A 123,224-nucleotide genomic window follows, 5' to 3' on the forward strand; every position below is an offset into this window, starting at 1 on the left:
TTAAGTCACTCGCCTGTTGGCTCCTTCAGACTTCAGTGGAAGTGTGTGCGTAAGCAGGGTGTGCCCGGTGGACTGGTAGGCATGCCCACTGGCCTGGCTCGTGTGCACGCTGGCACGGTGTTACCTGATCCTTCATGTGGTACATCAGCAGGGGGTGTGAGGAGGACCAGGGAATGCCTGAGCTGAAGAAGGCAAGGGTGGCATAAGTAATTAGATGAGGGCACTTCACACCCGGCAGACCTGGCATCATGACAAAGAGACCCAGTGTGAGGAGGAGAAGGGTGGGCAGCAGCAGAGCAGGTGTCTTCAGCAGTTTGTGCCACAATGTCACCAGAGTGATGTCTCCATCGCCAGATTGAGGTCAGGTGCCAGTCTAGTGGGCATCAAGGGTGTGTTGGCAGTGAGTTCTTTCTCCAGCTGGACCGAGACAGCAATGCCACGTCCAGAAGCCTCTCTCTGCTAGTGCCTGCCTGTAAAGGGTTAAGTGGGCGCGTCTGACAACTTGTAATTACGGTGGAGATAAACGAGAACATATGCGCCAGTTTCACACATATTAGAGCGCCACTTACTGCAGCACCTGTCAGCCATTATGCCAGCGTGGGAGCATGGCACCACTGAGCCCCTGCTGCTACTGCCCTGATTAAGGGCCCGCCAAGTCTGTCTGCTGTCTAACCTCACAGGTGCCCAGTGGTAGCCAGTGCCAGATCATCTGGAGGCTGAGCTTCTGTGGGCAGCGAGTCGATACCCACTAGTGGCACTGGACCCAGGGGCATTGCCCAGATTTAGAGGGGCTCAAAGAAAGAAAGTTATGGACCAGGCGTCTTGAAGGGTGTCGGTGCCCAGGTGTATGCAGATGGAGAGAGAAGAAGGTGAGCCTGGGAACACCTGTGGGTGCCTACCTGTGCAGGTGCATCTGAGTGCCTTTCTGGGGGTGTGTGAGTGTGCGAGTGCTGCTTACCTGTGCAGGTGTGTCTCTCTGTTGATGTGAGTGTGTGTGCAGTTGGGTGCCCACAGGTCTGTGTGTGTACAGGTGGACCTGTCGGTGTGTGTGTGTGGACAGGTGTACGACGCTGTACCTGAGTGTGTGTGCAGTGCTGCATACCTGTGCAGGTACCTCTGTATGTTGTGTGTGTGTCTGTGAGAGCGCTCAGGTGTATGAGGGTCACCTGTATGTAGAGCCCCCTATCTGCACTGACGTGCCTGCCTGTCCATCTGTGTGTGCCGCTGAGTGTTAGTGCCAGCGAGTCTGTGTACCCACACATGAGAATGCCCCTGTACGTAAGGATGGGTACCTGCCCGGGTGACTCTCAGCGTGTCTGAGGCTGCCCCTGACCGCAGTGCTGCTTACCTGTGCAGGTCACGTGTGTGCAGGTGTGTCTGCATACCTCCACATGCAGTGAAGTGTGTGTGTGTGTGCGTGAAGACTGCCCTCTTTGCCCAGGTAAGCCCCGGGTGCCACACTGCTGCCCACCTGCCAGTGCGCCACCCCCTTGGTGCCACCTCACCACTACGCCCAGGTGGCTTTCCCAAGGCCTCAGTGCTCTTGGGCCAGGATGGATAGAAGATCACAGGTGAGGGGAGCGCCTGCCTATCTGCTCATCTGTGTCACTGGAGAGGCCCCCGGCTGGCAGACCCCTGTCCCCGTTCACCTGACTCCGCGGCCTTTGATGGTGGGATAATGGAGGGTGGGGTCTCTGCGCGGGTAGACAAAGGGCTGGCAGGGCTGGAGGGGGATGAGCTGCCAGGGCCGTCTCGTCGAGGAAACCAAATCCGCTCCCACAGCAGCTGCCGAGATGAGACCCCTTGTGTGCCCCCGTGAGTGAGGGGCGCGGCTGCTGGACAGCACACCTGGAGGAGCACTGATGGGGGAGGGGCAGCAGTATCATTTATAGCGTCTTTGTTTTCCGGCTCATTATTTTGTTTAGGGAGAAGCTTGCTATGAAAGGCGCTATATACCAGGAAGTTGACCTCCTATTTGGTCCAGCTGCCAGGTATGTTGTGGCTTTTATTTCCCTGGTGGTCCCATTATTTCTGCCAGCTGCTTGTGGTGGGCTGTGAAATTCCTCAGTGTGTGTGTTTAATGCCAGCTCATTATTATGAGATGCCAGGGGTCTGCACCTCGGCCTTTTACTTTGCGCTGATTGGCCTCCTTAGTGCCAGAGGCAGCCGGCAAGCATAGGGTTACAGCCAAGAAACACGCGCCAGGGAGCAAATGATCAAGTGGCTGCCAATGAGCTCCAAGATTTAATTATGGGGGTCCGCGGCGGCTCCAGCACAGACAGGCCTCCCGCCCGCCTGCTCGCTTAATGGCTACCTGCCTGCATGTAATTACACCTTGAGAGGCGAGCGCTGGCAGAGGAGGCAGAGGTGTACCTGGCATTAGCCCTCATTGGCAGTGGGGTTCTTCCAGACTGGCACTCCTGATGCAGTTGGGCTTATTTCTGTATAGCGCTTTTCACCAAATGCCAGCTCAGGTCGGCTGGAAAAACACAAATTACAAAAGTCCAGGTGAGCATAAACAGACAATAAAGCATGGCATCGATCCTGGCACTGCCCATCCTTTGATGTCCTCATTCAGGTGGAAGTTCCTTCACTGGGGGTCTACAGTCAGAAATAACAGGCCACAGTGCTGGACGCCCGCCCCCTACTGGTCATTCCGATCAGATGACAAAATCTTTGGGCTCCTAGTGTCTCTGGTGAGAAGGTAAATAGCTTGGCAGAAGCACACTGGCACCAGGTGGCACAGCAGGACACTAGATTAGAGGGGCAGTGCCAGTTCCAACTTGTAGTCATCCTTTTATTTAAGTAGAGATGGCTACAAAATGGGGATGTCTCCAATCCACAGCTCTACTCAGGGTGTACCAGTCTAAAGAGACCGAAGGGGCATCACTTGATCAGCTTTGAGACGTTGGCATTAAAAGTTGACCTCCCACTGTTTTAAAATGATCCTTGCAATCTGGCATCTACTAAAGTCATAAATTTGGTGTCCGTCAGACTGGCACCTCCGACTGATATTATTAACCTATGTAACTCACTAGAACCAGGGCTAGTGAATGGGGTGCCACCTTCACCCTTTGCATGCAGAAGCTGTGCACCCACCAAACCTTTAATGTTTGGTGCCCACAGCAGATCAATGTTATGAATGACATCCTTCTTAGTGTGCCATCTGCTAACTGGCTTCCATTAGTGCCAATGTGTGGATGAACCATGGACTTGATGATCACCAGCCGTTTTTGGTCAGGACTGTGGCACAGATGCCAGAGATCACTGAAATTGGTATTGAGCACCCAGCAGGCACATCAGTGCTGATCATCACAGGCTAAACTGGTACAGGAGGACACAAGTGGAGCCCCCAGGGGGTCTGGCAATGTGACTGGTGACAGTTACAACCCAATGACCGGTGTCACTCAGTCACCACATCATTGGCAGAAAAAGAGGTCTTGAGCCCAGACACTGGCATCCCAGCTCACTGATCATACTGAGGGCATCCCATTGAGCCAAACATTGATTTGCTTTATTGTGAGGTTGGGCTTCTTGGGTGGGCACCCAGCTGAGGACTCATCCTGGGCATGGCACCAGCCCTGCCGTCTTTATCCTCCTCAAGTGATTTCATTTGTTATTTTTGTGTTGGTGTTTTAGATGGTTAGCGCTCGGCAACATCAGACAAAGTGGAAATATGTCACTTCTAGTGCTATTGGCACTAATGAGCTGTGTGCCCCCTCTGACTGGCACTGCTAAGCATGCAGTAAGGCCTCAGTAGACTGGCACTGTCATTTTGAGCAGGCTGCTATAAGACTTAAATGGCTGCTTTCCCATGTGAGGCCTAAGGGTCATCCATAAGACATGGGCACAGTGCCCAAGGTGGCGGTTTAGCACTTGTGTGGCTGGCGACAGATCGGTGAACCACACTGGCATGAAGGCCACTAATGGGACAGCAGACTTTCTCAGGGTTTGCTTCTCACTGCAAGTTTGCTGACAGGCCATGGGTACCTAAAGGCCTGCCCACATCCTTGTGTGCCCGCCCTGTCTGTGCCATACATGGCAGTCCATCCGTTCCCAGAGACTCGATATGCTAGCGTGCAACATGACATTCTTTACTGCACCACATCAAACGGCCGTCGATCTGGCAACATCCGTGGGCTGGCAGTCGGCAAGCAGGGCATGCTGGGAGTGCAGAGGAGGCGGACCTTGTGGACACCAGGCGCTATATTGAACAGGGAACATCTGTGCAAGGACAGACGCTAGAGCAGATGGGCACTCGTGTGTGTGTGTGTGTGCTGATATGATGACCCACACATGTGGTGCCCCCCAGTCACGCTCAGACTCCAGTGTCCCACACACACACACACACACATACATGCAGACCTCACCGTGCTCCTTCTGGTGGGCTTTTCACTTTGCCCACATTCATGGTTCTCACTGGTGCCCCTCCTTGGTGGGTCTTTGCCAATATGCCCAGTTGTTCTCAGTTTAATGACCGCTTGGTGGTCAAGCTGCCCATGGAGTGATGCTGGCTGGCAGGCGTGACTGTCCCAGATTCGGCGTCACAGAGGCGAGCAGGAGCAGCCCCCGTGGGTGTGCTTCACATCAGGACCCTCAGCTGTGCGCCGAGCGCCAATTCTGCTGTTTTCTCTTTTCCTTTTATTTCTTTGTAAAATCCCCTGTGAACACAATGGGGGGAGCAATGAGGGGGCTGTGAGATTCAAGAAAGGGCGGACACGGCGGAGCATCGAGACGAGTAAAGTGAGAGGAAGATAAGCGGAGTGGCACGAGGAAGAGAAGGGTGGGGGTCTAACATGGGGTGGGACTGAGGAGGGCACAGGAAAGGCACAGGAAAGCGTGGCAGTGCCATGCGTGGTGTGGTACGGCGTGGGGCCAAGAAAAGTGTCACGTCACTTACCAAGCCACCTGATTCAGAGCAGCATCCTGGGGTGAGGGGGCTGGAGCCCATCCCAACTGGCACAGGGTGCCAATCTGACTTCATTGAAGGGCAGGTGAGTACAGAGACCCACAACCCAGAAAAGTGGAATTGGGTGGACAGCACTGGGGACCCCATCCATGTAGAAATAGAGCAGAGTATGGTGTAGCATAGTGTGGACTGGGTGGCGAGGGCATTCACTCTGCAGATGGCACAGGTGGCATCGAGCAGGTCATGATGGCAGAGTGACCAAAGGCCATGGAGTACGGTGACCCAAACAGCAGAGCTGAGCAGAGCACAGCCAAGACACGGAGAAGGGCAGTGGGTGACGTTTAACCTTGTGTAGAATGGCACTGCACAGGGGGTCCGAGCCGAGCAGAACGCCATATGGCAAAGCTCAGAAAACTCTGTGGGTCCTCCACAAGTGAGCGGGACTAAATATACCACCCTGGAAAAAGGCACAGCGCACCACAGACAAGTGGGGTATTCTGACAGATGGCGCAGCCTGCAACTGACTGGAGCCTGGACAAGTGCAATGGGCACCAACAGAGCAGAAGATGGCGCAGTATAGCAGAGGGCAGTGGAGTAGGACATGAAGTCCTGTAGTGTGATGGACCCCACATTACAGTAGTGGGCTCTCAGTGAAGGCAGCCGAGCACAGCACAGGACCACTGGGAGTGTACTGGGATTGAACACAGCACTGGGTGACCTGCTGGGAAAATCTGGGTGAGGGTGGCATACATCATGCCAACATGAGATGTGTGCAGCAGAGTCACTTTACTGCAATGGGAGATGGCATGGACGACCGCCAGGCTGCATGTTGTGGCCTCCACCTGCCAGGGTGAGACAGGGCAGAGCCAAGTGCTCCTTGGTGGCACAGACCTGCAGGTCACATTCAGTGCTTCTGACTCATAGGGCAGCAAAGCAAGTGGCAGTGACAAAGAGAGGACAAGTGATGAGGAAGAGTGGGCAAAGTACGAGACCCCACGGGCGCCTTTCTTCTTCTCCGTATTACATAGCATGGTGTCAGCAGTGCCACGTGTGGTCGTCACTTTGTCGCCGACTTTAGCATCAGCCACACAAGAGACGACGACGAGACAATGCCAGGCGTCACCAGGCAGGACAGGCGCTAAGGACGGTGACACTGGCAGTGATTTGAGCTGCATATGGCCGGCCAGCTCGCCTTTCATTCATTCAGCACTTTTTGTGGAGCTCCACAAATCAAACCCCCCGCAACGGCGAGCCCACCGAGACGCAATCTGCTCGCCATATGTCAGGCTGAGCCTCACAGAGCACGTGTGTGTGTGTGTGTGTGTGTGTGTGTGAGACAGAGAGACGAGTGGGGGGGCGCCGAGTGTCCCACTCAGTGGGGCGACTCCATTAATCTCCATCAATCCCAAGCGCTGACGGCCCCTAACTGGGACGGGGGACACCAAACTGGGAGGGGGGGGCCGTAAAGAGACAGACGGGCAGGCGGGCACACAGGAAGACTGATAAAAGTGAGCTTTTATGGGACTTGGCATCTGCAGGTGGGCACAAACAACTGTGTGTCTGCAGTGGTGCATTTGTGTGCCCCCCTCGACTGAATGCCCTGTCCCGCCCCTCACCTTCAGTGCCAGCACTTGGCGTGAGGCTCAGAGGTGCATCAGTGCCTAGTCACTTCTCAAATTGCTCAGGGTCCATGGAGCGTAAGACATGCCCGCCTGCCCCCACCCACAGGACCCCTCGGCCTTTTGCCCAAGATTAGAAGCAGAAGCTTCCAGTTGAGGCCCCCCAGGTGGTGAAGCTCATCTGCTTTGCAGCCTGGCAGGGAGGGCACATTCTGAAGAGCGAGGCACCCAGGCCGAGGGAAACCAGATGGCTGATGGCATTGGTGCCAGCCCTGCCTGCTTGACCAGAGACAGCACACACCCGGATGGCTTATATCTTTATTTCAATCTTATTTGCCCAAGATCAACACAAGTGGTGTCAGAGATGAGCGGCCAGACAAAGTGTACAAAACGCGGAAGGCAGAGAAGAAGCCACAAAGTGTGCCCAGCCGACGTCGAAGCGGGTACTGGTCCTCTGGGCGCTGCCACACTTAGAAAACACTCACATTGCAGCCAGCTGGGTTAGTGAACGAGCAGGTGTGCCCGGCCCACCGGAGGTCGACCCCTCTGCCCTCTCCGACTTTGTGGTGGCCTCTTGTTTGGGGTCCATTCCCAAAGAGCCCCCCGACCACTCCTGGGGAGGGAGCCAGTGACGGGCTGCCCCAGAGATTGAGGTGCCAGCCTTGGCACTGTGTGATTCCTAGGTAGACACGTCCTCCTGGTACTTCTTGTTTGGCACCTGAGACCTCGGGTAAACCACTGCAGCTCAGTCCATGCCAGTCATCGAGCAGAAGGGTGGGGAGAGGGCATGCCAAGCAGCGGCACTGGTCTCTTCATCAGTGGTGGGTGCTACAGGGAAGTGCCCAGGTGGCACGGAGTCTTGTTCCCTGAGATGCATGCCCAGGTGTTCCCGGTGTCCCTTCTACAGCATCAGGGGACTTTTGCAAGGTGGCCACTTGAACCCTCATGGCTACCAGACATGTCTCAAGTGGCTGCTGTCTTCTGTGCCGGGGAAAGGTGCCCATCTGGGCACTTCCTAGAACTTTTGCCATCCTCTCCTTCAGGGGGTCCACTCCAGGGCTTCCTGCTCGGGTCCACTCCGATAACCACAGCATGGCGGGAAGCGTCAGGTGACAGCTGAGGCGGCAACACGTGACAGGCTGCTCCTTGGCATTCTTGAGATGCATATGGCGCTGCAGAGCGGGTTGCACGAGGGACAGCTGGGGAGAAGTCGTCTCTTGGGTGGGCCCACTGGACCCTCGCCCAGGCCGGCTCTTCTCTGGTCAGTTAACGGATTAAAAATCGAGGAAGAAGGGGAACGGGGGGCAATACTGAGAATCCAAACTTCAGTACACGCTAAGCGCTTCCTCCATGATGGTGGAGCCAGGGGGCATTTCCATGCCCTCTCCATGCCATGCTGCTGCAGGAGAGAACTCCGCCACCATAAAAAAGTCCAAAGTCTCAACACGCAGCCCATGGGCGCGTGCCCCCGGCTTCACACGGCAGACGTCGCGGTGGGTTCGGCGCTCAGGCACTCTGCAATGTCCTCCCGGTTAATCTTCCTCAGGGCGGTGCAAAGGGCATCCACAGTGGCACTGTCCTTGTTCCCCCAGTCGGACAGAAGCTCCTGCACCGGGTGCTCGCCCTGGCGGAAAGTGTCGATGTGCCCCTCTTGGTAGCCCAGCAAGCTGGCCAGGTTGCACCAGTCAGTGTCGTCCTCTGCGCTGCCCTTCAGCAGGTTCTCCAGCTCCTTCTGCTTGTGGGTGGGCAAGTTGGCATAGGGGCAGCTGGACGCCTTTACTGCTGTGGAAAGAAGAAAGAGAGAGAGAGAGAGTCAGCCAGGTCTGCCAGGGCAACAGAGCGGGGTCTCCGATCGGACCGTGTGCCCGTGCCAGCTTCTTACCCTGCAGCTGCCCCTGAGTCTGTTGCTGCTCCTGCAGGCTCTGGCTGTCCACGGAGATGCCACTGTCACTGTGGAGCTTCTCGCCCTCGGGTGACGGCGTCTGGTTCACCGTCCGGTTATTGGCTGCCTGCTTGTTCTGCTTGCAGCTGTTCCATCTGAAGGTGGACAGAGAGGCAATGAGACTGGCACCTGCAAGATGGGCATGGCCCAGAGTCACAGCACCTACACCCGGCTAGCGGCGTCTTCGAAGACAAGCCCATGCCAGCATATCCATGGCTTTCCACTGAAGGTCAGTGCCCCACTTACCTCTTGAAGACGATGTACGCCACGAGGCCAACCACCACCGCCGCCAGGATGGAGCAGTAGATGGGGATCAGGTTCTTGTCCATGATGGTGGCATTGATCTGGGATGAGCTGGGGTTGGTGGTGGTCACAATGTTGGTTGGTGTCATGGCTCTGCCCACGCCATTGGAGAAGCCCACCGTGTTGGTGGGGACGGTGACCTTGCCTGTGGTGGAGTCCATGAAGAGAGGGTCTGTCATGGTGCTGAAGGTCATCCGAGGGCTCACCTCTAGCGGGCAAGAAAGGGGACAGTCAGTTACTGGGGGTACACAGGGGTGGGCACTGGCAGGTGCATGCAATTCACCTTTCCTAAAAGAAAGATGCCAACATGAAGGTAATCAATATGGCAGCGATATTGGAGGAGGGTACCAGAGAGGGCATGGCGGGTTGAGAAGAATTTGTCAAAGTGACGTCACTTAAGAAGCAAAAAAGAAAAAAAATGCAAAAAATGCAAAAAAGTGGCCATTCGGTGGTCCAGCACAAGGAGGATGGCACTCACCAAGTGAGCCGCAATGGCCGCTTCCATTCTTAGAGGGCAACTGGCCGTCACACATGAAGCCTGGTGACATTGGTGTGGCGACCGACAAGTGGTGGCCACAGCCCCAAGATAGACAAGCGTACATTCCACAAGGCCACACCCCTTAATTCACATGTAGTCAGGGTGACATTTACATTGAGGCCACACCCACTATGACCCCATATCACCAAGGCTACACTAAACATAAAGCCACGCCTCCTTTAGCTCTGTATAATCAAATGTGTCGTAACAAGGAGGCCACGCCCACTAGACACTCCACACAGTTCAGTCTACCTGCCATATGTAGCCACGCCCCTTTTTCTGTGTGCAGTCACATGTGCACTCAGCGTGAAGCCACGCCTCCTTTAGCTCTGTATAATGAAGGCTACACCACAAATATGGCCATTTCTTTAAGCAGGTCCTCCAATTTACAGGGACAACCTGGGGGTTGGTGGCAGGATTGGCACTCCAACCACCATAAAAAAAAACCTTAAACTGTTCCAGTGTGGTGCTGAGGTGTCCCAATCCAGGGGGTTCATCGCGTGGTGGGTCGCAACCTCTCTCTCTCTCAGCAAGACTACACTAAGCACGAGGCCACGCCCACTTATTACCAGGTTTAGTCAGGTCTGAGCTCCACATGAAGCCACACCTCCTTCACCCCATATTGTCAAGTCTACATGTAGCCACACCTCTTTGTCTCTGTACAGTCAAGTCTGCTCTCTGCTTGAAGCCACGCCTCCTTTAAGTCTGCAACATAAACCACGAAGCCACGCCCACCCCCTACAGTAACGTCCAGTCCACGTGAAGTCACACCCCTCGACTCCTGACATGGTAGCCATGATGACACGCCCACTTTGCCCCTCACTCTTCTGCCTAAAGTCTAAAGTTACAGAGTGACACCATTCCTACCCGCGCTCATGTGCCATGTGCTTTGGGTCCAACTTCTCACTTTCTGCCAGGGTAGAGTGTGGAGCCGGGCACAGCAGAGCCCACCGGAACTGACACACACAGCATTTGTCTTCCGGCTGAGAACAATGCCCCCTTGACGTGGACCCTTTGATCTGCAGCAAATTGGCTCCACAGACATCCCAGTGCGGCGCTGCCGGCAGCTATGGCTCTCTTGTGCCTGTGAAGCGTCCTGTCAGGGTGCAAGTGACAGAGTGCCCTTTGTTGGGCTCCGATTGCCACATGCTTTGGATTTTTGAGCCCTGATGCCGATTTGTTCCGCTGGGAAGCAGAGCCACGGGGGCGGAGGGAGGGGCCGCCAGGCAGGTCAGGACTACCGTACGAGAGAGTGGCACACAGGCGGCTGCCTGTTAGGCGCCTTTCACGTGCCCACTGCTCTCGTCATTCCCTGTGACAGCAGCCCGGGCAGGCTGCCCACACGCGTGCCACCATGTAGGTGTCTGGCACGTTCCTCTTTATTAAGAAACACCTTTGGGTGCAGAAATCTGAGCCGACGCACAAAAGGGAAAGGGAAGGGCGCAGCAGGCGAGGAACTCGAGAAATGCGACCGAGGACAAAGCCGGGGGTGCCGACATGTGCCCGAGGGCACGGCGGCCTCTGACACCCAACGATGAATGACTGACCCTCGCCGTCTGTCCACTTAAACACTCCCCGGTCAGCCCCCCCACTCCTTCAGCCAGTGTGCCCACTCACCTCCTCCCCGCACCCACAGCCACTGGCACAGCCTGCGCGCCCACCATCCCGGTCCACCCTCTCAGTCATTGCCCTCTGCCCCCCGAGGTATAAGCCTGTCAGGTCCAGGGGTGCTGACCACGCAGGGTGACATTGCCCCCTGTGCTGTTCTAGCGGTGGTCCTGGAAAGCGTCCGTCTCTGCAGAATGTGATCCACGCAGCTGAGGTCACTCGCTGCGCCTCGAGAAACCCGATCTGCCCGCATCGATCCAAACTGCGGCAAAGCAGCCGAGGAAGAGCAGAGAGGCGTCGGAGTGCTGCTACCCCGGAGGGTGTGGCACCCGGGCTCTGGAGGCAGAATGTGAGGGAGGGAGGGGGGCACGCGCCCGCCACTCTGACCTTGACCCCCACGGCTCTAAGTCTCAGCGTGGCGGAAGTCTGCTGCGGAACTGATGGATTTGGCTAAACGAGGGCATCCATCATGCAGCACCTTTCTTAGGCCCCTCGCAAGGCACCCTTTGGCTTGGACCCTCCCTGTCATTGCTGCCCGCTTTGCTTAGCTGAGCCACCGTAGTAAGCTGGTGACTTTCATGGCATTGGGAGAACCCGCCAAGTCAAAAATAAAAGATGAATGTCCAAAAATAGAAAAGCCGGCCTCATTGCGCCAAGTGCCTGAGGCGCCCAGACTTTGGCCTCTGACCCCTCATGAAGGGGCCATTTGTGGCCAGCAGGCAGACGCCTCAGCAGCCGGCCAAGTGATCGTGAAATGACAAGAGAGCCGCCTGCCCACACACGTTCAGATCGGCTGAGGTGCCCATGCCATCGGAGAGTCAAGAGCAGCTCGCTCGTATCCTCTGGCTCTGTGTGCCCATCTCGCTCTTTTTGGTGGCAGAGAGCTCAGCCCAGGTGCCCACCTCCAGCCACACCTACCAGTGTCAGGAATAGAACAGTCCTGCCACAAATGAATGGCCATGTGTGAGTGGGCAGATCCCTGGGACTGCCAGCCGGTGACATTTGGCTGCTGTGTGGCCTCGCCCTTCAGGTCTTCCTCTTCATCCTCCCTCATTTGGCCTCTTCCTCTCCACTGTCTCCTCGTCATCATCACCCCTTTGCCATCTGTGCCCCAGCCAGCAGCAGGACCACGGTGGGCAGTCCACACCTAATGGCCGAGTCTGGCTGCTCCTCGCAGGCTCAGCAGAAGTGCTGCAAGTTGGCCAGTGGGGGGCACTGTTCCCCATACCCCATGCACCCTTACATGCCCTGCTTTAATTGCTGAAACCCATTAATAAGCATGACCTGAACCTGCCACTGGCACCTCCTGGTCAGGACGGGTCACCTCGCCGGTAACAACTGAAAATCTGCCAGAATGCATGTGGGCAGCTACATAACTGGGCAGGGCTTGGGCATCCCCATGAACCCTAGATAAGTGACACCTACCCCTGCAGATGGCATCCGAGGTGCTTGTGCAGGGCTCCAGCATCATCTCGTCGTCCTCATCGCACTGGGCACAAGGCAGGCATGGGTCCATGCTGCTGTCCTGGTCTGAGTAGGTGCCCTCGGGGCATTGCTCACAGGTGGTGTCTCGATCCTCGGTGCACTCGGTATACACTCCTTGGCCCAATGGACACACGGTGCAGGGCATACACTGGCCACTAAGCCTGTCCTTGAAGTAGCCATAGTCACAGACGCAGATGGCATCAGCGCTCTCGGTGCAGGGCGCCATCATGCGCAGCAGGTGGCCACATTTGGTGCAGGGCTGGCAGGCCTCCGTGTGGCTGTAGATCTCTGAGAAGGACTCACCTGTGGGGGCAGAGAGGGAGTATTAAAGCAAGAGCACGAGGGAGTGCCAAAGGGCAAAGGGCATGGCCTGCTCCTGGCCCTGGCATGTAGAAATAATGAAGTCGGCTCGAGCGCAAGCATGCAGCGCATCTTAACCAGGTGAGCACGTGCCACAGCCTGCTTCACGAGGCGGGCAGGAAAGACCTGTTCTGAGGAGGTGTGCTCGGGCGCTGGCAGCGGCACAGGACGGACACGGGAACAAGCGTGGGAAAATCATTAGAGGGCCGCCGGAGGCAGCTGGCAAAACTGCCAATTACCGAACCTGGAACATCGGCATCTCATCAGGAAAACAGCCATCTCATCGGTGGACGACCGCCTGGGGTGACATGGGGGCACATGTAAAGGGGGGGGTGGTCACTGGGAGGGTGGCAGTCGGTCACAGGTGGACTAAGTGACGATGGCATCACTTCTTGGGTAGCAGTTCCACTGGCCCAGCCTTGAGTGGTTTACCCGCTGCTGCCTGCCATTACAGAGGGTTCAAATGGTGTTTGCGACACCTACAGGAAATGCCCGTACACTGCACCCAAGTGAAGGCACTTTACAGACTGGCAAAGAGCGCCAGCCCACTTCATGGCCCCTGCCACCTATGGAAGTTCGGCAGACCGGCACACGGCTCATGGGTTCAGGCCTGTCTGGCAGAGGCTGGCTGCTGCCTCACACGGCTTCACCAGGAGCTGCCCGCCTAATGCCGGCTCTAAATCCCGCCGGATGGCGTCTAAGTAGTACAAATCTGGCCATCAATATTGCAGGGGCTTATGGAATTACATTCGGATATAATAGGAAACGGAATAAATAATGCAAGACGGACATCCATCTCGGCACTGGCAGAGATACGCACGAGCCCTGGCGCCGAGTTCTGCTCAGCAGCTTGGCAGGAGGGCCACAGGGCATGTGGGCAGACTGACCGCTGGTTATTGGTCTCTGGGCCTGAGTGGCCTGCTTGGGTTCAAAACCCACACAGTGTTCATTTGGGGTGCCTGCAGACGGCTGCGGTTGAGGCGCCCCCTGCGGGCACAGCGTCCACCCAGCGTGGAGAGCGGCTATACCGTGCCCATTAGGTTGCCCATCACCCAGCTCCTCCTGCGCCAGGCCGCAGGTGCCGATGGGCTCCACTCAGAAGCCATTACCCTAATGCGCTGATCAATAATTCATCGGCTCGCATTAGCGCACGCCACACTGGCACTCCCATCTGGCGCATGGCCTGCCCGGCTGTCAATACAAATCACATTCAATCTGTGACCGGTCACTCGGGTGATGTCCACCGTCACCTCTCTCAAAGGCCTAGGGACAGGAGCACATCGGGCTCGGGGGTCCACCAAACCTGCAGCTCCCGGCTCGGCCCGACCACCTTTCTTTTAGTGGGCAGCCTGGGGGGGCTTCAAACCAGGTGGAGGATGAGATTTGAGGGGAGGGGGCACACTCAAGAGTCTGGGAGAACTGGGAAAGGTGGGAGTAGGCACTGTGGGCACAGATGGATCGGCCTGGAAGAGGAGTCTGCACGACAGACCTGGGCAATGAATGGTGACTGGCATCACCGGGCAGGGGTCGTTGACAGATGAGGACGGCTCTAGGGACACTGGAGGGACGGTGCCAGTACTACCATGACTTGAGTGATTTGCGCCCGCTGAGCGCTCAGCTCTGCCACGCATTAATTAAGAAGTGCATTAACCCCTCGGTGCCCCCGTCTCCCTGCTGGCTTTTATAAAGCCTTTCAGGACCCGCAGAGTGAATAATTGATGGCGTCTGCTATTATCATTATGGGCTGGAGCTGCCGGCAGGGGGCTTAGCGGGGGTCCGTGCAGCAGCATCTTCCTTCCCTCCGGGTGGTACTCACTGTCCAAGCAGGCGGTGCACTTGGTCTGGTTGATGCCACATTTCTCCAGCACCCCTTCCCCTGGCTGGCACTGCTTGCAGCACTCGCCGCTCCGGGTGTACTGTTTGGAGGGGCAGTCGTCCTTCGCTGCCAGTACGGCCACCTGCAAGAGATAAGGGGGCATGGCAAGGTTAGAAGACGTGTGCTACTGTCTCTGCCTCCTATAGTGCCCGTCACCATGCCTGCTAGTGAAGCACAGCTGAGGTGGCACAACGGTCCACAGCGCCTCCCACAGCCCCCCTGCGCGTCCAGACCCTTCCGATGGGCACGTGTGGACCTGTCGTTAAAAAAGTGCCGTGACGTCAGGGGCCGTGACCTGAGGTGACCTTTGATTGGTGTCTCCGCGCGTGCCAAACGTGCCCTGTCGGCAGCATGGCACACAGTGGCTTGGCACAGCTGAAAGCGTCTTCATTTGCATACGCTCTGTGTGCCATTGAGATGATTGGCACGGTGCTGCCAGAGCTACAAAGGCACCCTAAATCGAGCTCAGGAAAGGGGAAGTCGAAATGTTCCGCCGCCTTTGTCAAGACAGGAAAGCTCAAGCAGCTGCGTAATCCGCGCCTTTATGTGCCAGAGGAACGCAGCTGTGCCACCTGCCAGCGTTGGGCGCCTTTCACACTGGGCATTGTGATGAAACTCAAGGGCTTGGCGAGCAAGAGGAGGCCTTCATCAGCGAGTGGGGGTGAGGAGGATGGGGGCATTGACCATTTTCACCACCATGGCGGGCGTCCTCTGCCAGCCACCCCCTTCATCCTCACCCTGCTGCTGCAGGAGAGCCAAGGTGGGGGATGGGGTGGGGGTCGGGGGGGTTGGGGGTCTCGGATTAATATTTCATTTTGATTGCAAGGAGGCAAAGGGGCGGAGCCTGGGAGTGAAATGAGACGTCCTTTGTCTCCCAGAGAGGGGTCATCAAGGGGTCCGGTGGTCCAGCCGTGCAGCAGCCCGCGGTGGCGGCTAAAGGGCGCCCTCTGGAGGCTACACGGCAAACAGCTGACTGAAGGACCAAGAGCGCCATGAGGCCAGTGCCAAGAGTGGCATGTATAAATATCAGTTGGGCACGGGGCTTTTACAAATCAGACCTCAGTCGAGGAGAAAGTGCCAAGCACTGGCCAGGTGCCCCCGAGCACAAGTCAGTCCTCGCTCCGTGCCCCGGTCCACCACGCCCCACCAGCCCCACTCAAGAAGAAGAAGAAGCAGCAGAACGCAGAAGGGGCGCCCGCTTGTAGCCCCCCATCCCGAAGAGCAGATGCGCACGCAGACACACTTGCAAGTCGCCGGGGTCCTCACACAGGCGGAGGGCAGTCCGCGCGTGGCATGCCGCTCATGTCCGCGGGCTGGGCAGCTGCTGCCGCTCGCCCAGCCCTGCAAGTTTGACACGCATTAAAAGATTAGAGGCGCTCGCTCGTGACGAGCCTCACCTGGAGCTCTCCAAACCGGTTAGTGACGAACGAGGGGCGGGCGTCGTCCTCGTACTGCCGCGGCGTTCGGCGAGGAATTCGCTCTCGGGATCGTCGGGGCTTTCAACACAAGCCGAGCAACCGGCGAAATGGGACGCGGGCTGCAGGGCATGGCGAGGTGCCTGCTGCTGGCCTTTCAAGGCACTATACTGGCGGAGATCGCCAAGCGGCCGGCCAGCACGCACTCACTCCTCTTGCGCCTGGGCGCTCGAGCTTCTTGTTCTAAGCGCCCAGTTTGCCCTTTCCGTGCGATCGCGTCTGTCTCCTTCCACTTGGAAGCACCGGCGTGCCGTGACAAACACGACCCGCCTGCCAGTGATAGAAGATTGCGAAACAGTCTCGCTCTGGGGGGAGTCGACGACCGGAGAGCCGGGTCCCAGAGAGGCGCACGCGGAGTCGGTCCCCGTCGGTGGCACTCACCCCTCCGAGCAGCGCGAGCAGCAGGTTGATCCCGCGCCTCATTGTCCGCGTCGCACGTCACCACGGCAGTAAGAGAAGGTCCTGTCGCGAATCGCCGTCCTCTCCAAAGTTGCTCTTTTATCGGCTTTGGCGCATCTTCACCGTGAGGCTCAGCTCGCCGGCCCGCGGGCGCATTCCGACTGCGGACTCCAAAGCGACACGTGAGGTGAGGTCAGGTCGGGTCGGGTGGGGTGGGCTCGTGTCCGTGCTGAGCTCCTCGGCTGGGGTGATGATGCTTACAGGAGAACGACGGCGCTCCTCTGATGCCGGTCACCGCCGGGCTGCAGCTTTCATAGCACTGAGGCGGCTGCCTTCGCAACGAGCGGCCCCTCCCCTTTGGGCTCAGCCCGCACCTTCCGAAATCCTAGAGATGACGAGGAGGCTTCAGCTGGGGGGCACCATGGAGGGAGGGCGCGTGCGTGTGTGTGGGGGGGTGTCAGGACCTGATTTCCCCCCATCCATCCCATCCCTTCCCGACCAGGGCAGATAATTAGTGGGGCAGAATGCAGCAAGAAGGGCGAGCTGGCGCTGCAGCGGTAGTATGTTCATGGCGCTATATAAAACGTCGCATGCCGCTCCCTGACTTCTGTGCCCCGATGGTCCTCCTTCTTCCTTCCCTGACCTGACCTGGCAATTCACCTTCACTATTCAATCCCATAAAAAATAATACAACGACCCCGGCGGGGCGCTATATAGTCCATTGACCTGTCCTACTAAAAAAGAGAAGGGCAGGCGCACCCATGGCTAGGGGTCCCACTGGACGAGCAGCCCCAAGGACTCAAGGAGAACATGTGGATGGCACAGAGATGGTGAGCAGCCTGGCACTACTGTCTTTGTTACATAAATGCACAGCGGTCAGAGGTGCCCCCCCCGTTTTTGAAATTATTTTGGCTTTAGGCTGCGCTCTTTGATTTCTCCTCTTCGAACAAGACCCTCTCAGATGGGGAACGCTGGCAGCCGTCCGATGGCAGCTCATGAAAGCCTTGAATGTTCTCGGCTGCGGACAGACAACGAGGAGGCGCCCGCCAGGCTCATCTCTGTCACTGTCACGCCTGCGTTCTTCCTGGTCACAGCTCCGTCTCACAATGACCTTAGGGACAAGTGCCAGACCTGGGGGTCTGTGAGAAAAGCAAGAGGTGGCCAAAACCACTCACATCTGTTAAAGCTCATGATAAGATGGGCCTCCTGCCAAAGTGGGTGGGGGCAGACTAGCTTTGTGAGGGTCCGTCCTGTGAAAGGCGCTATAGAAAGCGAAAGTGGGCGCACGTGATGGCACGGACTAGTCGGTCTGTCCATCTGTTCTCTTGCTCTGGTTTTCCCTGGGCATCGGGGTGCCACTGGAGTTGTATGGCAGGTGGGCACCCTTCATATCTCAATGGCCTCAAATGCCAGCCCACTGGTCTCCCCGCGTCCGTGTCGGGTTCCCCGCAGTAGGCTGATTTGCTGTGTGGCCCACCCAGAGTCGATTTATGCCCACCCCTGTGGGCAGACAGGTCGATGGACGAAGGTCGGGCAGCCTTCTTGTTTTCCTTTCTGTTCCCATCAGGGTGGCCTTTAGCGTTGGGCATGCGGTCAGCCCTTCACTGTGACCACCGGACACCCGCAGGTGACCTTCAGCATCAGAGCAAGAAGTAAACGAAGGAGGCTGGGGACACGATGGGTGCGGTCACCCACGCAAGGCCTCTCACAGGGCATTGCATCTTTGAGACCACCAGCATATCAAGGGCACTGCAAGCCGGTGGGCGTCTGGGCAACTCCACGCTGACGTCTTTGGCTTTGATTCTCCCGGCTCAGCTTTTTAGCTCTGCCGGAAGCAGCGGGGAAGCACTTTAGCTCATTAAGCGGCACGATCGATGCGCCAGTTAGGCGTGGCACAGCCGGGTGGGCACAGGACCATGTGAGCCTGGTCGAGGGTGTTGGTCATGGCCGCCTCCTGGCATGAAGTGGGCAAAGGGTGGCTGTGGGGGGAAGGGGGGGAGCTGGCTGCAGACACACACACACACTCACACTCACACTCTCACTCACTCACACACACACACTCTCACACTCTCTCACTCACACTCTCACACACACACACACACATACTCTCACACTCTCACACTCTTTCACACACACACACTCTCACTCACACACACTCACTCTCACACACTCACACACACACTCTCACACACACTCACACACTCACACACACACACTCACTTTCACACACTCTCACACACTCACACACATTCACACACACACACACTCTCACTCACTCTCACACTCTCACTCTCACACTCTCACTCACACACATTCACACACACACTCACACACACACTCTCACTCACTCTCACACTCTCACTCACACACTCTCACTCACACACACACTCACACTCACTCACACACTCACACTCACACACTCACTCACACACACACACACACACACTCCACTCACTCACACTCTCACTCACACACACTCACTCTCACACACTCATACTCACACACACTCTCACACACACTCACTCACGCACACTCACACACACACTCTCACACACTCGCACACTCACTCACACACACACTCACTCACACACACTCACTCACACACTCTCACTCTCACACTCTCACTCACACACATTCACACACACACTCACACACACACTCACACACACACTCTCACACTCTCACTCACACACACTCACTCTCACACTCTCACACTCTCACTCTCACACTCTCACACTCTCACCTCACACACTCACTCACACACTCACACACACACACTCACTCTCACTCACACACATTCACACACACACTCACACACACACACTCTCACTCACTCTCACACTCTCACTCACACACACTCACTCACACACACACCATACCCTCACTCCCTGTACTCCTTTTCCCTTTGCAGATGGCTACTCAGGCCCAGCCCCCAGTGCCCCCCCAAGCCCGCCAGTCCACTCGCCTCTGCGTCTCGTTATCTTCAAAGTGCCGCCCGCGCTCAGCTGCTTTCCATTTAGCCGCCCGCCCCACCACTGGGATTTTTGGACCAAACTGTTAAAATTGCATTTTTTTCTCCAAATCGCGGCTCCTCTTCTGCGGTTTCCCACGTCTTCACTTGGCTGTTTAAAAGCTGAGTGACCGCAGGGGGCCGTCACTGTACCCCCTGGTACGTCAGCTGCTGAGGGTAACTGCAGTGCCCCCACTCCCTACTTGTGTGCACCCTCTTAAAGTGCCCGGTGCCCACAACCCAGGACACTCTGCTGACCTCTCGAGGGTCCGCGACCCATCTGCAGTCCTTACAGGTCTCTGGTGGAGACCACCACTGCCCTGTCCTGTGTCACCTGCTTTATCTCATTGCAGGACACGGGGAACCAAGCAGGAGAGACTGGGCAGCTTCAGCGGACACAAAGGGTTGTTCTGCAGAGAGCACCACCCTGGGCAGGTAACGATATCAACTGCTGCTCCACAGTGCCAGCTTGGCTCACTCACTGGGCATCTTCATGAAGGCAATCCAGAACATAAACCACCATGGGCTTGGCCGGTGAAATTGTCGTGGACACATGATGGCACCCCTAGCAGACTTCTCATTAAATGGTGGCCAAAATGCTCTTGACATTGTCAGTCAGTCCACTTCCTGGCCCCAGCTGGCAGGCCTGGCACCTGTGCATGGACCTGAGGCACAGGTGGCAATGCCTATGGGGACAGTGTTTACAGGAAAGGTAGGAGGAGCTTCAAAGTGCGGACACCAAAGCCACTTCAGTTCCATGTCAGCTGAGAATGAAGAACACACCCTGCAGCCAGTGGTAGCTCCCGGTCCAAGTCCCCATACCCCCCCTGCCCATCCCCATCCAATGCCAGCTGCTGCCCGGGATAAGGAATGGCACTTCACACCAAAAGGGAACCTGAAGGACCTCCTTGAGCCTCAGCCAGCTTCCCACACACGGAGATATGGAGCAGATGGTCAGGTCCCCCACACCCTTTCATTCAATACAGAGAAAGCCCACCCAGACTAACACACCAAGGGAAGGACCCTGTGGGGCTCAGGGACTGCAGCAGGCACCCTCGTTTAATATAGCGCCTTTGACAGCGAGGCCACTTCATTTCTGGTGACATCTGTTCATCTTAATCCTAACCCAGTTCAGGGTCACAGCGACTTCTGCAGCCCATCCTGGCAGCACTGGGTGCGAGGCAGCAGACAGCCCGGCAGGGGACACCCGTCCATCACAGGGTCCACTCACACACATGCCCACACCCAAACAAACTACTCTGGCATTGGGAGAACACGAAAACTGAGCACAGACAGCCTCTGAGCAGAGCACCCCCTGGTGGCTAAGATGTCAGTCCATCTTTGTGACTTTGGGCTGTTGGTTTCTTTGGAAAGGCGCTATATAAGACAAGATCTTTTGTCAGAAAGTCCCTGTTGTGCTAACAAAACTTCCTGGGAAGGTGCCAGACCAGGCAAGTCCTCCCACCGGGCACATCACTGGGCAGCACTTCACCCTGCCTGGGTTCAGCACTTCTTTTGCCCACTAATGGCGGCCCCTCAGCTCGGGTGGTTCACTCGTGCGGGGAGGCCATGCAGTTTCAGGTGGCACCAGTGGGCTCCTAATGTCTAGGAGAGACTGGCAGAGAGCCAAGGGGCACTGCAGGAGCAGGGCTCTTCCCTGATCTCCTGGTCGGCCCCTCACCTCAATGGCAGCGGCTGCCAGACCTCCAAGCCACAAGGCGCTGGAAAGGCCTCTGCGGTGTGTAGCTGAAACCACCAGGGAAACGTGGGCCACATGTTTGTAGTTTGCAGCGAGAGAATGTGACATCCTGCTGTGACCCCAACGTTCCCATGCTACGTGCCAACTCTGGCAAATGTCACAGGCTCTCTGTGCTTATAGTGCCTTGCACTGTCTGGACGGGTGACTGAGGCTGAAGTCGCGGGTACCTCTGCCAACCAGCTGCCCAGGTGAAAAAGGAGAATCAAAGGACTGGTGACAAATGGTGACATTAAAATGTAAAGGCAGAGAGATGGAACTCGGTGACTGGATGAGGCGCCTGTCAGTCACCAAGTGGCTACAAGCAGATTGGGCGAAGTGTCTGGAAAAACAAGGAATTCAGCATGGCAAGTGACGGTGAACTGAAGGCTTGACAGCTTGAGCGGGCAGCCACAGGCAGGCTGAGAAGTGGGCCGGGAGTGAGTCGCTCGGGGCAGAAGAAAGTGGGCAAGTGGCCTGGCATAGTGTGCCACGCTGCAGGAGTACATGTAGAGCGCACTTGACAGGGCACACCCTCCGGTGGTCCAAGGCCTGCATCCATATGTGAGCTTTCTGAGGGTCCAACATGAGGACATAGACAGTGAAACAGGGGGTGGCCAAGTAGCCTCCATCTGCGGAGTCGTGAGAGCCACGGCGGCGCACACACACACACACACACACACACACACACACACACACACGTGTCAGCGCTGCTCCAAGTTAATTAAGCCGCGCGGGTTAAAACATTCCAAGACCCCTTTTAGCGGATATCAAATTCCAAGGCCAGGAAGATGAGCTCCATCGATCGGCGCGTCTGTCGATACGTCCACTCCCGTTAGGCCACGGAGAGACCGCCTGCATGAGATTTATGAGCCTCGAAGTCAGCACAATCCGAGGGCGGGGCTGCAGCTGGACAAAAGGCCCCCCGGTCAGCAGAGAGTGGGAGACAGAAACAGCCCCGGATACAGGGGGCATAAAACGAACGGCCACACATGAACAGAGGCAGGCGCGTGCTGCCAGGGACTGGACATTTGCCGACGAGCTGGGCACACTCATGCTTTGCTATTCTCCCTGTGCTCCTCCCTCTTTACCATCCCAGAGGGTCATTTGTTTAGCCGTGTGTTACTCACAGGGGAGGTGTGCCATCTTCACACCTGGCCAGTGCAGAGGCCTGGAGCTTTGCCCGCTGATCCCTTTGGCTGTTTGTGGCACTTCACAGCCCTCCATCACTGGCTGCATGCCTCGGTCATCGGGGTCTTAGCCGCGCCACACGGGCTGACTGCCTGGCAGATGCCAAGCCCACCCAGGGTGGCTCCAGTACTGTGTTTAAGTGGATTGGCCATTCTGTGCTCCTGTTTACTAAGCATAGCTGGGATGAGAGTCTTGTCGTGACTGGCCAGTCACCCGCTTGCCACCGATGTGCCAGGCCTGGCACAGTACACCTTGAGTCGCCGTGGCCCATGGGTTGAGTTCACATCAAGGTGCCCGGTTGAGCACAGCTGTCCTCTCAGAAATGCCAGACCTTCCTCCCCTTCCTCTCTAGCTCATCCACCTCCGAGTCTCCTCAGTGTCCAGAGGGATGCCATCTTTAGGGGTCACTGAAGCTTTGTCCCATTAAATCAAAGGTGAGGCAGCTGGAAGTGGACGGGCACTGGTCATGGCAGCCTCCTTGCAGAGAATGGTGGCACATCAAGCCCACTAACCTGACAAGTGCAATGCACCCACCAGCCATGGGGAGGTACTGTTCAGATGGTTAGGTGCAGAATGCAGGCCAGGAAGAGATGCCACCTTGGCTCCCGCTGTCCTGCTTTGAAAGCCTGGGCAGCGCCATTCTGAACTAGTGATGGCAGCATCCCTCTGAGGAGGTCTACTTACTACTGTCCATGGTGTGGGCCAGGGGTCTGCCCTCGGACACCTCACCTAAAATGTGCTCTAAAGGCCCCCAGGCTATTCTATGGTCCAGCCCAAAGGTGCCCATCAATGCTGCACACTGATGATCTGAGTAAGAGGGTGGCCTCGTTAGTTGGGCCCTAGGGGTTGAATGCCCCATTTTATATGCCATTCACCCTGCTGCCCATCGTTACCAGTCTTACAACTGCAGTATAAACAAAACCAAAAAAACAGCTGAACCTGTGCCCATTGACAGGTGAGCCCTCAGCCTCCTGAAAAGCCTGACCTGCCAGGTGCCTGTGGCAGTACCCACGTAACATGGCACAGCAACTCTTAATGGGCATCTCCAAGCTGGCATTTGGGTGACATCTGGCTTCAAGTGGGCACTGTCAGTGATGTCAAGCAGACTGCCCCAGTCATTAAATAGGCACTACAACTGACCTCACCACTCAGCTCTGTGAGACAAGGCAGACAGACTGGCACATGCCACTCCTCCAGGATGTTCATTTGACTGGTGAGATGACTGTGCTTGAGGCCATGGTGACCTGGACAGATGTGATGGGTCAGCAAGTGACACCTGTGCCAGTCAGACGACATGGGCACCTCAGTACACCACAGCATGAAGGCAGTTCTGGAGGAGCACCAGGGACCCCTAACCCCCACCCTGATGTACAGCTGGACGGCCTCTGCCCATTGCTGACCCCCACAGGGGTGGGTGTGACGGGTCGAATGTTTATGGCCTCTGAAGGGTGTCATGTGCCCAATGTCTGCTTGTCCCTTTGCCAAGTCTCCTCTATGACATCATGGATATGACTCAGTGACGTGAGCCTCAGCAGGGTGGCCCCCGAGTGACACTGGTGAGTCACTGCCCAGCAGAGGCCTTTGACTCACACACATGGTCAGCGGCTGCTGGACATCGAGCTCTGCCTCATGCTGCTGTCACCCAGTCTCAACAAAGGTGACAAGAAGATCAGCACACCATGTGAAGTCAGATGCCCACCTGAAAGCTTGTGCCACCATGGATGTCTCGCCAGCCTCCAGCAGCACTCTGTGTCAACCTCTTAAGGCTCTGAGCCCCTCAAAGATGGCTGGCACTGCTTTTCAGGGGTGTCATCAGCTTTAAAATGGCATGCCAGATGTGGGCACAGGGTCTCCTGCGAAAACGAAAGGACATGTGACCTATTATTCTTGCATTTACGCTTGGGGTTCCACTGTGCCACACAGAGCCAATGGGTGCCCAGGCCTGATATCGGGTGCCCTAACTGTTAAGGTGAATGATGGGTAAATAATTGAAGGTTTCATGGCTGGGCCAATGTGTCATCGGGCGACCACTAGATGTATGCCAGAGGGCATGTGAGAACATGGCTGTTGATGGGTGAGCCCTGGCACTCTCTACGGTAGGCTTTGAGATTTGGCAGATCCATTAAGCTCGCTAATCTCATTAATCCTCTCTGCCATCTGCTCTGTGAACCCGTCATCACATCGGTGCCAGGGGACCAGCCCGACCATTCCACACGCTGCCCGGCTTGCTGCCCGACTCCCCTGTGCCAGTGAGTGCCAGGCGCTGATCAGATAAGATCTCATTATCTGACGTATTATCAGGACACTTCACACTGATCTGCAAATCGCTCAGGGTGCAGCGTGCCACCCCAGTTGTGGAGTCTCTGCTCGCGCCCATGGTACAGCAGACTGGCTCAACGGGCATGGCTCCAGACTTGACGAGTAGGTGCCTGCCTCTGTGGTGCTCTGCCCGCCTCCCTCCTTGGGTCAGAAATCACAAGAAGCAGTCAAGTGGGCACTGGGGTGGTGTTGGGGACGTGGCAGAGGCAATGCCAGCAGCAGTGACCCCCCGACTGTGCAGCCCACCCCCTCCCCCTCCACCAGCCACGATTATCAGATTGCTGTAAAGTGCTCTGGGATGCCAGGGCCGCTGCGCGGGTCCATCAGCCGAGGCAGATGAGAGGCCGCAAACTCAATCAGCCGCGCGTATAAAGTGTCGGAAGACATTAGCCGGGGAGCGGGCGGGCGGGCGGTCAGGATAATGACCACGGCAATTAGGCAAAAATCCATGGAAAGCACATTGATAGAAAGTGAAGTGGGGGCAGCGGGGAGAGGCAGACGCGCCCGGATAGAGTGTCAGCAGTGCCCGCTTCACATCTGTGACCTCGGCCACTTGGGGCTCGCCCTCTGAAGCCGGCGCTCCTAAATGTGTGTGCGTGTGGCCACAAACCCCCACACTCACCTTGCTCCGAATGAGGGGGACACCGGACAGCCCCCTCCACAGATGGACGAGACTAAATGCACTGGAAACGGCGACGGGCGCGGCGGGGAGCAGCCCTTTGTTGCTGACCTGCGACGGCGCACTTGACGCTTGAGTGGGGCGCTAAAAGATGGCAAGCCCTGAGCCGCGTTCGGGGTCGGCCAGCGGCCATCTCAGCCTGGGGGTGTGGCTGCCATCGAGATTTGTCTGCGATCGATGAGCTCACCTAGGAGGTGGGGGCCTCTTCCTCCTCTTCCTCCTCCTCCTCCTCGTCCCCCAGTGGTTTGCATGCTGAGTGAGAGGAGCCCCTCAGTGCTCCCCCTGGTGGCCGACAGAGTGCACTTTAGACCTGCTGCTATGCAGAGAGAATTCTAGGTCTCTGATACCCAACTGCTGTACCCCTTACTGGCACAGGGGGGCAGCCCTCCTGCAAGACAAAAGACTATCAGCTCTCGGCCGCACGAATCTCCTCATCAGGATGGCATCTCGTGAGCTGCCCGGCTTTCACTGACTAAGATGAAGGAGCTGCTACACCACAGCAAGGGGCACCTGATGCCACCCTTACCTGAAACCCCAATCTGACTCCAGTCCAGAGGTGCCATGGGGGCAGGTGTGTCTCACTGCTCAAGTGTGTGTCCAGAATGGCTGACCACCAATGAAAACGCCTGGCGCGCAGGCTCCTGATGTTGCGTTGGTCACATGATAGTGACCACTGGCTGAGGGAGCCTCCAGCTGGCATCGAGCTTTCAGGTATATGACTAGGGCTCACAGCGGGCACATTGTGACTGAGCGACCGTGACGAAGGGAGCAACCCTGGGGACGGGCAAATTACTGCTGAGTCACGAGAGTCAAGGGGACACTGAGCCTGGTGATGGGTACCTTGGGAGGGAGTGACCCTGATGACAGGCAGGCTCTTAGACGGAATACCTGGGGATGGGCACACTATAGGTGAGTGACCCTCTCGATGGGCACCTTATGAGGAAGAGTGACAATAGTGATGGGGGCGCTCTGACTGAGGGTACTAGCGATGGGCACAATGTAACTGAGACTGGATGGGGTGCCACCTGTGCCTGGCTCGCACTTGCTGGTATAAATGAACTATTTGTCCAGTGCAGTGTGGGCGCTCAGCCGCTTGTTCACCCGGTGAGGTGGCAGTCACAACACCAAGTGACTAAGGGCACTCGCGTGTCACACGCTGAAGAGGTGGCTGAGTCAAGTCGCTTTGTCCCGTGGCAGCGGTCATGGGCCCCCACACAGTGTCAGTGAGCCATTCACTGCCCGCCGGGCACTCACTCACGGGCACGCCTTCCCTCCATGCCGCCGTGCAGATCAGGAGACATCTGACCTTCTGCCAGGGAGCACTGACCCCTGTAGCTGCTTCTTGCATGAGGTCACCGGCAGGAAGTCCCCGAAGATGAACAAAGGAGGGCTTCTTCTTCCACGGGGTGATGGCCAGAGCGGGTGGACCGCAGTGGGGGGGCAGTGGGCCGCCTTGTCAGTGGGACAATAAAGTCTTTCTCCTGTCATCCTCTGGCACTTGTCCATGGCCGCAGGGCTGAGGGCCGTCGACAAACGACCTCTGTGTGTGGCTAAAGGCGCTATATGGGGGGTGACGCTGCAGTCACACTGGCAGGCTGTGGTCTGGGTCAGTTTATGAGGGTCTTGTTTTGTGCCAGCAGAAGAATGGCAGCCTACAGGTCCGCACATGGAGTCCTCTGCCATTGTCAGCCCCACCAGAACGTGTCTGTCTGGAAGGTGACAAGTGGCAGGCAGCGAGGGCCAGAGGTCACCAGATTCTGACAGTGCCGTCCCTCCTCTGTGCCTCTGCCTTCTCCGACACTCGGAAGTCCCACAGCGCCCCCTGCTGGACTCTGAAGCTGCATTCGCGGGCGCCTGCTGCACATGGCGCAACATAGCAGCCCAGAGGGAGTGGACACACTGACCTCTGCATCTCGCTGACCATCAGCTGTGGACACACTGACCACCATCCTGCTGAAGCCCCAGGCTGATGACCAGCAGATCTTAATAACCCTAAGGCACTGGACAAATCGAGCGGTGCAGACACACTGGTCAACGTGTCCTAGTGACCGTCAGTCTCTGGACATGGCTGACCAGCACATTACAGCAACACCAAGGGAGTTGACAAACTGCTGACCCTCACATGTGGACGCACCAGCCTACACGTCCTGCTGTCCAGCAAGTGCCACTGGTCCTAATATGTGCACCTGCACAAGTGACCTGGCCATCCGACTGACCCTCACATACTGGACACTTTGGCCAACATGTCTGGGTGACCCCTGGCCTCCACATCCAATCTTCTTCAAACTCTAAGGCTGTGGACAAGCAGGCCGGTGTGATATGCTGACCCCCAGATGTGGACACGCTAGCCTGCACGTCCCGCTGGTCAGTGACGTCTGCTGTGGTCATTTTCGAGCACCTTGTGCTGATAAAGCAGATGCTGATGGCTGCCACCGGCCCCCGACTTGCCCCGTGCTGCACCATGCCGGCCAGTCATTGGTCAGGCCCCCAGTGATCAGCAGTGGCCTGATGCCCACAGCAAGTGGCAGACTGCGGGCTACTGAATGCTTTAGACCTTTTGGTCACCTCAGCCTCGGCGGTCACTTCAGCCTTCTGTCCCAGAGCCAGCTGATCCCCCACGCCCAGTTCTCGCTTGCAGTCCCCTTCTTCTCCACAGGGTGGTGCTGTTAGACAGCATTTGCTAGCCAAGTCCTCCCCACAGTGCCACCCACAGAGATGCCCTGCAAAGTCGGAGCTCGGGCACACAAGGCTTGTGAAGGATGGTGCAAGTGGACCAAGCAGACAATCACAGAGTCCAGTGTCTGTGGGTAACGGGCACACGTGTGCCAGTCTCAGATAAACAACAGGAGGAGCAGAGGGGGCCAGGGAGTGACATGGCGGCTCTCCAGCAGCTCGATACGTTACGTGATCCGTGGCACTTCAAGGCTGTGCCAGATGGGCTCAGGTGGCCGGGGTGAAGTGGACGACCACTGGATGGCACTATTTACTTGGGTGGATGGCCACACTTGGACATGCTGTGCTCTGCCAGCCACGGTCACTTCTTGGACACGTCTGAGTGTGCGCTGGTCAATCAGCACAATGGCAGGAGGACATGGAGGTGCAGATGGAGCATGAAAGGTCCTGCCAACTGCTCAGTTTAAAAATCACAGAGAACTGCCTGGCCATGGGTGGGTTTAGGAGGGGGGGTGGGGTATGATGGGCCCACCCAGCTCAACACAATCTGCCATGACAAACACCTAATCTCACGCCATTTGGCTCAGAGTTTCAGGGACTGGGGCTTACCCAGGCAGCAGCGGGCACAAGGCAGAAGCCCACCCTGGACCAGCACACGCACTCCCACACAGGACATGCCCAGTGCTCACAGATGACATCCAGTGTGGGTTAGGAGCCGCACAGTGGGTCTGTGGGGTCTTGCACCACCGTGCCACCCCAAATGCCAGGAAACGTCAGGCACAGACAGACAAATGGGGTTCTGCTGAACAACTTCATGGAGCAATAAAGAGGTGGCTACAGCACCCCCTGCTGGGACCCTTAAGTGACAGCCCGTCATGCCCACCTGGTAGTCGTCATCGGTCAGCTGGCCACCCTCCACTCCGTCCCCTGCTGGGACCCTCTAAGACCGCCGACCACAGCTGCCGCACTTTCCCGTCTATTTATAAGCACATCTCATCTTACGCTGACCCCCCGGCCTTCAGTCTCGCTGTTCTGCCCCCCTCTGGCTCTCCTGTTATAGTCTGGATGGGGGGAGTCAATAAAATCAGACCGGACCCCACTGAGAACGTGCCGGTCAGCGTCATGTCCAACTCCTGCAAGTGACCCCAGCAGGAAAACGGCAGGCGGGTTAGGGAAAGTGGGCACGTGTGGCATCCAGGGCAGCAAATGCCAGGGCATGACTCCAGGGCAGGAATCAGCGAGTGAGGCATGGGCATTTGAAATGGAAGAGAGAAGTGAGTGACTACAAGAGCTGCCCTTCACTCGTTATGAAAGGCACTATATAACAGTGCCACGCCAGAAGGGGGCCAGTGAGTGCGCTGACCTGATGGAGGACAGAGGGGATTGGCTGCCCCCTGTAGCCTGGCACGGGCTCAGGTGGCCAACTGTGCCGTGAGTCCTGCTGAGTTTGGCCTTCAGCACTCTGACCAAATGTCTAGCTCCTGTCATGAGGGGGCAGCCGGGTGGGCACACTCAAATCCTCACCACGCTTTTTTTTTTACAGTCTCTATCGTGAGACCACCAGGAGCAGCATGAAGACCAAAAATGGGATGACCACCCTCCCCACACGCACATTGGCACAGCTCAAATATAAAATCAAGAGAACAGGTGCCAACATAAGACAGAGTGCCCACTAGTTCAGCTGACCTGTGTCACACAAGTGTGAAAACACAACTAAAGGGAAAGCCCCCAGATACCCCCTACTGTGGCACCTCTGCCCTCTCCCCTGGTGAATTCTGACAGGTTCCCATCTGATAGGTGGCCTTAAGGTGTCAAGGAGGTGAATGAGAGGCATCATGTATGTGCCTTGCCAGCGGGTGCCAGCCCTCAGAAAATCAAAGGAGAGCCACCCAGTCCATGTGTTCGCAGAAGGGCCAGCAGGGGGCACTGTGTCTTCATTGTGGACAGGGCCAGACGTCTCTCTAGTGTTCCTTTATTTAATGCCCAGGGTGTGTGAACTACAGCTACATGGTAGTCAGTCCTGCCAGTCCAATTGCCCATGGAGTGAAGCTGCTGTATGCTCAGAGTTACGGGCACGTGGGCCCGAACCTCTATGTGAGTCACTTGCAGGGGCTGGGCTCTCGTTCACTTCCAGGGGTACCAGATAAAGGTGTGCCATGGTGTCGGCTGGCACGACAGGATTGAAACCTGACAGGGCTCTGCCACAGTGGGCTGCCTTTGGATGTGGGTTCAGTTGCTGGCTGCTCTGGCATCCTGTCCAAGGGTGCTCCTCACTTTGAACCCCATGCTGCCAGGAGAGGTTGGCATACCCTTGATGCTGAGAAAAAGGCAGACGGACAGGTAGGGAATGCGGGCAGTGAAGGTGAAGACATCACAAAGCTGCAAGGTACAGTAGGGCATGGGTATGGATGTGCCAGCACCGGTTTGATGGAAACTGGCACTGTCTGCCAACTTTGCCATTTTAACTTTGATTCCTCAGGTTCGTGACAAGAACGTGTAATGGACGCTGATGTTTAAGGCCAAGGCGGCTGACAGAAGTTAATTTATCTGCTCTGCCAATAACTGAGAAGCACACAATGGATAAGCACAGATGGGCAACCTGCTGGCACGTGGGGCTCAGCTTATCCAGGTGGCACAAAGGGTAGTTTGACTGAAATGCAACTCCAGGCTGTGCCCAGATGGACATACAGTGCTGTTCTGAAATCTCAGTGACCAGTCTAATCATCTCAGGGCATGCGATTGGACTTCTATATAGCGCCTTTACATTACGGGCCACACAGCTTAGACTGGGGTGCAGTGGGCAGTGCCACCTTGTGCTTGTTTTCTTTCTCGACTATCAATCTCGGGCTCTCTTTCTGTCCCGCTCCGTTTTCAAAATGAAGTGCGACGTGCGCTATGCAGCGGAGCGGGACCTTGGTTATATAGCGCCTTCACAGAGGGGGGCGGGGACAGGCAGGCGCGTGCGTCCCTTTTGGGCTCCTGAGCTCCGGCGCGCGTCGGGAAGTGACGCCATCAGCCTGGCCGCTTTCCCCGCCATATAGCGACTTTGCGAGGAGAAAGAGGAGGAGGCCGCCCGAGTTTTCTGTTGTGCTAAGTGATCTCACTACGCCGAGCTTGACCGATCCTGCCCCCCCCACACACACACACACACACACTCACACTCCCCCCTTCACGCCCCCTTAGGCCGGTCCCGCTGCCTTCCCTGGGATTGGCCGGGATGACATTTTGGGAAGGGGCTTCGGGGAGGGACGTCAGTTTCAAGGCGCCCCGCGGCCAGCCGCGGACCAAGGAAGGGGGAGCCTTGAAACGGCGCAAAAGTGAATGTGGAGATTTGCACAAAGAGAGACGCGGCGCAGTCGAGACGGCGACAGGGAAGAGCGGAAAGGAGTCGAGCAAAGAAAAGAAAAAGAAAAAGAAAAAGAAAAGTGACGGCAAGAAAAGACAAGAAGACAAAACGCAAGACAGGCGCCGGGGTCCGTCCGCTCAGCTCAGCTCGTCTGCCGCTCACCATACGCCCCCCCCCCCGTCCCGGACCCTCGGTCAGCCATGCGGGCGCCCGGCCGACTCGCGATGCCACCGCCGCCTCTGCCTCTGCTGCTGCTGCTGCTGTTGTTGTTGCTGCCGCCCCTGCTGCTCCACGGCCAGCCGCCCGGCGACAGGGGCATCTCGGTGCCCGAGCACGGCTTCTGCCAGCCCATCTCCATCCCGCTGTGCACGGACATCGCCTACAACCAGACCATCATGCCCAACCTGGTGGGCCACACGAACCAGGAGGACGCGGGGCTGGAGGTGCACCAGTTCTACCCGCTGGTCAAGGTGCAGTGCTCGCCCGAGCTCAAGTTCTTCCTGTGCTCCATGTACGCCCCGGTGTGCACCGTCCTGGAGCAGGCCATCCCGCCGTGTCGCTCCATCTGCGAGCGGGCCAAGCAGGGCTGCGAGGCGCTCATGAACAAGTTTGGCTTCCAGTGGCCCGAGCGGCTGCGCTGCGAGAACTTCCCGGTGCACGGGGCCGAGCAGATCTGCGTGGGACAGAACCACTCGCAACAGGGCCGGCCCACCCTCTACCCGCCCACGCTGCCCGCACACGACCCGGAGATGGGCACGCCTGGAGTGCACCGGCCCCCCTCGCTGGACCAGGCCTTCCACTGCCCCTGGGTGCTCAAGGTGCCCCCCTACCTGAACTACAAGTTCCTGGGTGAGAAGGACTGCGCCGCCCCCTGTGAGCCCTCCAGGAGCAATGGCTACATGTTCTTCAGCCACGACGAGATCAAGTTCGCCCGCATCTGGATCCTCATCTGGTCCTCGCTGTGCTGCGCGTCCACGTTGTTCACGGTGACCACCTACCTGGTGGACATGCAGAGGTTCCGCTACCCGGAGCGGCCCATCATCTTCCTCTCGGGCTGCTACACCATGGTGTCCATCGCCTACATCGCCGGCTTCATCCTGGACGACAAGGTGGTGTGCAACGAGCGCTTCTCGGAGGACGGCTACAAGACGGTGGTGCAGGGGACCAAGAAGGAGGGCTGCACCATCCTCTTCATGATGCTCTACTTCTTCAGCATGGCCAGCTCCATCTGGTGGGTCATTCTGTCCCTCACCTGGTTTCTAGCAGCGGGCATGAAGTGGGGCCACGAAGCCATCGAGTCCAACTCCCAGTACTTCCACCTGGCGGCTTGGGCGGTGCCAGCGGTGAAGACCATAACCATCCTGGCCCTGGGGCAGATCGACGGCGACCTGCTGAGTGGGGTGTGCTTCGTGGGGCTGCAGAGCGTGGACCCCCTGCGCGGCTTCGTCCTGGCGCCCCTCTTCGTCTACCTCTTCATCGGCACCTCCTTCTTGCTGGCCGGGTTCGTGTCGCTCTTCCGTATCCGCACCATCATGAAGCACGACGGCACCAAGACCGAGAAGCTGGAGAAGCTGATGGTGCGCATCGGGGTGTTCAGCGTGCTCTACACCGTGCCCGCCACCATCGTCATCGCCTGCTTCTTCTACGAGCAGGCCTTCCGCCAGCACTGGGAACGCAGCTGGGTGAGCCACAACTGCAAGAGCTTGGCCATCCCGTGCCCGCACCAGTACACCCCCAGGATGAGCCCCGACTTCACCGTCTACATGATCAAGTACCTCATGACGCTCATTGTTGGCATCACGTCAGGCTTCTGGATCTGGTCCGGCAAAACTCTGCAATCCTGGCGCAAGTTCTACACCCGGCTGACCAACAGCAGGCACGGAGAAACCACAGTGTGACGGCGGATGGACGGCTCGCCGGCTCTGAGGGCTCCAGTTCATTCCCATTTAGAGGGGCACCTTGCCACTCGCCAGGGGGTGTCCCGGCACACTTTAGGAGGCCTGAGGGCAGCCTCTGGACGGCTGTTGGTGGACACTCGGTGTTCTCTTCTCTTCCTAAACCCGCGTGGAGCCGCGACTCACGAGTACTGTGAGTTGCCTGGCTGGGGGGTCTCCTACTGACCCCTGCTACTTCAGAACTCTATGCCCTGTGCCACCTGTGAATGACTCGGGACTCGTCTGCTGGGTGGGCGGGCAGGCCGGGGTGAGGCCTTGTGAACAAATGAAGTGGGGCCCAGAGTTGCCCCTCCTCGGGCCGAGTGCCCCTCTTTTACGAATGTTTGTCTTTTGTAACTGCTCTCCTCAAAATATACGTCTATTTTAAATACGAGCTCCGTGTGGCTTCTGTGATTTGGGGGTCAGGAGGGGGCCTGACGGCTGGAAATGGGCGATACGTGCCAAGGTGAGGGGAGGGCAACTGCGAGCACAGGGTGCCCCATGGGGAGTGAGTGAGCTGTCTAATGGAACGGGCACGGAGCTGTACACTTGGCGCATGTCTGCCGAGCGCGGCGCTGTATTGGATGGCACATCCAGTGAGACTGGCACTACATTGGGCCACAAGTCCAGTGAGAGTGGTGTCATGTCAGACCGCTAATCTAGTGAGAGTGGCATTATACTGGCAGGCCCTCCAGATCTAGTGACAATGGCACTGTACAGTTGGCGCATGTCCGCCGAGCGCGGCGCTGTATTGGATGGCACATCTAGTGAGATTGGCACTACATTGGGCCACAAGTCCAGTGAGAGTGGTGTCATGTTAGACCGCTAATCTAGTGAGAGTGACGTTATAATGGCGGACCCTCCAGATCTAGTGACAATGGCACTGTACAGTGGCGCACATCCGGCGAGCGTGGCGCTATATTAGACTGTATACCCGCTGGGAATGGGGCTATATAAGCCACTGAGAGTGACACCGCGTACTCCTGTAAATCTAACAAGGGTGGCACTACATCCAGTGAGACTGGCACTCGCATCAGAACACAAGTCCAGCGGGGTTTCACTATACTGGACCACATGTCTGGTGAGAGTCCTGCTGTTGTGGAGGGCTCCATGGACCTACACGGTGCCCTATTGTAGTCTATGTCCACTAATGGAAGTGGCACCGAGCTGTATTTGGGGCATTGGTCTGGTGAGGGTGACACTATATTGCACCGCTTATCTAGTGAGAGTGGCATTATAATGCACACCCTCCAGATCTAGTGACAATGGCACTGTACAGTGGCGCACATCCGGCAAGCATGGGGCTATATTAGACTGTATACCGGCTGGGAATGGGGCTATATAAGCCACTGAGAGTGACACATTGGTCTGGTGAGGGTGGCACTATATTGCACCGCTTATCTAGTGAGAGTGGCATTATAATGCACAGCCCTCCAGATCTAGTAAGAATGGCGCTGTACTAGGCTGTATGTCCACTGATGGTGGCATTAAACTGGGCAGCAAGTTGTCAAGAGAGCTCCATTGAAACTACACAGTGTTAAATTGTAGTGCATGTCATCAAATAGAAGTGGCACCAAGCTGTACGATGATCTATGTCTGCCAAGGGCGACACTGTATTGAACTTCATATGTACAGTAGTGAGTGTGGCATTATAGCGCACCCCCTGCCATATCTCACGAGAGTGGCACTCACTACCTTACCCTGTACATACAGTGTGAGTAGCACAATATTGGACCACGTGTATACTGGTCTGTAGGTGCAGTGAGAGTGGCACTTTATATTACTGTGTATCTGGTGAGGGTGGCACTACATTAGACCCTATCGCCAATGAGAGTGGTGTCACATTAGACCCTATGTCCATTGAAGGTGGCACTATACTGGGGTGCAACCGTCAGAGATCTTATGGAAACTATGCAGTGCCAAATTGTAGTGCATGTTGTCTAATGGAAGTGGCACAGGGCTGTATGATGAGCTACTGTATGCCAGGTGAGGGTGGCACTATGGTAGACTGTATATGTGTTGACAGTGGCAGCGTTATACTGCACCACACACTGGATTTGGTGACTAGAATGGACTGTGGTATCTAGCAGGAGTGGCACTGCATTAGACTGTATGCCATGTTGTAGACCACCTCGGGTGATGGTGGCACATGATACCGTATCTCTCATCAGAGCTGCACTGCGCACACACATAACTGACACCCTGCAAGGCGCTCTATGCGAGCGTAGCTCTAGTATACCTTGCCTGGAACTGTACTGCCCTGTTTGCCCACAGGTCTGGACTCCATGGTATGGCCCACAGCACCCGTTGTGTTTCCTCACACGCACGTCCAGCGGCCCACCAGACATGTCAGCCTGGCCAGACCCTCGCTCGGACGGCCGATGTGGTTGTTGTAGGCTTTCTGAGGCAGACAAGGGCCATGTGAGCCCCTAAAGTGCCTTCACTCCTCACTGCAGACTTCACTTCTTTTTACCCTCTGCTGTCACCCATTGCCATTTAGGTGCCAGTTGGGCAGTCAGAGCTGATGAGTGTTCTGTGCTAGGCTGGCAGGACTTATGATGTTGCTGTGGCATGTTGTCACTTCACAGATCAAGCGGGTTCAAATTTGGACGGATGGAGCTCAAGAAGAGCACTGTGATTAGCAGGAGGGTGGCGTGATGCCACAGTGGTTGGCACTATTTCCTCACAGGTTTATGCGGGTTTTTCTACAACATTTCAAATGAGGGGGGAGGCCCTCTGTCTGGCACTAGCGGGCCTGAGATGGACTGACCTTACCATGGAGGACTGTCTCTTGCCAGGTGTCAAGCGGGTTTGAGCTCTGCCCATACACGTATTCCATACCAGCTGCCGGAACTGCAGTCCAGTTCATGCCTGTCCCAGTGTGTGGCCTTCCCCTCTAATTACCTTCTCAGGCAACCATAAGACTTAATCTGGGTGGCAATGCCAGCTGCTGTGAATTTGTTTTCCTCAAGGTGATTTTTTTTTTTGTCACACCGAGTGGCTTGGCGGCACAGAGTTTACAAGTAGCTTTAAAATGAAGGAAGGTAATGCCAAGCCTGTGTGCCCAGCATCCTTTTGTTGACATGAGTGTGCTGTGAGCTCCAGATGGCCACCTTGGAAGCATGGAGCTCCCTGCTATCCGTTGTGGGTGGCATCCTTTAGAGCGGTCACCAGGGCACCTCACTTAAACACAGTGGGCACCTGAGGAGAGAGCTTTTGGGCCTTGAAATGGCTGCCGGTGGGCACGGGAAGCCTGTAAGTAAAGCATAAGACAGATGAGCATGTCCAGAGCTAAAAGGCAGGAAGCAGGGATTTTGCTCCCCCATCTCAGCCCTGGCGCAGCGGAGCGCTGCAACGCCCGCCTCCATAATGGGATCCAGATGCCCCTGCGGAGTGTGGTGGGGGTGGGGAGATCAAAGTGCTGCTCCACTCATGGCGGTTTTTGCAGACCTGCGCGGGCGGGACGTGGAGTGAGGCTGTCGTGGTAGCCAAGTGTGGCACTGCTTGTCTGGACAGTGTCACTGATGGTCACGTCAGGCTGGCTCACAGAGACCCAGTGGAATGGTGGCAGAGCCGGACGATGGCCGGCCAGCCCCAGTCTGTGTGTGCCCGGCCTGCGCCACCCACCTCTCTGACTAAATGTTAGGCCAGCGGGCCTGAGCCCAGATGGGATGGGTGGCATGGTTGTGGAGACACTCACCTGAGCAGAGGGTGCCACTCCTGACTGGCACCCCCAAGTGAAAATGTGACAGGGAGGAGTCTGCGCAGGACTGCCTGGCACAGCTCCGCTCACACGCGGCGACAGGGCTGACGTACCTGAAGAAGCAGCCCACCCCCACCCCCACCCCGCATGAGTCAGAGGAGCAGCCGGCCGGCACATCAAAGGCAGCTGAAACCCGACTCGGCCCTCATAAATGCAGAGGGGCGCCCAGGGGCGCGTTTCCTGCTCTGACTCACTCTGTGCCAGCACTGCCTGCCATCTGCACTCGTCTGGCCAGCTTCTCGGCCTGTTTACGGGCTCAGAGTGACTTCGACTTGTGCCCTCTGACGAGCCCCCCATGTCGCCCTTCGGGTCGTGGATCCTGAGGTCAGCACTGCCTTATCTGTGCACGCCTGGGGAGCCAAGGGGGTGCTGCTGAGCAGTTCTACCCACGGCAGTGTGTGCCACAAGTCCCGATGTGGTGTGCTGTCCTTCCATTTCCGGAGCCCAGTGCAGGCACGTGCTGCCACCTGCTGGGGGATGCCCATGCCACTCTCCCATGTGTGGCTATGTCTGGCCCCATAGTGGCTTTAGTTGGTACCTGCATATTTGTTACTCCTCTGTATTTTCTGCTACCAGGCAGCTTGGTATGTCATCTCATACAAATAAATGCCCACTTTCACAGAAGCCCGTTCGTGCCACAGCGATTCAATACTGTGGACTACAAGGTAGCCCCCTGTGGTGGATACTCAGGGTTTGCCAAGCACCTCCAGATGTTCCTTTCACATCATTGGTCCAATGGCAGGTGGTCACCTTGTCATTACTGTCCATCAGTAGCCCTTCTGAGCCCACTTACTATGGATATCAACTGGGCACTGCCACCACCACCACCACGTCTCTCAGGGTCCACTTGGTGGCTCATCAGTCCCTTTAGACTCCTCACCTTGGGGTCCGATGGCCCATCTGGACGGCTCTGCCATTATCCACTTCTCCATGCTGCCTTTCCTTCGTGTGTGCCACTCTTCACAGGGCCGTACTATGCCACAGGAATGATGTGCTGTGATTTGCCCTGGCACTCATTTTGACCATTCATCGATCGTCGGACCCTCTGATTTGAGTTTAAGGTCGCAGGGGTCATGGGGCCCTTCCGTCAGTTTACACAAACAGCGACTCGCCAAAGGGCACAGAGTGGCGTCCAATGGGGGGCAGTCTGACTGACCTCATGTTTATGGACTGGTGACTGGGCATTCGTCATGTGGCCACACACTGGCTTGGGTGACCAGTATGAGGGTCTCCCTGAGGACTTTCCCTGCTTGTCTGGCCTGCGGTCAATTAACCACCCCGGGATGGACTGGCACACTATCCAGATGCCAGGTTTGAGAGGCAGGGCATTGAGTGACTCTGGCACTCATGCCATCCTTTGTAGTTTTCAAGGAGTCCACACAGAGCAGCTGTCCTGTGAACCAGCGGTCAGCCTTCACTTGACGCCATCGACAAACAGCATGCAGCCAATTCCAGATGCCACAGAGGGCTGGAGTCTGGTGGTCTTGGGCTGGACACTGGAACTTGACATCCTCACAGCTTTAGTAAACCCACCTCAATCAGGGTCCTAGTGCCCCAGTGCCTACTGTGTAGCACACAAACCATCCCTGGGCAGGATGCCACACCACGATGCCACCCAACTCAACATGTGTGCGAGGAGAGTACATGCCAAGCGCAGGGTGAAGGAGACCACGGGCACTGTGCCACCATGAACATCGCCTATCACCTGATGACTGGGCTCCTTTGTCCCTTTTGAGTCTTCAGTTCCACTTTAAAGTGGACACACGTGGTCAGCTTTAAGGCTTTGACTAAATACAGAAGGGCAAACAGAAGGAGCGAAGTTCCTCCGTGGACCCCCTAGCAGCCCACCTCAGTCCCTCCTACAGGTGGCGCTATACCACACACAGCCTCCTTTATGACTCCAGTGTCAGAAGGCCATTGAGACAACTGAGCCTGCCCAGCTCAGGTGGCACAATGCGCCTCTTAGGTTCTTTGTTGGTGTCATTGACATAAATGTGTTTATGGGGCCTTGCAGAGCACGTGGGACATAAATGGGGGGCCAGGTATGGTGTATTGGCTGGACTGAGCCATGCCAGGCATCTGCCTAGTTACACATGGCACAGACTGTACTGGGGACAGTTTAATAGTTACCTGTACAGTCTGGTGCCAACTGATATCATATTTTACTTGTGGTCTCACTAGAAATAAAGCAGAGATCTAGTTGGCAGAGTAGGCACAGGCTGTGTCCAGTGACTTGTGGCACAGCATCTTGCCAAGACTCATGACCGTTTGTGCCCCGGTTGACAGAAGCCTTAAGTGGGGCAGATGCTCTAAATGTGCATGGAGGGATGCAATGGTCAAGATGGGTGCCATGACAGAATTCAGAAGTAAGCATGCCCAATGTGCCAAGGGCCAACATACCAAGTAGGGGCAGACAAGCTGAGAATGTCAGTATAGCGCCTTTGACAGCACACTAGATGAAGCGCGGTCACCTACAGTAGCTGACTGAGAACATGTCACGTTAGATGGTGTGGCACCTTTCTCATTTCTGTTCTCTGTAGGTTTAACTGGGGCACCGAGCCACAAACACTGAGCTGCCACTTTCCCTGCAGCCCAGTTTCAGGGTGCTGTGGGCCTGCAGTCCATCCTGGCAGCACCAGGTGTAAGGTGGGAGCCAAGCCCAGACAGGATGCCAATCACACATACATATTTAGGATGGACATGGGGGGTGAGCGCAAACTCCAAAGGAATGGGTTTGGAGCCCAGGATGCCCGAGCCAAGGGGCATCAGCACTAACCGCTGAGGCACCACATCGTGTCACGTCATCACTTATGACTTTAGCAAGCCGTGACTTCAACATGCATGCACCGTGACCTGCCACCAAGGGCACCATGGAGCCAAGTACCACAGAGGGCACATCCGTTTCCTTCCAGCCCCCCCCAAACCGCCCCCCCATGCGGCTGCAGCGGCTCCCATTTAAACAGAAAGGCCTTTCATGCGGATGGGGAAGGTGCTAAGTGATGATCTCCAGACGTACGCGTCAATGCGCCCTGTGTTCAAGCCCCGGGGGTCCGCAGGGGGAGAGCAGCGGGTGTCCATGGGCTGGCGTCACTTCCGAGTGAACGTGGCAATGTACGATACTCTTTAGTAGCCACAGTCCAACACAGAGGAACTCTTTGGGTGCCACGTTAGGGACGCTGCCCTCATCACGCTTTTTTGACAAGGAGCTACGTAATGAAAGAAGTAGAGGGGGCACACAGCGTCAACACCAGAAGATGGCACACATCAGACAGAACTTAAGTGCCTCTCTCATGCCAGATGCCAGCAGGGCCCACTGACTCAAGCACAGAAATGAATGAATGAAAGGGGATAAGCGAATGGTGCCAGCGAAGCCCCCAGTAGCTCTTGCTGTGAACTACTTGATGCATGTTGCCCATCATAGAAGGGTCCTCCTTATGAGGCCTCCCTGATGCCAGTTGCTGGTCACCCAGTATCTGACACCTTCGATTTAATGCCAGCTTTCTCCATGATGCCGATGCCTTTCTGCCAGGCTGCCGTGCCACCTTTACTTCATGAGGTCCCGTTTACTTGCCTCTGCTCTTGTGCTCAGCCAGCACCTTGGATCGTGAATTTCTGTGCCCTACGAGTGCCCAGTGACAACAACTGCCATGGAAGGAATTATATTACCAGAATTACAGATGCCACTCAGCTCTGGTCCCGTCTTGCTGGCACATCCCCCACCCACAGATGTGAGGCGTGCTGCCCTCTTCTTATTTCCTGGCACTGGGATGGCGTTCCTAAGCCGATTCACCGCGTGGCGACCGTGCCTGAGTCACTGCCGCTGTGCCCTCCATGCCCTTCAGAACTCTCTGCACTGAAATTTGAGCTCAGGACCACCGTTAAAGCACACTCAATGGAGCCCCCTGCTGACGATCACGTAGGATGGCTACTGACACTTAGGATGGCCACAGAGTGAAGCACGTCAGCCAGTGGGCACTGCAGGGTGACTCCATGGAGGGCCACTGCCACCCTCCTCTTATTCAGAGGCCACTGCCTGGTTGCCAGTGGAAGTCCCTCTTTGTCTGACATCTCGTATCCTCATTTGTGCTCTCGACCTCTGAAGGCTGGCAGCTCGTCAGTGGGCACACTGAGCTCCTCCACATCCGCCGTGGTCACTGGGAGTTCACTGAGGTGCTCAATGGGACACAAAGATTCACCACTGCTTGAACCTGCACCTGTGGCGCCCCCGAGTGGCCAGGCCTGGGACACTGGCCACACCAGCCACAAGCTGGTGGTCACACTAATCTCAGCAGTGTCTTTGTGTCCCATCCCGGGGTCTGATCCTGCATGCTTGACCCTGGGGCTCGGCCACTTGTCGTCCTTCAGCTGCACTCCCCGCCACCACCACATCGCTGCACATCTCATCATCCTGAAGCTTCAGGCTCCGGGGATCACCATCTCCGTTTGAGCAAGGGCCTTGCACCTCTGTGCCCATGCGACTCCTGGACAGGGATGGCATCGTGCCACTTGACGAGGCATAGAAGCTGCGCTCACTTCCCACCTAGTGTCCATTGGCGAGGCTGCAGTGGCTCTGAAGGACAGAATGACAATAAGTGCGGACTGAGATACGTCTGCTAGGGAGGTGGGACAGTAGTGTGACAGACAGGAGCGAGAACGTGTGCAAACATCCGGAAGAAGAAGGAGAAGAAGAAGAAGAAGAAGAAGAAGGTGTGTGGCGGTTACAAGAATGACTGCAAAAGGTTCTTCATTTTGCTGCTTGTGATCAAAGGACCAGGACTTGGCGCAGGTGACACACTTGGCACCCGGACAGGAGGGCCCTGGCACTGCAGCACACGCTCACCTTCCTCCTCCTCTCTCTCTCTCTCTCTCTCTCGCTTGCTCGTCTCCCCCGCTGCGCTTTCTTTGGTGCTGCACTGCCACCTGCTGGACACTCGTCATCACTTCTTATTTTCTCAGGATGAGTCACTGCAGGTAGGAGGGCAGGTAATCAGGTTAGACGCGGTAATTCGGTAATTGAGGATTATAAAACTCATCAATCCTAATTGTCTAAAGCCCGTTAGAACGGCACAAGCGAAATGCGTCAAACAGACCCGAGAGTCCCTGATCGGCGCCTTTCTATCTCACGTCGTCCCAGCTGCTTGTCCTGCTGATGGCGGCCAGTTGGATCAGTTTCGGCCTACTTGGGGTTTTCTTGGGCTGACCATAAGAAACAAACCCTCCAGCGTGTCGGGGTCTTCAGTCCACCCCGTGTGACAAACCCCTTCAAGCGTCTCCTTTTGAACCGAAGGAGCAGCAGCAGCCCCGTTGCACAGCTGAATTCTGCCCCCCCGTCGTGACATCTGCGCTGTGTCCCTGGCTGCTCTCCACTGCCCAGCTTGGGGTACGATGGGGAGGATTTGGGGCTCGGGTTCTCACCAGGGCTGCATGCGTTTAAGATCGGCGGTAATTAGTGATTTGAGCCTACGGAGGGGATGGCGTGCATGGCGGGGAGTCCATGTGGGTTTTGCCCTCCAGTGGACTCGGGAAGTATTGAGATTCCTTCACTTGATTGTGTCACGGATGTCACTGAAATGGACACATCTGCCATTGTCACCCCCACTCTAGACGCACAAAGTTATTTAAAATCTCCGGGTCACCAGAGCCTTCCCTGCCTGCTCTAACGTGGACTCGACTGGAGTGACCACGAGTGGCCCACCGAATGGACACGTGTCCCTGTGCTCAAGTCATTTTGTAAAGCTACGAGTGGCAGGGAGGTGACAAAGAAGCCACTGGTCACTCTAACGGAGCTCCAGAAGTCCCCTTATGGCAGATGGCACTCCCGAGTCAAACGCGTCTCAAAGACTCCGAGGGCTGAGAAAAGACCCCCTTCACTCTGATGAGACAAGCACAACATCTGGAGAAGACCCCGCACTGCCTGGCACCTGCCTAGTGCCATCCTTATAGTGAAGCGAGGTGGTGGCAGCGTCACACAGGGGGACTGGTCAGAATGAAGTCAAGGATGAATGCGGTCAAATCCAGAGAGGTCCTTCAACACAACCTGCGCCAGGGGCACAGCACCTCGTCTCTCCAGCGCCATCTTGGTCGGTGGCCTGGTTTGAGATGGAGATGGCACTTCACAGACCTTCCCGTTCAGTCTAATGGAGCTTGACAGGATCTGCCAGGAACAATGGGATCAGCTGCCCAAATGCAGAGACTTAGCGAGAAGACCATTAAAGGGGCTTCTACAGAGTACTGAATGAAGGGGGCGAGTACACGCAGGAATGACAGGTCTGAATTATTCACAGACTTCTCTGAAAACACGTTTGCTGCACTTTGTCATGCCATGCTATTGAAGGGGGGACCGACGGGCACAATGGCATCTACAACATGGTGAAGTGAGGGGTTCTGAACTCTTTCTGGGTTCTCCGTATGAGAGTGGACTGCTGCTCCGGCCAGGATCTCTTCTGCCATTTTCACCCGTGGTCCCTAACAGAGATGTCGTCATTGTGCCTCCTGACTGACCATTCTCAGCTAGCGTGACCTGTGGGGGTGTGTGTGCGCGCGCACCCCGGTTACGGTGGGTTTCTTTGTTGTTCAGGACGTCTTAAGCACACGGGAGGCCAAACGGAGTTCGACTCGCCTTCTTTCGAGAGGCATTCATTTCCCAGAATTCCGCGCATCCGTGACGTCAAAAGGCGACGGAAGCAGCGCGCCGCGTTTCACTTGAGTTCCCGGGGAGGTAAGTTGGCGGTAGCGGGTTGGGGCTTTGAAAGGTTCTTCGCGGTCCCGAACGGACGGACCCCGACAGAGTGGATGTGATCGTTCGCTCCCGATTTATAAAGGCAGTCTAGGAAACTCTGCTTTGTAGGCTTCCAGCTTGCCTTTGGACAGTAAGTGGCCGGCCGGCGCTTTCATACATTTGGTGGCACATCTGCAGCTGCCCGGCCATTCCCTCTCGTGGTCACCCGCGAGCTCACAGCTGTATGCTTCATGTGGGCTGCAAGGTGGCGTGACGAGCACAGACTGTACGTGATAATGGCACCCCGAAAGTGCAAGTAAGGTCGCCGAAGACGACCCGATGACTCGCATCAGCCGCGAACGTGAAGCCCGTGCGCCCGCCTCGAGCCCCTGCGTGCGCATGCGTTAAACTCCGTTTCCTGGGTCTCGGTTCATGTCACCGCATCACTTCAGCCAATGCCCGAGACGTCACGGGGGGGTTTCTGTTATGCCGCACCTGGACGACGGTTACCGGCTGTGGACAGTTTGGCCATTTAGGAAATCCAAATGGCGTTCACACCCGTGGGACAGTCGTAGTGAATCGGCCGCCCGAGAGAATCCCTTTTAAAGCTAATGAATGGGCAGCTTTTACCTGCACGTGACCTTCGAATCCACGCAAACACGTTCAGTACAGACAGATGTGCCCGACATGTCGCCTGTTTGTGGCTCCTGAGGGCAGCGCCGGATTAAGACCCTTAGATGCCCTAAGCACGAAGTCATTTTGGCGCCCCCTTACACGAGTTATTCTAAATATTAAAACAAGCAAACTAGAAAGTAACATTTGACTTGATTAGCGAAAATTCGAAATTAAACAAAACATACTTCTAGTAAGAAGGAAAATTATATTTATTTTTGTATGCTTCATTTTATTTTTATCTTAATAATTTTCTCCTACTTTTTTCCTTGCAAACTCTTTGATTAGATATTTTGTGAAAATTTTGGCAATAAATCTTTATTAGTAAAAAAAGTTATAAACAAGTTTATCCAATAGTAATCAGCTGTACGATTTTGACTTCTACATAATGTAAATGAATTTAAAAATATCCAAGAACAGAATTAAATGGACTCCCCAGAATATTTTCTCCTCAAACTGGGACGTTTTTTGTTTTTACTTAAAGCAGAAAATAACGCTTTCTACGCACTAGAAGTTTATCTTAAGTTCAATAACAGATAATTCATGAAACACAACAATTACGTGATGATAGTTTTTAATCGACTATTAACTATTATTTAAAAATCTAAAAACCTATTGTTTTGAATTGAATTATTTTCACAATATTTTGACATAACATGGCGTTTAAGGGAATTCCCCATCGCAGGTGGCACCAGCATGCAGAACGCACTGTGCAAGGTGCCATCTACGAACAGACGGCATAGGGAGGTACAGGGAGGCATTCTTCATGGCTATAAATTTAATTCATTTAATAATTTATGTGAGAAATTCGGCCCTGAAAACCTTTTGTGGTGCCCCCTTTACCCCTTGATGCCCTAAGCATGTGCTTACTTTGCTTATAGGGTTAATCCAGCACTGCCGCCAGGGGCTTTCCTTTGCTTTGGCCCACTGCCCTGCAGTCGGTTTCTTCCAAGCTTCTTTGAGTTTATCGTATGAACGGCTGATAGGCGGACGTGTTCGACAGTCATTGTCCCTCAGACTGGGGACAGTAAGGAAATGCCAACCGCAGACAAACGTCCAGCCGGCCATTTTCAAACCCACATATGCAAAAGAGGGTCCTGGTGAAGCTGGAGCCCATCTCGGCAAGCACTCTGTGTGTAATGCAGTGCAGTAAATACTCGCCCAGCAATCCGATGGTGGGTAGTAAAGGTGGCAGCTGAGTGGATTAAACTGCCTCTGGATCTGTGCTGGTGGTGGGCAAAGCGGGCCGCGCAGGATAGCCATCTGTAATTCTGTGTGCCTTTCTAAGCAGGTGTGCGTTCTGTCTGTCTGTCCTGGACAGAAGGGGGCAGCATGCCAGTGATATTCTGTGCCACCTTCACCCCCCCCATTACATGCCACGTGTGGTCCTGAGCTGGGCGGGTGACTCCCCGAGATGTCATTTTTAATTTTCTAAGCCTGACTTTTGTAGGATGGGAACACTAACATGGAAAAGCAGGAACTAGATTGGGATGGGCTGCTAATCTGTCAGTGGGCACAGCCACCCAAAGGGCAGGCCATTGTTGCCAGTCAGCTCTTGTCACTGCCAGAAGGCTGCCTGCCCACCCAGGGGTCCCAGAGGTGTGATTATTACATTTTATGAAATGACAGGACTGTCATCAGTGGCCTTGGTCCTTTTGCCCTCCTCTGTCGCCAGTCTGACTCCTCTTTATTGTGGCCGCTGGCTTTGCCAATGTCCGTCCTGTTGAGTCGTTGGCGGACGCTCCTTCGTCGTGTTCCCTTTTTCTGGAAGGCTGGGTGTGAATCTCGGTGCAGTTCTCAAATGTCTGGGTCTCCCGCACTTCCCAAAGGGGTGCCTGTTAGGTGAATGCCAGTCTGCTCCATGCTGCTGGTAGGACTTCTGGCCCCTGTGACACCAAACTCCATTTACTAGATGAAGAGATGGGCGCAGTCCTCTACAAATAAGCGAGGAGGACTTGGGGGGGCATCGTCCGCGGCAGCCCGTGGCCCAGTTGGCTTTGCGGCCTGCTCCGCTTGTTGGAGTTCATGTGCCCGGGATGAAGCGGATTGCGGTATAAAGTTACAAGCGCGCTCTAGCAACACCTTTCTCTGACGAGCTCCCATTTGCATTTCCAGAATGTCCACGGAGGCCTTGATGCAGAGAGTGAGAGAGCTGGAGGCAGAAGTGGGCAGATTACGGGCCATGATGAGGGCAGAGCGGAAGAGAGCCAGAGAGGCGGGGCATAAAGAAGAGGAAGCCATGGAGAAGAAAAGTAAGAGAGGGGAGGAGCCGGGGGACTCGCCACTGCTGAAGACCCCTGAAGACCACTCAGAGCATCGTGAAGGAACGGTGAAGGAGGAAGGCCATCGAGGAGCGCAGGACACGGAGGAGATGAGAGATGGCAAGTGTAAGAAGAGCACTAAAAAGGTCCCCCGGGAGTTTGATTTTGAGGCTCACCCTCGACGCCACGTGGCACTGCGACTGGCATACTGGGGCTGGAATTACCAGGGCTTTGCTTGCCAGGAAAACACCGAGAATACTGTGGAGGCAAAACTGTTTGAAGCCCTTGTGAAGACCCGGCTGATCAAAGAGCGCCAGAGCTCCAACTACCACCGCTGCGGGCGGACGGACAAGGGCGTCAGTGCCTTCTCACAGGTGGGTGCCCGCGTCGCCTCTATGAAATGTCCTTGAATGTTAGTGGGGGCCCGGGACGGCTGGCGATGTCCGAGCATTACAAAGAGGGAGAGGCGGGGCATCTGAACGGAGACGCATTACTGCACGTGTGCCCACTGGTCTGGTGGCACTTTTGTCACGTCTTTTTTTGTTGGACAGGTGATTTCCATCGACCTGCGTTCCACTCAGTCTTCTGGTGTAGGAGTAATGCCACCCAACAAGGAGAGCAGCACAAGTGGCAAGAGTGTACCAGAGATGCCTTATGCCAAGATGTTGAACCGGGTGCTTCCTGAAGATATCCGGGTTCTGGGCTGGGCACCGGTGCCAGCAGATTTCAGTGCCCGATTCGACTGTCAGTCGCGGACCTACAGATACTACTTTCCAAGAGGCAACCTGGACGTAGAGCTGATGGCAGCGGCAGCTAAACGGTAACATTTATTTTGTGACAGATTGTCTTAAATGTCTTCTGCGTGGCATGCGTGAGGCGCCATGTTGTCTTTGAAGGCCTGCTCATTCTGTATGTCTGTACCGTTGTCACCATTCAGGGAGAGCAGTAAAGACCCCTCACTTTCACCCATGAGGTGGTTTTGACCCCCTTGCTAAGTGGCTTTCTTAGGGTTAGGCGGGCACAGCTGTCTGAGCGGGTAGACTCGCCGGAGTGCGCGCCCCAAGAGTCGCTGTGACCTGTGCGTCTTCTCCCTGTGCTGCCCGAGTCTGATGAGCTTTCGGTCCACCCCCGAAACATGTGCCCCAATATGAGCGAGTGTGAGGGCTGGCATCCCATCGGTGTCTGGCACTGCCCTCCCTAAGATGAGCTCTGATTGGCTGTTTCTTTTGTGTCGTTAATGCAGCTTTGAAGGTACGCGGGACTTCAGAAATGTTTGCAAAATGGATGTGGGCAACGGAGTGCTGAAGTTTGAGAGGACCATCCTGTGTGCGGAGATCAGGCCCATTGGGCAGCCCCCTGGTCACGGAGGACCACCCTATGAGCTCTTTGTGTTTGAGGTCACTGGGCTGGCATTCCTCTATCACCAGGTAACGCTGCTTGCATTTCTGTCTGCATCGATGGATGCCATGACGTTTACTTTTCTGTTCTCTCTTCTGTTCTTCTTGTAACACTGCGCCTGAACGACTTGAACCCGTGAGCGGATTAAGTGAAAAGAGCGCTGGACGAGAGCAGGCCACTCAACCCCACAAAGCTCGCCAGTCCTGCCCACTTCATTCTTCTAAAATGACATCAAGTCGAGTTCTGAAAGTCCCTCGGGTCCTCCTGTCCACCACACTGCTTGGTCTCTTGTTATTCCGAGTGTCCGGCGTTCTTTGTGTGAAATTCACCCTTCACAAGTTTCCAGCTGTGTCCCCGTGTTCTTGATGGCCTTATTTTAAAGTCCTCGTCTCGATCCGCTGCACTCGTCCTCTTCATCGCTTTAAACACTTCAGTCAGGTCTCCTCTTCATCACTTCAAACACTTCAGTCAGGTCTCCTCTTCATCACTTCAGTCAGGTCTCCTCTTCATCACTGTGAAGGCTCAACTCTTTTCATCTTTCCTCCTAACTCGTCCCCTGTAGCCCCCCGTAATCAGCCTCGTTGCTCTTCTCTGGACCTTCTCTTGTGCTGCTGTGTCTTTATGGAGACCCCAACTGCATGTGACAATGTGGGTTCTGGCTCCACACTCCCATTGCTGTTCAGAAGCACTTGAACCCAACACTGTCGATAATGTTACCGAGAGAGCTGGTCAGTGTAGGCAATAACTGAGCAAGGGGATGGTACGACGTGCAAAAGTGCTTTTATTAAAATGAATTCAAAACCGAGTGTTCAATAAATAGTGCAGTAATTCAAAGTTCTTCATTAAATAAATAAATAAATAATCCATAAAAGGAAAACTTGGAGGTTAAAATCAATAAGAAAAACCAATCCTTTAAAACGTTCAGGAAGCAGTCTTTAAAAACAAATGACAAACCCGGTGCCTTCGTTTAAAACTAGCGTCTCTCCTGCTTCACCCCTCAGGGCCCTGCAACAATGGAGACGCTCGCTCTCTGCAGCTGACCTTCTTTACATCGGCTACTGCTGTCAGTTGTCTCACCGATCCTCCGGACAGCCACTTGGGAATCCCTTAACGGCCAAGGCTCTCACGTTAGGGACACCGCGTCCCAAGTCCCGACTCCCGCTACCTCCTGTGGAGAGTCCTGCGCCTTCCCGGTCACTCCTGCCCTATGAAGCAAACTTCTGCGGGGCGGCCACAACCACTTCTCCCAGGTGTTGGCCAAACACCCAGGCTGCCTTCCTGCTGCACCGAATTGCCCGCGCCCTGCCACCAACCTCCGTTCTCTTCCTTTCTCGTTCTTTTCCTGAACTTCCCCCTTAACCGATTCGCACTTCTTTTTTATAATACGAGGGGCCATAGCAGCTGTAACAAATTTGACACGGGAATAATCACGCCTGTGCACTCGGTGAGAAACGCCCACACCGCAGATCACCCGCGCATGCCACAGCCACTACGCCCCCTCACGAAGCCGCCTCGAGTGCGGCGATTATTTATTAAAAGAAATGGCCTTTGCTCAGCGAGCTGTGCACCCGCTGTACCACACTGCCCCCCCAGGACTCCAGATGAGTCCCCACCAGTGTGTGAGTGTCCCCTCCTGTGACTTGTACTCCACACGTCAAGGCGCTATATAACCTGACATTCTGTGACCCTTCTTAATGGCTTCTGTCTGCCAGTCGACAGCTCAGAGTCCTTCTCACAAGGTGGGCTCTCGATGTTCAGACCCCCATTGTGTATTCAAATCTCACATTTTTACTTTCTATGTGTAATTCTTTACATTTCCTGACATTACATTTCAAATCTGTCCAATCCTGTCTGCTGTCCAAGTCCCTCTGTGATGATCTAACAGATTCCCAATGATCTGCTAATCCACCTATCTTGGTATCCTCTGCCAGCTTCACCAGCTTGGTCCTTCACATCAGGAGTGTCCGCTCCTCTGAAGTTTTGTGTTGAATGCTCCCCTGCAGGTTCGCTGTATGATGGCCATCTTGCTCCTAATTGGTCAAAAATTAGAAGATGTGGAAATCATTGATCAGCTGCTGGATGTGGACAGTAACCCCAGGAAGCCCCAGTACAGGTAACTCGGGTAAATGACGTTAAAGCTGAGCATACACCACTGGCGCTGCGGGCACTCGTAGAACCCACAAGTAAATGAACAGCGGGTTTGGTGGTAATACATAAAGACCAGAGGAATCACACTTGGAAAGCAGAGCGGGCACATAACAGCTTGTGAACACGAGGGCTTCATGTAATCTTCTTGAGCGTTCGTGAAGAAAGGTACGCAGGCTTGAGGGATGATCTCGGCCCCCAGGGCACCTAAGTGACGTGATGTATGTGACAAGATCAGGTGCCACCTATGACGCGTCTATTGAAGGGTGAAAACGGCGGGCGTTAGCTTTACAGTGGCGTGGAAGGCGTAGCGACCCCCCCCAGTATGACTTCTCAAGTCCTCACACGTACGCTTACAGCCTGCCCACTACAGTGGCACTGCCCACTAGTCCTGCTCTTTGACTCTGCCCGAGGTCTGTGAGGCGGCCTAATGGTACTTGTGAAGTGACCGCACGACACAAGCGGTGACATTTCAAAGCAGGGCCTCTTTGTACCAAAACGGCCTAACAAAGACTGTGCCGTGGTCATCCACGCTGACCGCTCGTGCCCCCCAGTTTACCACACGGCCTCCTGTCGTTGTGACCATTAAGATGAGGGCTTCTGCTCGCCCCACAGGACCAAGAAATGCCTCACCCTGCTGTCTATATGGAAGACTGGGGGGCTTTGTTCGCCATCACCCCGCCACTTGGCATCTCTGCCACTCATGTTGTGAAGAGGGGGGCTGAACGCACCCCAAGGAGACCCCCTCTTCAATGGTGGCAGACACAATGGGAAACACAGAACAGTGGGCTTCTTCACCTCCTCTTTGCTCGATCAGCTGCTGACTTGTTGCTGCTGCCACCGTGTGACCTTCATCTCTCGTGCCGTGTGGCATGTCGGACCTTTTGAAGCCCGCACCGCAGCTGTCCTGCCCTTTGTCCCTCTTCTCCCCCTGACCTGTCATGTCACCTGCGGTATGCCCATATATTCTATCTGTTTTTGTTAATATCGCCTTGAATTTTGATTATGTGTTTGGGATTCCATTGTGACGTCTAAGTGGCTGTGAGTGAATATCGTTTCATTCTCTCTACACGACCGCACTCACACACGTGAGAAAGGATGGAGCTGTGTGTGTGTGTGTGTGTAAATGTTTTAGATGTTGGCGGGGTAACTCTACTAATAAAAGGCAAAGCCCTCACTGACTGACTGACTGACTGACTCACTGACTGACTGACCGACTGACTCACCGACTGACTGACCGACTCACTGACCGACCGACCGGCTGACTCACTGACCGACCGACCGGCTGACTCACCGACTGACTGACCGACTCACTCACTCGTCACTAATTCTCCAACTTCCCGTGTAGGTAGAAGGCTGACATTTGGCAGCTCATTCCTTACAGCTTACTTATAAGAGTTAGGCAGGTTTCATTTTGAAATTCTACACGTAAGGTCATAACTGAGTCCTACTTGCGTACATACATACGGCCATAGCCTGCAGCTCGGTCGCCGTGTGAGGCGGAGTTACGTCCCTCATCGTCACGCCTCCCACGTAGTCGTGTGCCTGCCCATATAAGGCTGTCCGTCAGCGGCAATCCAATAGACACGCTGCCACTAAATATTCACGGGTTAAGGACTGTGCTTATGCAGACGAAGACGAGATGGTCAGGGTGGTGTTTGGCACAAACTCGGCGAAACTGCGAGAGAAACTTTGAAGTGGCGAGTCTGAGCTGCCATTAAATAAAGCCGTGGACATCGCGAGATCACACGAGACAGCACAGGCACAGCTGAGAACCTTCACTGCATGTGCTGCGAGCGGCTCACGTGAACTGACTGTGAACGAGTACGCAGACAACAAGCGAGAACTCCACAGAGCGCTGAACAAAACACGCAACACAACTGAGGAGGCAGCAAAGAATACGAAGCGAGTGACGCATACACGCAGATTCAGAAGTGCAGCGACTGTGGAAACAAAGCACACGGTGGAGAAAGTGAATGTCAGCTAAAGAAAAACCAAACCTGTGCGTGGAGTGTGTGACGTCTCAGATAAAGAGGAAGACGAGCTGTTTGTTGATGCAGGAAGAGAGGAAGAACCCTCTGGATCTGAACAAGCCTTTGAGGACAGCAATAGGAGAGCACGGTGTGAAGCTTAAGTTGAAATTACGTTCATAGACGCGCTGCCGCTAAATATTCGCAGGCAAATCCACAAGTTAATACCGGGAGTGCCTGTTAAACATCTTAGATTCACGAGCAGCGGACACTTCGATGAATGAAACCTCTTATCTTCACAACGGTTGACAAACACGGAATGTAAGTTGAACACAACACGTCCTCCAAATACGAACCTGACTGACAGAAATCATGAGAATCCGATCCTTGATGACAGTGACACTCAGAACGGTGACATTGACGATCAGGTGACGTTATTTTTAAAGTGTTTTCTTCTTCGTGACTTCATTAACACACGCTGAGAAGTGCGAGGATTTTGCTAGTAGATGTGTATATATATCTATCTATACCCCGATCTACGTACTGTGAGATAAACGCTCCACACGCCGTGGCACATCATTAGAGGCTTCGCCGCCGACGCTGAGGTTCGATTCCTGAGAGGGAGTGCAGTGAGTTTGTACGCCTGATGAGCCCAGAATTAGGATGAAACACGTGTCGCGTACTCTCTGCATTATTTGACAGTAAAACTATTTCATCCGTATATATATATGTGTGTATATGTTAGATATGTATGTGTATATTATATATGTATGTGTGTGTGTGTGTATATGACAGTGACACTCGTAACGATGACAGAACAGTGACATTGACGATCAGGTGACGTTATTTTTTAAAATGTTTCCTTTTCTTTTTCGTGACTTCTTTAACACACGACTTTTCCGCTGCGAAGTGCGCGTATTTTGCTAGTCTCTACATAAAGTCTCGTCTCGCGGGATTTCACTTTCACCAAACAGCAAATCTTTCATTTCTGGCCTCTTCATGGTGAAGAAACACGACTGCTGGCCACACGAGTGAGACGATCTGCGAGGCTCTACTTGAACTTTAAAGCCTTACAACATCTCTTTGTATCTCATACTTCTGCCATATCAGCCCTGTCCAGATATTCGGTCTCTTTTCGCTGTTCCGTTATTTCACCGTGTAATCATTTCCGTGTGTTTGCGCTAACGCCTTCTTTACTATCACCATTATCTCTAACCTGCTGTCCGTGTTTACCGCACCAACGTTTCGGAATTCTTTACGACATACGGCTTTGTCTTTTATTTCTGGTTACATCGGGTCTCTCTTCGACGCGCTGCTCTTTCTTCTTCACGTAGCCGTTCACGTGTCATCTTGAGCCTATAAAAGTTTTAAGAGCTGGCCGCACAGGAAGTACTAAAATCTCAAAAATCCAATGGTGAAGATGGCGTGAGCACAAACACACAGAAATGATTACACGGTGAAATAACGGAACAGCGAAAGAGATTGCATGGTGTGTGAGGAGGTCTGGGGGACGAGAGACGAGGCAGCGAGACAAAGAGGCTTTTAAAGGCCCGAAGCGCCGCACGAGATGAACGTCACGCGGCAACAAGACGGCAGCTGATCGAGCAGAGCGGAGGTAAAGAAGCCCACTGTTCTGCATTTCCATTGTGTCCGCCACAGCTGAAGAGGGGGTCTCCTTGGGGTGCGTTCAGCCCCCCTCTTCACAACGGCGAGCAGACACCAGAAAACTGGGCATAGATGGATGGGGGTCAGGAAAATAAGGGTAGCCGAAAAGTGGGAAAGGGCCGCGGGAATAAGGGAGTCTGGGAAAGCAGCGACTGAGCTTGTTTTTGAGCGAGGTTGAGAAGATAAGTGGTTGGTTATACGTGCTGCGACGTGAGGCTTGTTCAGGGCTCCGCTTCTCTGTTTCATTGTTTGTTGCAGTAACGCCAGTCGCTCTGTTTGCCTATCGGAGTCCTAGTGCCACCTTTCAACATGACAATCTCGTGCCGTGGCATCTACCACATGCAGGAAGGCTCTCTGCGATCACGCTGACAAAGATGGCATCTGCCTGCTCGTCTACCACACACTGCAGCTCTCCATGACGGAGTGGTGGCCTTCTCTGTCCCGGAGACACAATAGGACTTGTCTTAGTGACGTAGCCACGTGCGGCCCGGTGAAACACTCCATGCCAGGAGAGGATGTCGTCTTTGGAAATGAAAAGCATCAAGAGAAACGGGCCTTTTGATGACGTCTGATCCGATCAGAGTTGGTCTTTGAATTCTTGCTCTGTTGTGAGATTTGCTTTTATTTTTGCTAACGTTGTCTTTCTTTCTTTCTTTCTTTCTTTCTTTGCCTCCTCAGCATGGCTGTGGACTTCCCCCTGGTCCTTTACCGCTGCTCATTTGCAGGGCTCTCTTGGCAGGACGAGGACTCTGAGCTCTCCCAGTCCGTCCTCTCCAGATTCCAGCAGCAGTGGGTAGAGCTGGCTGTCAAGGCTGAGATCGTTCGAGACGTCATCCGCGGGTCACCATCTGCAGGTTTGCTGTCATATTAAACTCCTTTATATCCCCAATGCCTTCAGCCGGAGAGATTAAAGGAGCTTCTGTAGGATAAGACGAGGAGGCTCGGAGTAAAGCGATTAGCTGCGCTGAATGAATGTGAGCGTCTCGAGTGCCCGTTTGGCATCAAAGGTGACGAGTGACTGACGTTTCTTATCTGTGTCTGAAGTTACAGTTGTGCTGCTGAACCTAACGGACAGTCGCGCGCACGCGTGTGTGTGTGTGTGTGTGTGTGTGTGTGTGTGTGTTTGGTGCCAGGTACACACACACACACTGGACAGGTGACACCAGAGCACTCTTCATGTCCTAGTCAGTCACCCCTTCAACCAGAAGGTCATCTCGTGTCTGGACTCGGTGTGTCATCCCACTCTCTATACAGCACTGGGGGCACCAAGGCTTGTGTATGCCATGAGATTTGAGCGGGTGACCCCGCCAGTCATCTGTGCCCCGTCTGTAAGGGGCTGGCTTCACATTCCTTCTTGGTGTTAAATACACCGTGACCTGCGGTTCAAGTAAGATCACCACCTCATTTGACTGTCATAAGTGGCGTCTCAAGGAGCAGATGGCATCAGAAATTTGGACTCCGATGCCTTCTTGGAGGTGGGTTGGTGCTGCGCCGCAGAGCAGTCAGGAGCTCCTTGATTAATGTCCCAGACTCTGATATGGGGGGCCAAGCTGCAGATGTCACCGACGCTGCTAAAACCCGACAGGTGACGTCTTAACAAGTTTTTGAGAACACGGTGTTGTTGATTTGGGAAAAAAGCAACGCCTGCCGTTTAAATCACGCGGTCACAGCTTTTTCAATCACGTGATCGTAATCGGGTGTTTTCATTGGTAGGCAGCGGTCTTTCCTCATTGGTCAGTGGAGTTGCTGGGTTTTTGTCTTGCAGTACATGCATTTGGAGACCACAATGAGGACATATCTGGCCATCACCAGTACCTCAGGACAGCAGGAAGGTCCGAGTAACTCCAAAAACTAAAACGGTTTTCTATTGGACGTGAGAGCTGGCGTGTGTGCTTCAATTACCATAAACTAAAAACTGTCAATTAGAGAGGGGCACAGCCGTCCATGTGGAGACTGGCAGGTAGGCACATGTGCTTGGCATCGGTGCGCCTGTCCTCGCCGGTGTAAAAACTCTCTCCATTATAAAATAAAATCTCGGAAGGAGACGAGATGCGATTGTACCAGAGAGACTTTCATGTCCCGCGAGACGAGTCTTTGTGCCCAGCGATGTAACCACGCCTGGGGTCAGAAGCCCCACGAGACGAGATCTGGAAAAGACCTGCGTGGTTACGTCGGGCACATTTCGTGTAGAGAGAAAGAAACGCAATTCACCCGCGGGCAGCTATACGTTGTGTTGTCACGATGAAAGTCCAAACACGGAAACGACATTCAGTGCGATTATTGACGAGAAGGTAAAAGCGAACAGAGCTTGAGTGTATGGACTGAGGTGACGTGACGGAAGGTGAAGATCACACAGCATGGCATGGCATGGCATGGCAGCTGATCGAGCAAAGAGGAAGTTCAAAAATAAAAAGTGTGTGCGTTTCCTATTGTGCCCCCGTTTATGAGGGGGTCTCCTTGGGGTGCGTTCAGCCCCCCTTTTCACGACACCAGCGAGCGGGGGGGGCCGAGCCCCCCAGTAAACACATAAATAAATACAAAGAGATGAAGCGCAGGCCGAGCGAGTCGGGAGTGCTCACATGAATCGAATCAAATCAAATCTTTATCGATATTGTACAACGGAATGTTTAGGTGCAATTTTCCAGTGCAAGCCAAACCAAAGCACAATAACTCAAGTTAACACTAAAATAAAAAGGTCCCACAATCGTCCATAACAGCAGCCCACTGCTTTCCACCCATACAGACGTCCTACTGCACTGGTCGCCATCGTGGCGTATTGTGTTGTGAACGTGACGCTGCGCTCGGTCAGACTGGCCACTTGGCAGCGTTCAGCGTGGCGATGGCTGAAGGACGGTTGGCTTAGTCTTTATGGATCTGAAACGTTCAAACAATGCATGTCCTGGCTGTGATGGCTCCTGAAGGATTTTCTTGACGTTCCTGAGACAACAGGCACTAGGATGGCCGACTACCCGCTACCGTACACCAGGATGATGTTCTCTGTTGGGCCTGCTTCACTACCTCAGCACTGTGTGTTCCCCTGGTCAAGTCCTCCCTGAAGTCTGAGACCCTCACAGTCCACACAGTCCCTGTTGATGATGATGATGAGTGGCTGGATGTTCTCTGCCTTCTTCCTGAAGTCCATGATGAGCTCCTTGGTCTTGGATGTATTTAGGAGTGTATTTGTCAGACGTTCCACCTCACCCCCCACTACCGTGGCATCGTCCGCGAACTTAACAATGGTGTTACTGTGGTGGGTGTAGAGCAGGGGGCTCGGCACACAGCCCTGTGGGGAGCCAGTGCTGAGGCTGATGGGTGTGGAGAACCCTCTGTCTGACAGCTTGGTCACCAGTCTGTGGGGTAAGATGGCATTAAAGGCAGAGCTGAAGTCCATGAAGAGCCGCCGTGCGTAGCTCCCCTGCTGCTCCAGATGGGACAGAGCAGCATGGAGAAGGAGTGGCCACGGCGTCCTCTGTAGGCCAGTCCAGAACGGGGTGCAAGCAGACGTCTGCGTGCTTGAGGTTGGTCCATGGAGGGACGGCGGGCGGGCGAGTGTGATGATGGGGTGAGTGCTGCTGTGTTGTCTTCGCGTAGTCCAACATTTTAAGGGTAGGACCGTTGAATTTGTGTGCCACTGGCGGGAGGACTTGGACTCTGGACGTGAACGCTTTTATTGGAGTCGAGGAGTGACCTCCCGGCACTGACGCTGGCGTTTATTTATTAATTAATTTATTTATATGACCTGCACTGCGCGCTTTGCGTGTGTCTCATCTGAGCGTCGGACCCTACTGGGCGCCCTTTTTTAAGGAGTTTTCCCCCCCAGTTCTTGGTGTCTTCTCGCGTGGCTCTTGTTCATCAAGTGGGTCTTCCTTCACTTCAGTTCACTTCACTGCCACGTGCGCTCGACTGCAGTTCAATGTCATTTCAGATTGTGTGGCTGCCCTTGGCAGTGCCAGTGCAGGTTCTTTTTAAATGCGAACACACCTTCGTGTGCCACAGCGACCACATTATCGTCTTTTTGGAGCCGCAGAGGCGGCAGCACGTTAACACGTCACTGTGGTGTAGACAGCAGGGACTAAATGGTGGCTCTTTACACTTGGCGCGGCGTGTGGCACAATGGGAATGTTGCACCGGAATAATGGCCGTGGAAAACGTCGTTCAGTCCCATTCGATGAAAAAGCAGCCGTCAGCCCTCTTGCCTATTTGGTGAGGTCACTAGATGAGCATTACAAGTGACAGACAGTGACGTACAGTGGTGTGAAAAACTATTTGCCCCCTTCCTGATTTCTTCTTCTTTTGCATGTTTGTCACACAAAATGTTTCTGATCATCAAACACATTTAACTATTAGTCAAATATAACACAAGTAAACACAAAATGCAGTTTTTAAATGATGGTTTTATTATTTAGGGAGAAAAAATCCAAACCTACATGGCCCTGTGTGAAAAACTAATTGCCCCTGAACCTAATAACTGGTTGGGCCACCCTTAGCAGCAATAACTGCAATCAAGCGTTTGCGATAACTTGCAATGAGTCTTTTACAGCGCTCTGGAGGAATTTTGGCCCACTCATCTTTGCAGAATTGTTGTAATTCAGCTTTATTTGAGGGTTTTCTAGCATGAACGCCTTTTTAAGGTCATGCCATAGCATCTCAATTGGATTCAGGTCAGGACTTTGACTAGGCCACTCCAAAGTCTTCATTTTGTTTTCAGCCATTCAGAGGTGGATTTGCTGGTGTGTTTTGGGTCATTGTCCTGTTGCAGCACCCAAGATCGCTTCAGCTTGAGTTGACAAACAGATGGCCGGACATTCTCCTTCAGGATTTTTTGGTAGACAGTAGAATTCATGGTTCCATCTATCACAGCAAGCCTTCCAGGTCCTGAAGCAGCAAAACAACCCCAGACCATCACACTACCACCACCATATTTTACTGTTGGTATGATGTTCTTTTTCTGAAATGCTGTGTTCCTTTTACGCCAGATGTAACGGGACATTTGCCTTCCAAAAGTTCAACTTTTGTCTCATCAGTCCACAAGGTATTTTCCCAAAAGTCTTGGCAATCATTGAGATGTTTCTTAGCAAAATTGAGACGAGCCCTAATGTTCTTTTGCTTAACAGTGGTTTGCGTCTTGGAAATCTGCCATGCAGGCCGTTTTGCCCAGTCTCTTTCTTATGGTGGAGTCGTGAACACTGACCTTAATTGAGGCAAGTGAGGCCTGCAGTTCTTTAGACGTTGTCCTGGGGTCTTTTGTGACCTCTCGGATGAGTCGTCTCTGCGCTCTTGGGGTAATTTTGGTCGGCCGGCCACTCCTGGGAAGGTTCACCACTGTTCCATGTTTTTGCCATTTGTGGATAATGGCTCTCACTGTGGTTCGCTGGAGTCCCAAAGCTTTAGAAATGGCTTTATAACCTTTACCAGACTGATAGATCTCAATTACTTCTGTTCTCATTTGTTCCTGAATTTCTTTGGATCTTGGCATGATGTCTAGCTTTTGAGGTGCTTTTGGTCTACTTCTCTGTGTCAGGCAGCTCCTATTGAAGTGATTTCTTGATTGAAACAGGTGTGGCAGTAATCAGGAAATTGAACTCAGGTGTGATACACCACAGTTAGGTGATTTTTGAACAAGGGGCAATTACTTTTTCACACAGGGCCATGTAGGTTTGGATTTTTTCTCCTAAATAATAAAACCATCATTTAAAAACTGCATTTTGTGTTTACTTGTGTTATATTTGACTAATGGGTAAATGTGTTTGATGATCAGAAACATTTTGTGTGACAAACATGCAAAAGAAGAAGAAATCAGGAAGGGGGCAAATAGTTTTTCACACCACTGTACGTGTGTGTGTGCCATCAGACCGAGTACAAGACAAAGGGACGTTTACCACACAATGGAAGATTATTTGGGTGTGTGCGGCGATTGTATGTATAAAAATCCCACAAGGTCAGCTTCCCATTCCTGTCTGAGCACTGAGGGGCTTGGCTGCCTGTGAAACGCGACGGAATCTCCTCGGTGTGTCCGCTTGATATGCCATCTGACAGGCTGGAGCAGCGGAGTTAGCACTGCAGGTTTCACGGAGCTCTTTACGGGACGAGCGCTGCACACACACTTTCTTCTGCTCGCTCTCATCACGGGTCCCGTCTGAATGTCCGAGCACAGCAAGCCCTCCACCTACGGAACTTTATTTGGCCAACGAAAACCACCGTCTGTTATCAAACTGTGCCAAGCACTCGCCACTCGGTGCTGCAAGGCACATTTGACTGGCAGGGTGGCATTTCTCTATCCGCTCCTACAAGCGTTAAACGTCGCACAGACCTTTTCCTAATGGGGGGAAAAAAACAAAAGGAAGCATCAAGTTTAGACGCTAGCGGCGGGCTGGCAAAGGCTCCTGAGCGGCTGTGTGCTAACCTGGTAAACCACAGGCGACATGCCAGACGTAGTAGAAGAAGCCACTGAGACAGCCACAAGTCCCCAAACGCACGCCACTCACAGTCCTCTCCTGTCCTCTGCTCCCCCCCGCCTCGAGTGAGGTGGCCTCCTTTATGCCACACCCAGATGTGCCCCACGTGCTTTCTGATCAACCTGTGTGGCGGAAGTGCTGCGTGCCAAGGCACTGGAGCTGTCCAGGCACCCCCTGTTGGTGACTACGGGCGCCAGGAGGGTTGAGCCACCAATGTAACCCGGTGGCGCTGCCGTTTCGTGTCCTGCTGCTGACATGTCCTCTCCTCATAAGGACCCCGGCCGTCTGTCACGATGTGTTAGAGGTGACGGATTTAGAAAATACTCGAGTGACAAAGCAGAACATCCGCACTTTTACATTCAGTTGGAGCCAAATAAACAGAAAACGCCAGCGTGTGCCTGCTGAGGCGTGAATGGGGCTCTTTGAATCCTGCAAATTACTGCAGTAAGAACCACAGAAGGCTGAGGCTGATGCCAGCCACCCTGGGATCCTCCTGGCATTTTACTCTTTACTGCAAACGTGACGCTCTTCACATCAGTCGGCCTTCTGGGGAGCGTCTGGGCATTGTGACTGGCACTTGACATCTCTGATTTACGTCACAAAGCCGTTAGCGTGCAAACATTAAACAAAATGGGAAATAACGGCAGCGGCTCTGGTGCCAACTGCTCTGTCACCTTTATAAAGAGTCCCTGCAGCTGGGCACATTGGAGTTGCACACAGAGTGCACTTAACAAGGCGCTATATTGACGGTGGGAACAGTCCGCTGGTTAGCTTCATGACATTGACGCCCTGCTGCCATGCCCTGCACTCCACGTGACTGGCACCGGTGACAAGTCCAGCAGCACAGACCACCACAAGGATGGCTCAGTCCTTTGAGAGCCTTCATGCAGGGAGCAGGGCAGAAAAACTTTGGAGAAAGTTAAACACTGAAATAAATAAATGTATCGTGAAACGTGGCGGTAGTTGATAAGAAAGCAATATGTACGTTTCAATTAAATGCGTCACAAAGTGGGTTCATTTATTTTTTGCTTATCTTTTATATATTGATTTCTTCATTTATTTATTTCAGTGACACCACCCACCCCGAGAATGAAATATGCCAAGAACACTCGGCTGCCATTCTCACCCATCCAAGTCAAGGCGGGGGGTGCGGATCTAATGAGTGCCAGCTTTTTAGTGCTGAACTAAAATAGAGAGAAGAAGCAAGTTAGAGAATGTGTGCCCGCCGTCGAGGGCGCTTTGCCACGTCTGTCTCCTGCAGGCTCGGCCTACTCGTGGTAAACTCTTTATTGTCAAGGGTCACATTAGCAGTTGTTTTATCACAGACGCAGTGCGATCTATAGACACATACACTATGGGGGCGTCCAAACGGAAACGGGAACTTATGGCGTACACTATATATATATATTTTTAATTGAATACGATGAAATGGCCGCCATACTATAGTACTGTGGAGTCTCCTGCCACTGTAATCCACTTGTTCCAGCGCTCCGAGAGCTTCTAAACTCCCAAGAACAGAAGGCGTTTGACTGCATGTCGGCCCGTTCTCGCTCAGCCTCAGTGACCTCCTCAGTCCCCTTGAATGTCTTCCCTCCTAAAAATTCCATAAGTGGACCAAAGACATGACAGTCCCCTCTGAATGACTTGCTCCGCTCGTACACTCCAGACTGACGGAGAGAGACGAGTCTCGGATACATCGGACTCCTTTGTTTGTCAAAAATGAAATAATCATCGGCCGTGCAATATTACTGTGTACCTCCTGCTCCGACATGTTGACTACAACTGACAGGACAAGTTCAGAGAGGCACCTGTGTGTCCAATGAGTCGTATCTGCCTGGCACTCTTTAGAGGAACGGAGCCCGAAAGTCCTGCCCCTCGTGTGTGTGTGTACTAGGGGGCTTACCTAACCCTGCTCACTTTGCTCGGCAGCCCCCCAGCCTGCGCTACACACCTGCCACTCGTGTTTTAGCTGAACACGGAGACCCCCTCATAAACGCTGGGTGATACAATGGCTAAGGCAGAGTTTTTGTTTTTTTTTTTTACCTCCTCTTTGCTCGGTCAGCTGCTGCCGTGCTGTGTGATCTTCATCTTGAATGGCACTTTTGAACACTTCAGAGCCTGTACAGCTGCTGTCCTACTCTTCTATTTCTGGGCCTGGGCGTGTGCTCAAGTCTCTTAGCACCACAAAGTCTCCTCTCGTGGGATGTGAGTTCTTGATTTTATTTAGTTTATAATTTAAAAACTGAATAAGAATCTGAAAATCTAACAACATCTCATTGAAATTCGATCAGTCCTGAAAAGAATGATACCAAACATATATACAGTAGAACCTCGGTTCACGACTGTAATTTGTTTCAAAACTCTGGTCGGAACCCGATTTTGGTTGTGAACCGAAGTAATTTCCACCATAGGATTGTATGTAAATACAACTAATCCGCTGCAGACCTACAAACTGTATGTAAATATATACGTTTTTAACACAAATATAGTTAATGATACCATAGAATGCACAGCGTAATAGGAAACTAAATGTAAAGACATTGAATAACACTGAGAAAACTAACAGTGCAAGAGTTCACGCTATAGTGCTACGAACCGCTCGCTAAAAACACTTTTTGTTTAATGAGTTTTAAGGACGGGGAAAAAAATGAACATTTGGAAAATCTGTAATTTAATAAACCACCAAGAAAAGTAACATTACAACAATACACGCTAAGGGCCGAGAGCTGGAAACGGAACTGAAAACACAAACGAGTCTTTACTACCTTATGAGTCCAGCCGTCTGTCTCTCTTTCGTGTGTGCGTCTGTCTCTATCGCGAGCCTGGAGCGCGTGTGTGTGTCTGTCTGTCTGTCGCTCGCTCGCTGCACAGGGAGGAGGGAGAGACTGAACACGTACAAACCGAAAGGGAACCTGACTTGTTCGTATGCCAAGTGTGTGGTTGTGAACCGAGGCAAAAGTTTGGTGAACTTTTTGGTCGTGAACCGAGTTGTACGTAAACCGAGACGTTCGTGAACTGAGGTTCCACTGTATGTAGGTTTTAAAACAAGCCCAAGCAGGACATAAAATGGTTGCACTTTTAGATATATGTATATATTATTATATATTTATATATAGGGTGGTCCAGATCTAATTATGCAATTTTCATTATGCTATCATTTATTCAGTTTATTACATAGTAAATCAGCCGAAAAATCCCGGACCATTGAGAAGTACGCAAACTGACGACATGAAGAATCGTCTTCGCGACGACCTGGAATTGTCCATCAATCCATCATCCAACCCGCTATATCCTAACTACAGGGTCACGGGGGTCTGCTTGAGCCAATCCCAGCCAACACAGGGCGCCAGGCAGGAAACAAACCCCGGGCAGGGCGCCAGCCCACCGCAGGGCACACACACACAGGACAATTTGGAATCGCCAATGCACCTCACCTGCATGTCTTTGGACTGTGGGAGGACTCGGGAAGTGAATTCTTGTGAGACACGCACTACTTACGACCAAATAAGAGCCCGGGCAGCCAGCTGCACACTCAGTCGTGTTTTGGCTTTGAGCAGACGCAGATCCAGGGCTCTCGGTGCATATAAAGTGTATGAGGACAATACGTTTTAAATGAAACGTAGATGACTAAGCGAAGAAGAAAGCAGCGCGGAGAAAACCGACTCAAAAGAATAATCGAGGTGCAAATTCAGAAAATAAGGAAAGTAATTATCAGCCCGGAACAAGTGGAACTGGAAAAGGAAAAAAAAAAAGCACATCCAGTCGGGCTCAGAATTAAAAGACAAAGCGTGAAAAACAAAGTAGAACTTCACAAACGTTGGCGCTGTACACATGCAGAGCAGGTTAGGGTTTATGAAAGCACTGGAATTCAAAAGACTCCAAAAAAGAAAGGTAAAGAATATGAAAGTAGCAAAATCAGAAAGTATAAAAAAAAAAAAAAAGAAAAAATCGCAGGAGCACAAACAAACGGAAATTATTACGTGAAAAAGGGAAAATAATCAGCACGGATCAGGTGTCATCGGGGAAAAAAAAAAAGCAGGACAAAGCGAGGTCAGAAATAAAAGACAAAGAGTAGTAAACCAAGTAAAAGAACATAAAGAGGTTAAAAAACACGGGGGCCAAACACATGCAGAGCACGTTAGAGAAAATGAAAGCAGAAAAAAAAAAGTAAAGATGGCATTAGCACAAAGAGAGAGAAATTCTTAGTCGCAGAAATGACGAAAAGGCGAATGGAGATCGAATATATGGACACCGGTGATCTGTCACAAGTATGTCAATATCGTCCGGCTTTGAAGTTTAAGACAAGAGAATTTCAAAGACGGAGTTTACCTCCCACACTTTCAGCGGTTACTTTGACAAACAAAACTACTCACTGCTGCTGCTGCTGACGATCGTGTTGTCCAAACGGAGACGCCCGTCCTGAATGACGGTACAAAGTCGTTGAACACACGGAGCTCATTTAAAAGATTCAGCACGTTGGGACTCCAAAGATTCCAGTAGTGTTTTTACAGAAGTTCTGAAATGAAAGTGAAACAAGTGAAATAGCAACAAAAAATCTTAAAAGTGTGTATGCGGAAAACCAAACACGGGGGGGTTGGCGAGTGAAGCCCCCCTAGTTTATTAAAATCAAATGACATTCCATACATGCAAGTCACGCTTTACAAAACTGGTTTGAAACGAATCGACCCTCACCCATGAGAAACCGAGCCTGGCCAGCAGAGTAGCACTTTAATAATAAAATAAAAGAGAGAGCGGGAACGAGTCGACTTCCTCGGTACTTTAAAGGCTTCTTCTAAAATGTCCTCGATCAGATCCTGCCAGGTTTGTTGTTCAGCTCCAGTTGACATCGTATGTGACGTCAGTGCCCCGCTGCCCTAACACAGTAGAGTCGGGTTCTTCCCGCCGCCAGCAGTGTAGTAAAGGCCATTCCTGTCTGTTTGTCCACTTTAAGCCCCCCTGTGAGCCCACCCACCACACACAGCTGTTAGTGGGACCCCCAGGCTGTCTGAAAGGCTTTTAAAGAGTTTGCTCCAGAATGATGTTAATGTGGTGCCCGTGGCCCAGCGAGGAAGGCTGGAGCTCGATTGCAGCGTTCGCAGGTTGGCTGTAAACACTTTGGACAGTTGTGAGCGAGACAGATGTGCTCTGTCTGTATACGACATGTAAGATCTGCGAGATCTGGAATTTAAAGTTGAATAATTGAATGCTGTGCACGTATGGAGCGCGAGTGAATTCTCTGCATTGCTGCCTGCATCTCGTTTTCTGCGATGTTGAGTGAGGTGATCCTTTTCCATTGTCCTCTGGGATCTTTGAAATATTATTTTACAGTCCCTCTCTTTCAAATTACGGAAATGCTGTCTGAGAAATATTGGAGGTAGATGGGAGGTGAGGGCCACGGGCCACGTTCTCTTCAACAAAGTTTGGAATTTGAAGGAAGTGAAGGAAATGTGTTGCTGGAAAGTTCAATGTGGAGTGTAACGGGTGGTAGGATGTGAGGACGTCCTCTGTGCGCCGATCTCCACGTGATTTAATCCCAGATGTTTTCCAGGCATTAAAAACCGCATACGTTTGATAGGTGGATATCACATAGAGGTGCCACAGAAATAAAAGCTTCTCCGTCTTAAAATACTCCTCCATTGGCTCCATATTCTGAGTGAGCGACGCACAGTTGGCTTCTGAGTGTATCGGCGATAACTTGTAGTTATTGGGGCACAAAGCAAGGAATATGAAGAAGTGCTGCAACTGCTCGTCTATTTGTGTCCACGTCCAGGTTTTTATCGCTTGTATGCCTGCCGCCCAGTAGGAGAACTGAAAGTTGGGGAGAGCCGTGCCACCTTCAGCCTTAGGTCTTTGTAGGGTCGCCCTTTAGATACGTGGAGGTTTTGAATTCCAAATAAATGAGGTTATGTTATATTCTATATACCTACAGTATGTATTGAAATAAAATCATATGATGACAACATTTTATCATATTGGGAGGCTGTGCTCCTAGAACAACCGTTTTACTACATAATAACATTTTAAACTTGTGTGACTGCCTTCCATAATGTCATTTTAGTCCAACGCTATGCTTTAATAAGGTTTTGTAAATGTAGTTTTATAGACGTATCCTGATAAAAATGAAGCTACCAATGTCTTGACATTCACTGACAGGAGACCTAAAGACTCGCAGGATGGACTTTCTGACTTGAAGTTAGGACTCCTGACCAATGAATGGTCTTCAAGTCAGAAAGTCAGTCGGTCCGCACTTGACTGAATTCCAGTCTGGCTTACATGTTTTAGTTCTCGTCTTTAGCCTTTTGTCTGTCTGTTCTAAAATGAACTCCTTTATTAGTAACCTGCAATATCAATTATTTACAGAACTAGCAAAATAGAAGTCGTGTGTTAAAGAAGTTATGAAAAGGAAACATTTTAAAAATAACGTCACCTGATCGTCAATGTCACCGTTCTGTCACCGTTCTGAGTGTCACTGTCATCAAGGATTCTCATGATTTCTGTCAGTCAGGTTCGTATTTGGAGGACGTGTTGTGTTCAACTTACATTCCGTGTTTGTCAACCGTTGTGAAGATAAGAGGTTTCATTCATCGAAGTGTCCGCTGCTCGTGAATCTAAGATGTTTAACAGGCACTCCCGGTATTAACTTGTGGATTTGCCTGCGAATATTTAGCGGCAGCGCGTCTATGAACGTAATTTCAACTTAAGCTTCACACCGTGCTCTCCTATTGCTGTCCTCAAAGGCTTGTTCAGATCCAGAGGGTTCTTCCTCTCTTCCTGCATCAACAAACAGCTCGTCTTCCTCTTTATCTGAGACGTCACACACTCCACGCACAGGTTTGGTTTTTCTTTAGCTGACATTCACTTTCTCCACCGTGTGCTTTGTTTCCACAGTCGCTGCACTTCTGAATCTGCGTGTATGCGTCACTCGCTTCGTATTCTTTTGCTGCCTCCTCAGTTGTGTTGCGTGTTTTGTTCAGCGCTCTGTGGAGTTCTCGCTTGTTGTCTGCGTACTCGTTCACAGTCAGTTCACGTGAGCCGCTCGCAGCACATGCAGTGAAGGTTCTCAGCTGTGCCTGTGCTGTCTCGTGTGATCTCGCGATGTCCACGGCTTTATTTAATGGCAGCTCAGCCCCGCCACTTCAAAGTTTCTCTCGCAGTTTCGCTGAGTTTGTGCCAAACACCACCCTGACCATCTCGTCTTCGTCTGCATAAGCACAGTCCTTAACCCGCGAATATTTAGTGGCAGCGTGTCTATTGGATTGCCGCTGACGGATGGCCTTATATGGGCAGGCGCTCAAGTACGTGGGAGGCGTGACGATGAGGGACGTAACTCCGCCTCACACGGCAACCAAGCTGCAGGCTATGGCCGTATGTATGTACGTAAGTAGGATTCAGTTATGACCGTCACGTGTAGAATTTTGAAATGAAACCTGCCCAACTCTTGTAAGTAAGCTGTAAGGAATGAGCTGCCAAATTTCAGCCTTCTACCTACACGGGAAGTTGGAGAATTAGTGACGAGTGAGTGAGTCAGTCGGTCAGTCAGTCGGTCGGTCGGTCAGTGAGTCAGTCGGTCGGTCGGTCGGTCAGTGAGTCAATCGGTCGGTCAGTGAGTCAGCCGGTCAGCCAGTGAGTCAGTCGGTCGGTCAGTGAGTCAGTCGGTCAGTGAGTCGGTCAGTCAGTCAGTGAGTGAGTCGATCGGTCAGACAGTGAGTCAGTCGGTCAGTGAGTCGGTGAGTCAGCCGGTCAGTGAGTCGGTCAGTGAGTGCGTCAATCAGTCCTTTGCCTTTTATTAGTATAGACTATCGGTGAAGTGACAATGCTGACTTGAACGGGGGGCAGGCACTGAGCCGACCTCTTACACGCAGTGCAGTGCGAGACGCGTCCAGGCCGTGCTGCCGATGTGCCGAGTTGACGTCCGCTCCGTATTTGGCTCGTGTTTCACGTGATTGGATTGGATTGGATTTCCTGAATGGCTTTCTTGTTAGTCTCCTCAGGTTTTATTTTATTAACTAACTGGCTGTCCTACTCTGTTCCTGCAGGTGCCTCTTTCACGCATTGCCCTCTTGTTGAGGGAACCAGAGCTCGTCACTACTGTCCCCTGCTGCAGAGGCCCCTCTGTGAAAGTCTAGAATCCCGAATCGATCACTTTGTAAGAAGAGGGAGGCTTGAGAAAGACGAGGAGTCGGGGGATTTGTGTCCGCAGTACAGACAGAGCAGAAACAAGAACCCAAAAAAGTGAACGGAATAGTGGGATGCGTTTGGGACGCCTTTCTAAGTGAGGGGCTACGACAACCCTGAGAGCCACCTTGTCGGGATCTGAGCGTCTGGGATGGCGTCGGGCCCGGTGACATCGGAGGAAACCTTTCCAGTCATTTTGTATTCGTTTATCACCACCTTGCAGAGCTTGATGCACCATTGGTGACTTTTGATTTCTTTCATTTTCATTGTCTGTGCCTTTCTCCACTCTGAGACACGATGTCTTCAGTTCTCTCTGCCAAAGCCTGCGAATCCTCACCCGTACGGACTGCAGAGGACTCTGTTATTTTGGAGATGGCATCGCTTTTGCTTTTTCTTTTTTTTAAGTATTTTCTTATGCAGAGTTAAAGGCTGATTACGGGAAGCTGAAGATTGTTCCAGTAATCATGCGAGTTGTACACCTTTAAACTGTGGTGTCTGTTTTTAAATTCTGAGCCCAATGCCGCCCTGGAGCTGGCAGTACCAGGACAATTGGCACAGACCCTGCTACTATCTCTTAAATCCCCTCGATTCTTGTAAAGGATAAAAGAGCAACCAGTGAATAAAAATATCAATTGTGTACCCCGTAGATGCAGTTGTTTCCATACTGTGCTTCAACAGAGACGGGCATTTCATGAGTTGGCTGAAGTACCCAGTCGCACGTTTTTAATTGGAATTTCTAGACAGTTTAGGGTTACAAGTTGAGCCCCTGATCAGCCACTCTGTCGCCGCACAAACCCCAAGAGCAGCGGAGACGAGTTGAACTGCCACGGCGCGGGCAGGCCCACCAAGGACCAGCTGAGTGCCAGTAAGGGCTCGCTTATACTTCACGCTCATCATGGCTGCCACGCGTTGCCAGCGGTCATTTGACGCATCCTCGCAAGTGAACACGGGGTGAGGACACTGTGACGTCAGAGTCTCTCGTTACTATCTACATGTGACAGAAAGCCGAGTCTTGCGGAGATCGATGTGCGCTTTGGTGTTTGATCAACAGTTCGATGTGATGAAGCAAAGTGCCGACACACAAATGTATTCGTGGTGCTTTTACATTCAGGCGTCGCATATTTCCCATCGTAATGACACGACACATTTTAAAGGTCTCACATACCGTCTTCTGGGACGCCTTTTTTTTTTTTGCAACATAATATATGGCGCTGTGTTTGAGCCACAGAGAAAAACCGTTAAGGACGCAGTGAAGACGTGTATTGTGTGATTCAAGTGGACATCTTGGCTTTAATCTCAAAATGTCCACCCGAACCTCGTAGTTTTACTGTATCACTAAAGTCGTAAACGTCGTCCCAGTTGTTAATCGCTACGAGCTTCTCAGACTTCCTGACCTGGCGGCAGCGGCCAGCAGCAACAGATCGCCACACAGAACACGTTACGGTTATGATATTCAAACTCTCTGCACATTTGGAATCCTGATGATGAAATGCATTAAAGTATCTATGTGACATTTTACAGCTAAATCGTTCATTTCGTTTAAATACTGTTAATAATTAACACACACAGGGTGACACGGTGGCGGAGCGGGCGGCCTGCTGTCACGTCACGTTGCTGGTGTTCCCTGCCTGGAGTTTCCATCTTTTCCTGCTGGGTTTCCACACTGAGCTCCGGTGTCCTTCCAAGGATGTGCAGATTTGGTGACACTGAAGTGACGCCAGTGTGTGTGAGTGCTGGTGTTCGCCTTGCGATGAGCTGATGCCCCGTCCAGGGATTGTTTCAGCCTCGTGGCCAATGGTAGCTGGAATGGACACATCCCTGGATTGATGGATGTAATCATTAAACATCCTTGTCAGAGATATTGCAGTAAGGTGTCCTCAGAGTTTAATGGCTGCTCCAGGCAACTCACAGCGCAGAGAAGCCGAACCTGTTGTCGCCGTGATGATATCTCGCACTGCCACCTGCTGGACTCCTCCAGGTTTACGTAAAGTACGCGCGCGAGTGTAGCAGGAGCGTCCGCTGGAGCACACATTGCGTCGCATGACATGAAGTATAACCCGGCCTGAGGCCACACTAGGAGTCTGAGCTACAGTACAGCGACATGAGCGAGTAGGCTACACACACCAGCCTGACTACATCCCGTCAGCGTTTGGCATGTATTCATGGTGTATGCCCTGAGCCGAATTAAACGGCCTTCTGAATACTACACTTCAGATCCTGTCCTGTCCTGTCCTGTCCTGTAATTCTACCGGACTATCAGCACAGGCTTCACGCTGCTAAGAGCCAACGGTATTCGTGAGCAGAGCTACAGACACACGACAGTCACACGGCAGACACACGACAGTCACACGAGTGACTGACCAGGAGCACACGTCTACTAAAGCGTCTGCTGGAGGTTTGTTCTTTGTGCACGAAGGGCTTTGCAGCGTCACGGCGCCTAAATTATAAACCCAGTGGCTGTGACTCATTTATTATAACAAAAGAAAACGCAAATGGCTGGAGAGTAGCGAGGACGACGCTTGAGATTATTAAAAGAGAGTGTTTAGATGATTAAAACCCGTGGCTTACACCAGTATCGCCTACATAAACCAAGGTGCTGCTTCGGGGATTTCTCTCCAGAAAACGGGGGACACCACCCTGGAGTCAAGTTTCTGGGGTGCCCCAACCTGCCAGCCGTCATTGTGCCAAGTTTAGAGTTCTACTGTTTGCCACCAATTTGGAAACCTTTAGTCTTTGGTATCGGAGCCATCTGTCAAAACAAGTGCTGCATATTATCTTAGAAATGATATATACGTGGGGGGCAGAATATTAGTAAAATCTGTAAATGTGCAAAAGAAAAAGTATTCTTTATTGGAGTCAAAATCACGACTGGAGTATTAAACTGAGGTCCGCTGTGCTCGATGAGTATTTATTTATTTATTTATTTATTTATTTATAAACCTCCACTCGTCTTAACTGACATTCTTCTAGATAAAGAAATGACTCGAGGGGTACGCGGCGGGTCATCGTCACTCGACCTTCAGCTGACTGAATCTCCGACATACAAACGTTGGCGTCATGAAGAGATCTTTTTTTTTTTTTTTATAGTTGGTTCCTGAGAAAGAAAGTTTACTCAATCAAAAATAAAAACCACGACTTTCTTGATATTCTAGTTTATAATTTAAAAGCGGAACAAGAATCTGAAAATCTAACAACATCACATTAAAGTTCGATAACATATATATATATATATATATGTGTGTGTAGGTTTTAAAATAAGCCAATTTAAAGCGTGACATAATGACATAAAATCGTTGCACGTTTAGGCTTAGGATTTTCTAGATATTGTGACAGATGGCCGCTGCTCCCATGCCCGGCCGGGACGCCCCTGAAACATACGTTCCAGAGGAGCAAGCAGGGGAAGGACAGTCTCTCTCCCTGGGCAGCCAGATGGCCGCCTCCCTGGGTTACAGCGCTGCCTCAGACTCCTGCGGGGCTTCATGGGAGTTGGCATTTGGTGCAGCCCCGTTGGGTTCTGCAGGCACTGCCAGGGGGTGCTGCAGCGGGAACTGCTGGCCAGCCATTTTGGGCACTGATTTCGCCACACCCGGAAGTGCACATCCAAACACCTGGAGCACTTCGGGCACCCAATAAAAGGAGCCAGCGGCCAGAGTCGGGTGAAAGGTGGATGAAGCGAGGAGGAGCGTGGTAAAGAAGATGAAGAAGAAGCTGTGTGGTTGTTTGGTGCTGCTTTGGGGACTGTGTTGTGGCTGGGGGACACGGGGAAGACGTGCCCTCCAACTGAAGAGAAATGAATAGTTTGTCTGTTTCACCCGTGTCTCCATGTCCATCTGTGTCGGGTCAGGCGCCTATATAGCGCCTTTGGTACAATATATAGAGTAGATATATGTACAGGGTGAGTCCAAATGATGTTAACACTAATGGATTCTTTTGATCTCGACCACACCATTCCAGGTCATGGTGGGCCATGGTCCCCGATTTGACAGCCTGTCCTTTCTGGCTATGGCGTACTGTGAAGGAGCGCACCCACACTCCACCAGACTGGTTCAGATCTCACCTCTCAGGCCGCACTCCGTTTGTTCAGCTTCAGACTTTCACATGCCAACCCAGCGCTGTCACTTCAGGTGGGCTCTGTCCTGGGCCCCTCCTCTTCATTATTTACCTCCTAAATATAACATTCGCTTCCACTGCCATGCTGATGCCCCCCAGCTCTGTCTCACTAGCAAACCTGCTGCTTCCTTTCCGCCCTCCTCACTTACTGAGTGCATAGCAGAAATCAAATCCTGGTTTTCTTCAAATTTTCTAAAATTAAATACCAAGTGACAAGACGGAGGTTCTCCTCATTGGCACAAATCCACGTTCTCCAAAAGTGCTCACTTTTCGTTTGTTGCTGATAACTCCGCTGTGTCCCCTTCCCCACAGGTGTCATCCATGACAGTACTTTATCCTCTCAGTCCCACATCAGTAACATCTCCCGGCCGCACACCACTGCTCTCCTCGTTCATAGCCTCGTCTCCATTATTGCAATTGCCTTTTCTTTGTCGCAAATCTCTTTCTAAGCTTCAGCTGCCCACCCTCATCATTACTGGACCCCCTCTATTCACCACATCACCCCCGTCCTGCAGCAGCTTCCTTGGCTTCCAGTTCAGTTCTGAGCTCCACTCTAAATTCTCCTGTTAACTTCTAAGGCTCGCCGCCCCTCCATATCTAACTGACCTCCTCCATGTTGCCATTCCCTCCCGGACCCTCAGATCCTCTTCCTCCGTCCACTTGACTGTCCCCTTCGTCCGTCTTACCGCCAGCTCTAGAACTCACTACCACTTTTCAAATCTAAACTTAAAACTCATTTGTTTAAGACTCTCTTTGGTTAGAATTGCTGTGTCTGATTTTAACTTTTGTATTTTAGAATCTGCGTTGTCTATTGTCCGGTGTCCTGGAGTGTTTAGAAAGGCGCCTACAAATAAATAAAAGGTATTGTTCTTCTTATTCTAACCATGTGCTCTTTGAAATCTTTACTTTCAAAACGCTGGTTCTTTCCAGTCCTTAAAACAAACTGGTTAAGCAGAGGAAGCTGGCGCTTGATTGGGTTTTGGTGCTGCAGTTCAGCCATCTTCTCCCAGTAACCGCTGTCACTTGATGGCAGTGCAGCTCAGAGGTTAAGGCTTTGGACTTCAAACCCTGGGGTTGTGGGTTCAAATCCTGCCACTGACACTGTGTGACCCTGAGCAAGTCACTCGACCAGCCTGTGCTCCAACTGGAAAGCCAAAAAGAAATGGAACCTTAGGATCCGAAACACCGTAAGTCGCTTTGGATAAAGGGGTCAGCCAAATAAGTACGTGTATGGAGTTGCCTTATTGTTGTTGCTTTCTTCTTCAGTTTCAGGTGTGCAGTAAGCACATTACATACATAGACGTTCATACCAGCTTCAGCTGCTTCATGGGGCTTTGCTCATACCCCCAGGCACAGGGCGAGTCCCTCAGACGCGGGCACCTAAACCAGGGCTTCTCATCCACTTTTGAGTCACAGGTGTGACTCGATCGGAGAGGATCTGCACGTGAACCTTCAAGGGGCACAAGTACCACGTAAGAGCGGCTCACCGGCACCCTGCCTGTACTCCGAGCCGAAACTGAAAGAGTCAACGGGCAGCCTTTGTGTATGCAGTAACGTGTAACTGTCGAGCTGCCCTCCACGACACTTCAACGTTGTACTAAGCAGTACTTACAAATCAAGCACAGCCTCGAGGCCTTCGTCAAACATGGCGTTCTCAATAGAATCAAAACTTTGCTCACAGTCTGACTCGAGCTTTGTGTGGACAATGATGGGTAAAGACGCGCTGTTACGCATACAATATATTTGTTGCCGTCTGTGCCCAGCTGTGCCATGCAGCACTAATGACCAATCGCAGACAGCTCTACCTCAGTAGAATGATCAGAACCTCAGCTATCCAATGGTGATGAACCTCTAACTGTAGGCGGCTCGATGTAGGAGGGATATTTGATAAGAGCAGATGAGCTCAGCTGAGACAGGCTGCTCGGCTTAGGGGTATACGGGTACCAAGTGTGTGTGCGAGTCACAAATGTTAATGATGAAAGAGAGCAGACGCTGTGGAAACGCAGAAGACCCCTTTGAGTATGTAAAAATATATAAGTACTGCTTCTGATTGACTTGTACGTTTACAGATGGTGGTGTCCTGCCGGCGGGTCACCCTGTGCTTAAGCAGTTAAATACTATTGGCAGCTTTTTTTTCCATTGTTGCTGCTGTTGAATTCGTAGGGAAAGTTAAACCTCCACTGATCCAACAAGCACTGGTTGTACGTCAGGGCAGGGCCACATTCAAGTTCAGGACCCAGTGGCGTGCCTAGAATTTGAAATGCAAAATTAAAATAGGCCCAATTAAAGAATGACTACCAGCAATGACGTGTGTCAAGCCTATTTGCTACATACAAAAGGTCAAAAGTCATAATTGAACTTTATGGAGTTGAGGGAAACAGCATTACCTCTTCACTCTAATGCCAGGTAAGCAAACACATTAAAAATAAAGACCTATGAAACCGCAGCAATGCAGCCACCACTGACCCTGGTGCATCTGTCCACGAGCTCTGCCTATTGGTACGCCACTGTCAGTACCCGAGGTCGCGACTCGGAATCAGCTGTGGATGGGATGCCAGTCCATCGCCCAGACCCCCCTCAGGAGGACAATGAAACCTTTCAAGTATTCAGACCCTTTGCTGAGACACTCGACACATTGTGCACATCCTGGACCTGTGTGTAGAACTTGTTCGGAGTCCACCTGTGGCCAAGTGAATCGAATGGACATTGTGTAGCAAGGCACACGCATACCTTTATATATATATATATATATATTTATAAACTACTCAAAAAAAAATCAAGGGAACACTTTGAAAAGACATCAGATCTCAATGGGGAAAAAAATCCTGCTGGTCATGTCTACTGCTATGGACTGATATGGTGATGTGTGAGGAACAAAAGGATGGAAATGAAAAGGATCAACCGCCAGAGAGACAACCTGCAAATCAAAGGGAACAAATGAGGCGGCAGGCAGGCAGGCGAGTCCATTTGGCTGAAATGTCATTGCAGCCAACTCACAATCGTCCTCAGTAGTTTGTATGCCCACACCCCAAGCCCCCCCCCAACACATGTCCTAATGAGACAACGAATGGTGTCCTGGGGGATCTCCTCCCAGATCTGGACCAGGGCATCACTGAGCTCTGGACAGGCTGAGGCTTCAGATGGACAAAAACATAATGTCCTACCCAGAGGTGCCATGCAAATGAGTGGGGGGGGGAGAGGAGTCAGGGATGCAGTCAGTGGCATCAGTTCTTTCATCCTCTCACCACATGAGGCCAGGCATTGTCATGCACATAGGGTGCCTGCCATTGTCTAGCCTATAGAGGTCTGTGCATCCCCTCCATGGATGTGCCTCCCCAGACCGGTCATGCTGAACGATGTCACAGGCAGCATAACGTTCTCCACGGCTTCTCCAGACCCTTCACGTCTGTCACATGTGCTCAGGGTGAACCTGCTCTCATCTGTGAAAAGCACAGAGTGCCAGTTCTGGGATTCTATGGCAAATGCCAATCGAGCTCCACAGTGCCCACTAGAGGACATCGGCCCCTCAGACCACCCTCATGAGGCCTGTTTCTGATTGTTTAAGATGTCAGAGACATTCACACCAGTGGCCTGCCTGCCTGCTGGAGGTCATTTTGTAGGCTCTGCCAGTGCTCATCCTGTTCCTCGTTGCCCAAAGGAGCAGATACCGGTGGGTCCTGCTGACGGGTTAAGGACCTTCTACGGCCCCCCTGACCAGCTCTCCTAGAGGAACTGCCTGTCTGTCTCCTGGAATCTCCTCCATGCCCTTGAGACCGTGCTGGGAGACGCAGCAGACCTTCTGGCAATGGCACATGGTATTGATGGAGAAGCTGAACTACCTGTGCCAGCTCTGTAGGGTCCAGGTATCGCCTGCCTCATGCTACCAGTAGGGACACTGACCACAGCCAAATGCATTCCTGTTTTGGGGGTCTTCTCATTGTGCCCCCAGTGCACCAAAGCAGCTGAAACTGATGAACAAGCCCTTCTGCTATTTAAATGACCAGATCAATAGCCCAGAAGTTTCATTGACTTGATGCGATACTCAGATTCAAAAGTGTTTCTTTTATTTTTTGAGCAGTTTATATATATGTGTATATATATATATATATATATATATTAATATATAAGGTTATAGAGTTCTTAAACTGTACAATGAATTTGAAATGAAACAGCTGAGATGACGTTGAAGTGCAGAGTTCAACCCACTGAGTTAAAACTGAAAGTCTGCACTTCAACGTCATCTGAGTTGTTTCATTTCTAATTCATTGTGGTGATTAATGTACAGAACCAAAATTAGAAAAAAGTTGTCTCTGTCCAAATATTTATGGACCTAACTGTATGTCAGGACAAAAGCCAAGCCATAACGTCCAAAGAACTCTCTGAAGACCTCCACAGCCAAACTGAAGTGAGTGTTCCCAAAAGTCCAGTGGCCTCAGGAGTTGTGAAATGGAAGATGTTTGGAACCAGTAGGCCTCTACTTCCTAGAGTTAAGTACCATCAGGCCAAACTGAGTAACCAGGCAAGAAGGGCCTTGGGCAAGGAGGTGACCAAAACCACAATGGTCTCTGCTGTGATGGGGCAGCCTGTCGGAAGGCCGGCTACTGTTATCTCATCAGCGCTCTGTCAATCAGGTATCAATGGTGGAGTGGCCAGGCCGAAGCCACTCTTGAGTAAAATGCATACGAGAGCCAACCTGGGCTCTGCAAGCTTGAGGACATACTTTAGATTCTCTGGTCCAGAAGACAAAAGTTGAACTCTTTGGGTTGAACTCCAAACACTATGTCAGGCCAAGACCAAGCACTTCTCATCACCTGCCTAATCCCATCCCTATGGTGAAGCAGGGTGGTGGTGGCAGCATCGTGCTAGGGGGGGTGCAGGGACAGGGTCAGAACTGAGCAAAAGATAAATGTGGCCAAATGCTGAGAGGTCCTTGAAGAAAACCTGCTTGAGAGAGCATGTCACCTCAGAGTGGGGTGGCGGCTCACCGTCCATCACAACCAGGACCCAAAAAGTGAGCCAAGTCAACGCTGGAGTGGCTTTGGGACAAGACTCCGAGTGTCCCAGAATGACCTGGGCTTAAACTCCACAGAACGTCTGGGCAGAGACCTGAAGATGGCACTTCACAGACACTTCCCCTGCAGTTGAACTGAACTGAAGAGAGCGGCCAGCAAGAATGCGGTAAAGTGCCTGAATCCAGGGGTGCAAAAGCTTGTAGGGACTGACCAAGATGACTAAAAAAGGGGCTTCTACAAAGTACTGAATACTTTTATGATGGAGAGATTTCAGTTTGAATTTTTAATACATGTGCAAGTTTTGACTTTGTCATTATGAGTTATTAAGTGTAGAGTGTGGAGAACACTTGAAAATAAATCCACAACACAATAAAGTGTGAAGAAAGTCTGAATACGTCCTGTGTCCGCTGTCTGTATAATGTAATGCTATACCGGAGAGGTACGTGCAACTCACCGATCAGGTCAAGTGATGTGGCAGACATTGGCTGGTCTCCAGTCTTCAGATCACCAATGGGCAGGCTAACGTGGTGCCCACCCACATTCAACAAGAGGGGGCCTTTCTACAAGTCCCTTCCAAATGGTTTGCTCACTTGAAGTCACTGCCCCACTTATTCAGCTTCCCTTACATGCACCTAGAAATCAGACGTAAATCTGTGGCCATCTGATCCTTGGTTAAAAGCCACGCAAGCGGCCATCTTTGTCCACAAAGATACTTCGGCAAGATGGCCTGAACCAGGCGGTACCAAGACGCTATGGCTGCGCACTAAGCCTTCGTTGGCAAGACGCCTGCCGGTCCGTCTAAGCTTCGATGGAAGCTTGTCGGGGTGAGCGCCTGCGTCGTGGTGCTACGGTAGTCGCGCGCCGCAGGGACATCCTGTCACTTCGTCCCGCTATAAGCTGCCTTCTGGCTTAGGCATCGCGGAGTGAAAAGTGCGCGCAAGCCGCCCAAACTCCTCCTCGCGTCACCAGGCGCGAAACTGCGGCCCGCGCGCGATATGGCCGCCAGGAGGGCGCCGCTTGCTCCCGCCTCACTCCCCTTTCTTGGCGTGGACCAATCACAAGCTGGGGGGGCGGGCTTGAGCGGGGCAGTAAGCGGCGAGGGCACGAATCGAGCTGAGCGCCGTCGCCTCCTGCCTGTTTACACAGAGGATGGCACGCTGGTTTCGCTGACCCGGGATAAGCGCTGTCGGCAGTCGGTACCATGGAGGTAGGCGATGCGGTTATCGCTGTGGTACGAGTTCCGTTCGTTTTTTTTGTTGCTGCCCATGGAACATGGGAATTCGAAGGTGACGTGTAGACGCTGTTGGTCACGATCATTCTGATTATCCATGGGAGTTACGGGCCCTCTCGCACGCAAAGTTGTGTTTAGTTCCGGGTATTAACAGTTATGACCCTCAGAGTTAAAGACCGTCGGGGCAACGAAGGACTCGGGTAAGAAACGATGAGCGAATTTTACGTACCCGTTTCGCGGAGAATTGTGTATCCCGTGTTAAGGGACCATCTTGGTCGGTTTTGCGTCGTGGTAGTCTGGGGTGGATTAGCTTTTGGCCTTACGTGAACAAACACCAGCCGTTCTGGGGGCTGACACGACAAAATAAATTCGTCCCGAGTGATGACGGACCTTGTCAGTGGTGTACGAAGTGGTGTCTTAGAACCGAAAAACCTGAAAGGCGCGCATTCCTCGTTCGCCCGTTAGGACTGGGCACTACCATCCGTTAGAAGGGCCGGGGCAGGCTCCTGCAACATGGGTGCCCGCTGCGGTTTACCACATCTGTCTGTTACAAAACCCACTGGTTCTGTCGAGTCTTCTTTGATAGGAAGCGAGGGCTTTGAGTGAGCGCCGCTGTCGCAAGAAAACCACTCGGCTTCAGGTGAGCTTGAAGCGTTTGAACGGCCAGCGGCTCAGAATAAATCTGGATGTTCTGCTGAAGCCGCCGCCAGTCCGAATTAAGTGAGGCGTTCTCCAGCACTCCGAAGACGAAACTCACAGATAGATGTTACTTTGTTTATGATGCACATTCAGAATTCTTCTCTTTGTCCTCAAGTTTCTTTCTTTTATTTTTAAGGTTTTATTTTCTGTGAGAAAATGTTTTCAAAAGCCTTTCTCCATATCTGCCCGTGTCATTCATACAGTTAGTTGTCTGCCATTGGCATTCTCCATGGGCAGCCATTTGAGCAGTTACTTGTACGAAGTGATGCGGCTCATTAGCATTATTTAGTGAACCTTCATTTTTACGCACAGCCTTGAGCAGCGTTGCACCACGTCAGATCGTTTCCATCGTCTTTTTAACGGGTTCCCGTTTCCTGCCTCGACAAATTGAAGTTCAGTGCCACTGTCTGGTGCTGTGGATGAAGCCTGTGAAGAGTTGAAAGAGGTCATTGACATTTTCTCCCTTTTCTAGCAATACTGGTAATCCTATAAGAGCAGCTGCAGGACTCCCAGTTTGTAAAATGTCTTGATTGACAGCGGATGGACTGCTTTGATGAGGGGCAGCAAGTTTAGGTTCAAGACGCAGAGAAAGTCCTTGGTGTTTTATAGGTTGTATATAAGAATGTTCATTAAATGAACTTGGATTAGTGACCTAATGAGGAAAGTTGTGTATTGACAAGCGTGGTGGAGTTCATAGTTGCTTTACTTGAATCTTAATTAATGTAATATACAGTATATGTTTGAAAAAGGAGGATACACGGTGTATTGGGTGTGAGTATATGAACAAAAAAAAAAACATGTTTTCTTTTAATATGAATATCTGTTTTTGAACAGATAAACGATGTACATTTTGGAGTGAGTTCAATATTATATAAGCGTTTTGTTTTCATTTTGATAATTTTAAGAAGATTAATAATATAAAAGGGACGGGGCTTCAGTTGCTGGCCTGGATGGTGTCAGTGTGGACTTTACACATTCTGCTCATGTCTACTTGGCTTTGCGCGGGGTGTGCGCGTTTCTTAAAGACGTGCGGTGTAGTTTGATTGATTAATCCAAACAGACCTGGTGTAAATGAATTTGTGTGGTTATGCAAGTGTAAGTGTGCCCGGCCCTGAACTGGCATCATTTACAGGGTTGGATTCCGCTTTACACCTGCTGCAGACGATATCAGCCCTGGCCACCCGAGGCCGTGAATTGGAATAACCATTCTGGGAAAATAAATGAAGCAAATAAAACTTCCCTTTGTAATTTGTCAGAACAAATTGGTGTAGTGGCTGGAAAAAAAAAATTTTGTTTGGAAAAAAATCTATTATATTTTTAATTGTATCTATCGGTTTTGTTCTAAAATGTCCGCTGTACTCTCTGCAATTATATATCTTCATTTATCAATTTGTAGAATTATAATTTAAATGTATGTTATTTTTATCACAGCACCTGCTTCATCAGTTTAACACATACTGTTGTCTGGAACGTCGGAGGGTCTTAAATACATTTTTTTGTTTTTTGTTATCAGGCTGGCCCAGACGGTTACTATGCTGGTGTAAACATTGGAGGGATGTCTTTTGATATGTTTAATAATGGGGTCTCAAATTCAGACTTGTACTTCTCAAATTATAAGCAGGTAAGAGCATTTCATTGAAGCATATAATATGTGATATTTTAGTTTTCAGACACACTGCTGCCATAATTCAAATTTAATTAAGACTGTGCAAGTTCAAAGATGGTAAGCACAACAGGAAGAAATGAGTGAGGGAAACATGGAAATGTAAAGATTTTAACTAGCAACCCTTTAGACTTTAATGTGGACAAACTGTGGCGCAATGCACAAGGGCGACAGGATTTTATTATGGGTGTTATGGATTGATAGGGATGCTGGCCGTTTTACTCCGCCATTCCTAAGATTACTCAGAATACATCATTCATTACATTTTGTGTATGTAGTCATTTTATTTGTTCCCCTTCCTTTCTTATTTGTAGATGTCTTGTAATTTAACTACTGTATTAGCTGGTGCAGCCATGTTTGACTTTGCTCCACTCGAGCAGACTCTTTTCACTGTTGAGTGAATTTGTGAAGCTTTTCTTTCCAGGTAAAGCAAGCAGGAGATAACACAGAGCCATGCCAGATCTACACATCTACTTTTGCTTCAGATCATTTCTCAGGCTCTTGTACTTCTTGGTCAACACATGAAGAAGAATCTCCCGAATATGCGTGTTTACAAAGCACTGTGAAGGACAGGTATTCTGTAGTCAATGCAGTTATGCTGATTGTATGTGCACGTGATAATGACACAAACAGTTAGGACACTAGAGGACTTCACAAGCCATTCTCTGTACAAGGACTGGGATGTCTGGGTGCTTTGAAGAGGACAGTGTAGTCATTTGAGGCGCACGACTGACACACTAAGTTTGTAGCAAAATGTATTTCTGTAGCACATTTTCATACACAGGACGAAGCCCTAAGTGCTTTACAAGATGTCAAAGCAATTGTTGCAAGAAAAGAAAAATAAATTCAAATAACAAAAATAATTCAGTGGAGACTTACATAAAATAGATACATAATTGGTAAGACGTGTCACTCCTGACAGCAAATATATATATTTTTTATTTCGGTACAAAAGAGGACAGTGCTTGTCTATACTTAGACATTCTTGAGTTTATAGCATATGGTGATCCACTTGTCTATCCGTTTTCTGACCCCCTTACTCTACTAGAGGGTCACTGGTGCCCAGAGCCTGTTGTGACAGAATTGGCAACACGGCGGTGACCAACCCTGGGGGGAGAACAAGTCCAACGCTGCCTCACAGCACTTGAACTCCACTTCAGTCTCTGACTGGGGTAGCATCTGTGTGGCACTGGCGTGTGCTCCCCTTCTTCATGTGGCATTCCATTGGTGAGCCCACTCAAAATAATACCACTAAACAGTGTAAAAGATGTCCCGGACACAGCCAGATGTCCACGACACACATGTTTATTCCTCTTTTCTGCAACACAGCACTCACAGTGCACAAACCAGCACAATGGTGGCTCAGTCCTCGTCTCGGTCTTTTCTTCACCACCTCCACTCCTCTCCGACAGGCTCCGTCCTCTTCCACCCCCCTCCTCGGCTCCTTTATGATGCACCCGGAAGTGCTCCAGGTGCTCCCTTATTAACACCCAACAGCGGAAGTGCTGCATGCCAAGGTTCCGGAGCTGCCCATGCCCAGGTGCCCCCTGGTGGTGGCCACGGACCCCAACAGGCTTAGGCTTCAAAGCCCCACGTCCATGGCCCCGATGCCACCCACGTCCCAGGGAATGGCTTGTCCTTTTCTCTGTCCCCTGCACTTCCAGGCACAATCCCTGGCCATCTGTCACAACAGGCATAAGGTGACATTCCATCTGGACAGGACCAGTGTCTCTCTCAGTAAAAAAAGAATTTAAGAAATTGGGTGACTGGATAGATAAACGGATGTTTTACAGAAAATAAATACGCTGGAGTGCACGTGCTGTGAGGCGGCAGTAAACTGTACGTGTTGCAGGACTGTGTAGGCCCAAATCATTTACCTTGTTATAAAATAACAATTCTCATCTGCTTTGTGGAATTGTAAAATAATATTAAATATTGTAAAGTTACATGTAGAGAAAACAAAACATGTTTGTGAGGATTTTAATATTTTTGTCTTTTTCAATCTGCAGAAGTAGTTCTGGCTAAGGTGCTTTTCTCCCCTCAGTTTTCAAATGTATGAGCACAGCTTTTTACCATCTGTGTAATAAACCGAGTCTTTGGCAGCAAAACCAGTGTTGGTGTAGAAGTAATGATCAGGAAAACTGACCAGTATCGTCAACTAGACTAGTTTTAAAATGGCGTTAGTGAGGGTCAGCGTCGGGGGGCCTCCTCAAACGTTAAAGGCTATTCCAGGTAAGAGCCCCACTGTTTTGGCTGCATAGCCTTTATCAGGTTTTAAAATGTACCGTGCAAAGTCCAAGTTAGCCCTTTGTGAATGGGGTTTGTAATGAAGTGGGGACCTGTGATGAAGTGTTACGGGGATAGGCTTGTGACCCCAGCAGCCCTGGAGTGGGTTTAAGAATGTTGTGTACAAAGTACAGCAGCGTCAAGAGCCATCTGGCAGCCCATTACCTACCGTATCACTTTTATTTCTGTTCCCTTCAGGCATCGTTGCGTAGTGGCTTGATTATAACGCCAGTTGTAGAGAATGTGCTGGTGGCCCTGAGCTTATAAAATGCACTGAGGTGATGTTCTCAGCAGAAAGGAAATCAAATTACCTGCCTTGTGTTCATTCGCAGGCTCAGTATTTCCCTTTTTGGTCCAATGTGCATTCTATGGTGTCCTTGTGTGTTTGTGAGGTGGTGATTTGAAAAGACATTTGTGGTGCACATACTGGTAGAAAGTAAGCTGAGAACAGTAAAGGACGTTTAATATTATACAATAAAAAGAACAACAACAGATCTTTGCGTGTGTTTGTTTCTTAGCAATAAAAGTATGGAGCATTAACAATGTTCTAATTAAGGAAGAAGACATAGGATGACACAGCTAACCCCCACGGCCTGAGTAATGTAAGAGACAGTGTAACTGAGTGGAAGCAGAAGGACTGTGAACGTGAAGCAGAGCAGCAGGATTTGTTATGTTAAAGGGGCCTGCTTCCCCTGAAATATTCTTTGTCAGCAGAGTGTAAAAACATAACATGAAAACCCTAACCTAACATTCTCAAGGTACCTCATCCGACTTTGGTTTGTGTAGAGCTGTCCTGGCAGCACTGGGCTCAACAGTGGAAAGGACCCACTGACGTACACCCACGGCTTATTGAGAGCTGACCTGCAGGGGCCTGGGAATGTGGGAGAAATACTCCAGAAACGTCAAGCAGACAACAAATGGGCTGAGGATTAGAAGCTGGGGCACTGGAATCATGAGACAGCAGGGCTACCCAGTTGGGTTAAGCTGCTGTTGGGGTGTCTCAAGAGAGATTTGCCACTTATTGACTTCATTCAGTGGATCAGGTGAAGTGCTGCAGATTTCAGGTAGCTAGTTTTTGATACCCATTTGGGGCGTCTCCTCGCTGCTTTAAGAGTGACAGCCGTGACTTCAGCGGCTTGTTATTTTTCATTTCTTTTCAGTTAGGGTCACTTTAGTCACTTTCAGTATCTTTTGCTCAGCTGCCTTTAGTGTTGTGTTAACAGAGCGCTTTACATAGTCTTTGTATCCCTGTATTCCCACCCAGTCCCAATGGTTTAAATTAAACCTTTTTCTTTACCATCAGTCAGGAATATGCATATAAATGTGGGCATCATTATGAAGAGGAAACAGCTTCTCTTTTCAGTCCTCGCCCGTCGTTTACCTCCTAAATGAAGTTGTTCCCACTGACCTTCAGACCTGATCATGTGCCTTGGTATGGGCTTTTCATTCTCATAGGGTTACTGACTGTTTATTCTGCACCTTAATCAAAGGAGCTTGAAAAAAAGTTGGAATGAACTTGACTTAAAGGTAAATCATTGAAACGGGTACATCCAGTAAGAAGACAACGATACAAATTGAAGGTGCACGCCAAATGAAACTTTGTCCATTCATCATCCCTCCTTACCTGTTAATTGTGTCACAGAGCCTGTAGTGCTCTAAATAATAACCAGAGGTGGGTAGAGTAGCCAAAAATTGTACTCAAGTAAGAATAAAAAAGTACTTGGTGAAAAGACTACTCAAGTACTGAGTAACTATTGGATCATAATAAATGATTTCTTTTTTAGAAATGTTGTAATAAGACAGACAAAAATATAAAATAATCTGCAAATTCTGCAATTTCCAAATAAAATAAAAAATGAGTAAAAATAAATCACATCTTTACAAAATAAAGATGCACAAATCACACAAAGTTCCAAATCTGTGTTTTTCGCAACAAAGCTTTTGAAGCCGATGACTACAGTAGGTGACATGTGTGTCTGAACAGTGCAAGCTACTTACAGTGACGAGATATCCGGCACACTGACAGGATAATACTGCATATTCACTCGCCCTCCAAATAGCACAGCTGATAGAAAATAACATCAGAACAAGGCAGCTTGTGCATGAACAAGAAGTCTCACTTTACCATGACTGCCTGTGCCTGTGCCCGTTTGGTTAACATGTGCTTGTTCTTCATTCAGTGACGTGATGGTTACGCTTCAGCAGGAGTTGGCTGTCAAGGTTCCTGCAGTGAAGCTGTGACCCTTTAGCAGTGAACAGGAGCCCCGTATGACTAAAAGGTCTCTCTCAGGCTGCAGACGCAGGAAGTTTGTGTGTGGTCATGTGACTGCATGGCTACGTCTGATTAGTGAAACGGAGTCATGTGATTATTGTTGCTATGTCTGATTGGTGAAACAGTCATGCAGTAGATCCACTGGCGACTAAAATATTGCATAGAAAATGTGTAAATGGAAAAAAGTAACGAGTCGAGTGTTGTCCAATGTAGAGGAGTAAGAGTAGCGTTTCTTCTTCACAAATGTACTCAAGTAAAAGTAAAAAGTACGGTGCAGTAAAACTACTCATAGAAGTACAATTTTTTTAAAAGGTTACTCAAGTAAATGTAAAGGAGTAAATGTAACTCGTTACTTACTACCCACCTCTCATAATAATATCGCTTTGTAGGGCTTGTGCTGGATTATCCTTTTGATTTCGTTAAGAGTAATGCTCCAAATCTGTCCACATTCTGCGAGGTTTTCTCAGGTGTTCCCTGTTTTTGTGATGGGTCCTTCATAGGGGCACAGTGTGCATCTGGACTGGTAGCAGCAAAGAGCCGGCAGTTCACAGCAGTGTGTGCTTTGTGCTTTACTGGTGGTTGACTGTGAAGTTGTTTTATATTGCTTTGTTTTTTTAAATTGGTAAACTCACCAACCCCCCCCGGCCTGCACTACACGCCAGCCACCTCAGGTCTCTTCCGCTCGCGTATGTGGATTTCACTTTTACCAAACAACAAATCTTTTAATTCTAATGGATAGGCCTCTTCATTGGGAAGAAACACTACTTTTCCCTGATGGCAACACGAATTAGACGATCTATGAGTCTCTGAATTAAAGTTTAAATCCAAACAATATATTCGATCTCTTTTCGTTGTTCCATTATTTTACCGAGTAATAATTTCCGTTTGTTTGTGCTAATGCGATCTTTACTATCATTTTTTTTGGAATTTTCGTACTTTCATAATCTCTAACCTGCTCTATATGTCTACAGCGCCAACGTTTTTAAATTCTTTCTGACATTCGACTTTGTCTTTTATTCCCTGCCCCAGACACGGTTAAATCTCGCGTCTCGTGGGACGTGAAAGTGTCTCTCCGAAAAAGTCTCGTCTCGTCCCAGGATTTTTTTATTATAATAGAGAGAGATGTTAAATGAGGTTTTTTTAATCATTACGTTATATGACACCAAGTGTTCTATCATTCAATACACAGCAATGAACATAAGAAAATGACAAGATAAAATCAGAGTTGATTCGAGGGAGACGCTGGCCTTTGACGCGTGCAGACATTGAGGATGATGAAATAATGAATGTAGTGAAGGTGAAGTGCATCAGTATTGCCAGAGACAGAAGGGGCCGCTCACTCGGCACACCACAGAGCAGGAAACACGAAGGCTGAAGTAGAATAAAGCTACTCGCGTTTCTGGAGTTGAGCTGAAGATTTCAGGTGAAACCGTTTGCTGTTGTTAGTGCAGAGCCTTTGTATCCTTATTCACATCACGTACACTATGAATGTATTCTTGCAGGACTAGGAGAGTTTTCTTTTTTTTTTTACAGTTAAAAGTAGATCTACAAAATGGTGATGCAGGCAGGCTGAGACTGTTCAGGCTTCATTTGTGTTTAATAACACATGAAACGGGACCCTGACTTGGTGTTTTACATGTGTGACAAGCTAAAGTAGCAGTGCCATTGAGCATTAGGCTCCATTAAGAGCAAGCTACTTACAATTACTGGTCTCTTCCATCTTGATGTGCTAGTGCCCAGCTTGTGCCTAATGCAGGCACAGTTTGTGTGACACTAAGATGACTGGTTGAAATGGGGCAAATGGGCCAGGAAGTGCACTGGAAATTCTGATGTCTTCATGTCAAAGTCGAAAGCAGTCTTTAAGGGGTCTTCTTCATTTGGATGAGGTAATAAAGACCCAGAAAAGGTAACTCCTCTAGCCTAGGGTGTAACCTTTAAAAGCGCAAGTTTTAGTCCTGGTTAAATGACTCCGTCTCGGCAGCCTAAATCATGGCCATGTAGAAGGATGATGGGACAGAAAATGAGTCAGTGGTTTAGATCCTAGGGGAGAATTCCAGAGAAGGCTCAAAGATCTGAGCGTGAGCGTGGTTATCTGGTATCCATAGATTCAAAGGCTAGCGGTCATTTCCAAGATTTCACTAGCCAAAGGTTTGGCAAATAGAAAACAACATGGTGAGTGTTGGCAGTAAGGCCAGCTGTCCCCATGTCCAGCAAGACAGTAAAATCCTTAAGTCTTCAGAAATGAAAGGCCAGGTCCACAGGCACATGCAGAATTAGGGGCTGTAAGATGAAAGAAAGTAAAGGATGATGTCTGGGGAGAACTGTCGAGGGAAGTAGGGCAGATTTGAGCCATTAAATGTGAGAAAAAGGCGTGTAACTAGAGAGCGGTAGCAGTAAGCCATTTCAGTACCATTTGCACAACTGGATCCCTCAAACTGGAAGGCAGAAGAATAAACACAAGGCTTAGCTAAAGAGAGGAGACCACCGAGTCCGCCACACTCGCTTGTTTCACTGATAGTTAAGATGTCCCGATGTCTCACCCAGGCACTTTTCAGAAGTTCTCTAGGTGTCCTCTTCAGCTCCCTGACTGTGAAGTTATTGGCAAATTCTCAGGACCCCCATTGTGAAGCAGTGCTGCCTGGTGCCAACAGAGTGTCACTGCAGACTGCAGTACCTATGAGGTCAGTCACGCAACGCCCCAGCATCACGAAACACCCTCAATGTCAATCACGCAACGCCCATCGCATGAGACTGATTACCATTAGGGCGCCGTTACACTGTGGTTAAGGTTAGGGTTGTAGGAGGGCATCACAGTCAAAGGGCGTCGTGGGCATTACCTGATCTATGCCATAGGTATTGCGAGCTGCAGCAAGACCCTTCTCCCTTGTGCCAGTCTTCCCCTTGCTGGTCATGTAATCAGTGCCGTTGAGGTTTTTGAAGAGCTGGATGAGGTCTCCCCGTTGCCTTCTCTGATCTCGACTCTAGAGGCTCAGGTCCCTCTTAAGAGAACGTGAGCTTGGAGTGAAAGAGGGGAACGATTGGCTGAAGACGGGGCAGCCAGCAGTTAGCTCTCGGCTCCTCTTTCTATTTTGCTGTGTCTCCATTCTGGATACGATCGTACATCTGAATACACGGAATGGAGGAAAACTGCATCAAAATGAGTAGCAATGCTCGATTCCCAAATCAGTGTATGGCAGCAGGACTCTTCTCTATCGTTTGCAGACAAGACACGTTTGAAAGCGACTCACAATTCCGTGTCAGCTGGCTGTGGAGAAGGCGATTTTAAACTGAGAACAGAAAGTTCCCTTTCATTTGTGTACTTCTTTGTGTTTAGGAGCCTTGTGGAGGGAAACGAGGGTGACAGTGAAGCTGATCTCTATGGTTTGGTGTCGGACATATTAGAAGAGCCTGACAAGACGGAGTCCATTTTTCCTGAGGGGTGAGGTCTTCGCTTGTGCTTCCTTGTGAGCTCTTTGGCGTTATCAGCACACTGTTTTAAATCTTGTGGTCTGTGTTTGCAGGACTGCCGCCTCCAGTTTAAAATCAATATGGTCTTCAAACCTCAAGAGAGAGGTCTATCAGCAAATGTTCCATTCCGACCACAACAAGAATTCTCTGCCCGGCTCCTACCTGCAGCCCTCGGTGTGCCCGGATGTGTACAACAGGAGTCGGAGACAGTACTTCAGTGACGAGTCTGCAGCGGCCCAGCTGAAGGCAGAAGAGCTCTACCAGAGATTTGGCGCCTTTGATGTCAACGATTACTGGCTTTGCCCCAATGGAAACAGCAGCTACTACCCTTTTAAGGATCTGGAAATGTCTGCCGTTCAGTCTGCAGATGCCTCCTATGCGGACAGCGTTTTCACTCCACCTCAGATCAAACCGCTGCCTGCTGCGATGAGAGGCTTACAGGGATCCAGCATGGCTAACTACGCCATCGAAGGTTTGTTTGATTGTGCCGATGCACAGCCTGTTGACTCCACAGAGGCAATCGCAGGTGGCTTCATGCCCCCCAAACTTAACAATGCCTATTGTGCTCCCTACCCAGACTTTTATCAGTACAATAGGATTAATGACAATTTCATGCAATTCCCCGTGCAAGAAGGAAAACCAATCACAAGTAACCTGCCGCCAGTACTGCACATGCAGCTCGACTCCAACAAAGGGTTTCAAGAGAAGCAGGAGCTGAGTAAACAATACGAAGAGCACTTGAGTGATCAGCAGAGCTTGAAATACGTCAGGGCGACTGCTGCCGACATTCAGAAGAAGCTCTTCAAGAAGGAGATAATGCTAAGCGGTGATTTTAATGTGAGAAACATTCCTGACTGTCAGATCAAGGCACCTCATCTAGTAGGCGACTACGGTAAGAAGCCGTTGGCAGCACTCGGTGCCCAGCACGCTGATCACCTGAAAGCCCCGACGAGCGCCTCGTGCTCTGTATATTCAGACAGCCTGTTTCAGAATGCCACCGCATGGTCAAACGTGCCCAAGTCGTCACTTTATCAGACTGCGGGGAAGCAGTTTGAGGGCAGTCACCCAGAGGGGGGGCACGGCCAGGCATCCAGTATGTCAAAGATGATGGCGCACCCGGTGTCAGAGTTTGCAGCACCCGGTCAGCAGACTGGCAGGAGTTCCTTGTACTTCTCAGAGTCCGCCTCAGATGACAGCTCCAGGTTTTACTGTCCGGAATTTGTTTATAAAAGCCCACACCAAAACCCCCCGAAAGTGGTGGAGGCAAAGAGTAAAGCGACAGAAGGAAACGAATACGAGATTTCAGCCGATAAAAGGTCCAAGCCTGAAAGTCTCGTTTGTGAGGCTCTCTGCGCTCCGCACTTTGGGCCCAGCGATATCAACGAGAAGCAGAACCGTCAAAAGAAAAACGCCAGTAACAGTAAGAAGGTTAGAGACTTGCTGCAGCATCCCTACCTGGAACTGTGCCACGGCTCAAAAAGGCAGGCAGGAGGAGGCGGCAGCATACCCGCTCAAGCAAAATTACTGTGCCCCAGGTATGCGGGCACATCAGGGAACCCTCGGAGCTCAAACAGCCTGCCCACCACCTCGGGTTTGCCCGTGGACCTCTTTGAACTCCTGCCGAGTGATGAGCTACACCCTTTACACCCGTATTTTACCGATTTATTTTGTGGCGATGTACCCCTGGCTTTGCCTCCGTCTGTTCAGATTCCCAGGCTGCTGAAGAGCCGCAGCGCTGGACCTGCTAATGAGCTTCACACCCAACTGGAGGAGTGCTACGAGCAATGGAGGCTGCTGGAGAAAGAGCGAAAGAAGGTAATACCTTGATGGTGGTTTCAGAAATGATCGGCCATCTTGAGTGTCGCTCGCTACTCACTGGGCAGTTTCATGGCATTTGACATGTCGGGTGTGTGGGGTGGGCCTGCAGTAGTGCAGGTTTTACATTCTGCCAACTTGCTCACCATAGCATAGCTACTGTCTTCTCATTGGTGTTTGGCATTTTCGTACATTCAGAAAGCCCTTTTACTCTCCTAGTTTTTTGATCTATTTGTACAGTGAGTGGCATGTTGGCGCAGCGTGCTGCCTGTGAGGGGGTTGCTCATTCTCCCTGTGTCTGTCTGTCTTCTCCAGTTTTCCTTCAGTATGTTAACTAACAGCTCAGAGCTGGCAGTGTGTGTGTGAGAGTGAGTGCACCCTGGGTTGGCACAGCCACTCACTCACGTGGGTAAGGCGGTTTTGGTAAGGAAGGGATGGCTAGATGTCTTGTACCATTAGTAGCAGTGGATCAGGTCACACACACACACACACACACACAAACGGGCTACTGTGTACTTTTGACTTGAATGGCCAGCCAAGCAGGAAGGGGTCAGTTGTGACGAAGGGTCCTGCTAAGTGGGGACATGTCTGTCAAACCTGTGTCTTTGGTCCCGTATAAGAAGCCAGTCTCAGGATAAGTCCAGTGCAGTGAAATAAAGAGCCTCCTGGTCAGTACTGGGATGGCAGGGGCTCGAGTGGGCAGCACACTGGGCTCATTTGAAAGCGTTTGAATGGCCTTTGATCACACATCCCTCCGCACCATAACTTGGCCAGGGGAATGGGTCAGCACCTGGCAGTTGGGGAGTACCACATTGTCACAAGAAAGGAAAATAACAAAAACATATGAAAAGTAAAAGTGGGCCGCCATGCCTTGAGTTGGACAGGCGCTCCTAATACTCTGCGACGATGGATGCCGATTTCTTGTGGTTTACTTTCATCTCAGTTCATCCTGTGCCATCTGCCGTTATCGGCCTACCTGTAGTAGTCATTTTCATTTTTGAGCCTTTCTCTAAGCATGTGGTGGGCAAGTTGTGGTCAGATGGGCAGAGAAGACCCTGACAGTCTGACTTGTGAACTGTGAAGCTCCTTGGCTTCTCTTTCCTGCTGTATCAATGCCTACTGTTACTGATCAATGGGTGCTTCTCTGCAGGCTGAGATTATTCTGGCCAAGATCCATCCTGGCAAGAGAATTGCAAGTGGCAACAGCAACTCCACCCCGAGACTGCCCCCTAACCCCTCCAGAGTGGACCACCTCATTGTTGACCAGCTACGTGGCCATGCCAAGGTAAGAGTGGCTTGTTTGCTAAGCTGTCCCAATATGCCAGCCATATGTTTTTCCTGCCTTGTGCCTGGCACTGCAGACCTAAACTGGCTCGAGTGTGCTTCACGGTGGGCTGAGGTCCCATACCTCGTGACAACAGGTACTTCAGCTTATTGATCTAGAAAGTTAAAGCATCACATTGAATTGCTGCCCCTTCAGCGTGGCACTTTGTATTTCGGCTGTGAATGTGCTGCACGTCCGTCTGCTATGAGGGGCCTGGCATCACCGCACTGCTCGCCGTCAGAGTTGGCCGCTGGCTTTGTTACATGTCGGCCTTCTTTTGTCTTTTTTATCAGATTTTAAACTTGCTTGGGAAAATGGAGCATCTGCGCTGCTTTTCTCTTCATTCGAAGATCTACATAGCGCTTGATCAGTACCTGAAGTCCATCTACATCACACAGGCACGGCGGAAAGATGAAATAATCAACATCTCCAGTCGGCAGTGCCAGGTGGCATCAAGATATCAAGAAGATCGAGGTAATAAACTCATTGAAATGCATAAGTGTGGAATTAATCACGAATGCTGTCTGCTGCTTCAAAAGCGGCCCTAATCAAAGTCGTAAGACGCTTGTCAGAACGGGCAGCGAGAGCCACGACAGCCCGTAAGTAAACGGAAACGCTTCGGCGTCCTTCTCTCTTTGTATCTCATCTGTCGTCTTCTTCTCGTCAGATATTCTCATCCTGGCCGCAGCTGTGAAGGAAATGAGCTTAGCTACCAGGAAGGCTCGAACCGTGCTGTGGTGTGCGCTGCAGATGACCCTCCCGAAGGGGGCAGCGGCTGCCGGCGAGGGACAGGAGGACCCGCCCAGAATGTTACCCGAGGAGAGTGTCGACTATAAGAGTGCCCAGCACGAGGGCAGTCAGAGTGTGTGATTGGCACTGGCTAGGCAGACATTAGCGCAGCGCAAGACTGGTAAGCGTCTCTGTTTGCGGCCTCGACAGTCTTACTGCGCGTACGTACAAGTTGTGTCAGCTGGCATCGCCACCAGCAGCCGTTGTTCTCGGGTTACATTCATACAGATTTCACTCTGGAATTCCATACGTTTTTGTCCGCTCCCACGAGCTTTCCCAGAAGCGCTTAACCCGCCATGCTGGGTGAGCCTGTGGAGCACAATTTGCCATCAAGAATGCTGGGCAGGAGCAGTAAGGCTGGCTCAGGTGCGTTAGGTTTGGTGACCCAAGCACGAGGGCCGACACTCACGCCAAGCACAACGGGCTTTTCTAGTGCAGCCCGGCATCTCCTGCATCATTTATATGAAATTTGCTCTTTTAACGCATCACGAATTTGAAAACGTTAGGTCTTACTGTTACTATGAACTGTAATTATCACAGATTTCACCCTCGTTTTAAGTGGGAACGTGGAAGAAACAAGATTTGCTTTTTTACTTCTGAAATGAGCATTCACATGAAATTACACAAACGTCTAGTCGAGCGACTTTTAATCGCAAGGTGAATTTTCAGACTTGTGTTTAGTGTTTAGAGGTGAAGTGGCGCCCGCCTCTGCTCTTCTCAAGTGGCGAGTGTTCAAGTGTTTGTGCTGCTCCTCTCCTCTCTGCCTGGGTGTGTAAACTGGAGTGCCCCGCATTGGCATTGCCTCCCTTTGTATTCCTGAGTTCAATAAATTCTGTTTGGCTCTTTGAGTGGCTCAGCCGTCTTGTGGAGTTCTGTATTTCAGAATACGAGCTGCTTGAGTTGGCAGGTGTCTGAGAAGGTCTCTTCATGCCACCCACCGCCCCCCTCTATGGGCTCAGCTTCTTAAACACTTAAGGAAGTGTGACCAGCGACGTTACTCAAAATATCAGATTTATTACATCATTACAGGCTGGCAGGACAGACAAGCTGAGGACGTGGCGACGTAACTCTGACCCCCAGCTACACACGTCTCGGTGACCTGCAAGGTGACGCCCCAGTGCAACACAGTCCTGGGACAGCAAATGCAGAGAGGCACAACTTCCACATCGGCCTCTGTTTGTCCGGCTTCATTAAAAATCCCAAAGGCGAGTGTGTGCCACTTCTGAACTGCACACTTTACCTTCTACTGTCCAACGGCTGCACAGGTAAACCCACACATTGTAACCAAACAAAAAAAAAACCTACAACTCCTGTCACAGCTGGAAAAGCCCAACGTGGCAGCAAATGCAGAGGAGGCCAAAGTCAGTGCCATGCCTGGAGACTTGGGGTCAGCAGCTCCAGAGTGATATGGCCCTGCACCGGCAGATCGGGGGTCTTTAGAGTGGCACAGCAGAAGAGCGACCAACCGTCTTATAAGATGTGCCACAACAAGTCAGTCCGGCCCGAGCTGCACATTTCAGGGGGCTGATGTACCCACCCGAGGCGCCAGCCAGTCCAGCAGCTCTTTACTACTTGAAAAAAAGAAAACAATCAAAAAGCCCTGCAAGTGTAAGCGAGCCATCCGACGCCAGGAAAAAGGGAGATGGGCTGCTGCCAAGCGCTGCATTGGCACCCCGTCCTCCCAAGGACGTCAGAAGACCACCTGAAACAGACGAGTGTCCCAAAGAGCCTTCATTTTATCGTCTGCGCTCTCCCTTCTGTGTCCGCTTCTTCTCCTTGTCCTTTCTGTCCTGCCGGGCCAGCTTGTCCTTGTCCCTCTGCATCTTGTCTTGTTCCTTCTTCTTCTGAGACTCCCCTCGCGCCTTCTCCCTTTCCAGCTTCTTGGCATTCAGGACGTCTTCCATGTTGGTATTTTTGAAGAGAGCTGACGTGAAGTTAAAGGAACACAATGAGGCATTCTGGGAAGCACAAACACACACACACACACACCTCGTGTTTTAACTGACCGCCGGGGGCCCTCACCATGCTGTGCCCTGGCATCGGGACATTTGCCACTTGCTCACTCTTTTCTGACCCTCATAAACTTACACAGGAATCTCCATTTGTTTTGTCCTGCACTGTCACCTTATAACAAGGTGGAGGTTTTTGTTTCACACGAGTTTACCTGTTTTAACCAAATTGTGACACCACGTGTGACAAGAGTGCAGGCACAAAACACCACCTGACGTCTTAAGGCAAAATCCCGGAGCTGGGTGCGATGCCCAGTGACGCATTTTAGAAAATCTTCTCCTCTTCAGAGCCAAGGCAGGGGATACCAGGTAAGTGACATTAACAAACGGGTGACATGTGCCAAAGCCAACCACAGCCAGCCACTCCCGGCTCATGCAATCCTCACACGAGGGTCCGCAGTGACCGACACCGAAGAGTCAAAGGATACACTTGCTGCTGTCGTAGGTCGCTGGCGCCGCCGCCCCGCTCTCCTCCGGGTCCTCCTCTTCAGTGCCAGGGTTAAAGAAGACATTGGCAGAAGTGACTAATGAGTGGGGCGAGCACAGAAAGTCTGGCCCAGCCTTACCCAATGAGGGGCTTCCATCTCCAGAACAGCTCAACACAATCCGCTCCCACCCCTCTGGCCCAGGCGGGGTAGTACCCCCTCCCAGAAGTGTGTCTGAGCAGATGCCCACCTGCTGCCCAATACAATATGAGCCGCCATGCCCTGGGCTGGGCACTCACTACACGACAACTGCGAGACAAACACAGAAGGGACGAGTGACAAGATGACTACTGGGGCCCGGAAAAGAAACCCTTTGATGACGAGTACACCATGCCAAGCAGGGCATGGCCCACCGTCACTGAAGGCTAGGCTCAGAGGGGCAGCACCGCCTCTTCGCTTTGGTCAAGGCTGAGGCAGGTGGCCAGCAGCAGGAGTGACCTTCACCAAAGAGCCCACCCAACAGCAGCTGTCCAGCTCCACTGCAGAGGTTGAGTGGCGCACCGCTCAGAAATGACCTTCTTTGTGCCCGTTGGTGGGCTGGCAGAGGTAAAATGAATCCCATGTTTTCATAAGAAAACGGATAACAAAATTCCTGGGGACCCAAACTGAACAACATGTCCATTTGGGGAAAAACTCGGGCGCCCGGTCATATGCCCACATTGTCCCAAAATGTACCCCATGCCCAAGATATTGTTAAAGCACTTCTTGAAAACCCTGAGCTTTTCAACTGAAGATTGCCCCGTGCCATCCCACTCATTGACCACCCCGATGCCTCTTCACTCCTCTACCACTTCTGAAGTCACCTCAAGGACGAGGCCTGCCATCACCCAGTGCCACCTCAAGCAATTTAAACTTGTGCCAACTGTCACAAAGCTGTCGTTGGGCTGTGGTGACACAGATGTCATTAGATTAGAAAACAAAATGAAAAGCTGGATAAACGGGTGGTCTGTCAGCAGAGGGGTCCCAAATGCTTGCGACTGCAACGAGGCCCGACACTCGAGGAAGAGGAACGCTGCAGGAGCCACATGAGCATCACCAGTGGGGGCCGTCGTGGACGTGCGTCTGGACAGGTGCCCCCAAAAGTCAGCCTTCTGCTATGGCGGCCGTTCTAGATGTGTGCGCCCCCTGCTGGGCACATCTCTGAAAATACAAGCGGGGCAAGTAACAAAACACAAAAATAGGGGGCATCAAAGACCCTGGACAGGCTGGGTGCCGAAACGGAGCCGAGGACGCAGCCCCTCACTGAACTCCAGGGGTCACACTTTGTAATGCTCACTCAAATGAAGTGACGCCAATTTGTCTGTGGCGCTAAAGCAGCGGGGTGAAGAGTGAAGGGGCACCCATCCCCAAGGGCTCGGCCCACCACCGGCAGAACTGGCGAAGCACCATCTGAACGGCAGCACAAAAACCAAAACGGGACGATTCAGAGAGCACCTGCCCGCCATGCCCTCCTACACGGGACAGCGGTGACCACAAAGTCCACCCTTAACTATGTGGCACTACACCCAGCGATGGCACACGGTCTGGAGCTGGAACAGACCACCGCAAGCGGGTCCTCAGGCCTACACCCACCACCGGCTCAGGGAGGCTTAAAGGATATTCCTCTTCATCCGTCACGTTGGCATACTGGGCAAGCAGGGCCGCCTTCCTCAATTTCTCATCTTCGGATGCCTCCTTCTGCTTCACCACGATCTGCGCCTGCTTCTCGATCAAACTGGCGATGGCCTGCACTTCAGCTGCAATCAGACAGATGGCACAAGTTAGGAGTGCGAGCAGCGACGATCGGGCCAAAGAGGAACTGCCAGCGGGCACACGCATGACATGATCTGCCACGCCAGGGGTGTGGGCTACAAAACGTCCAAGGCATGGCAGCCTGTGAGTGGGGCAGGCAGCTCCGCCCGGGTAACAGGGGATGCCAGGAGTGTGGCATCGCTCAGTGTGGACCACCTCAGCGGCACAACCATCTGATTGAGTGACGTGGCAAAGGTGACGTCCATCGTTTGAGCTCCAGCTCTCCCTTTTCACCTGCGCTTCTTGTGGGGTCTTCCCTGGGCACCAAATTTATGGCTGGCATTTTCTGAGAAATGTGAGGTTGTTTTTTAGGTGAATCAAGGAACGCATCAAGTGACAAGTGACAAGCAAATGCAATGTATCAAGTGTGTGGGCCACCGAGTCACACGCAACGGGACGGCTTTAGCATATCTAGTGAAGTGAAACGTCACCACAAGCTAGCACAGAGCTGTCCCACCGGGACCCCCACGTTGTGAAACTAAAAGGCCACCAGAGGCCGAGGCAAGCCCACCATATTCGAGAAGGGCAATTTAGGGGGGAGAAACGGCACGTCAGCTAAAAGACGGCGGCCTGGCAGGGGGCGCCAATTGGACAGCCTGCCTCTGGGGGTCTGCACTTTCCATGTCACAGTCCAAAAACTGCTTACAAGTGCACGGTGATCGGCTTCGGCATCACTGCAGGGGGGCAAGGATGGGGCCATTCGGCCCACCATGGCCGACCAGACCTAGTCACCCAATTCCTCCAAAGCAAAATCAAGTCAAGACGTGAAGGGTCCTAAAGCCCACCACACGACTTGGCGCCTTACTTTGTAACGTTTGTGCCAAATGAACCCTAAAAAGGTTTCCGGCTGTGCCCCCCGTTGGACCAGAGCCCTCCGCAAGCCCAGGGGTTAGGCACGGGTGCCGGGATTAGCGGGTGGTCCGAATGCAGGGGGGCGGAAGGCCCAGGCAGACTCAAAACAGGACAATAAGAAGTTAGGAGAAAGTGAATGATTCAAGGTGGGCATCCAACGGGCTTCACAAGGATCCCAGGTTGGCAGGTGCATGTGGGTGCGAGACCCTCGCTGCTTGTGGAGAGTGGACATGGCGAGGGGAGTCCTGATGAGGCCCATGTCTGGGGACACGGACTGGCAGGGACCTTGGCACAGGGGCACTGCGGCTTAGCAATTTGCCAGACCCGCTGTGAGGTCAAACGATACGTGTGGTCAGTCAGCCACGGGGGCTCAAACTGCATGGCGTCTCAGGGTCCAAGGAGTGACCCCAAACCTAATTTGAGAACTTGTGAGAACGTGGATGAAGCACACAAGACGTACCGTCCTTCTCGTCGCTCTTGGTGGTCCCGTGGGCGCTGCTTAAGGCCCACTGGTTGATGATTTCCTTGCAGACGTCTTCCAGGGCATCTTCCTCCTGAAAAGACAAAAACGTTAGTCATGGAGGCTCCTTCAAAACTCGCCCAGGGGGCTCACACTGCACCCTCACGGGGGGCCTGGTCTGCGATGAAATGTCACTCATCTCCCCGTTGTGTTTCCAGCAAGAACCAGTAAGGTGCGCCAGTCTGACCCCCACTCTTCGTAAATCACATCAAATCGACTTATGAGAGACCCTCAAGCCCCGCCGCCCACCACACTACTTGCTCACTTGTTCCTTATGTCCGTACTTCCCAACGTTTGTGCGAACTCCAAGTTTCCAAAGGGGTGGTCCTGTTGACCCCATTTTAAAGTCACAGACACGACCTGCTGGTCCCACTCCTCCAATCTCCACTTGCTTTCAACTGGGAGCCCGTCACGCACCCCTCGAAAATGAAACCCACACAGACCCCTGGGACTCTGACTGGCCACTTTGGCAACAACGCATTTCCTGAAATGAGCTTTCCATTCATCCTCCGCTTTGGAAGTTGGCAAACGGATGAAAAACGTGTGTGGGGGGCTAAAACTGCCCACATTTTTAATGGATCATTGGCTTTCCTTGAGCCCTACAAACACCACCAACTAGCGATCAGCCACATGCCAATCTGGCGTGGCACGGCGCACAACGATAAACTGCTATCACTGACGTGGGTGCCAGCCTTGGGGTCACCCTCCTCTGGACCCCCTAGCCAGGCCTCACCTGTGCCCTCACCTGTGCCCTTGATGCCGTCGTCCCACAGCGACGTTTAAGTCTAAAAGTCAGAGCAGCAGGCACCAAAGGTCACCTACCAAACTGGACCTCAACTTGGTCAGGAGATAATGGGGGGCACAGATGACGGGAGAATGGGGCGAGACCCTCCATTACCTTTTCTGGTCTCCACCAATGCCAAGAGATTCCAGTGTAGTTAGTAAGCTGGTAAATTGTACAGATGACGCTAAAACTGGGGCACTTGGGGCAGCAAAACAACAGGTGGTGACCTGGACACACGTGGAAAAGTGCGACACGCCACGTCACGTCCAAACACACATCAGGAGCCGCCGTTTAGGGGGGCACAAGGGTCTCCAAGTGAAATCTAAAGAGGCAAATCAAATGAGAGATGACATCATGAATGTCACGTCCTGCTCGGACCACATCTGGAGGTGCAGCGTGCGGGCCACCAACCAGGAGCATCACGGGACTGAAGACCACGTGCTAGCGGGACAGCCGCCGTTTACTCTGCGCGGAGGGGACCTCGTCCTGCTCTTCTAAACCTTCACCGGGGTCGAATGGCGGACATGAAGGAGACGGAGGCCTCTCGAGCTCTCGAACAAACTGCCAAGGCGTGCAGGGGCCGCAGAAACTTCGGAGAAGTTGGGACAGCCGGGCTTGGGGCACCGATGACCAGCGACATGTGGACGGGATGGCGGCGGCCACCCCCTCCGCTCGCTTGGCCCATTCCTTTGACTTGTACGGTACACGTCAGGGCGGCGCTATGTAACCCGAACATCCTGCGGGCCCCGCGTCACTTCTCCCGAGGGTCCTTGCCAATCTCAGCAGCGCGCGCGCGCGCGCCCTCCCTCTTCACGGGCAGCTCCATGTTTGGGGTTGAAGCCCCTCGCTCTGCCTCAGCCGCCCTCCGCGTGCCCCTCGAAAACAAAACATGCCATGCCATGCCACTCGTGCCACCCGAGGAGCGAAAGAGACCCTCCAACGAGACACCTGGGCGGCCTGCGGGAGCGAAGCTCGGGCCCGACTCTGAGCGGCAGACACTCACCAGGAACGGTGACAGGATGTCCCGCAGCGCACTCGTCGTGTCCCCGTCGCCGTCATCGTCCTCCTCTTCCCGCAGGACGCCCAGTATGTAAGCCGCATACACGTCGCCGTCCACATCCAGCGAGTCGAGCCTCCGCACCAGCCAGCCGTCGAAGTTGCCGGGCGCGGCCATCTTGGCTCTGTGGGGTCCTCGTAGGCGGTGCGTGCCGAAGGCGGCTGTCTGCGGCGAGCGCCTGTGTGCAGAGAAGAGCGCGGCGGTGAGTAGCGGGACACGCCCCTGCACTGGGGCTTCAAAACGGGGGTCTTCGGAGGGAGCGGGGGTGGCCGGCGCGATTGGTGGCTATTTGGGAACGCTAGAATGGCATCCGAGTGCTACTGCCGCCCAGGCGGGACGCTTTCCGCTCTTCTTGATGCGACGCGGCGCTTGAGTTCAGCAGCCCGATGACTGGCGACAAGCCGCCGCCCGATTCTGCCCCCCACCCGTCCGACCCTCCGCCTTCAGCGGCATTTCTAGCATGAAGGAACCGGGTGCCTGTGAATGTATATAGGCGGGTTCAAATCCGCCATTGACTCGGTAGGGTGGCCTGAACATAGACATATATAGACAGACGCCGCATACACTCAGCTGCCCAGTCGACACGATACGTCACCGCGTCCGCCATATTGCGAGTGGCAGAAGTGCCATTTAAAGTAATAGAGGCAGACGTGGAAACCGGGAATTCTAATGAAAAAACAATAACGTTTAAAACAGTATCGTTTACATACCGCAGACTTTGGCGAATCGTTAAAGTGCAATTATTTATCCATTTATACAGTAATAATGGCACTTATTAAATAATTATTGTTAAGTCATTCCTCCCATATAAGTAACATTTCTCGGACTGCCTTCTTCCATCTCTGACACATTCCCAGACTTTACGTAAGACAGTAGTGAAGTATCGGTCAATGCCCGAGTCACCTCACGTCTAGATTACTGTAATGCTCTTCTAGCTGGCATCCCGCTGTGAACGTTTAAAGCTGGCACTCCTCTCCTCCTCAGCACCACACGTCAGACTCGGTGCTCTGGGAGTCGAGCGTCTCTCCTGGCGCTCCTCGACTCGGGAATTCTCTTCCCTCTCATATCCGTCAGCTCGACTCAATAACACGTTTTCAACTGCCCTCTGAACTTCTCTCTTCAAACTGGCACTGCCAGTTATCTGTGTTTGTCTGCTGATTATTGATTTTGGTTTATTATTCTCTTGTTTTAATTTTACTAATTTTATCGTAAGGTGACCTTGAGGGCTAAGAAAGGCGCCTATTAAATAAAATGTGTTGTTATTAATTATTGAGACGTCTGAAAGTCAAACAGTAAGATTGCAGCTGGCCGTCTGGTCTTTCTTCTGACAGTGAAGTCAAACACTCGGTGACAAAAGGACCAATTTTATTGGATACAAATTAATAATCATTTCTCAAGTCATTTCTCACACACACAGTGTGGTCACTTAATTATCTACAGGATGGCATCTCAAATCCTCCACACAGATTCAGTCTGCCAATGTGGTGCCACCTTAGTTGATGGCCATCGATGTCAAACTGTGTCTCCTCGATGTCTGAGCCGATCTCAGCCGAACAAACTGACTGACCACCGAGACGCCGAGCGCTGGCCCTCATGTCGCCTGGCAGGTAAGACGCTCAGCTACTGTGACCACCTTGACTGGACCCTCCTTTGGTTTTTAAGGTGAGCGACTGGTAGCTTTGATCACCAGACTAGCATGGCACACGTCCCAGGACAGCTTTCTCCAAATCCCGTCTCAGGGCTGCCTGACCTCCCGAGTTTGTGAAATGTGACCCGCTGACATCATCGACACAGTTGGTGGCTCAATACGTTGTCTGGAGGCTCACTTGGGCACATGAGTGCACTGCTTTGCTAGCTTAGCCAGGCGTAGCTAAAGTTCAGATTATTAAACTTGAGTTTCTGACGGGCAGACGTAACCACAGCGATTGTTCAGCCGTACCCATGAAGTGGACTCCCCGGGCTCGGGTTTGGAGTGCCAGCGGTTTGCAGAATCCCAAGCAGCACGTCGTCCATTACTTGACTGCACAGCAGTGCCACTCGCAGTATGGTGGCGACGCTGAGGTACGAGGCTGCCGGGCATGCGCCGTCTAGTAATTCTGCGTCTATGGGCCTGAAGCCCACCAAGTGTGACGTGGGTCTTGGAGCAAAGAGCACAGGGAAGAGAAAGTGATTCGCCGGCGGGCAGAGTGGAGTGGAGGAGGCAGAGAGACCCCCCAAATAAAGTGGAAAACGCTTTTGAAGAACAAGAATTGATCTCCTTGTTTACTTAGGTGGTCATTTGCCCACCACCCCTCACCTCACTTTCCTTTGAAGTGAAATTCAGACTTCCATTCCCTGTACCCCAATGAGAGACCCTCTGAAGTATGGTGCAGCACTGAGACCCCTTAGCGTGGCACACGTCTGCCTTTGAATCAGTCCAGAGAGTCCAAGAGACGTGCCAGACTGAGGAGCACTGGTGCCATTGACTGAATGGCGCTTTCCCAGGATTCGTCCTATTGGCAGTTCCTGATGCTTTTTGTAGCTCCTCCCCTAGGGCGTGTACATTTCATTTTTGTGGGTGGAGCTCAGGCGCTGGATTTTGCAGATTGGCTGACCTCAAGCACTTTGACTTTGGAGAGTTCTTTGTGAGGATGGTGTGCCACGCCATGTGCCACATCAAAGTACTAAGTGGGGCTCCCCGTGAACCCCCGAGTGCGGCACACCTGGCACAGCATCGCTCTATTTTGCACGTGGCATATCTTGAATAACGGCCACAGTTACCACTGTGTGGTGGGAACACAACACAAGAAAGCGGCCAGGGACCACCGGTGGGGTCAGGGTCTTCGTTGTACAGGAACCATTGGTTCCTGTGGCGGGAAGGCTTCTCAAGTGGTCAAGTAGAGTGTAGCCCTGTGGCCCCCTAGTGACCTCTGTGACAAACGGGGTCACCACTGAGTCATGTGACCTGCCAGTGCTCTCGCTCTTGAGGGGCTGTGTGGCACTTTGGGACCAGGTGTACTTTTTTCGAAATTCCAGGTTTGTCACTTCAGTTCCCAGATGTGTGACAAGCGAGACAAGGACATTTGGCCCATCAGTGTCATTCTGGCTGGCTAATGAGCTTGGCTATGGGTCTGAGCGGGTCACGCCACCCACCAGCACTCACACTCAGATCGAGACCACCTGACCGTCTGCAGTGCCGTTTCAGAGACCAGGGCGGCTCAAAGTGCTCAAGAGAGAGAAAAAGAAAAAGCGCAGGTACAGAACAGAGAGGGCACAAATGGAAGAGAAGCCACCGTCCCACTGCCAGTGCAGGGTGGCAAACACCCAGAGCCACCATCAAGCACAGAGCAGTGAGCAGCCCTTGAGGGGAGGGGGTGGGTCAGGCCCCCCCATGCCAGGTATGTAAATCTGTGTAGATGTGGCGCCTTTCGTTCAGATGCCAGTTACTTGTCACAGAGTGCTGGGTGGGATGCCACACTGCTGAGTAGTGGCATCATCTGGGAGGGGAGGAAGGGAGGGTGCAGAAGGCCTAGTGGGATGACTGCTGTGCCTCGGAGGGTGAGGGTACAGTGTCACTGCTGGTCTCTAGTGCCCATCTCTCTGTCCAAGTGTTGCCCAGTCTGGTTGGCAGTGTGGTGACCAGCCTTGGCATTTTCTTCTAACAAATCCCCCATATGAAGCATCACACTGGGCTGCTGCCAACATATTGAGGGCATCAACATCCCATTTCTCTTTTTTATGCCACTAGTGTTTCGTGGGACAGCTGGGTGGGCACCACAGGAAAGGCACTGAGATGTCAAGTAAAGGTCAGGAGGGGCCGGGCAGTGCCCATGGGTAGGTTCAGTCGAGCAAGCAGGCAGAGCAGAGTGAGGGAGGCCCTCTGAGTGTCATGGCCAGCCGCCTGCGTTTTCATTGCCAGTGACGGGGGGGCCGTGGCACTGACCCCCTCTTACCTCCTGTTCTTACAGGCACCATGTTCCTGGTGGGGCTGACTGGGGGCATCGGCTCCGGGAAGAGCACCGTGTCAGCTATGCTGTGCCAGCTGGGATGCCCAGTCATTGATGCGGACCTCATTGCCAGGGAAGGTATGTAAGTTACGCTGCAATCCGTCAACATGGGACGGACCACCGGGGGTCCTAAGGGGTCCGAGTTCACTGGTTGTGGTTTAGAAGATGGCACTCGGACCTCCCAGGTTGACAGAGTACAGGGGCTGAGGGTCTGTGCCCATCAAGTGTTTGAGCCGTTGTCGTCCTGAGCCCCGTGTCCCGCTGTGCCCACCAGTTCTTATTGAACTCCTCAGCTCCCTGATTTGGGACATTCTGGACATTTCTGAAAGTTTGACCTTGAAAAGCACCCTGAGGTGATGGTCTGTGTGTCTGATGGATGGCATCATGGTGTGCCACTATTCAGGGTGGTGTTGGGCTGCTTGCTGTCACCTGAGATGATGCCACATGACGTCACCGTGCCGTCTCTTCCTTTTTGGTTTCAAAGGCTTTTTACTTGGCGCAGTCCTTGGCGTCGCCTTTGGCTTTTTGCTCCTGTGCCCTTCCTATCATCATTGGGTCCAAGTATGCTGGCATGACAGTCAGTGCCATGTTGTCATTTTGTGGCTGGCCATGGCTGTCATGCAATTCCAGAAATTTAAAAATTGAACTGCTTGGCAGAAAGTTGTTGGGAATGGGCATGATCTGGGCAAATGCCCTAAAGTCCTAGATGGTGGACCTGAACAAAGTGTAACCATGGCATGGGCTGCAGGGACCCGCTTTGAGTGCTAGTTGGCACACACTTTCTGCCAGTCATTTTTTTAATCTTTCACTTGGGTACCAGGCATTGCCAGTCTTTCTTTTTTCCAGGCCTTGGTTTATTTCTTGCCCTTTGGCATTTTGAACTTGTGTCGCCTCTGTCATGTTAGCCAATGCTTAGTAAATGCCAGTCACTGTTGGCAGGAATCTTTTATACCAGCCCGCCACTGTCTTTACTGGCCAGAGGGCACTGTCTCACTCCCCGTCAGACTAAGCTGTCCACAGTTGGCATTGATGGTGATGTTTTGTGGTCACTGTCCGTCTGTCCACCCACCCGCCTGTCCTGCCCTCAGTCTTTCAGTTGTCTGTCCATCTGTGTGCCCGCCTGTCTCCCAGCACCGTTTTTTGCTGTTTTTTCTCTCCTCTCTGAGGTGTGGCACCGTGCCACATTGGTTAATGCTACTGGCTCATAGATGAAGTGCCCTGGGTTCAAATCTTGGCCCACAGTTTTTCCCTGGTACTCTGCAGGTGGGATGTGCTGTGGCATACTGGCACCCCATCCAGTGTTGGTTCCTGTCTTGCCACCCTAGACTGGATTACATGCTGTCCTTTGCGCCCACACTGCCCCTTTAACCCCACTCTTTTTTTTTTCTCTGCCAGTGGTCCTGCCCGGCAGAGCTGCCCACACCCTCATTGTGCAGCACTTTGGCACAGAGATCCTGCTGCCCACTGGTGAGATCAACCGGGAGATGCTGGGTAGCCTGATCTTCTCAAACCCAGAAAAGTGCCGCCTGCTCAACTCCATCACCCATCCTGAGATCCGGAAGGCCATGCTGTGGCAGATCTTCAAGTATTTCCTCCTGGGTAAGCTGACCTGCTGTCTCTCTGTGCCCGGGCACCCTCACTGCCACTTCACGGTCAGTAGGAGGTGTCACACCCAGGCCCAGCACATCACATGGGCGTCAACTGAGGTCAGTCGGGTTGCTCGCCCCCTGGCGCAAGGAGACTGCTGTTCAGTGATGAGAGGCCGTATGTGCCCGTAGTATGGTGGGCAGGCTGGCATACTGACGCTGCCTCTCTTCTGTGTTGTAGGCCACCGCTATGTCATCCTGGATGTGCCCCTGCTCTTTGAGACCCGGGGGCTGACGCGCTTCCTCAAGCACATCGTGGTGGTCTACAGGTGATTGCACTTCTTTGGCTTGGGGGTCCTTGGAAAGCAGCTGATGCCTGGCACAGTTAGGAATGTGGGCGGGCATATGAAGGGAACAGCATCTCAGAGATGCCAGGCAGGCTTCATGTCTTTAGGTGGTAGAAGTGTAAGAAATGCCAACTCGATGAAAGGTTTAAGCCCAGCAAGCAAACCCCCCAAATACCCTTAGTACCCATAAATGCCATAGACACAAGGAGGAGCATGCCAGCGTTCGGACTCCTCCTCTGCCAGCTAACCTTGAATACGCTGCCATCTGTCTGCAGTCAAAGGGCCTTAAAGGACATGGCACCAGAACTCAAGGGTGGTAAGAAGCCCGGGTGTCATTTGGATAAGGAGGGGGCACCAATGCACGTGTGCCAGGGAGCACACAAGCGGCCATCTGCTGATTCTGTGTTCTTATTGTTCACAGCGACCCGGACACGCAGCTCTCACGACTCATGAAGAGGGATGGCATCACGCGGGCACAGGCTGAGCAGCGCATTGCTGCCCAGCTGCCACTCAAGGACAAGCGACGTCTGGCAGACCACGTGATTGAGAACTCAGGTGGGCGTGACAACACCCAGCGGCAGGTCCTGTGTCTACATGCCAAGCTAGAGCGCTCCTGGGACTTCCTGGCACTGCGGGCAGTGGTCCTGGCCATGGTCACGGGGCTGGGTGGGCTCCTCGTGCTCCTTGTGAAGCAGATGGCACACTGAGGCATGCATCCTCTTTGGACAGTCGAAGGCCTGATGCCTGGCAGGGTTAGGGTACAGTGCCCACTCTGAGTTTCTGCCAGTGTTTTAAACTGGCACACTGCTGGGCATCTGGAGGCTTCGTTTGATTTTTAACTGACGTCGCGCTCTTTTTATCAGTTTTTAAACCGAGTGTGTTAATAAAGTGCACCACCCTGGGCACCGCCGTGGTCTCTGGTGGTCAGTCATTAGCAGCCAGGCAGTGCCACAAAGTTTGTGGGCTGTGGCATCTTCATCATTTTCCACTTCTCCCAGCATTCCTATCTAACCTGACCTGTGACTCATTACTGTCGTGGCTGTGGACCTTCGGGCAGCCTGGTGCCATCTGAACGAGGCCAACGATGCCCTGATGTGAACCACAAGATGCACCTTTGGTTGTGTGGATTGTGAGATGCCAGTGCTGAGGTGGGCCACAGACCAAGTGCCAGGACTGATGGGCAGAACTTCAAGCTGGTTATTGAAGGAGGGGGCATGTGATGTGCCAGGAAAAAAAGTCACAATGCCAAATGGCGACATCTGCCAAGTAGGTGCACTCGGGGTTCCAGCAGTGCCCCCTGCCTGGTGCTAGTGGAAGAGTGGCATAAAAACATGACCTGAAGGGTGCCCTACCCCGTCAGCCTCTAATGTATGTGGCCTTGACCACCAGCAGGTGCCACTGGGTTAATCAGTCCACTCCACGTGGGCACCCAGCAATTGGCAGCACGAAGAACCTCAATCCTTTAGCATCCTACATTCTCTTTTGTCACCAGCAGGGGGCAGCCTCGATTCACACAAAGAACACCTTAGCACAGCACCTCCGTTAAAAAAGGGTGATCCCCAGCAGAGGGCACGGCGCCCTTCACCTCCCCAGAGCCAGCAGCGGGCAGTACGTTCATCTGTCCACCTCCAAACCAGGGGACCTTGCCCGGGAGCCAGCGACGGATTGGTAGAGCCGATTTGCAGTCAAAGGTGTTGGCAGCAGTGTGATGAATGACAGCAGTGACCCCATAAGCCCCCTGTGTTCTCAGATACTATACAGTTACGTGTTGGGGCTCGGAGTGGCCAGCAGAGGGCAGCATCTCCACAGCAACGGAGCATGTGCAGGCAAGAAGGTCTGCCATCCCACCCACTGATATGTAGGCTTCTGATCGGCCAGTACACCTCGGCACAAAGTTCTCTGCCTGGCACCCCACACTCGCCAGCACAGGGCATCACATCCATCGTACACGCAGCCCAGCAGGGCCAGTTCGTCTATCTGTCCACTCCCAAACAGCCTACCCAAGCAGTCTTTGGTGCATGCCAGGAGCCAGCGCCGGGTAGGCAGAGTGGGCACACTCCATTGTCAAACCAGTTTAAAATCAGCAGGGCTGGCAAAATTCCAGTTTGGGGATGGCATACCCAGAGAGATGGCCGAGCAGGGGCACAGAGAACATGCAGACGCCACGCAGGCAGGCAGGGCAATAAATGACAAATCCGGTATGATCTGCCAGCAGAGGCCACCATCGCCAAGAAAAGGTGCCTGAACTCCCTAAGGCCACCTCACAAAGCCTGGCAGAAAAGCCTGGCAGAAAAGCCTGGCAGAAAAGCCTGGCACAGAGCGGCAACTGACCCACCAACCTGCAGGCTCCTGATGCGCCAGCAGAGGGCAGCATCCTCCCGCTTGTCCTCGCCAGTAACTCAGGACTCCCAGCAGGGGGCGACATGTCCTCAGTAACGACCGCCCGCCGCTTCATTACCGTGATTGACGTGGGCTGTAAAGGTCAGCCGACAGGGGCCGGTAAATTAGACAGCGCGCTGCTTTCGGTCAGGCGCACGCTTGGATGATGAGAAGTAATGGCTGCCCCAACCGACCCGCACCCCCTCCCCCCAACCGTCCACGCGCGCGGGCACGAGCACGCACACATCGCCGAGTCGACGTCCGTGGCGGGTCAGGGACCTCCAGTGACTCACCGGTGCGAGGGGGCGACATGAGGCTTTCAAGGTGAGTCACTTTATTGGAGATGGCAGCTTCTGGCTCTGGTCATTTGAAGGGACGGACGCACATGCGCAGGCAACACTGGGACAAGGCAGGAGCCAACCCTGAAAGGGGCACCACGTGGGCTCCCAGGGTTTGAGCCTGGCACAGTAAGGGTCCGCTTCACCTTCGGCACTTAAAAACAATGAAAAAGCAAAGCGCGTGGGTGAATGGCGCCATATGAGGGGCGGGGCGCCGATCAAAGCGGCACGTGAGCAGCCTGCCTGTGAAGAAAGGCGCTATAAAGACGAAGCACTCGGTCGGAGCCCTCGAGGAGGTCCTGCGCTGCACTCAGACGGCCTATAGATGGCAGCACAGGCTCGTGTGTGGCGGACCCAGCCGAGAGAACCGCCTTGTATGGCTAGTGTGCTTGAACCCAAACTCTGCAGGAGTCACACGCGACACCTCTCAGGTGGTCCAGTGGCTGAGACTGGCATGAAAGACCACCTACTGTGTGCGACCAGTTGAATGTGTGCTTGCGTGTCCCTGTGTATCTATGTCTCTGTGTACCCAGGTGTCCCTCAGTGTGTCCCTTTGTGTCCCCTGGTATACTGACAGACCCCTTCAGTGCTCACTCCTCTGTATGTACGTCTGCGAGTGAGCACATGGGTGTGGCCTTATGTATGCCCCAGGTGTCTCTGTGCCAGCTGAGCCACACACAGTGGCGGTGCCCAGTGGGTCAGAACCTTTGTCATTAGTGCAGTAGCAGTGCAGTAGCCTGCTGTCTCAAAGCGAGGTGCCCCCTGGTGGTCACTCTGTTTTTTTTTTTATTCTTTTCTGTCCTATATCCTAGTTCACGGGGGAGTTAATGGACTGCCAACGAGTGGCGGCTGGATGGTGTGTGCCAAGGTTTGGCTCACCAAGGGTTAAAGTGCCTGTTTGTGGGGTGGCACATCCGCTCGCGCTGCCTCTTGCTGCGGGTCGCCAGTCCTATTTTTATCGGACGCTGGCAGATTGATGTGATGTGACTGTCGCCAGGAGGCAGGAGGGGGTGGGCAGTGGCAGGCAGGCCTGGCGTCTTGTCTTCTCTTTCCTAAGCCCAGGGCTTCAAGTGCCAACGTCCTCCTCCCGCAGTCATCATGCCCACTTCAAAGGCTTACCAAGCTTGAACTCTTCTTGGGCTTCTGCTTGGCTTGCCAGGCTCCAGGGGGGGTCTGTGGGGGGCCTGTCACCTGATCTGTAAGACGCTATATGAAGTGCCACTTTGTCTGTCCCCCAAGTGAGTGACAGGCCACAGCACATCGGTGGTGCTTGCTCGCCGTGATTAATGCACAGGGGGCTCTCGTCCTTCGGCGCCTTGTCACAACTCTCCTGCCTGCCGTTTTAATCTGCCGTCCTCGGCGGCCTGAAATGAGAAACGTGACCCTGAATACAGAGAGCCGCAATCATGAGGGGGCCGCGGCGTGGTGATGGATGGAGGGAGAGCGAGTGAGTGCCATCTGCTGGCAGGCCGGGGCCGCCTGCCCGCCCTGGGGTATCGATGTTGTGCAGCCGGTGCTCCCCCTTACTCAATGTGCTGGACGTTGGCACCTTCCCTGCCATGATGAGCGGGTACACACAGCATCATGTAGTGCCTTTGGCACAGTGGCATCGGCATGTGCTGTGTGGCACATTTTGTGACGAGTCATTTCTCCAGGTTTGACCTTTGCACTTCTCAGGCAGCCCTCATCGCAGCAGCACAAGTTCCACCGGTGTCCACTGGGGTGTGCCCTGGAGCTTCCTTTAATGGTGGCCATTCAGCTGGCAGAGATGAATATGGATGGCCCGGGCGCTTGGCGCTGTTCTGATGCCTATCTCTCTGCCGCTCTCACACTCGGTCTCTCCAAGAGCGGCGAGTGAAATGTCAGCGATAAGATCCTGAGCGAGATTTCGACAGACACGGTGGACAAAAGCGGCGGGCACAATGCCTCCGCAGTGAGAGCCACCCTGGGCTCCGGCGGCTCGCGACTCTGTCAGCGGTAGGGAGGGTCACAGGGAGCGCCCACCACAGGAGAGAGCGTCCGAGTGGAAGGCCCTCGGTTCTGTGCCAGCTTCGATGCACTGACCGCCACTTGATTCAGCTGATCTGGCAGACACCCACCGCGCTCTCCGGCACTTTCTGTGGGGTCTTCTTCTTGGGGTCTCACAGCATTTCCTATTATTCCTTGTTTTCAGATTTCTTGAAGGGCTGCCGTGTGACTCAGCAAGAGGCAATTTGTTTCCCATGGTCAGCAGCAAAACGGGCATCAAGGGCATCACACTTTAACATGGTAATGGGGGCCACAATAGCACCCCCTAGTGATGGCACCTGCATGGTAACACCCCAGGACAAGGCGGTGCAGCTCTGTGTGTGTGGTTAAACAGCTGTGCCCAGCAGGAGGTGCTACACTTGTGCTTGGCATGTGTCCTATAGGAGGTGCACTTGTACCCAGTAAGTGCCACACATGTGCCAAGCATGTCTTCAATAGGTGCCCCATTTGTACCCAACTTGTATCCAGTAGACAGCGAACTAGTGCCCATTATTTGTTGAATAAGTGCCCAGTAAGTGTTCAGTGTGCCCACTATGTATCCAGTAGTGGTTTAGTAAGTGGTGCACTTGTGCCCAGGATATGTACAGACTGGGAGGGTCACCTCTGCCCAATGTGTATCCAGCTCAGTTGGCTCTGAGGATTAGGTGCCCACCACAGTGACTTGCAGAGCCTGTAAAACTCACTTTGACATTGGCGCATCGTAATGAAACGACTGGCATGTTTAGGTAGCGCTGAAGGAAATCGGCTCAGCGTCCATCGAGCGCCCGGCTAATTGGCTTTGTGGTCAACTTAAAAGCCAATTTCCATGTTCCCTACAAAGCCGGCTGTCTAATTAGGAGGAATTAAGACAAATGTCTGCGCCCGCGCGATCAATGGCCGTCCAATAGCTGCCACGTCCCTGTAAACTGTGCTCTTTCGCCAGCGCCGTTGGCATCGATTTCTCTCCTAACAATGGAGACCTCGATGAAAGTGACGTCTGTGGGTGTTTGTGGTCCTTCTGTCATGGTTTGGGGTGCCACGCCGGCCTCTGGCCATGGTGCCCATCCAGCCTGTGCCACTAGGGGGCTTCGTGAGTGGGTCGATGAGCACTTGCAAGTCCAGTCACGTAGTGCGGCGCCCAGCCCTCGTGTTTGCTTAGTCGATGAGTGTGAGACAGAAAAGAGGAAGGCTCCGAGGGACCAGCTGGCGAGGGCACCCAGAGCTGCCCGAGAAAGGCACTATATGCGGGACTGACAGGCCAACGCTGGCACCTATCGTCAAGCGCTGTTTGCTTTCAGATGTTGTCCATCTGTTCGTTTTCTGCAATTTACCAAAATCTAATTTCAAGTCACCCCCTGCCAATCCCAGCACAGCTGAGCAAACAGAAGCTTCTGGCGCAGGGACGCCCTGCAGGACGAGCCTCAGCGCCCGCCGCTCCCGAGTAAGCAGCTGGAGGGTCTTTATTACCGTGCTGAAGCCAGCCGAGGGACAGGCAGACTGGCAGACGGACAGACAACGGCAGCGGGTGAGTGCCCACTGGCAGCACCAGCTCTGACAATGACGTGATGACAGAGAAGCCAGCAGAGCAAGAGAGTGTCCTGCAGTGACCCGGTCAGCACTGGGGTGACCCTGCCAGGACCAAAGTCCATGAGGCCTTCAGAACGTGGCATTGTGCCAACTTACTTGGGTGGCACCTGATCCCGTCAGCGCATTACGGCCTGTGGATCTCGCCATTCCGTGAATTCCAAACATCCCTGGACCTGCCCGTTGTGCCCTGATGTCCAGCACAGGGTCTGCTCCTGCCAGCATCGCGGGTCCAGCCTCACGCTGAGCCTGTAAAGCCCAAGCAGCCCTTGGGTTTGCCCACCTGGCCTGCAACTATGCCAAGGCGCAGTCTTCTCCTGTCACTCCCACGTGTCACCTGGCTTGACCACTTTCAACGGCTCATGACACTCGGATCCAGAGGTGCCTGATCCTGCCAGGACTGCCCACCCACCTGCCACTTCTCCTCTTTAGAGTTTGGTCCTGCCGGCCTGACCTAATGCCAGTCTGACCCCTCCAGACCCCAATTCTCGTAGCGCGCCATGCTCAGAGTCCAAGGCCTTTGGGATGCCTGATCCTGTCAGGGACTAATGGCCTTCAGCTCCAGTGCCCAGTGGCACTCTCACGACTTGGTACCCTGCCACATTACCTTGTAGTGCCTGCTCCTGTCAGCACTGTATGGCCCGATGTTCCTGTGGTTCCCCCCTGCAGAGAGCCTGATCCTGCGCCATCTTGTAAAGCCCAATGTCCTTCCGCCTCATCTCACAGGCTGAACCTGCCGTCTTTAGATGCCCTGCCCTGTACCCTCTGGCACACTTTTGAGATTTTTGTTGCTGCTCCAGAAGGTTGCGCCCATCTGCACTGCGGTTTGATCGGTGACCCCTATGGTGGAAAGACTCACCTGCAGGCTCCGCCTTGACTCCTGGACCGCCTGGTATCAGAGTGGGCAGCAGCAGCCACAGGGTCCAGGCGGGCAGAGCAGTGTGCTGTGGGTAGAGCGCTGTCTTGTCTTTATCATCCTCCTCCTCTCCCTGACTCCCTCTGCCTCTTGACCCCTTGGCCAAGTGTGCCGTGGACCCCGTGGCACGGCTGTTCTGCTCAGTGCCCGGCTCCCCCGCTGCCGTTTTCTTTAGCCGCCGTGTGACGCCCTCCACTTGACCCGATTCTTCCGGGGTCGTGCAGCCTGATTTCTTTTCTTCTCGATGCCCACTTTCTCCACCGGAGACCTTGTGGCCCGCGCAGCTGAGCGTGAGACATTCCATTGTGCCAGCTGACCGCGTTGACCGCCTTTCTGTTTCCGACCGAACAAGGCAACGAAATGAGGATTCGGTGACCTCTGACCCCCTAATGACAGCTGCCTGGCTGTGGACGAGTAGCTATCGTGGCATTCCAGAAGTTTCGGAGAGCAGCCATTGGCGCACTGGGAGACGGGCTCATTCTGCCACTTTGGACTAAGCTGGCAGGAGAAGGGCATGGCGTGGGAGGGAGAGGCGGAATCGGATTGGAGTCCCGGCTTTCGTCTCGCCTTTGCCATTTTGCGGCTCGTTGCCTTTGTTGTCTTGTCACCGGCATAGGGACTCGTCACTCGTGGGCGCGAGCCTCAGTTAAGCTCTTTAGAGAGGTGCAAATCTCCTCAGGCGGCCGTAAGCTGCTTGCTGGGATCCGAGTGCGAGGCTGGCAGCAAAATCTGCTTGAAGCGATTAAGCCAGGTGGACGGAGCCAAAGCGAGCTGCGCCTCCCCCGCGCCCCCCCTTTGCCCGCACTGCTTTGAACCCTGAACCCGAGCGCCAGCCAAGACCCAGAGCTGCAGAGTCGGGAGAAAGAACCGTGAAGGGGAGGTGCCCCCGAGGGTGGGTGCCACGCTCCAGAAGGGGCCCTGGCAGGCCTGCACCGGCCTGGTCTCACCTGGAGTTTTAATTTGTCCCACCAGTGCCAGATCTGGGGAGATGGGAACTGGTGGGCAGCCTTGAAGTGCGCCGCCTGCCACTCTGACCACCTGTTTGTCAATCTCCATAAAACAGAAACTCTGGGGGCTCTGCAGCACAACTCAAATGCTGAATCCCGCCGACTACACCATCACTCTTGATTGGCATCAGGGCGCCTTGCTAAGTGCCATGCGCTCATTCTGATACTACTGTTGTGCCACCCACACCGTCCACCATCTTTCTGCTTCACAATGACGTGAACCTCGCCAGGCAGGGGATGCTGGGAGTTTTGAGACGAGGGGCCTGCTGTCGGGCTGGTGGTCTCCTCGCCATCCTCCCTCCTTCCCAGTGGTTGATTCTTACCTGACGGCGCCCTCCCTGCTGGCTCGGCAGGAGGAGGAAGAGGAGGAGGACGTGTCTGTGACATGTGCGGTGGCTGCGGTCCGCTCTCTGCTGCTCGCTCTTCTCGTTTACAAGTTGACCCCGAGGGCCCGCAGGCCTCATCCCCACCGGTCAGCGTCTCCGCGCTTCACTGCGTCCCCAGATGTGACACCGAGCCGCAGCGCCTCCGTGTTCTCAGCAAGCAGCGTCGTCACATGTCAGCGCTGACAGGAGGAATGACAAGCGGGCCGGGCGCCTGGGCACTGAGCAGCAGGCTGCTGCTGACCCCTGGGGGTCCGTGGAGGGGGGAGGTGCCTTGTTAAGTCTGGACCTCTCCGGTCAGTCCGATGAGGAGCAGGTGGTCTTTGCTGATTTAAACACAAGGCCTTCAGACCCCCTCGTCTGCTTGTTTATATAGCGCCTTTCACCATCCATTTATGTTCAAGCACTAGCACGAAATCCAATCAAAGAGACCCCCAGGTGGCACCGTTAAGGGGTTCTTGACCACTTCTGGGACATTCTTGAGCTGTTCCTCAGAGAGGGAATTTATTTGTGCCTCCCGTCTGAGATGTTTTAAGACGTCACTTACCCAAAGGGCTTCTGGGAGGCAGCCGATTAGTCAAGTGGTGTTGACCCCCCAATTAAGGAGCCCGAAAAGCAGAGGTACGTGACAGGCGCCCAGCATCAGTACGACGAGAGTGGACAAGGCGCTGACCGCCTTGAACTGGCCCGACTCCCTCCACCCGCTGATCCTGCCGACTACGCCAGTGATTTACCCAAAGAGGCCCGGGTTTCTTTGTACTCGACATCTGGGCACCTTCTGCTACAGTCTGTTGTGGACGGGCGCACCTCACTGACCTTTCATGCCCCCCATCTTAGACTACTGCAGCGCCAGCTGACTGTCTAAGTGGCTACAAAAGCCATCAGTGGAATGTGCCAACCGACATGCCATCCACTCCCTGTCAGCTCACAGACTCCTCCTCTGAACTTGGTGTCCAACGTCGCAGGTCTGCACTCCTCCTGTTGACACTCACTTGCTGCTCTGGCACCTTTCTGGGCAGACATTTGTCATGTGAGCCCCCCACTGCACTCCTCTTGTGGAGGCTCGTTCAGGTCCCCAGTCCACACTAGGGAGGCGCTCCTCTCTCTCACAAGATGCCAAGTGAACTCGTCGCCACACTCCCCTTGTTGAGTGTCACTCTGTCCTGCGACTCCTCGTCTTCTTTCCTCCTCTATAATGGTATGCCCAACGAGCCCCCCGCTGCACTCCTCTTGCTGCCTCATTTCAGGTCTCTGTAACTCCTCTTTGTTTTCTGCCCATGAACTCCATGCCACATTCCTCTTGTTGGTCTTCCTCCTCCGGTGCTGAGTGTTGTGCACTCTTGTTGAGCCTATGAGTCTGTCAGTGGCATAGGTGGACGTGCCACAGCACAAGTGGGCTTCTCACGGTGCCACTCACAAGGTGGCAACGCTCCGTCTGCAACCAGCTAGTCAGGCCAAAAAGGAGAAGAAGCAGGTGCCCCACAGTTCAGAAGATGCAAGGCGCTATATAACTTGGAGACGTGTGGTCTGGAGGTGCTGAGGAAATGTGGCATATGAGTGCAGGAGAAAGTTCTCAGCTCCTGCTAGTGGTGCCAGTCGAGAGAGCTGGGAGAGATGCTTAGCGCGCCCGGCCGAGTTGCGTGGCCTCATTATTCATCTGTTTGATGCCAGTGTCTTCATAAATGTGAGGCTGCCAATTAATTTGAGTCTGCAGAGGATAAGGAGAGCGCCAGCCAGCGCTGGTCACTTCTCAGACACAGCAGTCCACATGTCACAATGCTGTGGAGCTCCTTCACCTCCTGGGGGCGCTCTTGGGAATGAGTATAGAGTCACAGCTGGCCCAACCGCTGGGGATGGCGCAATGCCCGATGTGCTGGCACTCTTGCCCACTTGTGGAGCTGCGTGCTGTGTTCAGTTGCACTGATGTCACAAAACCAGAAAGTGGACAGGGGCTGTCCAATCAGTAAGGTCAATGAGGAATAGGGGTGAAGACCCCCAGCTTAAGCAGATGACTGGCTGGCACCTGGCATCTCTTCCAGAGCTGGCCCTGCCTTGTACCAGGTGCTGCCTCTCTCTTCAGATAATGGATGGTTGCTGGAATGCCCACTAGATGGCACCCATGATAAAAACTTGTAGGGTTTGCCATTAATCAGAGGTATTCACAAAAAGGGCACAGCTGGACGTGGCAGGGCACACACAGCCTCTGCCAATCTCAGGTACTGCAGCATCAGGGAGTGTTCTTATATAGTGCCTTTCACAGCCATTTTAATCTTTTTCCAGGGTCTAAGTCCTTTTTATTTGTGCAGCATAGGACAGAATGAGGAGGTGCCAGTTACGATGCCATCTTATTGAACTCCAGGACCAGTGCCCGCTGAGTAAAGATTGCCCAGGCTGTAGAAAAGCAGCAAGTGAACGCCTGTGCGTCTGGCCACTCGAGTCAATGACAAACTGGGAGTGGACATTTGGGATTTCTGAGGGCCACACTGCCATGTCACCTGATGGCTCACCTGTGACCTTGCGTGGATGTCGAGGCCCTGTGACCAGGGCAGGTCTGAGGACACGGCAGGCAGGCAGGCATGCAGGAGACATTTGAATTCCTGGACTTATTTCTAGTAGGACTGACTCCTGTGACGCGGCGCTCACTGGATGTTCAAACTGTTCTTTATAAGCCGCCAGTTAATCCAAAATGCGGCTGCAAGAATTATTACAAGAACGAGAAAATACGAACACACAACTCCAGGCCTCGCACCCTCACACTGGCGCCCGGTTAAGTTTAGGGCAGATTTCAAAATCCTCCTTTTAACCTCTAAAGCCTTAAATGGCGGAGGACCAGCTTACTGGTCTGAACTTCTCGTGACTTACAAACCTGAGCGCACAGTAAGATCTCAAGATGCCGCTCTGCTTAGGATTCCAAGGATTAATAAAATAACAGCAGGAGGTCGAGCTTTTAGTCACAGGACCCCCTAAACTGTGGGGTGGTCTGCCTGCTACTAGAAGAGATGCCCCTTCGGTCACATGACTCACCACTTCAGTTCAGCACACCCTGCCTAGAGCTGCTGATTAGCTGTGCAGACTGTCATTAGCACTACAACACAAGTCACATGACAGTTAGAATGTGTCACTAACCCTCACCTGTTCTGTTTCTATACCTGGTGCCAGCGCCCACCTGCCAAGTTGTTCTGCCCGCCTAAGCAGGATCAGAGGCGTCGTCGGTAGTGGGGTCCTTTCATCGGATTGGCTGGCCCAGCACTGACTCAGCTGTGGAATTGGCCAATAGGGGGAGGCAGCTTGATGGCCGAGGTCTCCAGGACTCCCGGAACAAATCCAAATCCTATTATGGGATGTCATCTCCTGTTAAATTCTGCTCCGTAGTTGTAATATTTTTATTCTTATACTGTATTGAGGATTTGTTCTGTTCCGTGTGTTGTATTGACCCCCCTTGTTTTTGACACCCACTGCCTGCCCAGCCTACCTGGTAAGGGGGTCTTCTTCCATTTTTTTTCCCTACTGGGGTTTTTTTTGGGGAATTTTTCTTTGTCTTCTTAGAGACTCAAGGCTGGGGGGCTGTTAAAACCCACTGCGGCCCTCCTTGTGTGATTTTGGGCTACACAGCAAATAAATTGCATTGTATTGTATAATTTGTATCGAAACGAGAAAAGCTGCAACAGAAAACCGAGCAGCAAATCCACCGAACGACAGCAGCAGCCCCCCTGAGTCAGGCGGCTGAAGTGTGAAAGTCTAAAAGCTTTTCTTTGTCCGCGTAGACAGAGCCCCCCCGTCCCAGGTGGGTAAGCCACTCACCAAGAGCCTCTGAAGGCCGAATGGCCGGCAAGTGGGTGGGCTGCATTGAGACAGGAAGGAGCCCGGCTCCGATCGAGCTGGCACTGTCACCCCCGAGCTTCAAAGACTGACGCCCTGTGGGCCACCGACATGCAAATGAACTGGTGGATTTGCCATGAAAGGCGCTATATGATGATCACCCCCATCCAGTGCCCACCTTGCGGTCCGCTAACGGCTCGTCTTCTAGCTGGTGCCTGCCATGTGGCATTCTCTCCTCTTTTTCCATTCATTGCCTTTCTTTCTTTTTCGCTGTGACATTTTCTCAGCTCTTCTTCTTTTTCTTTTCTTTTTCTCCTAACAGATCTCAGCGTTCTGACAAGGGGGAGGCTGTGTGATCTTCTAACAACGAGCCCCCCCAAACCCCTCGGGAGTCGCTCGGCGATTCTCCGCCAGATACGCCGAAATGTCACCTCGCCGGCTCCGCGGCCGCGCGCTTATACACTCCGCCTGGCCGAGGGTGGGCTTATAGCGCCTTGTAGCCCCAGAGTGACCACATGTGTGAATGTGTGTGTGCCGCACCTTTGAGAAGTGGTCGAGTGGCACTGCGCACAGTGGCTTTGGAGGGCACAAGGCTGGGAGCTTGCGGTTTGGAAGCCCGAGATGGTGAGCGGTGCCAGTGTCCGGTGTCCTCCGCGCGATCCCACGAGGCGCTCGTCTGTCCAGCCGTGTCGCCCGCGCGCTCCTCCGCTCAAAGGTCACCTCTAATTGCCGCCGAGGAGTCGCTCGCTAATTAGCGGCCGCCTGTTTACCGACTCACCGGCGTGAGCAGAAACCGTGATGGCAGCCCGCCAGAGTCCGGCGGCGCGTCACTTCGTGTGGCCAGTGCTGTCCGTGAGCTGAGCTGCTCTGATCGAAGTCCCCCCCATCCCGCCGCCGCCACGTTCTTGCGCAGCTTTGGGCACTTCTGGAAGTGCGCGAGCACGAGGCCACTCCAAGTTCCTGAACCCGCGTGCACGGAGGGCTGCGATCGCCATCCCCACGACTGGACGGGGCCGTCTGCTCTCTGCTGCCCCCATCAGGTCAGCACGCCTCGTGCGTCTGTGGAGCGGGACGAGCAGGGAAGACGAAGATGGAGGAGCGGAGTGCCGCTCACGAGCCCCCCAGACGTCCGAGCAGGGGGAAGAGCTTCTCTGGGCACTTACACCAAGCGCGTGGGCCTCTGGCAGTGTTGGCACAGCTGGCAGAGCACCATGCTGATCTCATTCCGTTAATTAACGTCTCATCAGCGTTGGCTGCGCGCCGCACTTGTTTACATCGCACTTTTAATTATCGCGTTACAAATTTCCTTCTGAAAAAAATCAGGGCACACGTTACACTGGCAGCGAGGTGGGCTATTCGTTGGGGGCGATCTCGGTCCTGTCCGGGATGCCCCGCCCACTCTGTCAGCCTAAGTTCGCGGAAACTCCGCCCGTCCAGATGAGCCCCGCCCACTTGACCATTAGTAGTCTAAATGAAGCCCCTCCCGCTCTGGCATCAGTCTTTGTCCTTAATTAAGCCCCTCCTTCTTGGCTGCCCTCCCACTCCCATATCCTCTTCATTTCGGTGAAGACACGCCCACTTTACTGCCATTCTAGGAAAAGCTCCTCCCACTCTCTGGATCTCCAGAAGTGGCATCTGGTAGGAACCAGACAGGTGCCAAGGCCTTAAGTGGGCACACATCCACTTAGCATGGGTCAATAGTTAACATCCACAGCTTAAGCATGTGGCAGGAACAGGAAAACACACAGTGACACGGAGAGAACGTGGACACGGCACATAGAAGGTGTCATTTAGACAAAGAATGAATGGCACGGCATGGGGATTCACGCCCGGACTGGCAGTGAAGACATGCTGAAGATTAGCCAGATTTTAGCCATGTTTACCATAGACTGAGCTGGCACTGACACCCTGGCATTGGCATTTTGTGAGACACTATATGAGGTGTGGAACCAGGCAGAAAAGGGTAAATGGCAATGCATTGGTCATCTGGCAAATGCTGGAAATGACAATATGATGGGCACCACACGCCAGGTGCTGCTGTCGGTTTAATATCCAATTCTCACTTCATAGCCTCAGATGAGACCCTCACTTCGGACCACAGACTCCAGTCTGATAATGCCAATGTGGTGCCTTCTCAAGTTTGGTCCGAGTTAAAGATATTGAGCCCCCAACCCTTCTGGGTGGCACTGCACTTCACCTAAATGGCACCTCACAGGCTGGCCACCAGCTGCGATAAGCCATGTGAAGTGTTAGCGGCTTGGCACTGCCTGCACTTATAGCGCCTTGCAGTAACAGAGCCGAGGGCAGTCGTGTAGTGGCTGGGCTGGCACTGAGGCCGTGGTGTAGGGTACCGGCCATCTCGGGGGTGATGTGGAGGGGCTGCCCAACTTAAAGCGCCATTAACCAACCAAAGCTGTTCAGTTTATGAGAGTTTAACACCAAGGTGGTTTTTGAGGTGTTTTGGGAGTCATGCTGGGCACAAAATCAAGTTCAAGTCAAAAGGCACCCACCTGGAAACGGAACCCGAGTCCAAGCCCAACATAACTAAATCTCAAGCGGCAGCTTCCCTAGTCCTGTGCCACCGTGTCCAGTGGGCGCAGGACAGGCACGACAGGCAGGCAGCCAGCAGTCCAGTGCCCACCCTGCATCACTCCGGTGTGTGTGTAGCAGAGTCTTCATGGCGTCTTTTAATCAGCTAATTGCAACAATTCTAATTATTGAACTGATGAGCGCCAGTGGAGTGTAAATGATTCAAAGTGCGAAAGTAAAAATGCCAAGTGAACTGGCACCTGCCCGCCTGAACGCAGGGGGTCACAGCAGGAGGAGATGCCATCAGGTGGCAACAGCTCACATGAATGACCTCTGGCTTCTGAGTGCACTCAGTCTGTTAGGTGGGAAGCCTGGGCACAGCTGGAATATGCCCTTAGGAAGGGCAAAAAGGACCTGCAGGATCATTAAAATAAAGGTGGCATTTGGTGGGCTGGTATGCCCCACTTGGACTGGATTGATGATTGGCCAAAGACCCCAGGAACACTGCCCACATCACCCTGAGCCTAGGATGGCCCAGTGTGCACTGACTGGCACAGCATGCCAGGGCACTCTCAAGCCTCTTTGGTCCTTCACCTCACTCAGTCAGTCCCACTGTGCCAGGGGTCCATGCCACGTCTGACTGACCTCTTGCTCGTGCCGTGTAGACACCCAGGAGACCTGACTCTTTGTGCTGCTGCTGTCGACTGATGCCCACTCACCCAGAGACTGGCAGCTGTTTCTATATTTAAAACGTTTTCTTTAACTGATTTAGCGGCACTTTTCTTTCTTTTTTTTCCAGGCTGCCTATCACATCACCATCTGGAGGACGCCGAGGCGTCTCACTTGACAGTTTTGCTTCTGTGCTTCTCACACAAAGTTCGAGGCTCGTTAAGTTGCTCATCATTACCAACGTGAAGCCCCCGCCACATGACAGGGGCCCAGACCCCCAGGAGCAGACCTGCCGGAAGTTTCAGGTGGGACATCGACGGACGCTGGCCTACTGCGAGTCGGGACAAGGCTGGTGGTGAGATGGACTGCCTGGCATGCGCCACCCGTGCATTTGGGCCTCCATTATGATGACTGTCACAGCAGGGTCTCAGAGGACGTGGACCTGCCAAAAATCTCCGCCATGATGCTTAGGTAGGCTGGACATGCAGGTAGACCCATCTCTGCATATTGTGGGCTTGCAGTTAAAGTTCAAGTGGGCATCAGAGGGTCACACGGTCATATGTAGAGGTGGTCCCAATGTGATCCATCAGATGGTGGCAGAACTCACAGGCAGGTAGCCTTTCTCCTGGGCTTCAGGCGGACCCAAATGGATGCGGACTTGCAGAAGACCTCTTGAGAGTGTGCAGACAAAGACGCCGTACCCCTTGGCACATTCTTAATCAGCCTGGCATCCCGCAGCCGGGAGCGGGGTCCAGTCAAAGCACGCAGTGGGCGTGTCCCTGAATCCACGGGCCCGTGCACGCCCAGCTCCGCGCGTGATCGCGATGTCCGCGCTGACGGGAGGCGGTGACGCGACTGTGCGAGCGCGTGCCCGTCACTCCCTC

The 123,224-nt window shown here is 52.7% G+C and overlaps 5 protein-coding genes across 9 annotated transcripts; 4 read left to right on the forward strand and 1 right to left on the reverse strand.

The window, feature by feature from the left end:
• Positions 1–6,832: 6,832 nt before the first annotated feature.
• ngfra (nerve growth factor receptor a (TNFR superfamily, member 16)) lies at positions 6,833–16,842 on the reverse strand. 2 transcript variants are annotated; one of them, XM_039739980.1, is made up of 6 exons: positions 16,497–16,842; positions 14,581–14,722; positions 12,345–12,707; positions 8,717–8,981; positions 8,411–8,565; positions 6,833–8,307 (listed from the first exon to the last, which is right to left on the reverse strand). In XM_039739980.1, exons 1-6 carry the CDS (start codon positions 16,536–16,538, stop codon positions 8,003–8,005), a joined length of 1,272 nt encoding a protein of 423 aa, XP_039595914.1. In that variant the 5' UTR covers positions 16,539–16,842; the 3' UTR covers positions 6,833–8,002. The 2 variants fall into 2 exon arrangements, with proteins under 2 accessions (XP_039595914.1, XP_039595913.1); XM_039739979.1 differs by having other exon boundaries at positions 6,833–8,310; positions 16,497–16,841.
• Positions 16,843–31,399: 14,557 nt separating this feature from the next.
• LOC120517695 (frizzled-2) lies at positions 31,400–33,795 on the forward strand. The gene has a single exon (XM_039740137.1). The coding sequence runs from the start codon at positions 31,668–31,670 to the stop codon at positions 33,363–33,365; it is 1,698 nt and encodes a 565-aa protein (XP_039596071.1). The 5' UTR covers positions 31,400–31,667; the 3' UTR covers positions 33,366–33,795.
• Positions 33,796–43,790: 9,995 nt separating this feature from the next.
• On the forward strand, positions 43,791–69,262 carry pus3 (pseudouridylate synthase 3). 2 transcript variants are annotated; one of them, XM_039739835.1, is made up of 7 exons: positions 43,791–43,882; positions 46,670–47,189; positions 47,367–47,635; positions 48,059–48,242; positions 50,217–50,326; positions 54,672–54,847; positions 68,485–69,262. In XM_039739835.1, the coding sequence occupies exons 2-7, from the start codon at positions 46,671–46,673 to the stop codon at positions 68,682–68,684; spliced, it is 1,458 nt and encodes a 485-aa protein (XP_039595769.1). In that variant the 5' UTR covers positions 43,791–43,882; position 46,670; the 3' UTR covers positions 68,685–69,262. The 2 variants fall into 2 exon arrangements, with proteins under 2 accessions (XP_039595769.1, XP_039595770.1); XM_039739836.1 differs by lacking the exon at positions 43,791–43,882 and adding an exon at positions 43,910–44,033.
• Positions 69,263–71,970: 2,708 nt separating this feature from the next.
• Positions 71,971–94,107, forward strand: LOC120518181 (meiosis-specific coiled-coil domain-containing protein MEIOC-like). 2 transcript variants are annotated; one of them, XM_039740820.1, is made up of 8 exons: positions 78,904–78,952; positions 81,189–81,296; positions 81,763–81,911; positions 89,231–89,335; positions 89,418–91,179; positions 92,330–92,464; positions 92,797–92,977; positions 93,171–94,107. In XM_039740820.1, exons 1-8 carry the CDS (start codon positions 78,947–78,949, stop codon positions 93,371–93,373), a joined length of 2,649 nt encoding a protein of 882 aa, XP_039596754.1. In that variant the 5' UTR covers positions 78,904–78,946; the 3' UTR covers positions 93,374–94,107. The 2 variants fall into 2 exon arrangements, with proteins under 2 accessions (XP_039596755.1, XP_039596754.1); XM_039740821.1 differs by lacking the exons at positions 78,904–78,952; positions 81,763–81,911 and adding an exon at positions 71,971–73,594.
• A 6,062-nt stretch (positions 94,108–100,169) lies between these two features.
• Positions 100,170–107,618, forward strand: dcakd (dephospho-CoA kinase domain containing). 2 transcript variants are annotated; one of them, XM_039740822.1, is made up of 6 exons: positions 100,170–100,992; positions 102,231–102,397; positions 104,738–104,854; positions 106,172–106,375; positions 106,604–106,691; positions 107,131–107,618. In XM_039740822.1, the coding sequence occupies exons 1-6, from the start codon at positions 100,628–100,630 to the stop codon at positions 107,414–107,416; spliced, it is 1,227 nt and encodes a 408-aa protein (XP_039596756.1). In that variant the 5' UTR covers positions 100,170–100,627; the 3' UTR covers positions 107,417–107,618. The 2 variants fall into 2 exon arrangements, with proteins under 2 accessions (XP_039596756.1, XP_039596757.1); XM_039740823.1 differs by lacking the exon at positions 102,231–102,397 and having other exon boundaries at positions 100,905–100,992.
• The last annotated feature ends 15,606 nt before the right edge of the window (positions 107,619–123,224 follow it).

This window comes from Polypterus senegalus, chromosome 17 (genome assembly GCF_016835505.1).
Source record: "Polypterus senegalus isolate Bchr_013 chromosome 17, ASM1683550v1, whole genome shotgun sequence".
NCBI lineage: Eukaryota > Metazoa > Chordata > Cladistia > Polypteriformes > Polypteridae > Polypterus > Polypterus senegalus.

Excerpts from the sequence above, each read along its gene's own strand:
- pus3 (XM_039739835.1), top strand. The coding sequence starts at position 46,671 with ATGTCCACGGAGGCCTTGATGCAGAGAGTGAGAGAGCTGGAGGCAGAA. Across the intron at positions 47,636-48,058 it reads ATGGCAGCGGCAGCTAAACG|CTTTGAAGGTACGCGGGACT; the intron begins GTAACATTTATT and ends TCGTTAATGCAG. Across the intron at positions 50,327-54,671 it reads CCCAGGAAGCCCCAGTACAG|CATGGCTGTGGACTTCCCCC; the intron begins GTAACTCGGGTA and ends TTGCCTCCTCAG.
- LOC120517695 (XM_039740137.1), top strand. The coding sequence starts at position 31,668 with ATGCGGGCGCCCGGCCGACTCGCGATGCCACCGCCGCCTCTGCCTCTG.
- dcakd (XM_039740822.1), top strand. The coding sequence starts at position 100,628 with ATGCCATGCCACTCGTGCCACCCGAGGAGCGAAAGAGACCCTCCAACG. Across the intron at positions 104,855-106,171 it reads GGACCTCATTGCCAGGGAAG|TGGTCCTGCCCGGCAGAGCT; the intron begins GTATGTAAGTTA and ends TTTCTCTGCCAG. Across the intron at positions 106,376-106,603 it reads CTTCAAGTATTTCCTCCTGG|GCCACCGCTATGTCATCCTG; the intron begins GTAAGCTGACCT and ends TCTGTGTTGTAG.
- LOC120518181 (XM_039740820.1), top strand. Across the intron at positions 81,912-89,230 it reads CAAAGCACTGTGAAGGACAG|GAGCCTTGTGGAGGGAAACG; the intron begins GTATTCTGTAGT and ends CTTTGTGTTTAG. Across the intron at positions 91,180-92,329 it reads TGGAGAAAGAGCGAAAGAAG|GCTGAGATTATTCTGGCCAA; the intron begins GTAATACCTTGA and ends GCTTCTCTGCAG.
- ngfra (XM_039739979.1), bottom strand. The coding sequence starts at position 16,538 with ATGAGGCGCGGGATCAACCTGCTGCTCGCGCTGCTCGGAGGG. Across the intron at positions 12,708-14,580 it reads GTGCACCGCCTGCTTGGACA|GTGAGTCCTTCTCAGAGATC; the intron begins GTGAGTACCACC and ends CTGCCCCCACAG. Across the intron at positions 8,566-8,716 it reads GCGTACATCGTCTTCAAGAG|ATGGAACAGCTGCAAGCAGA; the intron begins GTAAGTGGGGCA and ends GTCCACCTTCAG.